The 121896-nt window shown below is 38.9% G+C and overlaps 7 protein-coding genes across 13 annotated transcripts in view; 3 read left to right on the top strand and 4 right to left on the bottom strand.

Moving 5' to 3' along the window:
- The first annotated feature begins 2601 nt into the window (after nucleotides 1-2601).
- LOC112572621 (DNA-(apurinic or apyrimidinic site) lyase 2-like) lies at nucleotides 2602-9043 on the top strand. Its single transcript, XM_025252383.1, is given in 7 exon segments — nucleotides 2602-2796; nucleotides 3265-3348; nucleotides 3567-3750; nucleotides 4636-4779; nucleotides 5221-5290; nucleotides 5776-6314; nucleotides 6316-9043. Coding segments are annotated over 7 exon segments (2049 nt in total). The 5' UTR covers nucleotides 2602-2681; the 3' UTR covers nucleotides 7229-9043.
- On the bottom strand, nucleotides 7845-15964 carry LOC112572618. The gene is made up of 8 exons (XM_025252380.1): nucleotides 15654-15964; nucleotides 15014-15147; nucleotides 13901-14142; nucleotides 13444-13585; nucleotides 12946-13106; nucleotides 12218-12413; nucleotides 11647-11777; nucleotides 7845-10212 (listed from the first exon to the last, which is right to left on the bottom strand). Exons 2-8 carry the CDS (start codon nucleotides 15129-15131, stop codon nucleotides 9586-9588), a joined length of 1617 nt encoding a protein of 538 aa, XP_025108165.1. The 5' UTR covers nucleotides 15132-15147; nucleotides 15654-15964; the 3' UTR covers nucleotides 7845-9585.
- Nucleotides 15965-16042: 78 nt separating this feature from the next.
- LOC112572622 lies at nucleotides 16043-31739 on the top strand. Its single transcript, XM_025252384.1, is given in 11 exon segments — nucleotides 16043-16064; nucleotides 16809-16984; nucleotides 17765-17901; nucleotides 22722-22832; nucleotides 23632-23764; nucleotides 26302-26564; nucleotides 28796-28911; nucleotides 29062-29273; nucleotides 29276-29435; nucleotides 29678-30537; nucleotides 31103-31739. Coding segments are annotated over 10 exon segments (2259 nt in total). The 5' UTR covers nucleotides 16043-16064; nucleotides 16809-16929; the 3' UTR covers nucleotides 31315-31739.
- Nucleotides 31740-33035: 1296 nt separating this feature from the next.
- LOC112572617 lies at nucleotides 33036-49847 on the bottom strand. Of its 3 annotated transcripts, none has more exons than XM_025252378.1 (6): nucleotides 49355-49847; nucleotides 46355-46421; nucleotides 44860-44961; nucleotides 44443-44557; nucleotides 35914-36111; nucleotides 33036-34418 (listed from the first exon to the last, which is right to left on the bottom strand). In XM_025252378.1, the coding sequence occupies exons 1-6, from the start codon at nucleotides 49435-49437 to the stop codon at nucleotides 33238-33240; spliced, it is 1746 nt and encodes a 581-aa protein (XP_025108163.1). In that variant the 5' UTR covers nucleotides 49438-49847; the 3' UTR covers nucleotides 33036-33237. The 3 variants fall into 3 exon arrangements, with proteins under 3 accessions (XP_025108163.1, XP_025108162.1, XP_025108164.1); XM_025252377.1 differs by having other exon boundaries at nucleotides 33036-34421; nucleotides 49355-49843; XM_025252379.1 differs by lacking the exon at nucleotides 49355-49847 and adding an exon at nucleotides 48117-48446 and having other exon boundaries at nucleotides 33036-34421.
- Nucleotides 49848-51117: 1270 nt separating this feature from the next.
- Nucleotides 51118-81355, bottom strand: LOC112572620 (protein cereblon-like). 2 transcript variants are annotated; one of them, XM_025252381.1, is made up of 10 exons: nucleotides 80993-81347; nucleotides 80193-80277; nucleotides 77726-77868; nucleotides 74278-74477; nucleotides 72274-72444; nucleotides 67498-67627; nucleotides 64167-64232; nucleotides 61725-61925; nucleotides 57475-57668; nucleotides 51118-53942 (listed from the first exon to the last, which is right to left on the bottom strand). In XM_025252381.1, exons 2-10 carry the CDS (start codon nucleotides 80269-80271, stop codon nucleotides 53771-53773), a joined length of 1356 nt encoding a protein of 451 aa, XP_025108166.1. In that variant the 5' UTR covers nucleotides 80272-80277; nucleotides 80993-81347; the 3' UTR covers nucleotides 51118-53770. The 2 variants fall into 2 exon arrangements, with proteins under 2 accessions (XP_025108166.1, XP_025108167.1); XM_025252382.1 differs by lacking the exon at nucleotides 77726-77868 and having other exon boundaries at nucleotides 80993-81355.
- A 3711-nt stretch (nucleotides 81356-85066) lies between these two features.
- LOC112571789 (FMRFamide-activated amiloride-sensitive sodium channel-like) lies at nucleotides 85067-116908 on the top strand. 3 transcript variants are annotated; one of them, XM_025251078.1, is made up of 6 exons: nucleotides 85067-85515; nucleotides 85968-86181; nucleotides 87715-87956; nucleotides 97547-98084; nucleotides 104539-104601; nucleotides 115635-116908. In XM_025251078.1, the coding sequence occupies exons 1-6, from the start codon at nucleotides 85448-85450 to the stop codon at nucleotides 116106-116108; spliced, it is 1599 nt and encodes a 532-aa protein (XP_025106863.1). In that variant the 5' UTR covers nucleotides 85067-85447; the 3' UTR covers nucleotides 116109-116908. The 3 variants fall into 3 exon arrangements, with proteins under 3 accessions (XP_025106863.1, XP_025106862.1, XP_025106861.1); XM_025251077.1 differs by having other exon boundaries at nucleotides 85068-85364; nucleotides 104539-104859; XM_025251076.1 differs by having other exon boundaries at nucleotides 85068-85515; nucleotides 104539-104859.
- A 143-nt stretch (nucleotides 116909-117051) lies between these two features.
- The window catches only part of LOC112571786 (contactin-like), a 62509-nt gene continuing 57664 nt past the window's right edge, over nucleotides 117052-121896 (bottom strand). For both annotated transcript variants that reach the window (XM_025251067.1, XM_025251068.1), the window contains exons 24-25: nucleotides 121260-121440; nucleotides 117052-119329 (exon numbers count right to left, since the gene is read on the bottom strand). In XM_025251067.1, the coding sequence (XP_025106852.1) occupies nucleotides 119208-119329; nucleotides 121260-121440 (303 nt within the window). In that variant the 3' untranslated portion in view covers nucleotides 117052-119207. The remainder of the gene's footprint in view (nucleotides 119330-121259; nucleotides 121441-121896) is intronic.

The raw sequence follows: 121896 nt of genomic DNA, 5'->3' as shown, positions 1-121896 counted from the left end.
GTAGACATAATAAAGACCCTTCGCCAAGCAGTTGGTGGGTCTCGACAACAAGTCAGAGAATTTCGATTTCCTCAAGGAAATTCAAGGAATCAAGGATTTCCTCAAGGAAATTTCCTCAAGTTTAAACGTTGCAAGACTAATTACTGCCATCAATGGAGGAACTCACACTGGAACCACTTCTCACAAAGCATCTCTCAGAAGAAGTCCAGCAACTTGTCCTCAGCTCTTCATCAGTCAGCTACCTTGCCATTCTCAGGGAGTCGAACGCTGTCAGATTAGTGAGTGAGGATTCAAAATCAGTCTACGGGATGGATGCAAGGGATGGTTACATTCGAGCTGCCATCAAGACAAGACTTTATGCCGTCATTTCAGACTAAGAAAGATTTTCGTTTTCCGCGTGATTAGAAACGAAAACCGATGCCGGTACTGTTTATATTGTTTGACAGTGCAAATATTATTAGAAACTGGTCTTTTCTTGCAGTTATTAAGTATAGAACTTTTGACAAAAAATTAAACATGATTTATTTATGTTTTAGGGCAGAGAAAAAGAGTTGTTCTTGTTATTGCAGGTTTCTATGCTATGCAATTTTTAACTCGGTATAGCTGGTTGCACAAAACCTCAAATGTTCCCGTTGATCTGTTACAATTCATTGTTACAATTCAACCACTGCTCATGTCTCCTACTTGTCTCAAGTGCTGAAAGCATGCTCCTTTGAAGCGATATAAACGCTTTATAAATCACACATTGTTTATTATTATTCAGTGTGAAGATAGCCATATACATTTCGTAACTCGCTGTTATAAGTGAGTAACTATCTAAAAATGAATGACGTGTCATAATGTTTTTGAAACTGTGTAATCTTTGAGATTGGCAACAGCATTCAAAACTAAGCAAACTTCAACAAATTAGGACAAGGAAACCCAGCAGGGGAAAAAACCCCTGGAGATATATGTTGGTTATGAACGTTGTCCTTTTCCAGGTTAGCTAGCGGCCACCAGCTAAAGGTCCCCGGCAAGGAGTACAGGAGAAGCGACAGAAGGCTTGTTATTTTGTTCAAACAAAATCTGGCGTGTTTGTTGGGTTGTGCCTACGTTAGGATGTCAGTGTTATCTCTTGCAAGCTGTATAGTTGTTGTGTAAGCTCATCTCCCTCGTAAACTTTTCCTGTGCCGTACAAGATCTACATCCTAAACTCGTAATGTGCTGTCCGAGGTCAATAACGAGTCAAACTAATGTGTCTAAAAGATCTCTGGAGACTGCCCATCCCCAGGGCCGCCGAGAGCCAGCCCGGGCCCCGGGACAGACGACCTCTCCGGGCCCCTTAATTGTACTTGTAATCGTCAATTATTTTCCCAGTATATAATGTATGTTTACAATTCGAATCTCAATAAGAAGAAGAAAAAAAAAATCCACTGACCAAGGCCGGGCCCCCTTGACAGCCGCGGGCCCGGGTACATCAGACCCCCCTGTCCCCCCCCTCTCGTCAGGCCTGCCCATCCCTCCCACAACCCCTCCCATCGGAGTTCCACCGAGAGAGGTCCTATCACCGTTACCTGTCCTGTACAGCAGTTCCGCCGACCACTCTGGAAATGTTAGTATCAGCAGGAAAAGAGTGACTGCGTCGTCTGCGTCGTCTGCGTGTGTACGTCACAAAGTTGCAGAAGCAGTGGCTATAAGGAAAATGCTCGACCGTTTTTGGGAGAGAGGGGGGTAGTTTAAATTCCTGCTGACAGTGAACGACATTCACATTCTTGTCCCTTCAGTAGCTTTTATGACGGGTCGGCTGCCCCGTTTGCATCCAGCTGGTTCCTACTGCACTGTATTTCTTCTTCTCTCTCACACACACAACTCAGTCAACGATTGTCAAAGAATTAACGAGGCTGGGGCAGTGACTGGAAGAGGATGAACGTCTTTGATTCTTGCAAAAATCTCAACCTGAACAAAAGAAGACTATATCATGTGTATGGTCCTGGTCCCTGTCACAGGAAAAGTAAGGTGGTAATTCCTAAATTTCAATTGAGGAACAAAGCAAAAGTCCCGTACACGTGCGCCTATGCCGTCTTCAATGGCTCGTTTCGAATCAATCTACGGCGCCAACCTCTCCAAATAACTGAGTCTGTGCAGTCGAAGGTATTCGAACGAAAAACTTTATTTAGAGTTGTACAGCAATGTCCACGTATATTATACAGTACACTGCCAAATCAGCGACACTACGGATAAACAATCATCGACGCATGCTGAATCTAAGGTGACTGGATATAAGCATGCAGCCCTTCCAAAATAATACCGGCTATAAGTTGGGTAGGTCTACCCCGAGACCTGCGATCTGCGGGTTCAGCAGCTTAGAATAATAATAATAAGGTGGCGATCGAGGGAGAGAAAATAATTAAATTTTTGCATCGGTTAAAATTACGCCGAGTGGATGGCTCAAAGAGTCAAAAAGATTTTAAAAAAATTCCTTGTATTTCTAATACAAAACAGCACTTATTTTTACGCATTATAAACAAGAAACTGCGAACTCGTGACAGTGGGCGACACAATCAAGAACGCATATCAAAACAAGCATGGACGCAATACAAGCATTGAACGGCGAACCGGAATCAAAACTCTATGCGTGACCCGGGTGCGCATTTGAATCATGTCGCGGTCACCATAGGCTCGGCAAAGTATTGCTTTACACGATGAAAATTTTAACGTGGAATATCAATGGCATCAGGGCCAGCAAACAACCTGTTAAGCAGATTTTAGATTCTCTAGACGCTGACATCGTGTGTCTGCAGGAGACAAAAGTAACTCGTAAGTGAAGTAAAGACCCGATGCTATTATGTCAGTCATGGCGAAGTTTGATCAGAATCACGCTGTTCCCTGATCCATTTACCCACAAAAAACAGTTAAAATCAATATCTCCAGAGTTGTTTTTTTTTAAATATATTGTAGACGATTTTAAAAATAAAATAAAAAAGGGCTTGCCTTTTGCTTACAATACATTTCGCTGTTGTCTATGGGAAGTAATCTGTGCGAACCATAATACAACTATTAATTGGCAAGGGCAGTTACGGGTAAGATTTATTGCGCTGTTTTAGTGTGATCTCATGAAAACATGCATGGAGGACAGCTAGATTCTGATAGCACAATCGCTGTTACTGAAAGAGCACTTCGGTGCTACCGCTGTTTGTGAAATATATGTAACCAGTCTGTTTCCTCTGTAATTCTTTATGAATGGGTAGTGGCACTGTTAGGGGATTCTTAACATCTTATTGACAGGTGACATGCTTGATGAACCAACAGCTATTGTGGATGGCTACAGTGCATACTTCAGCTTCTCTCGGAAAAGGACTGGTTATTCAGGTATGACAGAAAACTGACTTATATGTAAATAGCATATGGCTTAAGCAGTTTCAAGTGCTTGGCATTGTTACAAACATTTGCAAGGGTTGATTGCTGGAAATTCTGACCCAAATCTGAAAACAAAGAAATTGCTGAGTGATTTTGTTTTATTTGTTGTTAATATACTGAATTCATTGATGAAAAGAGTTTGCTGTCCTCTTTGTTTTTATTATATATAGGTACAGCAAATTTCTGCAAAGATGCAGCAACACCATTTCGTGCAGAGGAAGGGCTCAGTGATGTGCTCAGCAGGCATTTAGAAGATACAGTTGGTTCTTATGGAAACCATGGAGAATTTGAGACTGAAGAACTTCATAGGTTGGATGGTGAAGGACGTGCTGTTATCACTCAGCATGAAGTAGAGTAGGCCTTATGTTTGTTACTTTTGATTTATATGCAACATGAAACCAGTTGTTTTTGGTTACACAGATGTGTGGAGCACTATTATATTTTTTGTGCTGGTATTAACAACGTGGAATCAGAAAAAAATAATAGTTACTCTAACTGAATCATTTCTAAACAAGTACCTTGGATTTCGAAGGTAGTGACTTTTACAGGTTTCCTAAATTTCCCCACACAACCCATATTTCATTTCAGAAATGGTGACAAGCAAGTTGACACACCAAGTGTTTTACACACTCACATTTTTTATACCTCTGAAGCCTGTTAAATGCATTATAGCTCTTTTTCATCGCCATCAGTAATGTCCATTCATTTCTACTTAATGTTTGACCATTTAAATATACTGCCTGCAGAACAAGACTATCAGAAAATGACATTATGTTCCCCTTGTGAAGCAGTTCTGTTGGAGTGAACTCATTCTGTTTGGAAGTAGAAAAATTTCACTTTTAAGATGGTTTCAGGTAGGAACGGTTGGTTTCTCCTAATTTTACACTTTTCTTTCATGTCTATTTTGTCATTCTATCTTGTTTTTTTTTAAGCACATTTTTTTAAAGGGTATTTTCATGCATTCCTGAGTGAAATGCCCTAACTCATCCTTGCATTGTGAATGAGTTTCAGCCTTTTAACCAGATTTGAGAAAATAGTCACATTTTTCATGGTCAGGTTTCAGGCTTGTAATACATGAAAAAGTATTATAATATCTTGGTGTTTTATTTTCCAGGTTATTGACATTAACTGTTGCTAAGTTTGCAGTGATTTTCACCACCAGATTTAACAGACAGTGGCATAAATGTAAAGGCATGACATCTCATGTTCATTAATATGAGTTATTGGAAACATTTGCAGACTATTGGATGGAAGCGTTAAGAAGTTAACCCTCATCAATGTGTACGTACCTAGAGCAGCAGAGCGTGAGGACCGCTGGTTGTTCAAGCTCCGCTTCTTGGCCCTCTTGCAGTCAAGAGCAGAGGCCTTACTTCGAAATGGGAGGTAACTATTACTACCTGTGAATTTTTCTCAGCAAGCTTTAAAGTAGGTGTATATCTTGGTGGAATATCTGGATAATTGATGAAAAACTAAATGATGATCAAAAGTAAATGGCTTTATAATCATTTTTTTTTGTTTTGTTTACAGATAGTACATGCTGTGTAGAATGAAACACAGTATGGCTAGAAAGGCAGACAATTATATGACGGAAAAGACAGCAGAATCTTAAATACATTTGCATCAGTATTTACAGGGTAACAAAATGCCATCCTATAAATGTTGATGCAAATAATGTATTCTTTTAAGTTTGTGCCTTTCTTTTTAGCTATGAGATATATATAAAAAATCATTGTTCACTGCATGTTATTGTCCCCCTTTCTTTCCAACAAATGAATTGTTCCATTTTGTTTTTCTACCCTTTTAAATTTTTCACCTTTGTTTCAGCCATGTAATTGTTCTTGGTGATATCAACACTACACACAAAAGAATTGACCACTGTGATCCTACAACACAGGTTAAAACAATGGTTGACTACTTGGTAGCAAAGTTGTATGTCATATTTTTTAAGTATGTCTAATAAAAAACTTCTTCTAGCTTGATGTCCCAACAACAGTGAATTACAGTTGATAATAGGTGGTAAAGAAAACTATACGTATGATCTTCCAACTGCTGGAATTACAGTTTTTAAAAAATCCTTTTAAAGACAGCTGTAGATATAATCTGCCAAGAAAAGCTAGGATTTTGTTGAGGTACGTGTGGATAGCAGCTTCCAGTCCTATTGAGATGATGACCCTGCCTAATTAGGCTATTAAGAATACAAATGATCATTAAATGTGAGAAGTGTTGCAATCTTACACTTTTTAATATCATTTCTACGTACATTTTTGTGTATATTCCTCACAATCATTCTCAAGCATTGTAAAATACACATTGTGCTCGAAACTGAGTAAAACCTTTGGCATAGTATTACCAGTGAATATTGATCACTGCCTCTTTCAGGAGTTTTTGAGAGCTGACAGTCGCCAATGGATAAATCAGTTTTTGAGACAGGCTGACCGCGACTCGGAACTTCCACCTTTGGAGAACAAGATGACTTTCAAAGCAGTCACAACAGAGGTTGATGGAGGACATTTTGTGGATGCATTCCGGTTTTTCCATCCAGACCAAACTGAGGCCTACACTAACTGGTCAACCACAACCTCTGCTAGGCAGACTAACTATGGTAAACGGCTTGATTATATATATGTAGATGAAAGGCTAGCTTTGCACATGGTGGACTGTTGTATTAAGCCAGAAGTGGAAGGTTCAGATCATTGTCCAGTGGTGTTGGAGTTAAACTGTCACCCAATAAAATCTCGGAAGTGCCCAGCACTCTGCACGCGATATATGCCACAATTTCAGGGCCGACAGCAAAAGCTGCTTTCATTTTTCTCTAAAGCTAAATTTGAAAAGTCTGATGCAGAAAGTCAGCAGAGGAGTAGCTACAGTCCTGACAACTTAAACAAACTCTTGAACCAAGTAGAGACTGGCCATTGACATGACAAACATAAAATCAGTTGATCATGGCTCATGCAGTGAGAAAAGGATACCTGGGCAGTGTGGTGTAATGAATACAGGGGACTTGCAGCTTGAAAAAAATTTCAAATACACTGATAGCAATGCAGATGTATCATCTCAGTCACCAGGACTACTGCTTAGTTCAGTGGTTAGCAGTCAGTCATCTGGTAAAAGAAGTGAAGTCTTGACCAAGAAAAGAAACTTCGGAAAGGGAAATCTGAAAAGGTCAAATGATTCCTCCTCACCATCTTTTTCTGGCAAGAAAAATAAAGGCAATGACAATGATCCAACACTTGGTTCCAGGACTGCCACACATAAGCAGGCGAGTCTGTTTAACTTTTTCTGTAAACCTGCATCTTCCTCACAATCAAAGCTTTCCAAAAGAATTTACAGCAATGAACAGGTGACAGGACAAGATAATGAGAAAGAAAAGCAAGCAGACAAATTAGAATCATTGCAAAGCAGTGAATTAGACGCACAAGATAATCCAACATCCAGTGCTAATTTTAGTGATTCTGGAGCCTCTCTAATTTCTCAAGAATCTGCCAACATGTCTTCTGATGCACAGCCCAAGTATGCACCAGAACTTGGGTTTGAAACAGAGAGTTCTGCACTTAACAACAGCACACCAGGCAGTCACACCACACCAAGTGAAGATAAAAGTAGAAGTGTTGGTAACTTGTGGAGGGGTTTATTGACAGGTCCCCCCAAACCCCCGCTGTGCAAGGGTCACCAGGAACCATGTGTTCTGCGCACAGTCAAAAAACTTGGCCCCAACAAAGGGAAGCAATTCTATGTGTGCGCAAGACCTGAAGGACATAGCTATAACAAAGAAGCACGTTGTGATTATTTCCAGTGGATAACACCTGCTGGCAAGAAAGCGAAGTTAATGTAAGGAGGAAATAATTCAATAAGTTGTGAAAATACAGAAAATAAAATGGGTTTGGGTAGTATTCTCACAATTTATGGGAGATTCCATGACTTGGATATTGTGTCTATCCAGCAAACGCCAATCAGGGAAGGAAAAAGGTGGTAGAAGGATAAGGTTAAGCTCCACCTCCCACAAGCCGTAACCTTGACATAGTAAATTATCATCATTCCATTTTACAGTATCGTTTCAGAAGAGCGTAAGCAAGTGAGAAAAGTTGTGGGACCAAATTCTTTAAAAAGGTGGTGTTTTTTAGATTGCCCTTTGCAGGGAAATTTTGTATCAGTAGATAGCAGAATCCCTTTGGCTTATGCTTTTTAAATCAGGCCAAGAAAGAAAGAAACATGGGGGTGGCCTGTTAGCTTCTTATAATATTTGGCATGTAAGTGAGCAGTGCAGTTTCTGAAATGAAACACTTGTTTTTGGAACAGTTTCCCCATGTTCATCAATTGTGTATTGTTTAGATGACCATTCATGCACCATTTGATTATTAGAAATGTGTATAAATGATAAAGTAAATACTTTCTTTGAAAAGTGGTACTTTCATAAAATCTGTTTGGAAAAAAAACCTTAAGAAAATCACTGTAGCCTAAGAATGTTTATTTTTTATTGTCACGTAGATCAGTATTATAACAAACTACAATTCCATACCTGAACAAACTAGAAAATTCAGCTACAGTTATATTTTTATCACTCTGCACTCATTCTTCAAACTAATTCTATATCAGAAGACTACACAGATCAAACATCTTAAATAATTGTAATTACTGCAAAAAAACCAACAACTAAGCAACAAATATGCATTGAAAAGAACTATATATGAGACCCTCCATGGAAACTGAGTCTTGTCGGAAGTTTGAGATTTGCCAAATTCCATATTTTTGAAAAGTATAGATTCTGAACTTTCTTTTGATACACAAGTTTTTCTTCTAGTCCTAAAATTGAGTGAGTTATAAAGTGTGAAAGTACAGTGGCAACCATTTCGAGAAAAGCTGCTTCTGAGATTTTTGTCGAGATGGCCGACCAGATTTGTTTACTCCTAAATTTTTGCAGACAAATCTTTTGATTGGTTAGCATTTGAATCGTTCTTTAAAGAAGTTGAACATACAGACTCCGGGCTTTCTGGCAAGGTATATCACGATGGGGTTCTGACAGGGAAACAGTATCGAAACAGCTTTTGAATTTCGTTATTTTTCTGCAGTAATTGGTACGAATCGCAGTAATGTAACTCAATTAAAACGTAAGTCAATTTCTAACTTTTATTTTAACATAGCAGTGTATTTTCCTGATAGTTTAATAACCAAGGAATCCATCTTTACAGAAAAGCCAAACTGCACAAAATTGACCCTTATCACCTTTTGGGGCCTCTAGCACAAAACTGCTCTGTGCAACTTAAGACTCATTTCATCGTGGAGGGTCACATATATATAAAACTGCTTTTATCCATGCATATTTATGTAAAGCTATTTAAAGAGCACAGGTTACCTTTATAAGCACAGATACTTCAACATCCTAAATATTGTTTGCATATACTTTTTTCATATAAATCCTATTATATATTCATATTTGCAGTAGGGTAGCTGTAATTTCACTGTCAGAAGTGCAAATGAGTTTTGTGGCACACTTGTGAAAAGACATGCATGTGACAACACCTGTAGTGACTTCCTGACACCTCTTCACCCAAATTTAAGTCCACATCTTTTGCTATATATTCTTGTGCTAGGAGACAAACTGACAGGGAAGTCAAATGTGCACCAATACATTAAAACTGTGCATTAAAAATTTTGTTTAGATGGTATTTGTAAATAATTTAGATTGATGCATAAATGCCTGTTGTAAACCAATGAAATTTAAGATCGAGTAATATTCAGGTGCTAACATGAAGGTTATGAAAAAAATAGAAGTATTCAAAAACAAGAATTCATAAATGTTGCTGAAAATGTTTTTATCAAATATGTTGCTTGCAAAACTGGTTATGTACAGCAGTTTTTAAAATTCTGGATACAAATGTACAAATAAAAGTACACACACTAATTTTTAATAAACTACATTTCTTAAAAAAGCCCAGTGCACATAAATGTCCTGAATATATTGAAGAGTGAAATTTTTCAGTCATGTGCATGTAAACTTTCGAAGTGAAAACTTTCAGGAATGTAACCACAAAGATCACACCTTCAGATGATTATGAAAGCAATATAATGAAGAGATGAAAACAGGCACATCTGTTGCTGACAGTATCATAGTGGAAAATAGTAATACTCTGTGATGTATGTCATGCTCTGGAATTTATGAGACGCATGAGGACATGAAGTTCTGTGCCAGTCTCATCGTCTCATGTACTCCACTCCACTGTGCAGCTGGCTACTGTCCCTATCATCAGAGACTTGGCTGGTATTGGCTGAGGATGCAGGACTGTGTCTCCCATCCAAGGGAGTGTATCCTCGCTGCACAAGATATGAGTAAACAGGGGGGTCAGTAGGCCTGACGCTCGGTTTTTGTGGCTGAGTCTCACCTGGATATCGAGGAGGCGGAAAACCTGAGCCTGCAACAAGAGGATGAAACTGGGGTTGCAAAGGAGCAGCCATGACTGGAACAAACTGGCTTGGTATCATGGGATAGCCACCAACATACTGCACAGGTTGGTATGGGGGTTGAGAGGCAGTGGTTGGTGCATTTCCAGTAGCCTGTGGAGGTCGAACTGGTCTGGGAGCTTGAGCCTCCTCTTCATCCTCCTCACTGTTGTGTGATGTTTCAGCCTCGGATTCCGATTCTGCTTGTGCTTCCTCTTCATCCTCTGATACCTCGTCTTTGTCGTCATCATCCTCCTCCTCTTCAATCTCTGTTTTGTCTGTCTCAGTTTCTGTGTCACTGACAGCCTCAGAATAGGATGGAGGCTTCATGCTGCGATGTTGATGGACACGAGGAACAATAACTCGCTCTACAAAGTTGTCCTGCAAAATAAAATATATACTACAACACATCCAACTCGTACTTTCTCTCCTTTGCAGCTAAGAAGACGGTACAACTAGGAAAAATTCTGCTGCTGGGTTTAGTAAATGGAAAAACTATATTTATGAAAGAGGGACATCTGTTGCTTTGTTTAATGTTTGAATTTAAGCCAAGTTACAAAGACAGCTATACCTGTAAACTTTTACCTAGTCTGCTTAAGAAATATTTCTTCCGCTATCGTTCACTATTCACCCTTGAAAGAATGCATTTCATAAGACCGCAAAGTAATGGCATAAATTTCATTTCTGTTTTTCAATTCAACAGCTTTCACAATTTGACTTAATTTTTAACACTCTGGGCCCATGCTGCCAATAATTCTGACTACTATTGTGGCAGTGAACAAAAGTCAACAACTGAATGCCAGTGTGTTTAACTTTTTACTTATGGCAGGAAAGAATGAATACGACCCAGAGGGAAGGAGGCAAAACACATAGTAATGCCTCCTACGCGCGGTCAGTCTTCGCTAATTGCGACTATCTAGCCAGAGAAGGTGGAGGTCACAAGAATTGCTGTCTGAGGCATCTTTTTGACCCATCCAGTTCTTGTCGACGCAGAGAACAAAACTGGAGAGTGAAAAGGGTTAGGGTGAAGTGTGAAGAAACCAAACAGCTGACTAAAGTTTTGAGTGTGAAGTACATATGTGCATCTGTGTACACTGGTGTCTACACTGTAGAATTATTGAACATTCCAATTTTTATTTATAGATGCTTTCTTAACCCCGAAATCTTAGAACAAGTAATCTGTATCCCTCCATTAAATTCAATGTTTCTACTAGACCACTATCTGCACTTCCGTTGACAATTATTCTATAAGAATGTCTACTGATACACACTGTTTTATATTCTGCCAAAGCACTATAAAATCTGAGGCTGGAAGCAAAAATACAGATCTTGCATATATACAGCTATTAGTTTGGCTCTTGTGTAGTTGTTTTGTTTTGGACAATGGGATGAAAAGAATTAAGAAAGGAAGAAAGAGCAACAACAAAAATATAGTTTGAAAGTGTAAGTGGTTTAATTTGTGATTGTTTTTCTTGTATTGGTCACCCTTTTTTCTTCTGCTTGCTGATTCAAATATCTTCCCCTTTGATTCATGAATTACAAGTTATTCAATATTTCTCATTAGCACATATGAACAGCATGCACGCAATCAAAATCAGTGACTGAATTTACAGATCAATGTCATAGGGTAAAAAACGCACAATTTACAAGTGAATACAATAAAAATGGGGCGTAACTGTCGGGAGAGATGAAAGCCTTCAGCAAAGACAGTCTGCACGTCATCCTACCTCTCCTTACCTGGACTGACATTATTTTCTACCCGACAGTGAAAGTTTGGCCTTTAAAGGCTAACGGCATAAAGATATATTTAGGTACCTGAGGATGATCATCATCTGCCTGAACAAAAGTGTTGGAAAACTGTCCTCTGCTTGGTCGCCCGATGTACCTGCTTTTTTCCTGCTCTCTTCGATGCTCCAGCTCTAGTAACTGTTTCTTAGTAGGCATGTCTGTCAACAAATATGTACTTTTGCTATACTACAAATTTAAAATGTTTTGATTAAAACACAAACTTTTTTAAGAGCTCTTCAGTCATAACTGTTAGATTCTGTGACAGCCTACATCTTAGAAAGTTTTCTAATGACCTTGAATAATCTCAGTTGGAAATAGCCATCTTAGTGCATGCGCTTCATTCATACCTGGGCATATGTACGATGGTGCAATCCGTATCATCTGTAACTTAGTCTGACACCTGTCATTTTAGATATCAAATGAAAGATTGTGGATGAACTGTATATCGGGTTTTTTTAATCACTTCTTACATCATCCATTGTTCCTCTTGTTAACAACAACGTGTAGTACCTCTGTAAAACGACCCACAGATCAAAACTGATCCCTACATCCACTGCAATACTTAGACGAATCTGACCTTAAGCTGTCTTTGACTTACCATCATCAAACACACTGTCTGCATCTTCACTCTGGCGTGGCATCCTGCTGTGTGGTCTTGCAGGAGGATCACGTCGAGACATGTTGGAGGCCCAAATGTTAGAAGAGGCATCACTCATCCCACTTTTTGTCTCGTATGCATATGATGGTGCTTGGAATGAAGACAGCTGGTGTTGCTCCCATGGCTTGTGTAAGCCCTGTAACAGGATGTGGTTGTTACTCTCATTTTTCATAGTGTATAATTCCATAGGGAAAAACTGACAGGTTTCCTGCTCTACAATAAAATATACGACACGTGTCAAGTCTGTCCTAAAGGCTGTTTGCTCTCAAGTGTTTCTTCCTTTTTCTTGCTAGCTCTCTGCTCCTATCATCCTTTCCATGTAACTCAGACCTTTATCCATCCATTCCCTGCTTCTGTCTGCACATAAAATTTGAATAACAAGCACATCATTCTGCACCCTGCTCACCAACATCTACCCCTGCCTGTTGATATAAAGCACTTATGTTTTTAGGATACCATCAACCAAAGCACAAAACAAAATAATACTACCAGCTGTACATTCAGTTACAAAGCTATTGTTTATAGCAGGTGATAGCAACATTGGTGCATCTGTCCAACTGTGTCCATTACAACCCCTTGCCTGTCATCACAAAGGCTATTCTGTCATCAGTTTTTACTGCAGACCCATTCTCTTTATTTCAAGGAATCAGCAATCCACACTGCTTTACCTTATATCGATGTTGGCAAACAGCGACAAAAATGATGAGGAGGATTATACAAATTGCAAGGATAGCTCCAATAATACCAACAACTGCCTCATTTGGTATTTTTTCCCTGAAGAATCCATAGTCGGTGCCATAATTATTTTCATACCCAGGGTTTACACCAGCTGGAAAGAAAAATCTTATCAGTTCTTAGGCTTTCTAGCACAAGCTTTTCAGATTATTTTTACATTGCTGCACTCATAGTAGACATTCAACAAATCATGTCAAATTTGCATTATCAGGATGCACTATATGTAACAACAATTAAACATTTTTCATGCCTGAGTTTTGTCTTTTGGCTTCTTAGCTCTACAAACAATGATGATTTGGTGACAGTAAAAATGATGTCGATAACTGAATGATTGATATAGAAGAAAACTTCCCCAAAAGAAGGTAGTTTAATATATATTCATTAATCAGAGGTGTAATGAATGCAAATTTAATGGATTAAACATTACTTACAAGAAATTGGTGTAACAACTACTTCGATGTCAAAGAGACTATTGGTAATATCTTGTCTTTCTAAGATGAGTGTCACAGTGTCTCCACTTGTCACGTAGAATCTTTCGTTTGGCTTATTCTGTGAGTTTTTGTCATATGCTCTCTGAACACACACAAAAAAACCAGAAACAGAAACAGCAGTTTTTTAGAGATATTACAAAAAAATAATTGTACTTGAAAAATTTAGATGGATGCTGCTTTGACGGTGACTATATCAAGCACTCCAACTCTCGATGAAGGATTTGCATTTAGTAAAATACTTCTGACAAATGCCAAACAAGATGCCACTTTCAAAGGACAATACAGGAAACTACTCTCAAAGTCACCTTTGACTCTAGGCTACTTGTACCTGAAGAAACAAAAGCAGTCATCAATACACATTCATCTAACTCGCAAACAACTTAACCAAAACCCTCACCAACACTGAACTTCCTTCATCTCCATCGTACATAGTGAATCGCACATTGTCCTGGTTAATGGTGACTCTGACCACCTCAATTGCAATGTTGGTTTGCTCATAAGTAGATGTTGACTTCAGTTTTAGAGTGCAGCTCTGAGGCCCAGGCCTACTTTGGTCTGCACCTTGACCAATAACTCGAGCTGATTGACCATATAGTTCACGGACAGGACCATTACAGTCAGCATTAGAATCCAAAAAGACTGAAACAGGAAAAAACTCATCAAGATTAACTTCTGTAAATCCACAGCTCCATTTGACAAAACTATGCAAGCAGTAACAAAGTAAGATTCTGCTGAATGCAGATGAATTAAAAAAGACCTTATTATCAATTTGTATCAGTCAAAATATGTTTTGATTTTCATCATCTTGTACTGGTAAAAAGATACACAGTATCTTGAAATGTTAATTGTCAAAATATATTTATTACCATCACTTTGTATCAGTCTGAACCCATGAAAGAAGAGAAAATAATGAGGCAGGGACAGTAAGATGGTAACCTTTCAACATGTTTCCCCGTCCCACATTCCTACATTCTTCACAGCCCAACACTTCTACATTTTCAGTCTTGATTTTAAAATTGTATGCTTAGATTTCATTATCCAACATCCATACATTTCTCACTCTTACACATTCCTACTTTTTTTACTGTCCACCATTTCTACATTTTTTATTGTTCACTTTCATAGTCTTGATTTTACAATTGTACTTTTTTTTCCTTGTCTAACATTCCTACATTTCTCACCATCCAACATCCCTACATTTTTTCACTGTCCTACATTTCTCACTGTCCAAAATTTTCTCATTCTCTCTGTCCAACAATCCTACATTTCTTTTTTTTTTTCTAGTAATTATATACTTTTCCCTGCTGAATATTTCTACACTTCTTACTGTCCATCAAATCACCACTTTTCACTGTCACTATTTACAAAAACAAATCACTATATTACTTTTGTGGTGAAGGTATAGTTTAGTTCTACTTATTAATGTGTCCTGCGAGTGGATCAAAGGTTAAAAGATAACTGATCTTTCAGAAAAGTTAATTTTTTTAAGAAGCATCAGAAATGTCCTCACAAGTTCCAGGTGTGTTCCTGTTGGCAGTGTCATCCTGAGCACATCCATTTGGAACCACACTAAGCAGATGCAGTGTAAGAAATAGGTAATTGAGTGCCATGCTACAAACAGCTGACATCAGTGACACTCAACATCTGCAAGAGGGAAAATGTTGAGCTTTGCTCTGTGTAATGTATTATATAAATACACATGCAATACAATATAAGCACATGATGTAACTTGGAAAAACACTTGCTCTTGTCCAAAACTCATGTATCTGGTATTGTCAAACCTGTCTGTGCTGGGGTCAAACCAACTGTCAGTGCTGCTAATAAAACATAGATGCTGTAAATGCTCATCATAAAAAGCAGCAAAATGTACCTCATCTTTAGGTCGAGACTTTCCCAAAATGGTCAATAAGCATATTTATGTTTTATCATGTTTCCATTTGTATGACGCTAGGGTTTGATAACCCTCTCTCTCAACACACATACAAACACCACCAACAAAATGCGAAAAGGAGATGTTGGGAAGAGAGCAGAGAAAGAAGTACAGACATCACGAAGTTCACACCCAGTCCATATAACGATTTTTTTTAATGTCTACCCTGTTTCATAATACCCGCAGGTTCAATCACGTACACTCATGGTACAGAGCTTACCTGTCACAAGAATAATATAGTAGTATTGTACCGTAGACCTTTTACCAATGGATGTTGACGCCAAGCACGTTGCTACACATTTTCTGAAACACTTTGCTTGTCATACTTTATTGCTTCCGCAATGCCAAGTAAAACTACCCGAGTGATCGATAAAGCAAGTGCCACACACTTCTAAAATCTTTAAAAGTCTGTTGCGAGTGACTTCACTGTCTCAATAACACTTTTATCCGCATTCATTTGTACAGATCAGCAAAAGACCTATAAAATATATGTATACCGAGTCCAGTAGATGTGCATGCTATTGATATGTCCGGCGAACAATTAAGCGACTTGAGGTACTTTTACACCTTTGTATGGGGATACCAGGTCGCCTTCAGTTCAGTTGCAACAAAAACAGCGTACCTATGACAGGTAAAAAGATCAGCGCAAGTTCATAATAAAATAATTTAATACATATATGAGATGGTCTGTAGTTTACTGCCATAATAACCGTAAATGACTCCTTTAAAATAGTGATTTTCAACTTATGATTATCTCTTAGTTCGGACTAGCCAGGTGGGTGTCATAGGCAGTAAGATCTGGGTCATTTGACAGTCGCAAGATGGCTGAGATAGAGAAAGGTAATTGGAGGTTAGATATATGAAATTTTATATGTGTGACCTGTGTATAGTACACGTATGCCGAAAAACGGTTTGAAGTGATCTCTCTCTATCTCCTTTTCCTGACAGTTCAATTAACAATGCAGATAATAATATCTATAGAAACAAATTACAGGTCAAAAGCAGGTATGTTTGAAAACAAACTCGATCGGACCATTTCCTGAATTTTACCAACGCTATGAAAAGTGATGATATATATTTCAGTGTTTATTAAGAATCTTGTTTTAAAAATGACTATTAATTTAACATTATTAAAACTAGATATCAGTATTGGAAATTGTGGTGCTTTATTAGATGGAGACGGAGATGGCAAAAGAACATAAAGATGGGCCTTTTTTTTTTTTCACCACGCTTATTAGTTGTGAATCAGATAAACGTACAGGCAGTTTTAAGCATTGATTTTTCTGTGCTGTATTTTGTATGCTTCAGAACAGTTACATTAACTCCTGGATTATTGAGAGTTGTGTCTGCTAATCGATAGATTCTTTTCATCCAGTACTGAGAACCTAAGTGTACAAAGCATGCTACTCTCGCCCCAGTGACCTACCTTGAGCATGTGGTCATGACCTGAGAGCCAGGAGCTTTAGAGTTGAAAAGGAATGTCCCTTCTAAGTTTAATGGCCATAATATGGCTGTTGTGCTGCCAATGGCAAGTCCAAGCTCAGGATAGTCGTAAGTATGACAATAATTGTCAGGTACTTTTAAAACATTGATAATTGGTATTATTGTCATGAATTTTGTCTTTATTTTCTGTAATCAGTTAAGGTGGTCTCTTTTATTTAACAACTAGTGTTTCATGTTGATATTCGAGATGCCTGGTTTCTGTTGTTGTTGTTGTTGTTGTTGTTGTTGTTGTTGTTGTTGTTGTTGTTGAAGCATCAGCAGCCAAGAAAAAAGGAAGTCTAGCTTTCCTGGTCTTTCAAAAGATGCTAAGATTGTATCCCTTAATAAGATCACCTTGTTAAAGGAAACTATAAAAATGGAATCATAGTATGTGGATCAACCCTATCGCCACTGTAATCGAGCTGATCTATGTATTTTAGTTCAGAAATCAGAGTTCATTCTAGTGAATTTGGCACATTTTACATCATTCTGGTAGATAATTTTTATGGACATTGATGATGAAATTTATCTTCTTTTTTTAACAGCAATTTGTGTCTTGGAATGTGTTTGTAAATGGTCAACAAATTAAAATGATATGGATTTTTTCTTGATCTTAGGTACATTAGTCAGCCAACAAGCACAATAAAATTGGAACCATTTAAAAAAAGAGCATATGAAAATAATAGAGAAGTGAAAGGATAACACAAATATAGGCAATATGGTGATGGACAGTTTTCTTGTATGATTGCAGAATAGAGAAAGGGGCATGGCATTTAATTAAATATTTGGTGTAGGCAGATATGAGTATAAAAGTTTCCTAAATGTTAATACAGTGCATTTGTGTTTCAGTTGCCATGGATATGAAGTCAACATGTGGGAATACATATCCTGTGTATGAAAACAAACTAACTTTTACTGCGAGGTCCAATGTTGCTCCAGCAAACCCACCTCTTGAATGTGTTGTATACCTGGAATCTGCTTATGATGTATGTTGAACATGTCTGAAACATATTCGGTTATCAAAAAAGTCATGACACATTTTATTGCAATAGATGGAGCTAGCTCGTTTTAGGATGTGCTAGAGTCATTTGCATCTATGTGGAGTAATCATTATTCATTCATATTCCTAGATTATTGGATTTGCAGTTGGTTTGAAAATGAAGTTTAAAAATATAGTTTTGTTATTACGGTTGAGTCGTTTGTGTGATTCTAGTCACTTATGCATCGGTGTTCATGCACCCATATATCTACTCTCAGAAGAACTCCACATAGTGTCAGAAGTAGGAACATTTTTGAACAATTCGCTGTGCTGGCAGAAACGAAGAATTTGCAGTTTCTAGTGGAGCTGTGCTGTGTTGTGCATACAACGCAGTTGTCTTTGGGCTGTACTTCTCCAAGGTATACAGACAAATTTATTTGTAACCCTTTGTGTGGCTCACACGCACACAAAAGATTTTGCACTTTCTGTGTGTGTTAAGAAACATTGTATTGAAAGACGACCGGCTGTTTTGCAAGTCACTGTCAAGCAGTGCGTCAAATGGCATTACAGTTAGTCCTTGACCTTCATCTTTGATGGCTTTGATCACACAAGGAAAAGAAATGTATATGTAATATGGAACATCAGCAGCCACCAAGATACTTTACTGCAAATGTACCTACACCAACAAAATTTGATGTACAGGAGGACATTGAGCAAAACTGGAGATGATTTCACTGATGGAAATATTTTATCATCACAACTCACCTCGACAGGGAAAATCAAGCATACCAGAATTCAGTCTTCTTAGCCTGCGCAGGGGAAAATGTACAAGAAGCTTATTAAGGTCTTTCATTTCCTACAGAAGAGGACAGAACAGACATTACAGTAGTTATTAAAAAGTTTGAGGAGTTTTGTATAGTCTCTACTCATAAAGTGTATGAAACATTTAAGTTTCAGGCAGCAAGGGAAGGGTGAAACAATCGAAACGTACGTGTCTGTCCTTAGAAAGATGGCCAAGTCATGCAACTTTGATGTTCAAGAGAACAGTATGATCCGTGACAGACTTGTCATAGGCATCAAAGATGATTAAGTTCAGTAGTAACTTCTGTAAGAGAGAGAGAGCTCAATCTGGACAAGGCAGTCCATATTTGTAAGGTGCATGAGACTTCTCAGTTACGGGTACAGTCCATGTCAGGCAACACCTCTGCATTAGTCCAGCGAATCAAAAAAGCAAGGAAGCCTACATTGATTAGTTCAGGAAAAGAGATATTGAGACAAGAAGAACTAAAATGAGATCAGCTATATCATCAGTCTCCTCAGAAATGTACTAGATGTGGGAGAGAACCACACAGCAGGTACCAATGCCCAGCACATACTCTTTAAGTGTAGAAAATGTGCAAAATTTGGACTGTTGAGTCGCCCTGCTATTCTTGATCTAGAGCTGTTAGCCAAGGTCGGTGCTATTAGTATATGTCATGACGAATGGCGTGCGGAATTTCTACAGCTCTGTTTGACTGGGACACATAGAACAATCTTACCGAATCCACCTTATGGATGGGGCTTGCCCTTATGCAGTAGCCTCTCCGCACAATCTAGCAGTTCTGGTCCAGAAATTTTCCAGAGAATGATGTCACAGCTACTATCATATATTACGGGAGTAGTGTGCGACATGGATGACATCCTTGTATAGGGCAAGACTCGAAGTAAACACGATAGCACACTCAGACGAGTTCTCATTAAGCTCAAAGAGACAGGGCTATCCATTCAGATTGAAAAGATTGTAGGAAGTTGCTCTGTTTCCATCAAAGAGAGACGAAATTCACCAGAACCCCTCCTTCCAACTCCTGTACCAGTTGCAGAGGGTTGGCTTGGATTTGTTCAGCTTCCAATAAAATATATTGGTCATAGACTATTATTCCAAGTTTATTGAGGTGGCCTTGTTGATATCCACCACATCTAAAAAAAAAATTGAACATCTCAAGAGCATTTTTTCTTGACATGGAATCCCTGAGATAGTGATATCGGACAATGGTCCACAATTTTCAAGTAAACAGTTTACTGAGTTTGCCCAGTGCTACCACTTCCAACATGTTACCAGAAGCCCATACCACCAGCAAGCTAATGGGGAGGCCGAGAAAGCTGTACAGACAGTCGACGGTCTGCTCAAGAAAGCTGAGGACCTATATATGACCATGTTAAGTTATTGGTTGATGCTACTTCAGTGCAGGAAAAGCCTAGCAGAGCTTTTGATGGGGAGAAGACCGAGGAGTCTAGTCCTGAAGATAACGTCCCAACTTTGTTGCGGATGCTCACTAGGTTTGATGACATAATGAAGGCATTTGTCGAATCAAACCCATATTATGTTACAGAAGAGATTGCAGAAACATTGAATATTAAAGTGTTTATGACCATCTGAATAATTTGGGATATGTTAGCAGGCTCAATAGTTGGGTTCCTTGTGAACTCAAAGATGTTTGACAGCACATATATGTTCATTAAACATTTTTTTTTTGAAGCAAATGATAACTGGTGATGAGAAGTGGGTTATTTACAAAAATGTGGTGCGCAAACAGTCTTGGTCCTGACATGATGATTCACTTAAAACGATATCAAAAGCAGACATTAATCAGAGGAAGTTTATTCTCTCAGTATAGTGGGATTTTAAGGGTGCCATGTTTTTTCAAGCTCCTATGAAGGAATCAAACAATTCAAATGTGTACTGTTGGCAATAAATAGGACAGTTTGAATGAATCCATTGTCCAGAAAAGTCCAGCACTCATTATTCATAAAGGAGTCATATTCCATCATGACAAGATGAGACTACACACATTTGATCACCTGTCATAAAGTTATTGAGCTTGGATGGGTTACTCATACTCACCTGACCTTGCGCAGTGAAGACTTCAACTTGTTTTGCTCTCTTCAAAATTCCATGTTCAGTTAGATAAGGCTGTAAATCAACACCTTGTTCAGTTTTTCGCTGTAAAGGCAGGTCCTTCTGTGAATGAGGAACTATGAAGCTCACCGAAAGATGGAAAAAGGTTATCGAACAAAACGTTGTGACTTTTCCGACAATTCAATACTATGTCATGTTTGATGTTTTTTTAACTAAATGTATCAGTGTTTTTCATTTATAAAACATTTTTATGGTACTTTTCCAATGATTTGCTCAGATCACTTGACACAAGTGATACGGACATATCCATATAAAGGGAATCACTAACACCATGCACCCATTTAACAAACACGCTTATTTCTACAAGAGACACAACTACCCATACACAAGGTAAATACAGACACATTATGCACACTCATGTTCAGGACAGGGTTGTAATGAAGTCTCTGTTCTTCAAAAAAAAAAAAAAAATGCATCTTAACTTTAAAATTAAAAGTGCTGAGAGAAATGTGATGATGAAAAGTCAAACTCTGATCAAGATTGACATCTAAACTGCGAATAGAGGTGAAGAAAGGAATAGTTGAGTTGCTTATGGACAGACGGAGAAGAATGACTCAGAAATTAGATGGGAAGAGTCAGTAGCAATTCAGTCTTGTCATCATTTACAGCCTATTTTTGAGCATCCAGGACTTACATTCTTATGTCCATGTCGGTAGGCCAGTGAGTTCAGTAAGTAGAGCTGCTGATAAAGCTGTCATCAGCAAAACTCGCATGTGACGTGGTGTGACATGAAGTAAAAGTAACATCAGAGAGAAGGCACATATACAGCACAAAAAGTATTGGACCCATGGACCATTGTGAGACCCCATATCTCAGGACAGAAGCATCCGAGTACACTTCGTTCACACACACAGTCTGGGTTTGTTTCATGAGATAGGATTAAAACCAATACAAAGCAACATCATGAATGCCAGGATTGCTGATCTGTGTGTAGAAGTATAGAATGGCCAGTAATATCAAATGCAGCTGACAAATTTAGCAATGCAAGAAATGACACTTTTTCATTATCAGCACTAAAGAGTAGATCATTTATAACTTAACAAGTGTGTATCCAGTACTATGGCCTTTTCTATAAGCCAAGTGGAATGGATGAAGGAGATTTTGCTCCACATGTACAATAAGCTGAGAAAGAATCTTTTCCAGAATTTTGGATAGAAAGGACAGGTTTGAAACTGGTCTGTTATTGCTCAAACAGTTGTTATCTAAAGATGGTTTCTTTATAAGCTGGGAGACAATGGCCAACTTGAACTCAACTGTAAGAGAAGCATTGATGAGGTGGTTGGCTCAAAACAACACAACTTAGGGCCATTGTAAACAGTATCTGACACAGAGAATGATGAAACACCAGCAGAGTTGTATTTCTAGTGTATCAATACAACTTTGTTGGTGGAGAAACCAGCAAATTTCTGTGGGAGTTCTTGTGCATGAAACACTAATGGGAGTGGAGTACAAGTGGTTTTTCCTGGCAAAATATTGCTAGCATTAAATAACTGCTTAAAATACAATTTTATTTATCAACTAGGGCAGTTCAAGATAGTTCTCCTACTAGACAATAGTGGTTGTGCGGGGAAAGAATTTTGCATGCTAGAGAATGTAACACAATTCCTAGCCATCTGAAAAATATGGCGGTGCACAGTGAGTCTAGTGATTCACTACTCCTACTCTGCTCTTCTCCATGCTTGACTTCCAGAAGCTCAGGACCCACAGTGGTATACTCAGGAGAAGGGGATGATTGGAGACAAGGCAGCAAGTTAGAGGGGCATTCCTATTCAGCAGTGTTTTAGGGAGAGTACAGTTTTTCCATTCCTTTCTTCCTGAAGATGTCTAAAATATACAGAACGTAGACACAATAAATGGTTATTTCTGTGCAGGTGGCTGATGGTCGCTATAGACTGCAGATGGTTATTCAGGAATTGAACATAGAAGATTGTAATGTCAAACTCGATGTATTCAATGGAAAAGGCGTCAGTGGCAACTACTTGGTGAGTTGAAAAATATATTCCATGTCTCCTGAAAGCTTTCAACACATTTCAAACATCTTTTATTTCTTTGAGATAGAATAGCAAGTTTGCATCTGATACAAAGCTGGAGGTCAGTTTAAAATGTAAAGTGAAATTTTAAGAGAAGTAACAATTTATTTGGTGTGTCAGTCATTTTGCAGGCTACTCAACAAACAGGAAAAACAGTAATGACTCGTGTCTATTTAATCGGTCCTATGATGTTTTTATTTGTGTAAAGCACATTTGAGTCTTCTCTGTGGTAGAGAAATGCACTATATAAATATGCTTCCTATTATTATTATTAAATATCACAACACATTGTACTTTATGCCACAACTAGTGTTCTAAATGTTCAATCACATCCTTTTTCATCTGTATTGAATGTGTTTACATAAATTAGCATAGACATGAAGAAGAAATCTTTAGAAATATGCTTTTATATATAAATTTTTTTCAATTGGTCCACCCTGTATAAACATATATTAGCATATACACAAAGAAATAATTTATAAATTGGTTTAAAAAGAAGAAGGAGAGAAGAAAGTGGCAACAACAAGATGATTTAAACTGAAAGGGAGTACCATGAAACAAGTGTTGCACTTCTAAACATGAATGTGGTAAAATAATATATGGAATCTAATATTAAAAGTCAGTGTACAACCTACTTATGTTCTTGCTACGTTTGTCTGCTTGAGACTTGAAATGGTATATGCAAGACATTTTCTTCATAATGTAAATGTTTGTATCTGTCACATTCTGTTTGCACTGTCATTCTTACCAGCGTCAGCTTGGCTGTACTAGCAGGTCCACTGACATCATGTACACAAATGGGCGTCAAGCAACTCTTCGTTTCAGTCGTCCCCAGCAGCTGTACCAGACAGCCTACTCTCTTGTTTTGACAGTCCAGGTATACTGTAAGTATGCTTCATTCAATGTGTAATGCATACCTCAGCTCTTTCAATAGGATTTGCTTTCTCAGCAGCAAACATCTACACAACTACAGTGTATTTTGTATGCTGTAATGTGAAGTGTGTGGCATCACAAAACATCATGCCGTGGATGTGTATAAGTGGATTGCTGTCTGTCTGCCAAGACCAACGCTTAGCTTCTTGCAAAGTTCTCCTCTGTTAGTCTCGGTGAGCCTAAACAAAGAATATGACTAAACCGGAAGCTTTGTAATAGCATGCCTCATTTTAGTAGTTAACTGGAAAAAAATTGTCTGCCAGCAGTCAAGTAATAAAAGTTCGTGATCATGCTGTTCTTAAAGGAATATATAAGGGAAGATGAACTGTTGGCTTCTTCAAAGACTTTTTTAAACTATGAATTATTTTTTAAGAGCTAAAATCAGGTACTTGGTGAAGGTTGGGGGAGAAGAAATTTTTTGGGGGGAAACATGAGTGACTGGAGAAAATCCCAATGACCAGTCAAATAAACAGCTTTCACATTCAGAGACCATTCACATGTCCTTAGACAAGTATCCAACATCCTAAAGTCTTTACTGCAATGGCGATAAGCTCAGTTTTTAACCACCATCATACCCAACAGTTACGGAGCAGGATTCTTAGTTTCTTAAAACTATTGTTGTATTCAATTACAATGTAATTCTATTACAATACAATTAAACCCCCTCCTTTGCACATTTTACTGCTTACTAGTCTGAACTCGCATTGATTACAATATCGCTTCACTATGCTACCATTGTCTTTGTGGAATAATCGTTATTCGTTCATATTCCTAGATTATTGGATTTGCAATTGGTTTGATTGGAGTTTAAAAATATAATTTTGTTATAAGCAATGGTAGAGTCGTTTGTGTGATTTTAGTCATTTGTATGTCGGTGTTCATGCGCCTATATATCTACTGCCAGAAGAACTCCACCATGGTGTCAGAAGTGGGATCTGCACATTTGGAACATTTTTGAACAATTCACTGTGTTGGCAGAATGAAGGATTTGCAGTTTCTGGCAGAGTGGTGCTGTGTTGTGCATACGACGCAGTTGTCTTTGGGCTGTACCTCTCCACGGTATATAAATTTACTTGTAACCCATTGTGTGGATCACACACACACACACAAAAGATTTTGCACTTTCTATTGGTGTTAAGAAACATTGTGTTGAAAGACGACCAGCTGTTTCGCAAGTCACTGTCAAGCTTTTGATGGGGAGAAGACTGAGGAGTCTAGTCCCGAAGATAACGTCCCAACTCATAAAGCCAAATCAACAGGACTACACAGAAAAAGAGATAAAGTTAAAGGCAAAACAGAAGAAAAATTTTGACAAAGCGCATCGTACCAAAGAGTCACCAAAGTTCAAACCAGGTCAGATGGTCTCGGGTCAGACACAAACACCTGGAACCATCATCAGACCACTGGGAGAAAGATCATACAATGTCTTCACACCCCAAGGAATGCAGAGACACAACTACCATATGGTCAATTGTGATTCACAAGCTCATTAAACCAAGGTCACTACAACAGAGTTTTCCAGTCTGTTGCTAGATAGTCCCAACATGCTGGCAGATGATGGTAGTGATTAGGAGTGCCTGGTGCCTGAGACAGTGGGAAATTTTCCGGCCCTTAGTGAATTGCACGACAGCATCCCGCTCATATCCAAAGCAGATATGGCTGGATTATTAAGGCCCCAGATAGACTGGACCTATAGTTAATAAACTATAAAAAGGGGACTTTCGGCATACATTCATTTGGAACTTTTAAACATATTTCCCTTAATTTTGAACATTTAGTTAATTGTCCATTGTAGCTTATAATGGGGGATGTGGAGTAATCATTATTCGTTCATATTCCTAGATAATTGGATTTGCAATTGTTTTGAGTTTAAAGATACAGTTTGTTTTGAGCAATGGTCAAGTCATTTGTGTGATTCTAGGCGCTTATGTGTCAGTGTTTATGTGACCCATTTATCTTCTGCCAGATAAACTACACTGTCTTCATGGCCTTCCCCGTTACCTTTCTGAACTACTGATGCCTTACCACCTGAGTCTTTTTAGTCTGCCTGGGTTGCCCTCCTCACTAGGCCATGCATTAGACAGAAGAAGTTTTGCAGATAATCATTTTCCTTCTCTTGCCCCACTGTTTGGAATTCTCTTCCTCCCTATCTTTGGACCTTGTCTACTTTAATGACTTCTAGTCCAGCCTCAAAACTTTTCTCTTTAAGAAGTAGCATAATCAGGAGTAAACCTCTGCCCGCTTCTCAATTCTTCATCCAATCATGGTGTTATCTGTTTGCTGATGCTTATGTTTCTGTTTGGTCAACTTTTGGTTGGTTGTTTTCTTTCATATGCAACTTATCAAGCTCGTGTCTACATGAGAAGTGCATTTTAAATGCTTTAAGTAAACCTAATTTTGATGTACAGAAAAGTCTTTTAATAACAAGTAGTTTTGAATGCGATATAATACAGAAATTGTATTCCTAAATGTTTATTTTTGTTTTCAGCGGATAACAATGAGCTAGGGACAGCAGTGGCGCAAACCACGCTGTCAGTCGGTGCTATAATTGGAATAGTAGTTGGTGCTGTGGCTGTCATTGCTGTGGCAATCTTGCTGTGCTGGTGCTGTATCACTGGGTACATCTACAATTTCATGGACAGCATGGGGACAACAAATAATAGTACAAAACACATCAGTGTAGACAGTGGCCTTGAAAAAATGTCAGCCAGCTCTTCTACACAGGGACTGAAACATGGCATTGATCATAAGGTACGATTGACTACAGCTGATAATTCTACATTAAACATGACAAACTCCAATTAACTGAAGAACATCAAATTAATAGGACAGTTTAACATTATTCACAATGTAATACAAAATATTTGTTTCAGTTTTTTTTATGCCATGCCAGCAACTAAGGCTACATCATAGTGATATAGAAAGTGTTTTACTATATACCACTGATGTTGATGTTATGAGCAAAAAACTATTCACACAAACTCAATTAGAACTTAAGCAGGAGTCCTTAGTAAGGAATGTGCATCCATATTATTTTGATAACAAAAGAATATATTTATACAGATATATATTGTGTGTGACGAATGAGGCGAAGGAAGGGGAAAGGGGACACTTCTGCTGGCTTGCTTCACCCGACTTTTGCCCTCTCATACGCACTTCCCCGCTTATTCGCATGTCCACATGTAACGCACTGATAACTAATAACTGATAACAAATGACAACACGGTTATACAGCAAACAAATTATTATTAATAACTGCATGCGTCACGCGACACTCTGCACCAAATCTACCTGGCTCTGACACTATCAATTTATGACTAGAGAAACTACTGCCTACCGAGCTATACCCCTGAACTGCTATCTCAGACGCTGTGCCTCGATCGCCTCCATCAATCAAGGCAACCTATCAAGTCGTAAAAACGGACAGAAAGGCTTCCCTTTACTTTTCGATTTCACTGCCCACTGCCCACCTATAATTATCTACCCGACCTCAGCCCTGTTGTTCTGTTCTTGAACCAGGCTGCTGAGTTCAGAGTTTTTATGCAATCAGTCAAGCCTGGTTCTAGGCAGTCATTAACCCTTTGAGGACTATAAGGATTGTACGCATATAATTTTAGTTATTCTGACATATTTAGGCGTAAAATGTCCTTTCACTGACCGATGCCCACCTATAATTACCTACCCGGCCTCAACCCTGTTCTGGCCTTGAACTAGGCTGGTTCATGACAATGAGTATATATATCACAGACACTCACATTCTCACATTCACACAGTCACCTGGACATTTGCTCATTCTTTTTCTTCAGTTGTAAACAGAACAACTAAATCTGCCTCTCTGCAGCCCCTGTATACATTGTATTAAAATAAATATGTTACAGTGGTTAATAAAATTGTATAATAATTGTTGCAGAAAAACTAATTCTTAAAGCACGCTCAGAAAGTTACTAATTTAGTCAACAACTCTGATCATCAAATATTCCAATAGAAAGTTTCTTTTTCTGAGTTTGATTGTTAACAGAAAAATACTAAAGTTTATCGTTCAGCACAAGGTCACTTTTTACCGTTCACCTTTGATAATGTTCTCTTACAACACTATTATGGTCACTGAAGCCTGAAGTTGCACTGATCTAAGAATATATATGTACCACAAATTATCTAAAAAAATCACTAACAGCTCCACTAGGGGAAAGACAGGACAAATCAGCGCTGCCTCTTGGGGATAAGCAATCACAACTTTCCTGGGCCAAATACCCCAGGATAAAAATACTCCAAATACTACATGGAATATGCCAGGCCCATTACTCCATGGCATTAGCAAGGCCTAAACACTTATGGCCCAAGACTATGTCCCATCTCCCAGCCCTTAGACTTCATGGCCCATTTCCCGGCACTTAGACTTCACCTTTCTAGGAGGAGGCATCCACAACTTCCTCGCGCATAGTGTCTCTGTACTTACCATGTCTCCTTGGGAAGTGAAGTACTGGCCGGTAATGGTTAATTATATTGTCTTTCCTTTTTTCTTCCAGCTATCAAAAAAAAAAAAATTACTCATTCAGCAGGTGCGGGTCATTAACTAATCTCACACCCCCTCTGTGGCTATATATATAATGTATATTGACATGCCACACATGATGTATACTGATGAGCAAACCTTCACAAAAAAAGGTGGTTCTAGAGGAGCTGTTCCAAGAAGAAAAAGGGGGAGGTGATCTGTATCATATATTTGATAGCTAAAGTTGTAATCCACATAACAAACAGTTAAATGTATAAATACACTTTGAATACAAAATCTGTGCAACAGCATCAACATAAAGAGGAAAAACTATAGTTAATAACATGACTAATCTGGCATCAGAGAATAATTTTTTTTTTTCGTAGTACACTGCTCTAAAGGATCTCTTCAGTTTATTTCCTTCCCTAAAGCCTAATTAACTTTGAATACTCCAGAATGACATGCTGAGAAGGGTCTTTTATTTGTCTAGGACCCTGCTATGTGGGCCAGCATAACAAATGATGGAACACCACGACAGTTTCGTCGAGGTGTCCCACGAATGGCTTCTTTGTCACGAGATGAGGGCTCAAAGGATGTAGAGTTAAGGTAAGATACATTGCAAAACATGGACATGGTCCATTTGCCCAGAATTGCATACTTCTTCATCTGTGTCTGAGTGTCTTATGATGGACTAAAAGATGAATAATGTACTTCAATATTCAGACCAATGACTTGAATGCCTTGACTTATTTACAGGGGAAAAGAAACATACACTAAAAAATATGAAAACACAGGCAAGGGGCTTGGTAGAGCCGATCAAGAACCATCGCAAGGCCTTGTGCGAGAGTCTCAGTTGTACGAACCATATGATGAGATGACAGAAAAAGATCACCACGCTTCCTCAAACGTTTGGAGACCATTATGTCCAGTAACAGGAGCCGTGAATCCCGAAGATCGCGTCACTCAGCTAATGAGGGAGACAAGGCTGCTGAAGTAAAACCTGCCTCAAAAGAAACAGTGATTGATCACCTTGGAAAACCAGATTCTGAAGTGTTTGAAAGATCAGAGTCAGAGGGTCTTATTGGTACAGATGGTAAAGAGAAAGAAGCACATGCCGCAGATCTCCATCGGTAAGCTTGGTATTATCACTGGTAGTGAACCTAAGAGCCCTGTAGGTAGCATTATCATTTCTTACTGAATTTAAGAAGAGAGTATACCAGAAAATGGGGAATATTTGGTCTTGTCACTGAAAATGCTGCAAGGTTACAAAATAATTAAGTCCTTTAAGTGTTTAGGCATTACACTGGTTGGAACTTTGTGTATAATCATTTTAGGATATGCAGCTATTGTGGAGAATATATTCTAATTGCAGGTTTGATTCTGAGGAGCTCCAGAGTGAAGCTGATGTGGAAACAATGACTAGCCCATTGCACATCAATGCAGGTATTCGTTCCAGCATCCCAAACTTGAGTTCACAGCCTGATGCTGCACGCTCATCACATTCAAAGAAACGCACCAGCACATCACCCAAGTCACGACGACATTCCAAGGCAGGCAGGCATGAGCCAGACCCCATGGGGCTTCCTCCAGAAGCATTTGATCCTGTGTTCACCACCCCGACATCACAAGAATACTATCCTGGAGAGTTCCGTCCTCCCCAGCCGTTCGCGGTGCCTCCTATGTTTATGCAGTATGGAATGATTCCCATGGGACCTGGAGCACAGACTTTTGGCTATGCATACCAACAGGGTATTCCACCTGGATCCTACCCAGAACAATCAGTGGCAGCCAATCAGGGTGCTTATTTTGTGCACAGTATCCCCACTGCTGATGGCAATATGCAGAACACAACTTTTGCCATGCATAGCTCACGTACTCCGAAACAGATGGCACCTAAGGGAAAAAGAGGTCATCCAGGTGCTCCAGACTACACCTCAACTCCAGGGGGATCACCACGACCTGGGTACCAAGGAGATCCCTCTGCACCAGACCTGTCATTAGTGGCTGCTGGTGCTGCACCACCAGATCCTGGGCCTGGTCACCGCTCCATGGCCATGAAGTCAGCTACAGACCCCGACACTGGCATACACACAACTCAGATTTTGTGGACAGACACGGTACCCGATCCCACTGATCCAGGGCCTGACGACAGCTCCCAGATCACACGCAAAACTATAACACGTGTAACAACTTGTAGTGGCCATTCTGATCTGCCTACACAGACTTCAACAAGTAAGTGCCCAGAGCAAGACATTTTTGTAGCAGATTGCCAAGTGCCTCAAACATGATTTGCTACAACAGTTTACTGATTATATACTGCAGAATATATTTACATATGTGTAGGGACAGTAAAACATTATCTCACACATTTCAAACTGTGAGCATATCTTTCCCTAATTATACATTGTCTAGTAATAGACATAGGTTTGTTTTTTTTAATTGCCAGACCAGTTTATGAAAATTTTGTACTTTGCGGGGACCATGGATTTGGGTTTGGGTCAGAGAGTATTTTGTAAAATAAAGACACATCTAAACTGCATTACATATTATGTTTTAAAGCATTTTTTTGTTGCTTTTTGAACAGATGGTCTTTTGGTGACATCGTGTCACTTCCTTTTTCTGAATGTTAGCTGTAGACATGTCAAAGTTCTTAGATAAATATTGCAATCCGAGTTAATACAAAATATCTTTTTGATCATAATCATTTTGCTAAGTTGGGATTATAAGCATTGTCTCTTATGAAAAGATGTTTTCCAGAAGCAGCATTTTTGTGAATTTGTATTCTTTCCTTTTTCAGTTCTTGACTACCCAGATTCCAGTCCTGCCTTTTTATCTCCTTCTTCGCCCCAGCACTATCCTGCTGTGACTGCAGGGCCAAGTTCTGGTAATATTGATTATTATCTAGGTCAGGGAGCAGACCATGGTCAGGAGCCAATGAGAAGGCCAGATGTTGTGCATCAGGCACCATCACGGAACCAAGCCGTACGCGATCGTATCACACTTGCATAATACTGAAGAACTATACACAAAGAATCATTTTACTCTTCATGCCTTACAGTTGTTATGAAAGTTAGTAATTGATAAGTAGAAAAATTCAGAATGATTGTTTATATTCACTTTTTATGATTTTGAATGTCTCCAAATCAGGTATCTTTCCTTTTTTGGAGTGAAAGCTATTTTTCTTCATCAGAATGTGAAAATATTTTTACTATGCAATTGTATCAATGTCCAGGTAACTCAAGCATACGTGCATGAACAAGAGAAAAACCTTATACACATTTTAAAGATCTTATTCAGCCATACTGAACATGTTCAGCTTTGTTATGTTTTTGATGTTAACTAAATAACTAAAATTCTTACATTTTGTGTTCTGTTCTCATTTAGATTCCTGTCAGATGCACCCATTTTGTATAAACTGTTTTGTATAAACTATATACTTGAGGTTTTTGTTTTCACATGGGTCTGCATGCATGCAAGCAAAGAGGACACCAAGAGCGACCATTGTTATATGAGAGTTAAGTCAGGCCATGCTCCTTTTAGACGAGTAAACGTCGCCAGATTCGGGTGCGCCGTGCATTTGTTCTGACGATCGTGTGCTGACAACAGACATACACGCACACAATCAAAACGCACACACTTTCATACTCAAGTTCAATACCCTGTTGGTGACCACGAAGGTGTGAGTGAGACGGGAGTGGGCTTCCGGTACTGTTGGTCGTGAGCGGGTGACCGCCGGACACATCCGTTTTTGTTTTTTTGTTTCATGCTAAAGTCACCTAGTGAGTAGTGAGTTGTTCTTTTGTTTTCTCCACAGATTTTTCTGACAGTTTTTTCATCTTTATTGTTCTTATCATCTTAATCTTACATTCTTTGTATCCTCATGTGATCTTGTCAACTTTGTCCTCGCTGCGTTTTTTCAATTTTATCACCTCTTCTTCGCCCATTCAGCCCTTGCATGTGTGGAGTCTCAACCGTTCTACGTATCGTCCTCCTTTCATTTCTTCGTTCCGTCACCTTCGTCGTCCAGTCCTGCGTCGTGTGGTCAACGAGGCAGCTCGGACTGTGGACCAGCAAAGGGTCCCTGCGCACATCGGACACACAGTGCCAAGCGTCGCATAAGGCCACAGAGACCGAAGGAGACACTGTCAACAGAATACACGGTGTTCTACATATAACGCCAGGCCTGAAGGTCTCGGGGGCAAGAACAGTATGGTGCCGCATTGTGTGCTGGTGTTTGGCGGGGTTTTTATATTATTATTTCCCTTACTAACATTATCTCATTACCTTTCCTTTTCTGCGTGGGTACTTCCCGGTTTTTCTTGCATGTGCATGTATGCGTAAGTGTATTTCTTCATATTGTTTCTTCTCTCTTTCTCATTTTCATCTACATTTTTATTAAACTTCTTAATTGTACAGTTCGTCTTTGTTGTGGTCTAAGTTCATCAAAGGTTCGATAGGTACGTCGTGTCCCACCTCTGGCTGAGCGAGTGGGTGTGTGTTCGTGCCGGCTGTGAGCGGTTGCGAGCGTGCATCCGGCGACGCTGGGGACGATCCGCGACATACAGTATCATCAGGTAATATACATGGGTTTCAGGCGAATTTAGCAGAAGACCATGGTGCAGACATTTGTATGCAATTGAAAAATTCTTTGTTGAGCATATAGGCAAAAGTATGGACAGAGAGACTAAAGACACACCCATGTACACATATGCCCTTCAGATTAATTCCAATTACAGTCTGTAACGAGTTTATTGATAAGTGTTTTGTGTGATCAATCATTTTCTTTTAACATAATGGCCTGGAAATTCACATCAAATAGTGTGCACATGGATGTTTATTTCTTCATCTACCTTATCACTTAGCTTTCTTTAAAAAATAAAAGTACAACATGAAGTGTTCAGTGTCTGAAAATTTTGTTTTTTCCATGAACGGTCACTTTCTTGTACAGTTTATATCCTTGACTTCACTGTGCTCAACATCAGTATATGAAGAAATGTTTGAGCACTCCACTCTGTCCTCAGAGCAATTGTCAGTGCAAACATTTACAGGCAATGAAATTACCGGTCCTCGGAAATGCACAGGGATGCTTATTGGATGAAATACTGGTGGTCCTTGTAGTGTCTCTGTAGTTTCAAAAATTTCTGGAATATTTTTGTAACAGACAGACATGGGCATATAATGAGTCCCACTTGGATGTAAAACAAAACCTGGTAGAGGCAATGCAGATCTTGAGCAATGTCCCAACTTGCGGCCTATAAGATTGCAGGTGACAGAACTGTTGGACTCTTTGCAAAATCTGGTTTTACATCTGTCATTTTTTTCATCTAAATCAGACTTACCAGAGCTTTCTGCTACACAAGTCCTAGTATCGCCATTTAAGCATTTGCTTCTTTCATGGCCATAACTGTGGTCGGATGATGGGTATGGTCCAGAATCTGAACTTGATGTATGTCTGGATTTTCCCCTAGCATATCTATGCTTTAGTGATTTATTTCCACTGTGTTCTTCTTCACACTCTCTTGAGCTGGTACTTGATGAACCATCATATGTATGCTGTGGAATTACTTTCCCTTCTTGCGAAAACCGTTTTGTGATGCTATGTTTAAATTTGTAGATATTTATCGCATTTTCTTTGCAAGATATATGAGCTGCAACACCTGAATGATCTAAAACATTTTGATGTTTCTCTAAACAGGAGACATCCGACACATATCCGCTACTAACCCCACCAATTAGACTGTTTTCACTGCTGACGACTCCTCCACTAAAGATTTCATCAATACCTGAGGAAGGCCTAGTCAAACCAGGAACTGGTGAGAGAGCTGTTTCAAGTATCTTCATTTCATCACAACACAAGCTACTTCCTGGAGTAGCATTCTGTGCCTGAGGTGTGAACTCTTTGTCTGCTTCAGTCTGCTGAAGACCTCGTGACGAAAGCAGATTGCGGAGATGTTTGTCCCGTACAGAGTTAGCATGAGCTATTATTCCTGCTGTTGCTGGATTTGCTGGCAAAGGCAAGAGAGGATCTATGGTCATTGCACTGTGTGCAGCGCTAGAATAATAAGATGATGCATTAAGCTGTCCCTCAGCCTCCACAGTATGATCTTCTTTGTCTGCTAAAAAATAAAGAAACATTTTCAACATTAAAAAAAAAATAAATAAAAACACTGTCATGCCAAACTCTTGCAAAACCTGTCTAAGTTAAAGTAAAAGTAAAATGGATTTCACGAGGCAACAACTAATGCAAAATGAAAATACCTGAATGCTTGAAAATGGCCACAAATATCAATTTCTAGTGCAGTGCTCTTTAAGAATGCCAGCTCTTTTCTCTTTCTGTTCTTTCACCCTAACGTTTATGATCTCTAGATATATCACTCCCAGTCCTTAATGTTCTTTGCTTCTGGCATCTCAGGAAGACTTGAAAACCTTTATTCAGCCTATTATTGAACATTAAGTCAAAAGTTTTATTTTTTAATTCCATTTGCTGACTTGTACACCATGGACATACTGGTGGTGGTTCACCTCATAAGAGGTGTCCTTGCGTGGCAAAGGTGTGTCCTAACTTTAATCTAGCAAGGACCACCTCCTCCCGCCTCACAGAATGGCACAAGGTAGGCGGTCAGAAAGAGGGAAGAGTGGCATATAATTTATTTTGACCCAGAGTGTCCCAGTGGCGTTGCCATAGGGACTGAACATAAGCCGAGAAGATAGGGTTAGTCTGATGATACCAGCGACTGTGCCAGGGGACTGATGGGACAGACATCAGAAAAGTGTGAAGAGATGTTTCTAAACCCTTTTGTTATTGCAAAAGGGGAGAGGGATGAGAGCGGCTGGGCCGCTCCATGCCCTCCACCACAAGAAAATGGGGCCAGGCCCCTTCAACATTCTCTCTCACGCAATCTCTCTCTCTTCATCCTCTCTATCCGAAGATTCATCTTCTCTGATGCGTTTTTTTGATAAACCGCTTTCCAAAATAGAGCAAGTTCTAAAACCGCAAACACGAGGAAAAACAGTTTCCCATAGGATTTGTGCTGTATGCCACACGGCAAACAGGAAAACGAGGCTGTTTCAGAAACTGTTTCAAGAAAACAGTGTTCGCCAAACCCTGTGCGGCAGCACCTTTACTGACCCCACGCATGCACGCACACATGCATACTATATCCTCCTCCTACTGTATGCATATGAGATGTGGACAGCGATACCCAGAGAAAAATAGTAATCATATTGTGATATCACAAACCATGCATAGTGATGGTTCTAAGCATTTTCTGGAGAATGGTAGAGGGGTGTTCACTCAGACTGCGGTAGATAGTATCTTGCACGGACTTTTACCCAATCATTAGTAAATATTTTGCACTTGACTAGTCCCTTAAATGCAAATGTAATACAAGAAAGCAAATCATATTCAACACTTTACATGTAAGAAAATTAGAATAAATTTTAAAGAATTATACATGAAAATAGATTTAAAAGAATATGCTCACAGCTATATTATTTGATACATGTGCCAATTTATTGCAAGATGATGACTTAAAAAAAAAAGAGGTAATGTGTGCATGCCAGTGTTTATGTGCAAGCATGCGTGTGTGTCCATGTCTGTGTACATACATAAGACCTCAAGCTGTTTTCCAGCAGTATTCAAGTGGCTTATCATCCTCAGACACAATGGATCAGATGAAGACATGGCCTCCCCTTCCATCAAAAACTGCATCACTTTATCTTGACACTCTTGAAATCCAAGGAAAAATTGCTTCTTGCAACAAGAATGCTCTGATATTTTTCCTTCTCTTTCATCAGAAGTAGCAGCTGAAAAAAGTCAGAATTAATGGGAAAAGGGAGTTAGAAATCCAATAATACCAAAAGCAGTATGTTTACTTGGAACTAAACTCAGGGTGCCTCAACATTCCCAGAACTTTTCTGTGGCTGCACTTTCTTGGCCATATTCAGGTTAATGTCAGATGGAGAGACAGAATGCAGTAGTCTGCACCAATCAATCACAAGGAGGGAGCAGATGGATGGTACTTGTTTACTTTTAGAAATGATTGAGAAACTGATCTTTATTAGTCTTTCATTAGTCTTCTGGCTATAGAAATAGATACAAACAGTTTCAGAACTGCAGGTAAAGAGATCTATTGGCAAGGTATTTGTATAATAAGTATTCAAATGCATATTTTCTGTTTGCTTTTAACCAAGAAAATTTATCAATCCCCTAAACACACACTTTGGACTAATATTGTATTCAGTTCCATGTGCCAAACCCACCTGCACCACAAATACATAAACATTAGACTCTTCAATTTGAGGTTTGCGATGGCATTCTTAATGATTTTATAACTCTACTACACTACTACAAAATAAGAATTACCCAAGCAAAAAGATCTGATTGTAAACATAGCATGGACAGGGAAAACACTCACAATTATACAAAACAATTTTTTTACTGTTCCGTGATTTTGTAAAGAAACAAAGATAAACGATGAGTCTACAAGTACATACAGGCATATAATGATAGGAAGATCTGTATATATCTCATGGAGAAGGAATGCAATAATGTAATCACATATTGTATGTGTAAAGTATAAGGCTCCTGTTCATTCAGCACTGAGTTTTCAGGATTAATATACTGATATAAATATTTCCAAATCTCCCAATTTTCCATGTTCCTTTGATGCTGTTATGATGTCAAAGAGCAGTCACTAATGTTCAAAGAAAAAGAAAAATACCAAGCACTTAAAAAGTAGAAAAACTATATTTCACATTTCATTTCAGCACAGTTACTGGGGTTGTTTTTTTTATATCTTTTCAATTCCCTTAACTCAATCTAGACATTATCCATGCATTAAGGATTATCTCTAAAAATACCAAAACTAAAAAAAACTCACATAAGAACTAAAATAAGGTAAAATTATAAAGCAAAACTTTTTTCAATCTGTTTCATGAGATCAGTAAGCTATACAAGTCTAAACACAATAGTATAAAATAAGAATTTTTCTAATTCCATACAATCTGAATATTCTCTAATTTGTAATCAACAAGATATCAGATGTAATATTTTCAAAAAGTGGTTTTAGACAAACATACCACTCAACTTTTGATACATGTACTTGAAAAATGCAGAAAATACAATACAGTGGTCACAAATCTGATATAAATGAACATTAGGAAGAACAGCTGAAACATGTAAAATATGACCCACAATGATGCATAAAGTTTTGTATACTCTACCATCTTCAGTGTGAAATGGGGTCAGGCTCAGTCTTAGCCAATGTGGGGCTCAAGGCATAGGGATTAATTTGGAGACCAGTTAACATATTAATGAAAAGCACTGGGCCCCCAAAAGTGCAGGGCCCTAGGTTGATGCCTCATCTGCCTGGCCCTAGGCACGGCCCTAAATGGGTCTGAGAAAGTCCATTTTCTCTTTTTATATGTGTAAATAAATATGCTACATTATTCATGGGAAGTAAATCATGGTGACAAATACTTAACTACTGATAGCTGGGCAATAACTTCTCTTTATACATGCTGCCTTTGTCAGTTAAGTTTGTGTTTAGTGCAGTGCCAGCAACTAGGGCTATATCAAAAGTAATTGTAACTTTAAAAGTTTAGCAAACAAAACTTCCCAAGTGATATAACCATAACATTCTTTTAAAAGTCAACACAATAAGTAAACAAAACGTAAAAGAGTGGATAAAGCGTAAAAAGGGGTGATGAAGCCCAAAAAGACCACCAACATACCAAAAATCAAAAGAAAACTATCAGGACATAAAATTTCTCAAATTTGATGATAAAGTCCTATCCTCTTTAAAAATGTAAAGATTGCTGCCAATGGGACAGACCTGAACAAAGAAAAGAATTCTCTGCAAAAAACTGCCAATAGTCTGGAGCTCAGGACAAACAATCAAAATATGTAACACATTAAAATTTCCCCTACACCATGGACAAACGGGTGGTGGTTAACCTTGTAAGATGTGTCCTTGCGTGGCATAGGTGTGTCCTAACTTTAATCTAGAAAGGACCACCTCCTCCAGCCTCACAGGATGGCACGAATGTAGGTGGTCAGAAAGAAGGTGAAGAGTGGCATATAACTTATTTTGGCCCAGAGTGTCCCAGTGGAGTTGCTATATGGACTGAACGTAGGCCGAGAAGAAAGGTTTACAGTTTGATGAAAGAAGTGACTGTAATTTGCCAGGGGACTGACATGCAGCCTGGTCTGCTCGAACTTTGCCTGAGATACCAGCATGGCCAGAAGCCCAAATAAAAAAATGTCCTTGTTTCCCTGAATGAGTGCTGCATGAATTGTATGAAAATGGACCACAAGAGGGTGGTCATAATCAAATCAAATCAGACTTTATTGTCTGTCAAGGAGACCCAAGACAGAAATTTTTCTTTTGCTCACAAGGGCAGGCATACATACTCATAGAGACATCTAATGCATACATAATAATTACTATCTGTTCATCACCTGCAGGCAAACATTACAAATTGTCATCTATGTCATCTATTGGCCTGTGACAGAAATCCCTGCATTTCATTAATTATTTAGATTGAGCGCAGAGCTCGTCTTGTTTGCTCGAAAGGGAGTGCACATTCAACAAGGTGAAGACTGATAATGGATGTCAGCACCCTCTTCTCTTCAGACTGTGTTTGATTCCTCCTGAGTCCTTGTGCCTTTATTTAGGGTGGTGATGGCTGCTGGCACAAAGGACCTCTGGTAGGCAGCTTTCCATACACATGGCACTTTATAGCGCCTGCCTGAGGGCAACAGCTGGAAGTTGGGATGGAGAGGGTGCGTTAGGTCCGAAATGATGTTATGTGCCATCTTTCTGACTGCATGAAGGTACAAGTCAAAAAGTGGCAGCTGTGATTTACCAATAATTTTATTTGCCTGGTGGATGACTCTGGCCAGCCTTGCCTTGTCTTTGACGAGGAGGTGACCATACTAGGCAGCGATGTTAAATGAGAGGATGCTCTCAACAAGAGACCTGTACAGTCTCCATCATCCCAGAACTGACGTCGAAGCTGCAGAGTCTCCTCAGAAGGTACAGCCGTTGCTGGGCCTGTCTGTACACTTGGTTCACGTGATCACTAAAGCTTCCCGTTGATCACTGTACCAAGGTACCTGAACACAGCAGCCCTCTGCACCTGCTGTCCCTTGATTTGTATTAGTGGGGAGAGAGGAGTTGTGCCATCTCTTCCTTTGTATGCTCTTCCAAAGGCCATCTCCACTATTTTTTCAACATTCAGCTCCAGAAAGCTGTGGTCAAACCACTCCCCCAGTTCCCCCATGCAAGCCAGGTACTGTGACAGGGACTGCTCGTCTTTCACGCAGCCCACAAGGGCCATGTCATCTGCATATTTCACAAGTTTGAGAATAGCACTGTTAATAATAATCTCATTTGTATATACAGAGAACAGGATGGGGGAAAGCACACATCCCTTGTTGAGGATCTGCTCATCTGACAGAATCATTCCATCCACTGACAGATTTACTCCTTCAGACAAGCTGCTGGACCCTACAGTACCTGTCGGTGGAACTCTGAGCCCCACCCTCTGTGGTCGATCCTTCAGGAACGATCTGATCCATAGAACTAGGCCGGTGTTTACATCAGGTCTAGTAGGCGCTTTACTAGAAGGTGTGGCCGGACTGTGTTGAAGGCGCTGGGAAAATCCATGAACAGGACCCGAACATAGGTGCCAGAAGTGTCCAAGTGTTGTAGGATAGCATTTAAAAGCGTGAGAGTTGCATCAGACACACCCCTACTTGGCTTGTAGGCAAACTGCAAAGGATCCAGGCGATCAGCCACGGTGGAGATTAACAATCTTCCCACAACCCTCTCTAAACACTTGGCCATAACAATGGAAATGTTCAATCAATAATCAATAGAAAGAAGAGCTTGAAGGGCAAATAGAGTCTGAAATAATCAAAAAGTTGTGCTCTGAAGAGCGGTGTACATGCTGCAAGGCTAGCAAGATGGCGTGAAGTTCCTCAGTGAAAATTGAACAATCATCCGCCAGTCATACTGAAGCAGCCCGTTGCAGCTGGCAGGACCGGACTGCTGCCACAGCTTGGGACTTTGGAACCATTTGTAAAGATGGAACAGAATCCAGGATAGTCAGAAAGGACTTCATGAAAACCTAGCTGAAAGATGAGGTAACTAGAGACCCCTTTCTTAAAAGCTGTAAGATCAAGACAAATCTCTGGAACAGGAAGTGTACAAGGAGAAGCTGGTAATAGAGAAAGAGGCTCTACCTGTCAAATATCTACTCCAGCAGCTTGTAGGTGAGGTGCTACACGATTTGATATTGGTTTTTGTTCCTTGGTACGAATGGCATACAGGGCAGCACGCTGAGGTCCGAAAACAGCACGGCATGCAGGGTTTCCAGGGTGAGCTTTTAAACGACAGACATAGGATAGCATGAGTTTCAGACAACGGAGAGGAAGTGAAGGCTCACCAGCTTCTGCATACAAATTTGTACAGGAATGGTACGGAAGGCACCCAAACAGATGCGGAGCCCTTATTGATGAATATAATCAAGAATTTTGAGGTAGGACTCTCGAGCAGAGCCATAGATGATGGATCCATAGTCTAGCCTGGAGTGGACCAGGGCACGATACAGACGAAGCAGGCCCATGCAACTGGCCCCCCCAGCTGACATGGCCAACTACTCTAAGAATGTCCAAGGCTTCCTGACAAGAAAGGCGTAGAGATTTGGTATGAGACAGAAAAAACAGTTTACGGTTAAAGATGACCCCCCAAGGAATTTTACTTCCTGGACCACTTTGAGTACCGTGCCATTGACAGAAATAGATGGGTTTGGAAACATACCTCTCAGTTCACAAAAGTGGATGCATGCTGACTTTGTTGGAGAAAATTTGAAGCCATTTTCTGTCACCCAGCTTTGTACAGAGTTTAAGTACAGTTGTACCTAGTGTTCGAGGCATGGTAGGGATCGACCTCGGATGCAGAGAGCAAAGTCATCTACATATAACAAGGCCTCTAAGCCTGGACAGACAGATTTCAAGATTGAATCTATTTTGATGTTGAAAAGAGTTGGAGAAAGAATGCTGCCCTGAGGGACACCCATTTCCTGCTCCTGAGGATCAGACAGGATAGACCCCACTCTCACTTGAAAAAGGCAATGCGAAAGAAAACTCTTGATGAAGAATGGTATACAACCCCGAAAGCCAAGGGCATGAAGGTCTAACAGAGTACCTTGCTTCCAGGAAGTGTCGTACGCCTTCTCCAAATCAAAAAACACCTCTAAAACATGTTCTTTGCCAACGAACGCATCCCTGACAAAAGTTTCAAAACAGACCAAATGATCCAGGGTGCTGCAGCATTTTCTGAAGCCACGCTACAGGTTGGAAAGGAGACCTTGAGATTCGAGATGCCAGGTGAGCCATGCATTCACCATGCATTCAAGAGTTTTGCACAGACAACTAGTAAGAGCAATAGGACGGTAAGAGTTGGGATCAGTGGGATCCTTGCCAGGTTTTGGGATGGGGACCACGACTGCCTCTCTTCACAAGGGAGTGAAACAGCTGGACACCTAAATAAAGTTAAAAATGTCTAGGAGAATGAGAGAGACCTGTGGAAGATGAGTCAACAGCTGATAAGAAATGTTGTCTGGGCCAGGTGCAGAGTCCTTGCACTTCTGAAGGGGCTGCAGTTCAGAGTGAGAAAAGGGCAGATTGTACTTTTCGGAGTTATCGGAAGAAAAGTCACAGCCAGAAGATTCCTGAACAGACTTCAGGAGCTGGAAATCTGGAGAGTAGTGCGAAGAGGAGGAGTTTTCAGCAATGGTGGATACCAAAGAATTAACAGGGCTTATTTACGGTGTACAAAGAAAATCTTGAAAAATCTAGCAGCGACCAGTCACACGTATTCTCTCGCACTTAACATTCTGGTTAACAAAGTTTACTTGAGTCACAAATGCATGCCTATCTACCAGAAAGGTCTAGACAGATGAGGTCAAAGCAGTGCGGCAGACACCGGCCAGGTCAGGTGCAGGGTCAAATTCCATTATAGCACCACCAGTCATTGGAGGGCACACCCCTACCATGACTACAAAATTCAATATTCGTAACATTCTTCACTTAAAGAATAAATTCTGCAGGACTTTCTTTCCTCAAAAAATGCAAATTAAATTCTAACATTGCTTTATGTCAAATGACATCAGCTACATCTATCAAACTGCACTTTCGGTAACATTATTTCATTATTCGTTATTTGTTGACATTAATGTTATGGCGTCTCAGAAATGAAATCAGGTAATGTAAAGTTTATACTTGCTGCAAAGTCTTGACACAGACCATCGATCATCAACATCATCATTTATTTAAATGCGACAACTGAACCATACCTCAATATGCAATAGTGTTGTGGTTTCACCTCTCCTGAATGCTCTTCCAGATTAGCGTGTTAAGTTGCCGATGACATCATCTCACATCAAATTGTCTTTCTACATCAAACTTTAGTGTTTTCACATCTTTACTAAATGGTTATTGCCTGACACCCCCCTTTCAACCAAGCTTCTCGATGGTCTTGGCGCCACAACTGACTCTTGTATCTTGTGGATAAGGATCATCAATGTCTCTCACCTCTTGCACCTGGGATGTTACTAATGATAAAGTTGTAAGGCAGATTGTCCATGCACACTGCAGCCTCTTGACCATTGAAGTATGGGACTGACACCTCGAACTCTGCATCTGGAACCTGCTGGATGTGCCTGTGGCAACAAGGCAGACTTGAAACTTGATAAATGTACTGTCCTCATGGTAAAAAGTTGTTTTTGACAATGATTCTGTTGCAACCAGTGTCCCTTAGCACTGACACTGTTTTGTTATCGATTCTCCCAGCAACTGTTCATATGTGGCCTGTTTTGATGTTTACCTTCACCACCAAAGTCCATTCCACCACTTTGGTATTTTCTTGAGTTACAGGTGTCTGTGTCCACTGCTTTCCGCCCCAGATGATGCAAAAATGGCAGTAATGGTGACCACATAATAATAAATGCAAATTTTGTAAGAGAGTAACATGATATTGCAAAAGGAAGGATGTGAAAAAGGATTAGCATTATGGGAAAGTTAGGAGTAATGTTTACGGAAGAGGTGCGTTTTCAGTGCATGTTCAAAGGATTCAATAGTGGGTAGGTAGCAGATATGGAAAGGGAGAGAGTTCTATTGTTTTGCTGCACAATAACTAAAAATCTTGTGGCCATATGTTGTTGTTTCGGTGACAGGAAGAGCAAGGAGATGATCATCAGACAAGTCTAGCTGGGATATAAGGGAAGAGCAGTTCACAGAAATAATTAGGGCAGGTGCCAGCAAAGAAATTAAAACACAGCATGGACAGTTTGTACTGGATGCGACAATGGATAGGAAGCCAGATTAAAAAGCGAAGGAGAGGAGTGGCGTGGTCCCCTTTCCTAGCTCTAAGCACCAGGCGTGCAGCAGAGTTATGTACTTTCTGGAGTTTGTTAAGAAGGTATTCAGGGACAGCAAGCAAGGAGTAGATGTAATCAAGTCTGAATAAAATAAACGCACAGATAAGAGTGTTGGTAGCGCACATAGACAGAATGTGACGGATGGCGCTGATTTTGCGTAGCTCATAGCAGGCAGACTGACAGACAGCTGTAACTTGCTTAGCAAGAGTCATGTCTGCAGTGACAATGAATCCCAGATTCTTGATGAAGGATACATAGCATTTTAAGTAGCTAATCAAAAGTTGAAATCAAAAATTGAAAACTTATGGGTCTTTATAGAGAAGCATATCCATTTTGGTTCTTAGAAAACCTTGTGTGAACTTGTCACCTGGGACCACAGACAATGAAAAGAATTTAATGGCAAGATATGTAAAATTTTTGTTTCTAAGGTAATTTGATGTTTGCAATCCAAATGGTATGCTTTTCAACAGTACTGGAGAAAGAAAGATGTAGTCTCTCAAGAATGTGCATAGTACCTTCTCACACTCATGCATCCTGAAAAACACCTAAGAAAAATAACATTTTGATGTTGAATTTCAGTTTCATTTTAGAAGGTGTATTTGCAATAGCAAAAACTAACAGTTATCAGGGTTTTTTTTCAAAGAAAACTTTCTGAGAATATAAGTAATAATTTTCCTTAACTTTACCTACCTCCAGGTCTCTTTGAAGATTTGCAATCTGCTTTACTGTCAACTTGGGACTGAAGAATTTTAATATGCTTAATAGCCATCTCAATTATCTCTGTCTTTTCAATACGTCCTTGTCCCTGAAAAATCAAGTGTCGATATTTTCAATATTTTTACATACTACACCTGATCAATAACAATGTTAGGCTGAAAATCAAAAGTTGTGAGAAAATGAGGAAGTGTTTGAATGAAACCCAAGGGGCAACTTTTTGCTGCTCTATGCTTTTGATCAGTTTACATTATTATCTAAATAATTATGAGTTATATGCTCTGCAGAATGATGATGAGAGACCACCCCTTACATTCAATGAACAATTATCATGTACAAGACATACCTTTTTATTGTACAGCTATTTATACAATAAAAGAACACTTGAAATACCTGCTTTAAGTATGATGTTGGAATAAGACGACTCAAATCTGCCAAGCAATTATTCATGCGGTCTCTTCGCCGCTTTTCAATGATTCGGTGAGACATTGGATCCTATTCATCAGGTAAATAAGCAAATTAATAAGCAGACCTGCACATAATTTTCTGCTTAAATAAAGACAATCTTGTTAAATATTAAGCACAAAAAGTTAATGGCCAAGTGGTAGTTTTGGGGTACAGAATATAGATTAAAGCCAGTAGAATGTAAACCACTGTGAAACGAATAGGAAATGTGATTGTAAACTGTAACTGAATAACCCAAACTTGTTTGTTTTGCTCTTGCAGTGTTTGTCTGACAATGTTTCACAATGCTTTAAAAACACATGAAAATGATGGAAAGTAAATTGAAAAATGCAACTGGTGAACCAAACCTTCCACCACACAAAGTATTATGCATGTGAAAGTCAATGAAGTCATTGACAGTGTAAACACTTTAACTGTTGTTTAGCTGGAAGGGGTATTTACAGGTGATAGAGGGGTGAAAAACAGCTAAAACAAAGGTTCCCAAGAAGAAGGCTGACCCTAGCGAATTGCGAACATCTATAGAATGGCGCTAAGACAGCATATCTGGCAGAAATATGTCCTGATGGCTTGAGGGCTAGCCATTTTGTCATTCAGTAACTGTTGAAACAATTTCAGATGGTATGCAGCACTAAACATTGGCCTCGGTCTAGAAAGCCCCAGATGATGAGACACTATGATGACTAGTTCATAACCAGCTCCTGCCTGCACTTGGTGCAAAAATGAGATTGTACAGCCTCTCATTGTGCTAGCTTTACAGGTTCAATAAATGCCTATAGTGACACTTGTTCAGTCTGTGTGATCAATCAATCAATCAGTCCTCTCTGTGGCATATGGCACCAGAAAACAAAAATGATTCTTGTAGAACATACATTTTGTTCTTGATTACTATAATACTTGTTGCAGCCTTATGCTCCTTGAGGAGTAACGAGGACTAAACTAAACTATTCTAATGCTGCTTCTCTTTGAAAACAATAAACTTTTGGTTGCATTGTACCAAGTAATATATATTTTTTTCATGAGCTAGGAGAAAGAATGATGGAAATCAGTGCTGTTGAAAGAACTTGTACTAACACCCCTACTCACATTATCAATATCATGTGCACATGGCCAATTAAGTAAATAATAATAAATGTGGAATTTATAGAGCAGAATCATACTTATACAGGTGCATGCACACAGTGCTTGACACAAAACCTAGGTCAATATGTAGTACATGAAGGAATGGAAAGATGGGCAATGCTTATAGAAAACATGGCTCATATATTTTTAACACACATTTAAAAGGCTCAATTGGGGGTAAATGGTTGATATTAAAAAAAGGAAGTTCCACTGCTTTACTGCACCACAGCTGAAATTAAGGAAGGACTATTCTGAAAAAATCAGAAAAATTGAAAAAAGGATTTTAAAAAAATTTAAGACAAACCCTGGGTGTCTTTTGTCGCCTCAATGCCTGTTCGTATTCATCAGGAGTTGTCATGAACTTTAGCAACCTGAAAGTGATCATGGATGAAATAACAGTTTTATTGCTACATATAAATTAGACTGAATAATTACAGGCACAATGAAGCTCATACAACTATTTCTGAAGAAAGCTATGTACCTGTACAGTCAACCATAGAAGAAGGATGAGTGTCAGCAAACAAATAACAGCATGATAAAAACAAAATGCATGGAAAAAGAATTGAGTAGCGAGCAAGATACTTCTTAAAAAGATGTATTCTGAGACCATAACTAAACAATGAGAACATGTTTATTATATAGTAGTACTTAGTACTCAGACACTGACAGCCAAGAAATAAAGACAAATGGCCACAATGGGAATTGACTCAACTTTGAATGTACCAGTTTCTTCCCTCCAATGATTGTTTTCAAGTATTTTTAAAAAAATGAGAACAAAAGTTAACTGATTGCAAACCCCACTATAACATGATAGCAAACAGTGTGTGCCATACTGGGATCATGTTTCAACTTGACTGAGATAAGCAACATTTTTCTACTAGCTAAACAGATAAAAAATATTCATCATCCCTCCTCAAACTCAAGCAAAATGAATAGCCTGAGCCCTATCAAACAAATGTCCTAAAACACCAAAAATAAAAGCTATAGGGTAATACATGACCAGCTGACTGTTTTGGGCCACACCAACCCCCGTCTAGGAGAAGTCCGGGCCACAACAGTGAAAAATGAAAAAAGCAATGTCAAAGATGGGGAAGAGAAGAGTAAGGTATAATATCAATAACAATAATGATCACAGTTATATAGCACCTTTCTCCAGAATCAGCTGGATCCAAAGTGCGAACACACCTTTTAGGCAGGCTTCAAATGCACTTTCATAAACATGCATACATAGAAAGGGGGGAGGGGGGGGGAATTGGTGTTTTACGCAGTGTCAGCAACTAAGGCTATATTACGGCAAGCAGCCAGCCATGTAAACAGATGCCACGTGCAGAGAAAGAACAGCGGGCCCGAGACGAGAAATGAACTCTGGGCAGCCAACCTTTACTGTATTGGTGACAGGTGCTAACCGTTGAGTGCATACATAGAAACAGGCACACAAAATATATATGTTATAAATAGAGGTGATTGAGAATGCTATAGAAGTTCTATAGAATGCCACATGGGATGAAACAGATATAATAAGAAGTTGCTCCCCGTGGGGACAACTTATTTATAAAACTGTAATCAAAGTCAACAATTATTCTGATCCACACCACAAGCCCTGTCACAAAATGAATCTAATAGGCAGAAGTCTTTTTTTTGGGGTTTTGCTGCTCAGAGGGTTACCTGTAAAAATGTCTCTCTGAAAAACCACAGTGAGGTCACAAGCCAAAGGAAGGCAAGCAGTGCAAATCAACTGATATCATGCTTTCAAGAAATTCAACAATTTGTCACCCTCCGTGAGTTGTAAATCTGAATGCTTTCATGCATTGTTTCAGTCTGGTGCTCTATGAATTGTCAAAACACTACTATAGTTCCTGCAAAAAATAATATAAGGAAACATAGATATCTACTGCATTTTTGCAAAAGCATCAAATCCATCAATTCAACCATAGTCAAAGAGGTCAAATGCATTAGTGTAGCATCTTTGCACATATTAAGATATGTATAAGTTCCGGTCATACAGCTCATAGTTCAGATCAATAAAGTCAGTAACAATCTGTGATAAAAGCAGGATAATACACAACTGGAAATACTTCTTGTCCACAGATCAAATCATCATAGATTGCTAGAAGGCAGAGAAGATAAAGCATGGGCTGTTTGACCTCATCAGCAAACTGCACAAAGAAACCCTTATGGCAAGATAAAGGAGGCAGACAGTTGATGGTGAGAAGCTGAGGGGGAAGTGGTGTGAAGGAGGAAACTGTTTGATGCAGGAAAAAAAAAGAGAAAATGGGACACTACTCTCACATGCAGAGATACCTAGTCTACATATGCAGAAGAGTTTGCTATTTACACAAATGTGTGTGTGAGAGAGATACGATACAATATTCTTTAATGATTTAGGCTTCTTGTCCAATTTTATATTGAGTTACAACATGATAACAGACAATATATATATATAGCATGCTCACCATCAGACTTTCACTCACGAATGTATACACATAGTATAAATATAGGTATGCATCAAACCATTAGTCACCCTAAATTCATGTATCTGTACAAGTTTATATATATCAAGCCAGTAGTTACTATATATCAAACCAACAGTTACCATATGACTATTTATACACAAAGATACGAGTACTGATAAGCAATCATGTATATACATGGGTACAAACACTTACATTCATCATATCTTCATGCATCACCTAATAAAATTACATAAACTAGCATTCCCACATGAAACATAGGTATCTCTAACTTTGAGATAAAGACGATGTCCTGGAATGCTGCTTTAATTCCATGATGGAGCGCTAAACTAGAGGCTGATACTTATTGTTAATTGTTATAGATCAGTTTTTATCAATACAAAGCAAATCTCCGACTATTATCAGTTTATTCTGTTACTGGTTCTACAAAATGGCAAGGTAACTAGCTTCAATATCGTTTCAAATAAGCGTTTAAGATCTTTACAACCAACTGCATACTTTTAATCATTTCTCTCGTTCCCACATCATCTGTGTGTCTGAAAATATGCTGACGATGGAACCGTCATCTGCCTGTGCTATGTCAAGTTGGGTAAGTCACCACTCTAAGAATCATAAAACTGTACTACTTTTTTTATGTACTAACAAGTAGTCAAAAACATGCATTTTTGCCACGAATTAAATGCATAAACTCGTAATCCAGCTACAAATGTACATTGAGCTGCATACAACAGATGGGAAATGACTGCACTTTCAGCAAAACTAAAAGCATTGAAAACATCAATATGATGCATAATTTACTGTTATTTAAAGGGGTAAATATCAAAAGAACTTACGGATTTGACGAATCGTCCGAGCCAAATCTTGCCAATTCACCGGTAGTAATTTCTTCCGTAAGCGAAGAATCATCGGCGTCCATCTGAAGTTATGTAGTAAGCCCACGAAATGAAACTAAAAAGTGACATAATATATGTACTAAAGCCCGCTAAAAGTTGCAGAAATCCATAAAGTGTGCGTAAAACAGTGAATATTCTCATGTTTGGGCCTCACGTGCCTCGCCGTATTTCTGACGTCACGTGTGTTTACAGTGGCTTGCTAGAAAGTCACGCGACACGAAGCATGTGTCGCGCTAAATTTAGAATGTACGGTCCCTGCTCAGGCCAAGAAAGCAATAACGGCTTGCACTAAGCATCCTCATCGCTACCTCCTTAGGTGCCATCTCTGAAAAAGTTGACGTTGCAAATTAAATTCAATTTGCCTAGGAAGTTTTAATTTCCACGTTATGAAACTATTATAAAAATTACATTGTTTTCACGACGAAGGATCGAGTCATGTGATAACCACACCGTCACCGGAATTTTGTGCAGCAAGCAGACGACATGGCATATAGTACGATTGGTTTTTAAAAGATAGACATGAAAGAATGTTGCAAAATAAAGGACTCTATAAGGCTGTAATAGTGTGACGCTACGATTATTTGCACTGAGTGATTTGACAGTAACATGAAATGACCGAGTTACGCTGATCGATTGACATGCGCATGATGACTGTGAACTAATGACGATAATTCAACATAAGAAAAACTACAATTTTTTTTTTTAATGAAATAGGAATGTTTACAATATTGTCGTGATATAGCTGAAACAACAGTCATATAACCCGGCCCCTCTCTCGTCCTTGCAATACAATTAAAAATGACGACCATTTAAACTCCTTGCTGTCACTGGTTCATCTGAGAAATGCCATATTGTACGTCATTAAGCATACAAGTAAACTCCAGCAATTTATCTTCATAATGCAAGTGACAGCTTTTGAATGCCTAAATGATGTAAACGAATATCTTCCTTATTTACTTTTATTTTTTACGTCGCTTCTTTATCTTTGAAATTCTTTAATAAAATCAATGTAACTATAGTGCTGCAGCTTAAATTATTCATGACAGTTAATTCCGTGGTCTAATAAGTATAACATTAACAGTTATTCAATTAGTGTAGACCATGAGCAGTGCGTCCGAAAATCTTGATGCTAACATTGCATTAACGGGCGAAAACTTTCCGCGATGAATGTACTGGCCAGGGCCCAGAGCCTATGTGTTTATGACCAGGTCGATCGACTACCGGGTGTCACGATCTCGATCCAGCTTTACACCATGAATCTGTATCCATTGGATAACTCGCAGACGATTTTTTTTCAATCTCCTAGCTAGGAGTTCTATAGAACGAGGCTATTTACAGAATAGCTTCCGGTTTTTGCCATGTTTTAGCATAATTACTAGTACGAAGGCACTCACGATAGACATTACACCTGGTGGTATCCATCTGTATCCGATTTGTGGTTGGAAAGCATCAGTGATCAACAAATTGTTTAGTCAGGATTTTTTTACTTGCTCGAGCAAAATGATGCAATAATGGGTAATAGGAGTTTTAACATTAGATCGAAGACTGACCAGAGAGAAAGAGATCAGGGTTTAACTCACTCGAAATGGCAGGGCACTCTAGAATGCATGAAAATACCCTACTTTCACAAAAAGTAAAAGAAACTAGATACAATGACAAAATAGACATGAAGCAGAAATCTACTATTCCTACCTGAAACCATCTTGAAAGTGCACTTTATTGTAAATCTATACAGAATGAGGTAATGCCAACAGAATTTTGATAAAGTTTTTTTTTCACAAGGGGAACTCGGACCACGTCATTTCCTGCAGGCAGTAGATTTATATGGTCACACATCAAGCAGAAATGAATGGACACTACTCATGGTGATGAAAAATAGCCTTATAGATTTACCGGGCTCCAGAATGATAAAAAATATGAATGTGTAATTTCACTGTCGCGTGATGTAAGCAGCATGATCACATCACCACCAAATCTTTACCTGTACAAATCTTTCTGAATAAAATGACTCAGTATTATGCAGGATGAGGCACATCGATGGTAATGAGTGAAATATGCTCCATGTTATTATAATATGATGAAATTTTCCTGATTCTCTTGAAGATGCAAGTACACAAACACATACCTACACCACCACTGTTTTTTCATAACAGAAACCATCCCACTAAAAAGCAAAAATTTTTTTAGTCAAATTAAAAAGTAAAAACACTGGTTTTTCTTTTTGACTTATTAGACACTTACTGTGACAGTTGTTTGCTATAGTTATTTTGTGAGTGTAAAGTGCTTGGCATGTGTCAACTTGCTTGTCACCATTTTTGCAGTGAAAGAAGGGCTGTGTTGGGAAATTTAGTAAACTTTCTGTAAAAGTCACTTCCTTTGATGTACATAAGCATATTTGGAAATGGTTCAGCTAGAATAACTTTTTTTCCCCAGATTTTATGTTGTGGATACCGGCACAAAAAAATAGAACTCCGTGAACCTGTGTGCAAAAGAGATACCATGTAGGTACAGACCCATGGCCATCTATGCGCAGAAAAGTTTGAATGAGTACTGATCATCCTACCAAAAAATAAAAAAAATTAAGAGAATGACAGAAGCACACATAATTCAGACTAGAAGAGTCACCTCTCTCAGTATCCATGAATGTTATATGGCCAGAATAAAAAAAAGTTTTGATTTTAGGTGATGTATTGTCCACAACAACCCTGCCTAACACAATATAAAAACTTGGCAATGCTCTGAAAATGTTGTATCCTCCACTATGTGATTCAGTAAAATAACAGTTTTGTTTGGCATGGCATACTTGATAAAAAACATGACAGACAGCTGATAAACATGTTTTTTTTTATCTGCATGTTCAAATCAGTGATAAAAACTTGTACTAACAACATCAAACAGTGACAAGACATGTTGCACTTATTTTGTTTACTCTTAGTAGTAAATCCTAAAAAGTGAACACATGGAAAATCAAATACAAGCTTTGAAGATATCATGTTTACAGAAATCACAATAAGAAGTATGCATACACAAAACCTCTTCACTGTGGTAGTTTCTAGTAGTTTTCGAAGTTGTCATACACAATAGAAAATAGCAACAACTTTATCATTTATAAATTGTGGATGTTCAGTGGCTACATCAAATTCTGCCACTAAACAAGGTGTTAATCCAGGTGTTCGCTGTACAAAGTATCATTTGGCATTTTTCGCACCAATGCTTAATCCATGAACTTGATTATATTCCTTCAAGCTGCTTTCCATCTAGGAATATTTTCTTCCTCACCACTCATCTCTTTCTTACAAACATTTGGTCGGCCCGGAAGTTACATACACAAGGGACATAAACATGCTGTCATATTCTTGAAAGGTAGATAACAACCCCACCCAATTGTCCATGTTATATCTGTTATTTTGTCAACAACAGCTCCCAGTCCCTTACCATGTGCTGTTATAAATAAGAACACTGGTATAACTTTGCACAACCTCTTGCCATGCGCTTATTTTACAGAATATTGGCAAGACCTATATTCATGACATTTATCATAATTTCCAAGTGACTGTGTGCTATTACATAAAATCAAAACACTGGCGAAAACCATTACATGATAAGCCCGGTAGTCACCACTGCAGTGAGAAACTCAGAGATTCTGATCTTGTTTTGGGACATTCTCTGTATGTAACATCTGTCTGCAGGGCTGGATGTTGAGGGTTTTGTTAGGGTACTCCAGAGGCGATCAGGTGGCGCAGCGGTTAGCTCCCGTCACCAATACAGTGAAGGTTGGCTATCCTGGGTTCAGCTCTTGTCTTGGGCACGCTGTTCTTTCTCTGCAGGTGGCATCCGATTACAGGGCTGGCTGCCTTGCCCTCGTGATATAGCCTTAGTTGCTGGCTCGGCGTAAAACACCTATTCCCCCCCCCCCCCCAGGGTACTCTAGTTTCCTCCCCCAAAATTAGTTCAAAATTACCTCAAGATGGAAGCACTGTCCTACTAAATGAACCAACAACAAACTATTGCCATGTCAAATTTTCCATAACAGATCACATTACCTGCAACCCAACACCATTACAAACACAAATTGCCATATCTATAGCTATTTCTCTTGTTTTCAATATTAACTGCTAAACATAGGCTTCACAAAATAGGACTGATTAATCAGGGGAGGGAACACAACATACTACACATTTTGTAGCAACTTCCTCAAATTATTTACAAATATAGGCAAAAGTAGTGGTTCTAAAGAGGCTTAAAAAAACCCACAAAACCCCACAGTTTTAACAGAGTTGCATGTACTGCAGGACTGGGTGGGAAGACCAAAGTCTCCATTGCCCTCTACCCCACTGATTGTGATGACACTCAAATCTAGCCCTGAAGCTGCTCTTCATGTCCTCTGTCATTTGCTTGCAACTCTGGAACAAGTGAGGAACGACACAGCCCCCAAAATTTTGATGGCCAGAAATTCTTTTTCATTGAAGTGAATCGCCAGCCCATGTGGCTATTGCAGGTGTCACACTGTGCAATTGTCCAGGAGTAACTGGAAACAAAATTAAATACATCTTCAGTAAGTTCAAGACAGGGGAGTCACTTTAAAAAATATGTTAAAACAGTTTGTTAAATAATAGATCAATGATGTCATACACAATGTGTATTCTCTCTCTTTATATATATATTGTTTAGAAAACCCTCTGATTATAGCATGGGAGCAAATTTAATGAAAAATATTTTTTTTCAATAAAAAAATTATGTCATAAAATTATAGTATACATTTAGATAATTATTCATAATAATTTATATAAAGCATGGGAAAAGACTGCTCAAAATGAAAACATTTTCTGAAGAATGCTAGGAAAAAACTTATGTATACATATTATTTGTAGAGCATAGATCTCCTGAGGACTTTTTGTGCTATTACACTTCATATATGTCTCACAAGTAACACTCTAGCACCCTGGTCACCATTAGGGATTTACAAGAAGAAAATGAAATGCAGACAAATAATTATTTTAAGTATCTTTGACAAAATCCAATATTCATACAGATATGACTTAAATTTTTTAAAATTCCAGACCTTTTCCAGATCTTCTTTTAACTTTAACATCCACTGGCAATATAAATATATTACTTAAGTATATGATGATGATTTTCACAAAGTTTAGAAGTAAACCTACAGAGTATTATTTTTTGCTGACAAGTAGACATACAAAGTGACAACACCATGGTAGTAAAACCTGCGATGAGGAGACATCATCTATTAAGCTAAAAACTGTCCCATGTCAGAGGTTTGTAATTTCTTCAATCAGGTATAAGGCTACTTCTCAAATTTTTGTTTGTATGGGTTCTGTTGCTTCTGGTTTTCTTCTAAGGGTTACAACAGCTCCTGAACTGTGTTTGTTTTTACTTGGGAATTAGAACTTCAAAACATTTCAAATGCTTTCAACATAGTTCTTCATGTCACATACCATGCAGACTGGTTACCCTAGATCAAAGTAAAGAATATTCTCAGGTTGCAAAACAGCATCTTCGACACACTAGAGTACTTTTTAGCTCTTGGCAGCACACCAGATTATCCTAACAACGGGGACCCAGGAGCACTCTTAAAGACCAACCTGAATGGTTTGCGTTTTTTGCAGATATAGGTGATATAAAACTAACCTGTAAATTTCAGCCTCCCAAACCCATCCGTAAATTAATTAATTATCCGATAGCAAAGTACGCGATTCGCACCTGCGATCCACAAGCATAGCTAACAGTGTACTACGTCACGTTGGTACACCATTCACAACATTGCCAGTCATCAACACCTAAAGACAGCGACAGTTATTCAGACGTTGAAAGTCTGCACTTCTCGTATATAACAGGGTAGATGGGATTGCTTTCCCGATCTCACCACAAGAAGAAACACAAACTCTCATGGGTTCCAAGTCCTTTTACTTTAACGCCAATCGATAGTTCTGGCTAAGGCGAAATCCTCACACCCAGACACTCGCGCTCTCGATGAAACGTAGCTCCCACCTCTGCACTGTCCCCTCACGTTCTCACTCCTGCCTCTTCACCCGACCTTCATGCCCGGCTTCCCTCCAAAAACATCCCCGCACCTCCATCATGTCATTAGTCGATCTCTTCCCGCTCTCCTTCAGTCACGGGGTTGTCAGCCGGCCAGTAATTACCCCCCCCCCCAACCACCACCACCACCACACACACACCGCCAAGCCTGTACTTGTCCTGCATGCGTATGTATGCAAGCCATGTTCCATGCTACTATATACAATGTTCCACTACTATACTAAAGTAGCAATTTTTCAGAACCACGAGAAATGCCGACTGTCAGCATCCGAATAATTCTCTCTGGTGGCTCATTCTCTCTGATTGGTGTTGACTGCAGGCAACCTTGTGGCTCATTCTCTTCTGTGTAGTAATAATAACGGAAATTTATATACAGCATTTCTCTGCTTTATAGAAGGCTCAATGCCCTTTACAAAAAATGCTAAAATACAAAGAAAGATAACAATTCACACAACAAACAAACTGATACAGACTAAAACACCTCTGCAATTTACAGAGATGTATCAACAGACATAATAAACACAAAATATTTTCCACTTAAGTAAAATGTGCTATATAAATCCTATTATTATATAATAGCTCAGCTTGAGTTTCGGTGAGTGTTCATGGTATTGTCAATGAAGGTTTGGCTAATGAAAATTTGTTTCCAGGATGCCACTGGATATATCTAATTTTCTTTGGATTTACAAAGGTTATTTTAAAATAGAGGTAAGAACAGTTTGTTTTTGCATACTTTAAACTTAAATTAAAATGTTTATAGTGTTTTGTTATACTTATTTTATTTTATCATTCTTTTTGAAATGCTAGAAATTGGAGCATACCAAGGTAATCCAAAAACATGATTGTCAATGTCACATTACGAATGAGTTAATGAGCCCAAAACTGAAATAACCAAATTTACTTTGACTTGGAGAAGCTACAAGACCCAGACGATGCAGAAATCTTCAAGCCCATACTGGAGATAAATTGCTGTTCAGAAGCAGCCCTTTTACAACGAAAAGCTGTATTTGTATTTTTAAGTTGAAAGTTTTACATTTATTCAAAGCATAGTTTTAAAGATGGTCTCTACAAAGGCCACAGCACATCCTTCTATGGGATGGTTTTTTTCTTTCTAATACATTTTACATATTTTGCTTAATTCATATATTTTACAAAATTAGTTACTGGCATCCCAAAGAGATGAACTGCTATCAAAGAAAAAAATAATGATAAGGCTACAAATCAATAGGATACTAAACAGAGAAAATTTTTCTTCATCTTTACTTTTTCATGCATTTATGTTGATTTTCTTTTATTTTCCATCCTTATTTCACACATAAATTTTACCCATATTGTTTATGATTATTTTCCACAGTCAACTATTTTTGTTGTAGCTGGTCAAGCTTTATAAAGTTTTTATTGGTAGGTCTGTACATTTGCAAAAGCAATTCTAATTTATCAGACAAGGGGGTATCCACAGGAGCACAAACAAGATAATGACAATCACTGTCTGTAACAAGACAAACGTATACACACCTTGCATATGCACGGCGTTTAACATACACACAACACAAAGCTCGACGAGCCCCCGCAGATGACGCGAGGATGAACAGATTTGTAGGTAAATCAAATGGAAGAGGCACAAGTTCAGAGGAATGTCACCGAGAGAATTGTAAAGAAAATGGCGGACAAAGACTGTTGTTTTTTCATGCTCACTGCCATTTTGAGAGCAACAACTTTTCTTTATGTAAGATGTCTTTTTCTGCTTTAAGTGACATGGAACCAATGACACACACAAGACGTCAGACACAAGACACCATTTGTACATAAAACAATATGAGACCTACCACAATTCATTACACTGTCATTAAGAACTAGTAAAACTAGAAGGACTGAAGTTCTTTACATATACTGGCTGCATAATACACAAGCATGTTGGAATGGCCATTAACATATATTAAATTAGCAAGGGTAACATTCCTTCAACTTCCTCACCACATCAAAAATACGAAAGCCAAGCTTACCCTGGAAACCAGCTATGTTCTGAAGATGACCTTCCGATAAGATGAAGGTTTCTAGCCTTGCTAACAGTCAGCGTCTCATGAACATGGCCACCAGGATTGACATATGCACTCAATGGACCCTCTTCTGACATGCTAAACACATCTTCTTTTCTTGCAATTTGTACCATGCATGTGGCACAACAAAAAATGGTACACTGGAAGCAGAAATACCAAATTATATCCCAAACATTGTTCTGATTACTAAATATTAGAAACTTGTTCAGTCTCAGAAAGGCTTTTTACTGAACAATACTTTGAAAAAACAGTTATCTGCAAGAAAAAAAGAATATGTAATATTTTTTAAGATAACAAATACATCACACATCTACCACTACTGTCAGCCATCAGTTGTTTCAAAGGAGCTCATTTCAGTTACGATCATTTTTCCTTAGCTCCAACAAATGCAAAACAAATCACGCTCTGAAGACTCTTTTCATGGTTTTATCTTCGTTTTAAGCTGCTTGTTTGTGTTTTACGCTGTGCCAGCATCTACGGCCATATCATGGTGAGAAAGAGTAATATTACATTAAAAGGTTGAGATGCCCATACCCTAGGTAATATAATAATAATAAATGCAAAATTTGTAAAGTGCATACTCACACTCCTAAGGAGTATGCTCTTAGGACAGAATGAAACACGGACAGCATTTGAGGGACAGGAAAACAAACAAATAGCATATGAAAATAAAAGAATCAACAACCGAACCAAACGAAGAATAAAATCAAATACAGAAAACACAAAGAGGAACCAAATAACAAGAACAAGAGCTGAGAGTAACATGATATTGCAAAAGGAAGGGTGTGAAAAAGGACTAACATTATGGGAAAGGTTGTTAGGAGTAATGTTTATGGAAGAGGTGTGTTTTCAGTGCATGTTTAAAGGATTCCGTAGTGGGCAGGTGATGGATATGTAAGGTGACCAGACGTTTCGGGGGCGAAAGCGGGACACGCGCCGATGATGGTGTCGTCACCGTCAAAGAACGCCGAAAAAAGTGGGGGCGCCGTGGGGGGCCTTTCCTCTGACTTTGCCGGATGCGAATCAGTATATGGTATTCAGATTTGGGACATTTGATGGACTTGCCAGAAAGCGGGACATTGGGTGAGGTCAAAAGCGGGACGTCTGGTCACCTTAGGATATGGAAAGGGAGAGAGCTCCATTCCATAATAACATTCTTAGTAACAAAAACCAACAAAAGGAAGCAAAATCATAGAAAGGTAGTAAAAAGGGTTTTGTGGTCTAAAACCCACCAACAACCTAAAAATAAAATCTAACAGAACATAAAAATCTTAAATTTTATGGTATAGCCCTATCCTCTATAAAAATGTAAAAACAGCTGCTGATGGGATGGACCTAAGCAAGAAAAATGAAGAACCTGAAGTAAAATACATGCTTTCGAATACTCTGGAGACCAGGACAAGTAATTAAAACATGAGTAACAGTTAAAGTCCCCTGACACCAAGGACAAAATGGTGGGGGTTCACCTTATAAGAGGTGTGCCTGCAAGCCATAGGTGTGTCCTAACTGTAATCTAGTAAGAACTACTTCCTCCTGCCGCACAGGACGCCACAGTCAGAAAGACAGGAAAAGGTGGCATTTAGCTTGTTCTGGCTGAGAGTAATAACATTCTTAGTATCAAAAACAACACAAGGAAACAAAATTATAAAATGGTAGGCAATATGTAGAAAACAGGGTGTTGAGGCCTTAAACCCACCAACAAATTAGAAACTAATAATAAAATCTAGCAGGATACAAAAAAACCTTAAATCTTATAGTATAAACTCTATCTTCTTTAAAAATGAAGAAATAGTTGCTAATGGGACAGATCTGAACAGGTAGAACAAAAATTTCTGTCGGATACTCTGGAGACCAGAACATTTTATTAATACAAGAGACTAAAAATTCACTGCAGCCTGGTGGGGGCTTGACTTCATAAAAGGTGTGACTGCAAGGCATAGGTGTGCCCTAACTTAAGTCTTCTCCCGTCGCACAGGACGGCATGAAGGTAGGCAGTCAGAAAGACAGGGAAGGGTGACATGTACCTTATAATGGTCCTGGCTGTCCCAGTGGCATTGACAGTAGACTTACAGTTGAATGATATTTGTGATTGAAATTAACCAGGACACTGGCACAGGCCTTGGCAGCCTTGTCTGTGTGGACACTGTCAATAATACCAGCATGGCCAGAGGCCCAAATGAAAACAATGTCCTTGTTGCAACGAATGAGAGCCACATTAATTTTGTGAAGTTGGACCATGAGAAGGTGGTCAAAGCGATTGGAAAGAAGAGCTTGGCGGATAGAAAGGGAGTCTGAAATAATCAAAAAGTTGTGCTTCGAAGAACAATGTATGTTCTGCAAGTCTAGCAAAATAGTGTGAAGTTCCATAGAGAAAATATAACTGGGCTGAAGAAGCCCATTGCCGTTGGAAGGACAGAACTGCTGCTACAGAGGCACCGTTTGGGACTTTAGAGCCATTTGTAAAGATAGAACAGAATCCAGCACAGTCAGAAAGAAGTTCCTGATAGTGTTGATGAAAGATGAGGTGACTGGTGTTACCTTTTCTGAAGGCTGTGAGATCAAGGCGAATCTCTGGAACAGGAAGGGTCCAAGGAGGAGCTGGTAGTAGAGGGAGAGGCTATACAGATGAAGCAGGACCATGCAGTCTGACCCCCTGCTGACATGGCCAACTACTGAGAGAATGTCCAAGGTTTTCTGACAAGAAAGATGTAGAGATTTGATATAAGGAAGAAAAGACAGTTTACACTCAAAGAGGACCCCATGGAATTTTACTTCCTGGACCACTCTGAGTACCATGCCATTGACAGAAAAAGATGAGTTTGGAAACATACCTTGCAGTTTACAAAAGCGGATACATGCTGATTTTGTAGGAGAAAATTTAAAGCCATTTTCTGACACCCACCTTTGCACACCATTTACGCACAGTTGAAACCAACATTTGAGGCATGGTAGGGATTGGCTTCGAATGCAGAGAGCAAAGTTATCTACACATAATGAGGCCTTCAAGCCTCTGGAGAGACAGATTTCAAGATTGAATCTTATTTTGATGTTGAAAAGAGTTGGAGAAAGAATGCTGCCATGTGGGAAGCCCATTTCCTGTTCCTGAAGATCAGACAGAATAGACCCTACTCAAACTTGAAAGTGGCAGTAAGAAAGAAAACTTCTTGATGAAGAAAGGCATACCACCCCAGAAGCCAAGGGAGTGAAAGTTTAACAGAATATCTCGCTTCCAGGTAGTGTCATACGCCTTCTCCAAATAAAAAAACACCCCTAAAACATGTTCTTTGCATACATATTGAATGGCTGCCTCTTCCTTCCATTTCGGGCAGTCTTTGGAAGAAGCAATGTGAGAACCGTCATAGCTGGCACAGTGCACACTTAAGGAACAAATAGCTGCAGCGTGGCTAGTCCGGCCACAGCAAAAGCAGCAGGCTTGGGACTTGCAGAATGTAGCCCCATGAGCATAACGCTGACAGGTAAAGCAGCACAACGGAGAAAGGATGAACAGAGAGACTTTAACCCATAAATAGCAAAAGGTTTGAAAAAGAGTATTGATTGGAATAGGCTTACTGGTTGGCGCACTGGACATGAAATGTCCAGCGCACAAGCATTTGATGGCAGTAAAACATATAGAAGATATATTTTTAAACCCCTTGGCAAAAACAAATTGGGAGAGGGACAAGAGCAGCTGGGCCGGATCTGCACCCTCAACAAGAAAACTGGGCCAGGCCCTCCACAACATTCACTCTCACTCTCTTGCACCTCACCTTTACTGTCTGAAGACTTATCCTTTCATTCTTCTGACCAAGTTTGATTTTTTTTTTTTCAGCCATAATGAAAGAAGTTTGTTTTGCTCCTTCTGCTCCCCACCCACCATGGAGTCCAACACCATCATCTTCTTTTGAAGTGTCCCCTTTTCAACAATTTTTCTTTTGGCAGTGGCTCATGCAGGAACTTTTCAAGTATGGCAGTAAGTGTACCATACTTAGTCACTTTTTAGGCTATGTGTAGAATTATGTGTATATAAACATTTCATCTGTAGTGTGTGTTGCACCTAACACTTACATAATTACATTGTGATGACCATTATTAGTATCATGACCAACATCTTGCTACCCCCTTTATACAAGTTGCAAAATTCTGTCAATTCATTTAGACAATATAACGCTGATTCCTTTTCTCTCTATTGTATTTACCTTTCTCAGAATGTGAATCTCAGTCTGAAGGCGCTGAACAGTGCAATTCAAGCTCATCAAATGAATTCTCATATTATTGTCCAGAGGCAAGTTTTGTACTACCCAGAAGGATAAATCTGCAGCCTCGGTTGGAAGAGATACTGATTGAAAAGATTCATTCCATGTGTAAAGCTCATTCACAACCTGACTTTTTAGCACATCCTGTAACAAACAGCATGTAAAAATATTTAAATCTTATTTCACAGTGATGCCATCATCTGCTACAAAAAACAAAAATATGTAACATCTTACTTAATTCGATTTACAGCATAAATTTGTTTCTTCCATCATGCGACATCATATTTTATCATCCTATTCTGCCTTAATTCAATTCTTTCACTTCATGTTTTTATATACAAGAAACTGACTCCTGACTAGCGATTCATACATTTTTTTCACAAATGGTGGTGCTGCCAAATACATCAAGCTATGCTATACCATGGCTAATGCCAGTCTGACCAACCAAAATTTAAGACTTTCTAAGACGTATTTTTGCATATCTACTTCAACATCCACATGCAAAATAAAGCATAACTGATGTTTAGTTTATTCCTTGTTACTCCTCGACGAGCATAGGGCTGCAAAGATAAACTGATGTAGAAAAAGAAACTGTTTATTTTCCAAGTGACATTACATTAGGAACTGAATTTGATGACAGCTGCCATTTATAAACAGCAATCACATTCACACCCACACAAATACACAGATGCTGCTACTCGCACTAATATTAGTACACCACAAAAAAACAATTCTTCCACATACAGATGCAAGTACACACACACTATATCTCTTTTTCACTTACTCTCATCACCTTAATCTTTTTCTTCATATACTTTATACACTACCCACACATATCAGTCACCATAGATGCCAAAAGATGAATGCTCACTCACACACATGCACTACACATGGCCCTCATAGACTATGAGAAGACGTTTAACTATTATTAGTCCTGAGATGAGCTATGGCGAGTTGGTTTGAATCCCTTGACAGTTTCATTGAAGAATGGTAGCCACACTTTATCTGAAAGGAAAAGATGCAAAGCGTCTCCCAGAAGCAGAGGAAGAAGGAGAAGGCAGAGGACGATGGGGTGCAGAAGGCAAAGCTAAACATTATCTACATCCATCCCCGCCATGCCAAGGGAAGCAAAGCGGCTAGACAAAGGTACTGAAGTTTCTGTTGTTGCAGCCACAGATGTTTGGTGCTTGGTAGTGTTTTTTTGCAGGTGATTTAGTTTTTGGCTGTGTCTTTCTTGTCTGTCTGGGGTATAGTACTTTTATTTTCTGAAGATCTTCTGTTGAGAATTAAACACTTCCTAAATCTTCACTCTCGAAAACTCTTCTACCCAGCCCATATTCAGTCGAACATGGACCAGGGTTCCACTCTGCCAGTAGAGCTTCAATAAGACCTCTTTGTAAGCATTCATGAAGAGTAGTAATATTGGTTCTACTCAAAACAACACTACAGTCCAGTGATTCTTGACTTTAGGCGTTCTGCTATTGACAAACAGACTGAATTTCAACAAATATATATTTGTCTGTAAAATACTAACAGAAAAAAAATGCCCCCTAGAATTTCCACATTATTTTCCACCAATATTACAAGAGGATCCCTAAAATTTATATTCCAATTCAGCAAACTGACCTATTCAAAATGAGTTTAAAATACTCAGGTATTATTCTGTGGAATAGCATTCCATCGCACCTTCAGTAGATGAAATTCAGTCTTTATCAGTTCAAAACAGGGCTCCTAAAACACTGAGACCAACATCTTTGATTGCTTCAGGGGCCTCTCAAACATTTTCTGTAATACTTGTACATAAACTCTTTCTTCTTGTTTTATTGTGCTCTTTTTCTAGTTGGGAATATGGTTTCCTTTTTTGCATGGCATTCCATGGCTAGATGTAAAAAAGCATACTTGCTTTTTTTCATTACCCTTGTTAATAAAGATTTGTCAATTTGTCAATATGGTAGGACTCACACTGGGCACCAAAAATGTAACCAATGATGGCTACCATTTCTTCTTAACCTGTATGCTGGTCAAGATGGCGGTGGTTCCTTCTTGAGCACTCTTGAAGTCTCCGATGAAGTCTACTCCCCTTTTTTTACCCACCAACGGACTCTTGTGCCATGGGTGTCTGATATATCTGAAAATAGTGCTGCTTTATCTTGCTGTAGATCTAAGCAAGTCCACTCACAAAGCAACACTGTCGATCCTTAGAAAAGATCGCTCCAAATTAAAAAGGTCAGTAGCAGAGGCCTGTGGTCATCCCTGTCTAAAAGCTATTCCCAATAAATGGTTGCATCATCACTACTAAGCATGAAAATGCACTATAAAAATTACCACTTTATATTATTAGTATGACTCACGATACTTATCACAACTATCACAATATATACTTACTTTATCATACATTTTATATACCCAGTCTGGCCAATATGAAAGCAGAGCACATGCAAACCGATCCATCTGCAAACCAATAAAAAAAAAATGAAAGCAGCAATTGTAATTTTTCACAAGATATATATGTAGATCAAAATGTTTTAAAAGGCATTTAAAAACACAAGTTGCATTTGAAGAATGATGATGAATATGAATGTTCAGAATCATGTTCAAAATTTCTAATTGCACCAAAAACAAACTGGTGGGGGTTCGCGTAATAAAATGTGTGAATGCAAGTCATGGATTTCTCCTACTTTACATCTGCTAAGTACCACTTTCTCTTGCCTCACAATATGGAAAGGAGGTGGGCAAACAGAAAGACAGAAAGACAGACATAGGCCAACACAGTCATATGAAACCAGAACATGCGACTGACCAGGAGACTGGCAAGCAGCATTGGTGGCCTGGTCCCCTCAAACATTGCCTGGGATACTTCTATAACCAGGGGCCAAATAAAAACAATGTCCTTGTTGCAATATAGAAGAGTTGCATGAATTTTATGAAGCTGGACCATGACAGGGTGGTCAAAATGATGGGAAAGAAGAGGTTGGAGAGCAAAGAGCAAGTCTGAAATGACTAAGAAGTTCTGCTCTGGTGAACATGCTGCAAGGCTAACAAAACATGAAGTTTCACAGAAAACATAGAGCAACCATGCGCTAGATGGGCTGAAGATGCCTGTTGCAGCTAGCAAGATGGAACTGCTATCACAGCAGAGTTAAAGATATCTAGAAGTAGGAGGAGAAAGACTCATGGAAGATGAATTAGCAGCTGATAAGGAATGATGTCTAGGCCAGGTACAGAGTCCTTGAACTCCTGAAGGGCCTGTTGCAGTTCCTTTAGATAGAAAGATAGATTGTACTGTTCCGAGTTATCAGAAGAAAAGTCAGAGAAGACTTCAGATGCTCAGTCAGGATAATAATGGAGAATGAAACAGTGGCAAATGCCTGTGCTTTGCTTATTCACATTGTGCTGATCCACATCCACATCAGTATAGAGTCTCCAACCTGCATGTGTTACCTATTTGAGAAAGAAGCAGATTGTCTCACTGAGATAGAGGGGATGCCAAGATGGAGAAAGCGAAAAGGCACATTTGTTGTCCACATCCATCCCCTGCTTGTAAAGAGAGGCAAAACGAGTCGAGTCAGATCAGAATCAGCTGTGGCAGTGCCAGATGTGCAATGTGGATTAGTGAGTTTTCATGGTGCTGTTTTTGGCTATCTTTCTGACGAGTCGTGTTTTTTGTGTGGAGATTTTGTACTACGCACTTGTTTATGTGTAATTTCTGAGTGATGTGGGTTGTGTGGATTGTGTTGCCTGTGAGGATTTGGTACCACTACAGCCTGTAGAATAAGAAGGTAGCATAATGTGAGAGACTGGGGTGGGGCGCTCAAAGGAGACCCACCTCATTTCTGTCCAGATAGATATAGACACAGATGGTCATTTCACAACAACTGCTGAGTAGGAGGTGGTCTGGTGTAGACGTTGCTCCTGAAGAGCCACCAACTATGTGACAGCATAAAAGATGCCAGATTCTACATGAGTTGAGTGACTGCCTCATCCTTCCACTTTGAATAGTTCTTGTAAGAAGCAAAATGAGAATCATCATCACAAATGGCACAGTGGGCACTTGACAAACAATTACCTGCAGCATGACCAGTTCCACCACAGCAAAAACAGTGGGCTTGGGACTTGCAGAAGCTAGCCCCATGTGAGGACAAGAGCAGCTGGGCCAGCTCTGCACCCTCTACAAGAAACACCAGTCTAGTTCTATGGATCAGGTCATTCCTGAAGGACCGACCACAGAGGGTGGGTCTCAGAGTTTCACTGACAGGTACTATAGGGTCCAGCAGCTCGTCTGAAGGAGTAAATCTGTCAGTGGATGAAATGATTCTGTCAGATGAGCAGATCCTCAACATGGGTACCCCTCAGGGATGTGTGCTTTCCCCCATCCTATTCTCTGTATATACAAATGAGATTACGATCAACAGTGCTCTCCTCAAACTTGTGAAATATGCAGATGACATGGCCCTTGTGGCCTGCCTGAAAGACGAGCAGTTCCTGTCATAGTACCTGGCCTGCGTGAGGGCACTGGAGGAGTGGTTTGACCGCAGCTTTCTGGAGCTGAACGTTAAAAAAAACGGAGGAGATGGCCTTTGGAAGAATACACGAAAAAAGAGATGGCACAACCCCTCTCTCCCCACCAATCCAAATCAAGGGACAGCATGTGCAGAGGGCTGCTGTGTTTAGGTACCTTGGTACAGTGATTGACAGGAGGCTCTCTTTTAGTGATCACGTGTACAAAAAGGCCCAGCAACGGCTGTACCTTCTGAGGAAACTTCGGAGCTTCAACGTCAGCTCTGGGGTGATGGAGACTGTGTACGTACAGGTCTCTTGTTGAGAGCATCCTCTCATTTAACATCGCAGCCTGGTATGATCACCTCCTCGTCAAAGACAAGGCCAATAACATTATTGGTAAATCACAGCTGCCACTTTCTGACTTGTATCTATCATTTCAGACCTAACACACCCTCTCCATCCCAACTTCCAGCTGTTGCCCTCAGGCAGGAGCTATAGAGAACCACGGGTACAAAAAACTGCCTACCGAAGGTCCTTCGTGCCAGCAGCCATCACCATCCTAAATAAAGGACACAAGGACTCGTAGGTCTACTGGCATCAGTTACCTATTTGTGTGTGAGAATGTGTGGTGCGGGTGTGTGCTGAATGTCTGTATGAGAATGTATGCCTGCCTGTCATATTATACGTGTTGTGAGCAAAGAAAAATTTCTGTCTTTGGTTTCCTCGACAGACAATAAAGTTTGATTTGATTTGATTTGACAGTGGGCCAAACTGCCTTTATAGATGTACACACTCTCTCTTTCTTCATTCTCACAGTCTGAAAAACAACTCAATCTTTCTGGTGCATTTGCCAAGGTTTGATTTTTTGTTAGCCATAGTGAAAAGATTTACTAGCAAAGAAAAAGGGGTGGGCCAGCTCAGGCTGGGTGTTCACCTCTGGTACAAGAAGTTTGGCCCACAGGGGCACTGAAGTGCTTAAGAAGTCACCACAATATTTAGTAATATAGGAAGGTAGAAATTACAAACACTTCAGTCAGGGTCATTTTTAAACTATACATTTATATATATATATACAGATGCCCATGGTACCCAAAATAACATGTATGAAAGCTAATTTTTCGTTTTTTTATTGTCTTCTTTGTGTATGCATTCAGAGAGTTGGTACAAACAAGATCACACAATTATATCCACACGGACACAAACAAATTGTACTCACTTTGTATTTGAACAAAATATGTTTCTGCATGCTATTGAAGCAAAACTTGTTGTGTGTTGAAGGGCGCAGTTCATCAAGACATCTTGAAAATGACAATTCTGGCAATATCTGTACTTTAGCCATAACAATTCTGAAACAATGATGTGATATGGAGGAAATAATTTAAACCTTTCAAAACCTTCATATATTGCTAACCATGATCACAAATGCCCTCAAATTAAAGCTGTGATCTTAATGTTCGTTTGTTTGTGTTTAACACTGTGCCAGCAATTAAAACTATATCACAGCAAAAGACAGTCTCATTGTGATATGTTGAAAAATACTATTTCTGAGTGATATCGATAGCCGAATCGAATCCGCGCCCTCCACTACAAGAAAACGGGACCAGGCCCCTTCAACTTTCTTTGTCATGCATACTCTCACCTCATCTTCGCTATCTGAAGATTCCTCATCTCTGGCGCGTTTTCATAGGTTTCTTTTTTCGTGTGCCATGGTATAATGTATTTAGTCCGTTCCTTACACTCCCCACCCACCACGGAGTCCAACAAGGGGATGCGACCGAGCAGTGCCAAATAGGCATTTCCAGCAGGGTCGCATCAGGGATACATAAGGAATATACTCTGGCCTTCTCAGTATGAAGACCAGATTGACCTGGCTGCAGCCTTCTAGCAAAGCTAGGGAAATACACAACCAGCCGCTGCTAGGAGAAGTCTGGTCCAAAGAGGTGTGTTGGTATGATGGTCCACAACCCGTCAGGGACCTCAACCTACAGGATCCCATCCTTTCCCGACACGGGTCAGCCCTGCACAGCAAACGCAGGGGGCCTAATAAAAATAAAACTGTAGTATGTCAGGGAGATGTTTGATTAAAAGAAAAATATAGATGAAAAGGATAGGTAAAGGAGAAAAAAAAAAGCGTAAGAAAAAAAGGGTGGGCCAGCTCAATCAGAGGCTTAATGTTCACCCCTGGGCACGAGAAGCCGGTCCCATGGGGGCTGGCTCAGAGTCACAGTGGCATTGCCATATAACTGAATATAGGCCATGAAGATAGACTTACGGTCAGATGAAAGAAGAGTTTGGAGGGCAGAAAGGGAGTCTGACATAAGAAGTTTTGCTCCAAAGAGTGGTAAATGTGCTGTAGGTTGGTTGTGTTTTACGCTGTGCCAGCAAAATCATGGTGACATAAAGTAAACTTATTTTTAAAGGTTTAGGGGCAAGTTCCCCAAGTTGATATAACTACACAATCTCTATCAATAAAAACCAGCACAAGAAACAAGAATAATGAAAAATGATGAGTAAAGTGTAAAAAAGGTTGTGACCGAAAAAGCCATCAACAAATTAAAAAACCCAAAACTATCAGAACATAAAAACTTAAATCTTATACAGCCCTATCCTTCTTTAAAATGTAAAATTAGCTGCTGGTGGGACAGACTTAAACAAGGAAAACAAAGTCTGTTGTAAAAAACTGTTGACGGATACTCTGGAGTTCAGGACAAGTAATTAAAACATGTACCATGCTACTAAAATTTCCTAGACACCATGGACAAATTGGTGATGATTTACCTCATAAAAGAGGCGACTGAGAGGCAAAGGTGTGTCATACACAAAGTCTTGTCAAAACTAACTCCTCCCGCCTCTCATGACGACACAAAGGTAGGTGGTCGGAAAGACAGGGAAGGATGACATGTAATTTATTTTGGCCAAGAGTGTCAAAGTGGCGTTGCCATAGCAACTGAATGTAGGCCGAGAAGATAGATTTGCAGTCTAATGATACCAGCGACTGTAATTTGCCAGGAGACTGACATGCAGCCTTGGCAGCCTCGTCTGCTCAAACATTGCCTGAGATACCAGCATGGCCATGGACCCAAATAAAAACAATGTCCTTGTTGCAATGAATGAGTGCTGCATAAACTGTATGAATGTAAAGGTCTTAATGTGGGTCCTGCCGCGCAATGGATAACCTTTGCATACATGCATTCGCCCACACACCTAATTACAACACCTTCATTCAATAAAGATACTTGAGTATGAGTTAAAAGAATTAAACAAAAGAGTGCATATATATATAAAGGAATAGTTACAAGTATTGTTCAGACATAATCTTAAAACTTAGCTCTCTGGCATCTCTTCTCGTTATTGTTCTTCATGGTGATAATTTAATGTTCACAAGTTCACCAGTTAAAGCTCACAATTCACTAATAATGCAAAGTCCCATGGACACGTTAACGTCTGTATAAGACGGACCCTCTGTTGGCCACTCGCTAGCTTGCCACCCGGAAAAGTAAAGTTTCTTTCTCTGTATCAGACTTGATTTGTTTCTTCCTTCTGGTGGGTGTTTTCCTTCCTGTGGGCATATCTCTGGTCACCCTTCTTCCTTGAACATGTAAGCATGGCCTAAAGCCATTACTAAAGGGGGGCACTGGTCGCCTTGGGCAATACTTTGCTATAGCTGGTCCTTAAGGGTTAGGACTGTTAAAAGTCATCTCCCCTGGCCGTATGTTAATCCCTAACCCCGACTGGACACCAGTGCTGAATAGGACAGCTAGACAATTGTCGAGTCAGTTGGGGCCGATGTGGTGCCAGCTGGCCCAGTTTGCGGTTTATTGTCCCTACACTAATTACCCTAATCAAAACTTTACCCCAACATTAATAAAAGTAGAAAGTAAGTAAAAAATACGTTTTCTACAATGAAATTGGACCACAAGAGGGTGGTCAAAATCTTGGAAAGAAGAGCTAGGAGGGCAGAAAGGGAGTCTGAAATAATAATAAAAAAATTGTGCTCTGATGAGCAGTGAACATGCTGCAAGGCAAGCACGAAGGAATGAAGTTCTGCAGAGAAAATAGAGTAGCCATGCCCCATCCATCATATCCAACAAAGGGATGTGACTAAGCACCTAGGATATTTCCAGCATGGCTGCACCTGGGATATAGAAGGAGTATCCTCTGGCTATCAGAGATGGAGACCATACAGATCTCAGCTGCAGGCTTCTAGCAAAGCTAGGGCATTGCAGGACCAGCTGATTGATTGGTGTGGGCCACACCTCCTATCTAGGAGAAGTCCAACCTATCAGGGTTCTCAATCTCCATGCTCCCATCCTTCGCTGACAATAGTTTCCCTGCATGGTAAACACAGGGGGCCTAAAGGAGGCCAAAGAACCAATGGGAAAAAAATGCATGATATAAAAAGATAGAAGAAAAACCAGTTTATACAGAAGACAGGAAAGATAAAACTTAAGGGTAAAAGGGGGAAAGTGTTTGAAAAGAGTATAGGCAAAAAGTCCTGATAGAAGAGAAAGTGCTGGGCCAGCTCTGTTAGTCTTTTCATAAGTGATAAGCCTCCTGCTTGTTGCTATGCATGTAGCATCTGTTTACAGGGCTGTCTGCCTTTCCGTGATATAGCTTTAGTTGCTGGCTTGGCATAAAACACTAATCTACCCTCTTAGTCGTTGTACTGGGGATGAACACCTATATTTTTTTTAACAGTAAAGAGATCATGATGAAAACACTAAATGCAATACATGTATACCACTATTAGCGATAATCAAAAATAAAAAGGCACAAAAGGGATAGAAATATAACAAAGTGTTATATTCACTGGCGCCTACCACATGATCTAAAATGGGGAAAATTTCTTCCAGACCTTTAATGCAGACAAATATTTGCTCACCCCTTAACTGTTACAATAACTACAAAACTTTAGTAGTTTCAATACCATATTCTGCACCCTGTTTTAGCTACAAACACTGCATTATACCATCTTAAGCTACGAGATTCAGATCTTTGCACCTTCTGCACAGCGAAAGGAATCTATAGAACATTTGGATTTTTATTGCCTTACTGTTCACAACTTTTGGAATGATCTCTTTTGAAAAAAAAATGTCTATTGTGAACAGAAGTAATTTATTCACGAACTGATATCGCTGGACTGCTGGCAGATGATTTTTTCCAGTTAGCTGCTGAAACGAGGCATGAGACAAGAAAGCTTCCGGTTTATTCACATTTCAGATTAACTGCTAAAACAAGGCATGATACAAGAAAGCTTTTATTAAACATAAGCTTTATTAAGCTTTTATTAAAATAAACTTTTATTAGATAAGATATTCAGTCTTATTTTAAATATGGTAAAATTGTATTTTTACAGGTGCAAATGTTTCGATATTCATTTAAGTGTGAACTTGTTTGTAATGAAAGTACAGGAAAGATACAATGCAGAAAAATATTACTTTATGATAAATTGTAAGCCAGACCCTTTCTTCACAGACATGGATGCCATATAAGTAGCTTCTCTTTACACACTGAGTGTTGCTGTTGTTGTTTTGCACGTGTGTGTGTTAAGTTCTTAAAAAGCAAATTAAACTTCTGAACAGTACTTACTAGGTAGTCAGTGGATGTGCACACAATGTTTGCTTTTTTTGTTTGATTAGTTCTTAATGTCAAAAGCAGCCGACATTTTAATATTTGTAGTCAAGGGTATGTGTAAAAATTTGCAATATATTTGCTTCATGTTTGTTATATGGAATGCTCTTTCATTGCCATTTTAAATTTATTTTGTGTAAGTTACAGTGTCAATAAACTCTTCAAGCTTTTAAAACAATGAGAGTATGATCTTAGCTAATGGTTAGATGTCATAGAAGTTAGATATAATCCTAGCAATGATAAAACTCATGGTCTTCATCAATACAAATATAAAACAATTTTTTTAAAAGGGGATTGAAAAAAATTAATGACTTTTTATCATGCTGACAGAAAATGCATTTAAAATGTTCAGACCATTTACCCTGTTATCTCACGATGCATTTCTAGCACTTTGAAACGTTGTCTTCCCCTGGCTTTTGCCCTGAGTGTTGAGAGACCTGTTGATTCATCTCTTTCATCCTTCATGGAAAATATCTCAGCAGTGCATCCTATTTGGCTCAAAGCTGAAAGTTGTTCATCACCTTCAGTGCTGCTACAAAATATGAAAAGGAAAATATGTATCTGTTGAACTTTCAAACCTAAGAAACATGCTGGCTGCAGATGGCCATACTACTTACCCCTCTTTCAGGAGTGTTCATTTGTATGTATACATTTAAACTGATGTTATACTCACCTCTGTATTTTCCTATTTTGAGTGGCAATATGAATGTGTACTGATTTGTACCATTTGTGAGTGCCAGCATAAATGAACTGGAAATAGTTTATATTATTGTTTTTTTAGCCTGTGTTAATGTTTTACATAAAGTGATGTTCTATCATTACCATTGGCAAACAAAACAATTTTCTGAAAAGGATTAATGAAGATATTTTGCATTTTTGTTTGTATTGTTTTCTGTAAGTCTGCTTTTTCCTACATGTCTGTCATATTGCAGTGTTCTAAATGCCTTCTAACATTTAATTGTAGTATTTGTAAGCTGCAGCAATGAACTGCTGACATGAAGTGCTAGATAATAAATAAGAAATTGAAACTAAATGACAGTAAAGTTAAAACTCTGTTGATAGTCTTCTCACTCCTCCTTACCTTCAAATCTTCATTGATAATAATAATAACAAATGACTTGCATAGCACCTTATTCTTCCCTTCGGACAAGGTCAAGTTTAACAGCTGACAGATGGTATCATGTGAAAATAAGTTGACGTCAGAACAAATTAATGGCTATACTCAATGCCAGAGGTCAGAGTTCATGCAGGCTGGACATGCTGATATAGCTCTTATGTACTCAGCATATGATTTTTTGTATTACAGAGCTGATACTGTTATTTCAGATTCATATTTGTCATGTCCCCGTGGACCGGCTTCTTGTGCCGGAGGTACACACTCAGCCTCTCTCTGGCTGGGTGACTAAGCTGGCCCACCCTTTTTTCTTATGCTTTTCCTTTTTCTCCCTTACCTGGCCCTTTCATCTATATTTTTTTAAAAATCAAACATCTCCCTGTAAAACAACAGTTTCATCCTTCCTATCTTCTGTCTACACTGGTCTTTCTCCTGTCTTCTTGTTTCCCATCCTACTTTTCCTCTGATGTCATTTTTTTCTCTGTGCCCTCCTTAAGACCCCCTGCGTTTGGTGTGCAAGGCAACCCATGTCGGGCGAGGATGGGATCCTGGAGGTTGAGGTCCCTGATGGGTTGCGGCCCATCATAACAGCACACCTCTTTGGCCTGGACTTATCCTAGATGGGAGGTTGGTGTGGCCTTGGTGTGGGCCACACCAACCAAACGGCTGGTCATATATTGCCCTAGCTTTGCTAGAAGGCTGCTACAGTACAATGGAGAGGGTGGAGAGCGAATGAAAAGGGAAGCCTTTACCTGCAAGTACCCAACCAGGATAGAGCCAAGTATTTTTGGAAGGCAGAAAGTAAGGAAAAGAGTATTATTTGATAGAATGCTTCAATCTTCATTAGGTTCACTCTCAGCACTGCTGTGACACCCTGGGATGTTAGCTATGAATGCACATCAACCTCAGACATCCAGCAAGGTCAGGACCATGAATAATGTCCCCTGAAGAGTTTAGGGATTGATGAACAGTAGCTTTGACTGGATGATCAACAAACACCTTACTGTCCTACTTTTTATAGCCCCCCAGAGGCCCTTCACATCCCATGCTTGACCAGGAATTCGCCAGTTCATAAGCACTTCCACAACTACCCCTCAACCATCTCTGACACACTGCCACACTTCTTATCCTTACTGTCTGAAGACAACTCATTTTTACAGCGCAGGAAAAAACATTTCTTTTCAACAATGCAAAGAGGTTTTGTCTAAGTCCAATGATGCATTTTCTTCAAAATGTAATTTACCAATTTACCTGTATGTAACGATGCCAAAAGTCTTGTCTGAATCTGCAATACTTCTCAAAGCAGCAACAAGATGTTGTTGAAATAAATGTAGTGGAATAACCTGCCCAGGAACTGGCATCCCAGGCAGTGGAAGAAGAGGAAGCATAACTTCTGCACCGTCTTCATACACTGTTCGTCCTCTGATATCTTCCAGATCATTGCCCAAGTACTGTGAGTAAAACCAGATTTAAAAAAATGTTTTCAGTGAATGGTAGTAAAATAAATTTGTGGCACTGTTTGAGGAACTATGATGTAATCCTACATAAATGATAATAAATAACATACTGGTCAATTTATGTCCTAACTTACCTAAAATATACCCTGATAGTGTACTCCAAGCACAATTTTTGATATGTCTAATTTTTGATATGTCTGAAATGCTACGTCAGTTCATAATCCGCTCTTGTAAACCAATCTCATAAAATATAATGATTCTGTGACCTGAATACTTAAATTTATCAGATGATCTTTCCTGCTTTTAAAAACAAAGTGAAGCTGAAGATATTTATACATGTGCGTGTAGGCTTATGAAGTATGTGGATGGCTGTTGGAGTTTTACTTAGTGCCAGCGACTAAGACTCTGTCATGGTGAGCATTATATTACTCTGGAAGGGTAAAAGACAAGGCGCCAGGTTGACTGGTTAGTTGGTTGTTTTACATCATACCAGCAATTAAAAGAAAAGCATAAGGAAAAAGGGGTGGGCCAGCTTAGTCACCCAGCCAGAGAGAGGTTAGAAAGAAACCGGGCCCATGGGGCTTGGCTGCATTTAAAATTCAGCACGTTTTTCAGAGTGGACAGGCAAAAAGTCCAAGGCGGCAGAAATTGGCAACAGGCACGAACTTAATTAAAGGTGTTCCAGGGAAAAGATGACAACTAGGGTTGTGAGACTGCTGGTTCAGCCTTGCCCAGAAAGTATTTGCAGAACATATCAGGGAGATATTCCAGAAGAATAGTATCAGGCAGATTAGATGTACTTTAGTTCAGAAAAGAATTTTGGTAGCCGTAATAGAAAGAAAAGGATATTTTTTCCTCCTGTTCCTCACCTACAACAGGATTTAGCAAGGAGATGTAGCCAATAATTATCACACAAGGCACTTCCAGCAGGGCCACAATAGGACTACAAAAGGGGTAGATACTCTGGCCTAGGCATACCCTAACAGATGCACACAAATCCTCCCTATCTGTACTATACATGCACATAAAATTACTACAATAAATCTACAACCAGAAATTGAACTTTTAAAAATCTAAACCAAACTTTTACAATGGCTTAATGTGGTTAAAATGATAGAAATTAATTAGAAAAAAGCGATAATGTGATACGTGAAAAAAGCAGCTCACCTGTTAGTGACAGGAATTTATTATAGTTTCACGCTTATCAAAAACTTCTTTAATAATGATTATGAATGATTATTAAGGTGAAGAAGTAAACCTGAGCAAGTATGTTATACAGAAGGTAAGGCTTCATAGCCTTATATTTAGTGCATGTGGCTTTTGAACTAAAGATATTTTGGTAATTGTCGATGTACACAGCAGATGTAGAAACCATTTCTTCACAAAACATACTTCATATGTGCATGATGATTTATACAGGGAGGTCTCAACCTGTTTGCCATAAAAACTAGAAAATACCCTTTAGTAGGATAGATGATAGCACAGTTCATATAAGTGTTAACATCATTTTGACCAACCCTGTACATTTAATTTAGGGATATTTTGCAATAGGCAGATTTTCATTGTTTTTTAGTGTGCATGCATGTGCATGCTTTTTTTTTGCCATCATCACTATTACATCTACATTTACACTTCTATTACATCTAGTGTCCTTTACTGTCTGAACACAGCGATTCTTCAAATTGTATATTCTACATCTCTGTGACCATTACATGGATCCTGCTCAGCACAATGAACTTGCCTTCACCTTTTGGCTAGGATACTGAGCTATAAAATTAAATTTTTATCTCAGGAAGAAGAATGACTTCACAGTATCATATAGTAAGCACTGTTAATATTTGTCAAAATTTGCAAACTGTAAGTGACTTTTACAATCTATGTGTAAATGTTTACTTACATACTGTCACAAAATCTTCAAGTGTGAAAATTTACCATTGGAACTGATTAGTACATTTATATGGGCATATACGGTTGCTATTGTAAATAGGCATAAGGAAAAGATATTTGTGCCCGTACAAATTAAACAAAATAAAAAAGCAGAGGTATATTTTACAGAATGCTGTTGCAAATATTCCTTTTCATCTACTGTGTGCATGTAATTAACATGTTGTGTTGCCGCTAAACAGCTATAATACTGTGACTTGAAAAGTGGAATTTGAAGTACATCTATTGGGATAATTTCGGATATTTGAGCTGCTACTCTGTGTTGTTGGACGAGAAAAAGCATGCTTCTGTATGGGAGACATGGACTCTGTAAAAATAAGCTTTTGCATTACCTCAAAGCCCTCTTCTTCAGCATATAGGCTACTGGGTAAAATATTCAGGAGTAAAATGGAGTTCACATACAGCAAATCACAGTATAGGTGCAGTGAAATCAGCTCTACACACAAGAACAAAGTTGATCCAATTGTATATTCAATGATGAATCTTTAAGGAATGTACACACACTTGTTCCACCAATATGCTTTCCTGTGAATTGAACAACACAATAATTTCCATATCTGTGCTTGGGTTTTCAAGATTCTGTATTTTCTGGGCAACTTGCATCAGCCAGAATATGGTCAGCAGATTCTGCTGATTTTTCTTTTTGCCAATTGTAAAATGCCTAGCTAAATTTTTATTTTAGTATAAAATGCTACTATGTTAAGCAAGAATGGCACCATAAACATGGTGACATGATGATAGGCCTGATTATTCTTTCTTCTTGTTTTATGCCTACTGTTTGAGATGACTGAATGTCCACTATATGTGTGTATAACAACAGTGTGAGTAGCAGTCTTTGAGCATAGATGCGAGTATGATCAGTATTTGTTAGTTTAGTGGCAACCATCATCAGCTCAAATTCCTAGTGCATGCAATGTCACTTGGCTAATAAACAAAGTTTTACCATGGAACTTTGTGCAGTTATCACAAATATGCCTTTCCAAAATATGCTTTGCACTTTGGCTCATGACGATGACATGATACACAGGCTAAGGGAAGTTAGTGAAGTAGTTTCAGGTTGCTATCAATCATAGAAATATCTAAATGCAGTATTTTTATGCTTTATTTGTGCCTATGTGTAAATCTCATGTTGAATATCATTATTTTACTGCACTCCCAATGTGGGATTGAAATATACTCAACTTTTGTGATTTGAGTTTAGTCTTGCTTTTATGTTTACTGCACTTTTTAGATCCAGAAAATACTACTAATAAATGTCTTGAAAACTTTATACCAGCAATCAATAAGCAAGCACTTACTGAGTGTGTTGCAGGCAATGATTTATCAAAGGCAACATGGTGACTTTTATGCATTCTGTGGAAAAGATGGTGAGGTTTCTTCTGTCTCTTTTCTATTTCTGGTACTGGTTGTACGTTAACAGCTTCAATTGCATATTCAGGTACTGAAGACAAAAGAAATAACTAAAATCATCTAAAATTGAAAATGTATAAACTTCAATTCAGGTAGTGATGAAATTTTTTGCTAGCTCTTAACTAATTACATAATCATAAGTGTAGACAGCCTTAATTGTTTGCTTGTTTGTTTGCATTTAATGCAGTGCCAGCAACTAGGGCTATATCACGGCAACAAAAGGTGATCTTAGCATCACAACAAATGGTAATCTTAACGAAACACGTTTTGGGGAAAAAACTTCCCGAGTGATATAACCATAACATTCTTTAAAAAGTCAACGCAAGAAATAAACAATATGTAAAAGAGTGGGTCACGTGTAAAAAGGAGCCACCAACAAACCAAAAATCTATTACAATTACAGAGAAAACAATTACCAGGACAGAAAATTTCTTAAATTTGATGGTAAAGTTCTATCCTCCTTAAAATGTAAAGACTGCTACCAATGAGACAGACCTGAACAAAGAAAACAAAGAATTTTCTGTATAAAACTACTGACGGATAGTCTGGAGCTCAGGACAAACAATCATAACATGTACAACATTAAAATTTTCCCCACACCATGGGTGGTGGTTCACCTCGTAAGAGGTGTCCTTGCATGGCATAGGTGTGTCCTAACTTTAATCTAGCAAGGACCACCATACAGGGCAGCATGCTGAGGTCCAAAAACAGCATGGTACGCAGGGTTTCCAGGATGAGCTTTTAAACGACATAGGATAGAATGAGTTTCAGACAATGGAGAAAAAGTGGAGGCACACAAATGATGTGGAGCCCTTGATGATGAATAAGATCAAGAAGTTTGAGGTAGGACTCTTGAGCAGAGCCATAGATGATGGATCCATGTCTAGCTTGGAGCAGACCAGAGCACGATACAAACGAAGCAGGACTGTGAGGTCTGCCCACCAGCTGACATGGCCAACTACTCTACGAATGTCCAAGGCTTTCTGACAAGAAAGGCATAATTTGATATGAGACAGAAAAGACAGTTTACGGTCAAAGATGACCCCAAGGAATTTTATTTCCTGGACCACTTTGAGTACCTTGCCATTAACAGAAATAGATGGGTTTGGAAACATACCTCTCAGTTTGCAAAAGTGGATGCATACTGACTTTGTAGGAGAAAATTTTAAGCTATTTTCTGTCACCCACCTTTCTAAAGCATTTACACACAGTTGTGGCCAGCGTAGATGGCATGATAGGGATCGGCCTCGAATGCAAAGAGCAAAGTCAAAAGCCTTAAGAGGAGCGAAAAGTGGTATCTGGCTAAACAAAAGCATGAAATAAAATATCTCGTAAAGAGCCATCCACTACGCTATCATGAGTATCAATGTGAGACACCAGATTCTGCACATGCACATTGAAAGGCTGTCTCTTTCTCCACTTTAGCCAGTCTTTAGGAAGGGCAGCATGAGGACTGTCACAATTTGCACAGTGTGAATAGGAAGAATAATATGATACAGAAAGGCCAATCCTGCCTCAGCAAAAGGATCAGGCTTTGCACTTGCAGGAGCCAGCCCATAGCTATACTGCTGACAGCTGGAGGGGAAATAAATGGTGAAACCGTTACCTTCAAAATCAGATAAATGTATTTTAGAAAGTCAGAAAGTGAGAAAAAGAGTGGTAATTAGCATGGGTTAGTTTTGTTTAGTCCTTGTTACTTCTTGAGGAGCATAGGGGCCGCAGTGACACCCTAGGTACTAACTCTGATCACATGTCAAACTCAGACATCCAAAAGTCAGGATTACAAATTAGGCCCTTATTGAGATTAATGAACAGTAATTTTAATAGATCTGTCAATTAATACCTTATTATCCTATCAGCACAAAGCCTCAGAGGCATTTTTTTTATCTTTCTTTTCTTCTGTCGCTACCAAGAAGAGACCAAAAGAAAAGAAGGCATTGTGGGGGAAAAAAGATATGACAAAGACCAGTAGAGACAGAAGATAGGAAAAAAATCTGAAAGATAGGAGGTGGTCCATTGGTTGGAAAATAATACTAATGAAGAGGACAGACAAAAAAACATAAAAGAAAAAAGGGTGGGCCAGCTTGTCACCCAGCATGAGAGGCTGGGTGCTCACTTGGCACAAGAAGCCAGGCTTATTTAAATTTTAAATGGAACTGTATACAATAAACTTTATTTACAACAAGTTACTAAGACTTAAGCTTAGATTTTTTATGGGTGTAAACTATTACAGATGGACACTGGCAGAATTGTTTTCTTAAACACTCTTTAACTTAGATGTCAGGGTAAATTGAACTGTAATCATATCTGCTTCTTTGTTGTCAACTAGCTCAGAGAAATTACAGCTATTTTTACCTGAGGCATCAACATCAACATCTGAGACTTCACTTTCATCAGCATCTTCATTTAGAAGAGGAATACGATCTTCTGCCATTGGCACCTAAAAATACACAAAACACAATACCCACAATACCGGACTCCATACCTACTGCATCTTATGGCATTCCCCTTCTTCACATCAGTGGCTACACTACATGGGCAAGCAGTGGTCTTTTGGAGACCAGCGTTTATGATATGTGTGTGTGCTTTTTTTGTGGGGCACTTAGAACCTACCTGTGATGGTAGGTAAGCCTCTCTCTCAATCAACTTTATTTAGATTTTGCTGTGCATTGTGTCTGCATGTTATTGTGTATGTGTGTTCATGAAGACGCCTTTGATGCCTGCCCTAAAAAGGTGTGCTCGCGCGCCTATGAGTATTTAAAGTGCTTTGAGTCCTGCTGATGCTGGTGAGGGGCGCTATATAAATGTGATTATACAACACAGCAAGACTGCCGCATTTACACATAGTTTATGAAATATTACCTCTCATAAATGAGAATAACTTCGTTTGGTAATCTCTTACCTTAATATCTACATGCTAACATGTGTCATCAGTGATTGATTTTCTTTTGGGCTTTCAGTTTCATATCTAGCAATAAGTAAAACCATCAAAACAAAACAGTAAATAATTATGGTCATCGTAATTGACTATGCAGCTGCAGCGTAATAGAAATGGATTTTACAATTACGCTACGAAAGAATTACTGAACAACATGCCATGATACATAACTGACTGGATTGATAAGTCACTATCTCTCAGGACTATAGTTTCTGACCTGTCAAAGCAATCAGGTGACAAGGAATGGTCTTCGTGTTCGCCTTTATTGGGATCCAGTCACTCAGACTCATAAGAACTACAACTCCGTATTTTCAAGGCAAGAGTTACCGCCTATGTGCTTGCCATTCATGCATGGACGTGTGATATAAGTGGGATATTAGTTCGTGATTCATGCAAATGTTTAGCAGGTTCTAAGCCGTTGGTTCCAAGATGAACAAGTCACATAACACACTCATACACTATCGGCGGCTGTTTTACGCAGGCAGCAGACAAAATTGGCGACAAGTGCTAGTAGATTAGATCGGGGAGACCGGTCATGCAATTCGATCGCAGCCATATAGTCCATTCGACCACCGAGACCAAAAGTTGCTCTTCAGTATGACATTTGTTGCTCGTATAATGCATTTTACAATGGCAAATAAACGGGCTTTTTCTATGTAAACATTTTTTTTAATTAAAGAGATTTTGTCATCATTCTATTGTGAACTTGTATTTCCTTTTTTTTCTTATTATTATTATGTGCAGAATTAAACCAGAGAGCTTATAGATACTCTGATTAAACTTCGCTGATCGGATACTCATGCATTTAGCTCGAAGTTCATCATACTACAGTTGATCACCGACGTACACCACTGTCGCCACTTTCGAAAACCACCTCAAAAATGTTGAAAATGTACTATTATATATCCACATTTTTATATTAATAATAATGAACATTTATAGAGCGCTTTTTCAACGTCGATTTGCTTAAAGCGCTGTATAGAAATTATATATTAGTTTATATTCATGCTGTATTTAGTATTAATTTATTGTAAACCATCCCAGGCTCATAAAAGACTGGTCTGGGCGATCGAAGTGACAATTTTTAATCCCCAAATAAAAGTAACTGTCACGGAGTGCCACCACAGGTATGCCGTATGCGCTATATCTTCTGCACACTCGACAGCATTTCACTTATATAGTTTGAACACTGCATGACGTGTAGGCCTAAAGATGTGCGAAGTCTAATTTAAGATATACAGATATTTAAGATATATAAGCCTGATAATATTTTCTCCATTTAAAATTTCTATTAGAATTATCTTATCTCCACAAATTCGTTGTTTTGCATAAATGTCGCTAAGCGAAGGACTTCCATTCGCACGACCGCCTTTTATGTTCACAAAAACTAAATTCATCTCGAATTACCATCTCGAAATCAATGGCCAAAATGTCAGTATGCACCCTGGAAATTTTACAAAATACATGTACTGCTTATTTCCGCTCCCCTGTGGGCCCCCGGGGTATGCTTGCCTCGCGAGCATTGTAAGAATATATAGGGTCTCTGCCATCCAGCCAGGCATGTTGTAAGAGGCGACTAAGGTGGACACTTCACCTAGAGGTAAATTAGGTTGTGGTAGGGCTAAAAACCCCACCATGTAAAAAATATCATGTTACAGAAACCAATACCACAATATTCGTTACGGATGGCGAAGGTAATGAAGCACGCCAGGTGACTGGACTTATGACGGACGACAGCCAAACCCGAGATGGAGCTGGCGCCCCGACAGTGCATTTACTCAAGCCGAAGCAAAATTTGAAGGCGTGGTGCTGAAACTTCCAGACCTTGTACCAGACTGGCAGGATGCTCCAACTAGTCAAGGAGTTTGACAACTACAACTTGGACATCCTGGGAGTCAGTGAGGTCAGATGGACCGGCACGGGAAAGAGGAGACTATATATAGCGTCAGGACATATCATCTTGTTCTCAGGAAGATCAGACGGTCAGCAATCTGAAGGAGTATCACTACTCCTCAACAAGAAAACTGAAAAGGCACTGCTGGAATGGAAGCCTTATGGACCCAGGCTTTTGAGGACAAGATTCCATTCAAAGTACACCAAGATGACAGTGCTAGCTTGCTATGCACCAACAAATGACTCCGATCGAGGCAGAAGACAAGGATGCTTTTTACGATCAGCTCCAGGCAGCCTTGGAGAGCGTTCGAGCCCACGATATGTTGCTCATCATGCCAAGGTGGGAAGTGACAACACCTGCAGGAAGCATGTCATGGGCAAGCATGGAATTGGAACCATCAATGACAACGGAGAGATACTGGCAGACTTTTGTGAAGAAAACAACCTACTGATTGGAGGCACACTCTTCCAACACAAAGACATCCACAAGGCAACGTGGACATCACCAGATGGGATCACAAAGAACTAGATAGACTATGTCATCATCAACCGAAAATATAGGAGCTCACTTCAAGATGTCAGAGCCTACAGAGGAGCAGACGTTGCCAGTGACCATGCGTCAGCAGAGAGTGGACTCTGGCAAACTAAAAAATCCAGCCACCGAAAGGGCCTTTGCTATGAAAGTAAAGAACAGGTCCCAGGCACTAGGAGACCAACAAGAGATGACCTTAGACGACTTCAATCGAGTCTTACAGGAAACAGGAGAGAAAATACTGGGCTTCCAACGGAAAATGAAAGAACAGAGAAGAGACATGGAAGAAGATAGACGAGAAAAACTCAGCCAAACAAAAAATCAACAGCACTAGATCTGAACGCCTGAAGGAACAACATAGACAAAGATATGCAAAACTAAACAAAGAGGTAAAGATGACAAACACCGACAAAAGAGACTACATAGAGAAACTGGCAGATGGAGCTGAAAAAGCAGCAAGGAAAAATGACCTTAAGACACAGTACAAGATAAACAAACAGCTAAACAACGGGTTTAAGAACAGTGATGTGACAGTGAAAGACATGGACGGTAATGTCATCGAGGAAGAGGCAGGAAAACTACAGCGCTGGAGGGAGCATTTTGAGTCAGTTCTGAACAGACCAGATCTCAGCTTGCAGACATCCAGCCAGCAGCTATAGACCTTGACATCTACACAGACCCGCCAAGCCTGGAAGAAGTGACAGCAGCAGTCAAGACAATGAAGAGCGGCAAAGCACCATGCAGGGGGCAGATGGAATAACAGCAGAGATGTTGAAAGCAAGTGTGAATGTGACAGCTCCCATGCTGACTGAAATCTTCAGGCAAGTTTGGGAATCAGGGCAGCTCCCTGATGCGTGAAAGACAGGGCTCAAGAAAGATCTTGGAGACTGCAATAATTGGATGGGCATAACACTTCTTTCCCTCACCAAAAGGGCTTGAAGGTCAGCGCAAAGAAAACGAAAAGTATGAGAGTGAACGCCAGAGTCCAAGACAGCATCGAACTATAAACGGATAAGAGATTGAGGAAGTTGACAGTTCCACCTATCTTGGGTCCAAAATGTCAAACATATCGGGCCGATCGGGGATGCGGAGGTGGAGATAGGTGAAAGCCAGCCAGGCCTCGATCGCCTCGCAGATCAGGATGGGATTGGGATTGGTGTTACGCCGAGCCAGCAACTATGGCTACAGCACGGCAAGGCAGTAAACAGATGCCCATGTAAACAGATGCAACGTGCAGAGAAAGAACAGCGTGCCCGAGACGAGAGTTGAACCCAGGACAGCCAACCTTCGCTCACTGTATTGGTGAAACGGACCGCCGGCCTACTGATCAGGAGCACATGGAAGGCAAAAAAACATCAGTCAGAAGATCAAGCTGAGAATCTTCAAGTCAAATGTGATCAGCACCCTCCTTTACGGATCAGAATCATGGAAGATGACCAAAACCATCAGTAACAGGCTTGATGTCTTCCAAAACAGATGCCTCAGGCGCATACTTAACATCTTTTGGCCAAATACTGTTACAATATCCTAGTTATGTCCCTTGTTTCCCCTCTCTTCCAAGTGTGTGTCTGAGTTATCTAATAAATATAACAGCTTGTCTCGGAGTGTTAATTTGTATTCTGTTCGTCATCAGTCAGGACACCAAAACATAACAAATATCATCACCAAAGAAGAACTGACACCGAGTCCATCACCACGTACGCAGGTTCAACGAAGGCGTTGGCGATGGATTGGACATGTGCTCCGCCAGCAGACAGCAGACCTCTCCAGAGTCGCCCTTCGATGGACTCCAGACGGCCGAAGAAAACGAGGCCGCCCAAATGAAACTTGGAGAAGAACAATGGAAAGGGAGATGAAAGGAAAGGGCTGAAGATGGGGTCACCTGGAGCGGGTTTCAGCCGATCGACATCGGTGGCGGACTCTGGTTGAGACCTTATATATACAACCTGATGCACGAAGAGGAATAGCTAGATATATAGATAGCTTATTTCAGCTATGTTCATGTTTTATCGTCTTTGGAAAGATCGATGCTTTTACAGCAGTTTGTAACAACTATATCGCTTTAGAGTAATGTGGTACACCATTCAAGTAGTTCCTATACTCACTTCTGCTTCTGTGGAGCCGCCATGTGTACACATACCATATAAAGTTTTGCTCCATTAATGTGAGAATTTTAATTTTGTAGAAAATATACAAGCTAAAACAGAAGAAGACTATTTTATACCATTATCAATAATATTTACCGGCATGAAAGTACGCAGAGTTGCCTGTTCAGTGAGGGATCGTACTGGCAATAGTGGATGCGGTGGTACAAGGTAAGATGTGCTTGTACAAAGCACACAACACACATCGTTAAAGATGTTAGCTTTGGCTTCGAAGATACTAAATACTATACTATCATTGCTTCAATCGGCCACCCCCTACCGCCTGCCCCATATGATTCATAATTCCAATAACACGCTTTCTTTTATCTGAACTAGGTACGGATCAGTACTAATTTTTAACTTGGATTACAGTCATTTAATCAATTAATGAGTTTCAGATTAAGCACACGCGCGCGCGAGCGCACGTTCATTCGCAGACTACGGATAAATACGAGACTCGAAAGCTGTGTAATTAATCTTAAATAAAATTACTTGGTAATTTAAAAACATAAACAATGGAGGTAAAGCGCCTTTTTATATGTCAAGAATTCGTTTCATAGAATTACCAGACACCAGATTATAGTTTTGGAATTATTCTGTGATTTAGTGCATTTTGTTTTCAGGATTTTGGATGGTGACTGTGTGAAATACTCTTCTATTGGAAAATATGGACTTTATTCTGATCTAAAGAAAATGGATGTCGGTCAAGAAAAATACAGTCATCATCATTACACCCATCATCCTAGAAGTGCCATCTCCTTGATTACAGAACTTGGATCAGAAAGCAATGCACATGGTCTGGCAAAGATTGTGACTTCAAGTGATACAAAAAGAAAGGTACGTGAGTGTTTTGTGTAATCGAAGCATAACTTGAGAGAACAGCTGGGCTTGTGGATTCCCCTGTATGACTGTCAACCACTTTTACTGCTGAACTTTAAAACTCAGGAATTAAAAGTATACAATACTACATATTATTTTCAAAATTCAAGGCTGAGTTCAGTACAAGATATCCTCACATCCCTCCACCCAATGAAATCCAAATGAATAACATCCTTCTGATTTTGAGTTTCAAGGTAACATACATTACTGTGCACAGAAAGAATATATTTTGGTATACTTATGGGAGAATATTTTTCAGTCATTCACTTGAACTATATGCATACAGCAATACTTTATATATTAAAATAAAATTATAAAATCTTTCAAACTAATGTGAATCGAGCCAGGAGTCCCTTTATCATATTATGAAATATGAAAGAGAAATATTAATTTTCCCTTTTTTCCAAAATCAAAATATGCATCAGGAGTTTTACAATGACAAATAAATTGGAATGTAACAATATACGCAAAATGTGTGATAAAAGTCTGAAATGGTTTCATACAGCTTATCAAGCACATCTTCACCACAACAGACATTAATTGTTATTTATTGTTATTAAGATAAACTAGAACTGTCTGACATAAACGATGGAGCTCCAGCTCAAGGCATATCAAGCTACTTTCTCTTTATACAGATGTGTATCTCAGTGAAGGGCATGTACAATGCCATCTTAAATGTTATGAATTCCATTTCTGCACTATACAGCGAACAATATACTGACTAGTAATTTTTTTACATATTAGAGGGTGGAAATTGAAATGTTCAGAATCTGGTAAGACCCGGTCTTCATTGTATATATAAATAGCCTGTGTCACTGGCACAGCCTTAATTAACAACATGCTACTTCTATTTTTTTCATTTGTAAGCTGTTAAGATGTACCTTTAGGCTTAAGCAAAAGCTTTGAATTATAATGGGCTGGTTTTTTTTGTATCTATTAAATTTTACCTTTTTTGCTAGTTAACATTGTTTACTTACTTACTCATTTTAGTCATATTTTATATTGTTTTATCATTGATGAGTCATTGTCTATCCTTTTAGCTAAACGTATGTAGCTAGTGTTTTTCACCATAATATAACCTCCCATTGTTGACATGGCGTTAACAACAAACTTACAAACCAACCCTTATTTATTTGACTGCTTTTGCCATTTTACATTGCTTGCTGATTGTTTTGACACCTTTTTGGGTATATTGTTAGATAAAGTTAGATATATTCTTTTAAATGGTATTGCAGGCAAACCTCTTTCTTGTTATGATTAGCTTCTATCATTGACATAACATTAAATATCAATAACAGATTCAAGTTTCAGAAAAAATTAACGCAGTGCATTAATACATTTTTGCTAATCTAATTGTGGATGTTATGCCGTGTACATAAGAAAGATTTATAAAGGATATTTAGAGGGGAAACTTCTACCATGTTTAGAACAATGCCAGCAGAAACTCGTTTATATAAAATATGGTTTGTGATTTTGTGTGGTACTTTCCAGGTCATATGGGCATTAATGGTTATCATTGGATTCACAGCTGCCACTCTTCAGCTTTCACTTTTGGTCAGAAAATATCTCCAGTTTCAAGTGGTTGAACTTTCCGAGATCAAAGATAGTATGCCAGTGGAGTTTCCATCTGTAACAGTCTGCAACATAGAGCCCATTTCATGGCGTAAACTACGGCTGCTATTTGAAAACGGAGAGGATACTGAACTGATGCAGTGGCTGAATTTTACAATGAGGTGAATTTATATGTATATAAATATGTTTTTGTCATTTTGCTTTGGTGATCCCTTACTGAAAATAGACTATTTACACTTGCTACAAGCAAAAAGATAGGTTTGGGAAAACTGTAAAAGTGTAGGAAATCCCAAAAGTGATATCCAGTCTTTGTAAATTGTAAAGTAAGGGAATGTAAACTGTCTGGTAAAAACCTATAAACTTTTTGTTAATATAGAGTGAAAATAAGTTAAAAGCTGAATGAATGCTAGAAATATGTTGCTGGCCTGAAGAAGCTCCTAATTCCAGACAATACCTAACCTTTTCTCTTTGACCAGATCCTTTAATCCTTTCCATTCCACAACAGTTGTATTACTAAATCTGGCCTGATCTGGGCTAAACAGCCTGCTGAACAACACCTTAGTCTCAGTTAGCATGTTGGCAGCTTTATATCAACTAAAGGGAGGAAGTTGTCAAGAAAGATTAACTGGTTTGAGTGGCTGCTCTGTCGTGTTTTGTAGTTCTGTGACTGTATCAAATTGTTTACTCCTGTAAACCACATTTTTCACTTATGGTCTACGCAACCCATTCATCTGGGTCATATTGCCATTTTTTGTTTTCCTTTTGCTTTATGGATACTTCTCACCATTTCTCTGCAATTATTATTGTTTATTTCTGAATTATGGACCATGCAATCATTGTTTTGTTTTATCTGCATCTTTGTGCTCTGCTACAACATGTTTAGATTTTGGATCTGTGTGTGTACAGAACACTAACTGCACTCCCAGTTTCTTGCCTTTCATCCTTTTTTTTCTCCATGGATATTTTTCAACAACTGTATGATATCTGATACTTTCTCGGTTCTAGAACCGAAGCCCTAGTTCCCCTACCAGTTAGTGTTATTGTATCTTCTTGCCTTTTTTTAAGCACTTTGAGCCTACCTTTCATCATCATCAAGCTATTAATGATGGGAAATTTTGACTGACAGAGATGGGAAGTTCTTAGTCAAAAAACAAAGGAACTTGACTAGTGAAAAGTGCAGCCATAGCAAAATACAACTACAAAATATAATGACAAATGCAAAATTTGTAAAGCACATACTCACCTCCTAAGGAGCATATAGCGCTTAAGAACAAGAACAAAATATGGACAGCATACAAGGGACAGGAAAACAAATAGCATATGAGCTATACAAAAATAAACAACTATATTAAACAAAGAATAAAATCCTTATGAATATCTAATATTAATTATGTTATTATTATTATTATTATATTTATCTAATATTTGTTATTTAATATCTTTATTAATCCATTTTAGGGATTTGTTACTGTGTCTGCTGACAGTACCATTAGAACATCACTTTACATAGCGGTCCGGTGGCGCAACGGTTAGCGCCTGTCACCAATACAGTGAAGATTGGCTGCCCAGAGTTCATTTCTCGTCTTGGGCACGCTGTTCTTTCTCTGCACGTGGCATCTGTTTACAGGGCTGGCTGCTTGCCGTAATATAGCCTTAGTTGCTGACACGGCGTAAAACACCAATTCCCCCCCCCCCCCCCCATCACTTTACATAAAACATCACCAGGAACAGAAAATTTCGACCTTTGATTCTAGTTCTTCGTTTGTAATCATTTAAGTAGGTATTAAAGCATTTCTTCTTCTTCAGCATTTGGCAGGTTTTGCCTTATATCCTCAGTCCCATGAAGGCCATAAACTCCACTGTCTGGTGTCGGTCAGCACCCAACCCCAAAAGCTTGACATCTACAGAGGTGTTTGAGGGCCAGATTTTTTTGTTATGCTTTTGTAGAGTGAACAGAATTGCAGAAAATGCTGTGGTGTTTGGTCTCATATTCCACACAGGCATAGGACTGAGGTTTTTATGTTAATCCTCTTGAGGTGGCTGTTGAGGATGCAGTGTCTGGTCCTCAGTTGGAATATGTGGAATATAGCAAAGCAGTTGCTAGAGGATGTCTTTATGTTGAATGCTTCTGCTAATTTACTTATAGTACTGATTTTTTTCTGTTATTTGCACTTAGTGTGCTTGCTTCCTTGTATGATAGATGATGTTGGCTGCTCTTTGCTGCTGCTTTCTTTGGCCAGCTGGTCTACCCTCTCGATCATTTCTAGCAATCCCTATTTGTGTGCTGGTATCCACTTCAGAACAGTCTTGGCTTTTTGAGTAAGCTTGTTGACGTTTGTCAGGGACTGCATTGTTTGGTCAGCTAGGTTTGAGGTGAGTGCTTATAATGCAATATAGAGTTTGATCGGGTACATAGACCATAGACTGAACAACAGGAACGACTCTCCCATCATCGCCAGATTTACATTTTTCAAAGACAGAGTAAATGTCATGAAAGCTAAGTACAAATTAAAAGGATCAAAAATTTTTATTGGAGAAGATTTATCATCGCAGGTGCGTGAAATGAGGAAACTACTGCATGACCCCACACATGACGAAAGCGAGAAGTGAAGGAAAAAGGGTGAAATTGGTTTTTGATCACCTATATATTGATGGGAAGAAATTCTATGCTGATGCAAACGGTGCCCTTACTGAAGAAAGATAGAATTCTGGCCGCCCTGCAAATCATTCCGCTTCCACAGATAAAAGAGACAAGCGTCCATCAAGTATACCTGGTGTTACTCATTGGTCGTGTGAGAGTGTTTACAAGTCCAAGGACATTAACCCCAATGAAGACAGACAAAAACAAATGAAAGTTACATCCTCTGATTATGGAAATGGAAACAGTGGTGAAGAAGAAAGTGCTGGCATACATAATATGCTTTCCTTTCTACATTGGAATGTATGTGAACTGCAAGGTAAATTAACGAACAACAATTTCCTATATTACATAGTGTCATTTGACTTTATTTACCTTGTCGAAACACTTATGGAAAACTTTACTTCTACAATCTTTTCAAATTATCACTGTTTCTAAAAACCGGCTATTAAATTTAATAACCAAGGTCGTCGTTTGGGAGGTCTGTTATGTCTAATTAACAATAACCTGATACCATATATTACAAAAATAGACACAAGCTTTCATAATCTGATTGTTTTTCGAATTAACAAAATCCTGTTTAATCTTGATAAAGATATTATTTAATTTATATATGTGCATATATACCACCTGAAGGCTCTCCCTTTTACCCATACTTTGGTATTAACAATGGTATTTCCATCATAGAAGAATATTTGGTGGAGTGTATGCAAAAAAATGGGGATACGTAAGTCATTGTAGCTGGAGATTAGAATGGGTGCTTGAATAATAATGATACTACTGATGCTGACTTTGTCACAGAGTCACTTGTACCTGATAGCCATTCTGTTATGTCAGATAGACTTTCACATGACCCAGTTGTCAATCAGTATGGGAAACTTTTACTTAATCTATGTGCCTCTTTTGAGCTTTATATTTTGAACAGTGTATGTCATGGCGACCCTGATGGTTTCTACACTTACATTGCTGATTCAGACATAGTGTTAATGATTACTTTTTAATATCAAAAGAACTATTTTACACCCATACTGCAGCTATCTCATTGTTTGGCAAGCAGAGATTTGATTCTGATCATATGCCTGTAAATTTGCAGTTAAATATGCAAGATAGAGAACTGATAGGGAAGTCATGTGAAGTAACAAAAAAGAAACGTACACTGAAAAAATTCTTTGCCTGGGATAATAATAATGCCTCTAAATTATAACTAATATGTATAAAGAAGAGACTTTATATAGTTTAAATCAGGCAATCCAATTGATAGACACAGACATACATGGGGCCCTGGACCTATTTAATGGATGTATTAAGGAAAATGCCAAATGTATAGAGAAATGTGTCAATATTTGTAAAAAAGAAGTTGACAATTGGTTTGACCATGAATGTAAAAAAGAAAGACAGGTGGCATGGAAAGCCCTTAAAACATTTTAAAAGTCCCTTCATGTGGGTGACAGACATACGTATTGTAAAATAAGAAGAGAATATAAGAATTTACTAAAAAGAAAAAAAAGTTATTTAATGAAACTATAATGCATAAGTTAAACTCTGCCAAATGTTTTGGACCACACTACATAAAATGTCTACAAAGCGTAGTAATTATAGCAACAAGATTTCCCTTGATACCTGGTATCAGCACTTCAAAAAACTACTTGATAAAGACATTGGCTGCTCTAATAATGATACACCAGAAGTTAACGACAACATTTTTGACCAACCAATTTCAAAAGAAGAAGTATTGCATGCTCTACGAAGAATTAAGAATAATAAAGCTGCAGGCCCAGATATGATAATTGGTGAACTCTTAAAACATTCATGCTCTATTGTAGTAGATTTTTTTCCATAAATTTTTCAACGAATTATTTAACAAGGGTGTTTTTCCAGAAGAATGGACAGAATCAATAATGATAACTTTATTTAAAAAAGGAGATAGGAGTAACCCTAACAACTATAGGGGTATTTCCATTTGTGATGTAGCTAGTAAAGCGTATGGTTTCATAATTAACAGTAGATTGCATAAGTGGATGGATGAAAAACAGGTTGTGGGGGAATACCAAGCAGGTTTTAGGAAAGGATACTCAACTGTGGACCATATGTTTACTCTGTTGGGTTTGATTCAAAAACAGTTTACTCTCAATCGTAAATTATACGTAGCATTTATTGACTTTGAAAAAGCGTTCGACGTAATGTAAAAGTAAGAATCAGTTGTGGAGCACAGTTAACTGACTACATAAACTGTACTAAGGGGGTAAAGCAAGGGGATGTGTGTAGTCCTGCATTATTCTCCCTCTTTATCAACGAAATGGCAGTCAAGATAATCCACAATGGAAAGCATGGAGCCTCCTTATCTTTAGATTATTTAGAACTGTTTATATTACTATTTGCAGATGACGTCTTGATAGCCAAAACAGTGCTGCATCTACCCTGGACTTAAATGTCAATCTAGATAAAAGTAATATTGTAGTCTTTTGCAAAGATGGGTTTCTAGGAACAAGAGAACGTTGGACTTATAACAGTATTGTAATGCCTGTTGTTAATGTATTATATATATATAATGTATAATAATGTATCTTGGATTGCTGTTCTCTACTAAGCTTATTCTCAACTGCATGTCAGGACTTGACAAACAGAGGGAAAAAGGGCTTACTTTTAATAATGAAAACTCTTAGATCGTATAATAGTACAAGTGTGGATGTATTTTTGAAACTTTTTGATGCCCAAGTTCAACCTATATTATAATATGGTGCAGAACTATGGGGATTAGACAAGGCATCTCATTATTGTGAAGAAGTCCACCTTTTCGCCTTAAAACTCTTCCTAGGGCTAGATGGCCGAACCCCAAATGATTTAGTGTGTGGCGAACTACATAGACACCCAATTACAGTAAACTCAGTTAATAAATGTGTTCGACGTTGGCTGAAACTAGTTAGAATAAATGATGATAGACTGCCCCGCAACATCTACAGAATGTTATTTGGTTTAGATACAAAAGGTAAACCAAACTGGGTATCTAATATCAAAAGAAGTTATTTTTTGGGGGGTTTGGTTTTGTATGGCTAAATCAAGGGGTACAATGTGAAAGAATGTTTATAAGTAAATTTAAAGAACGACAAGTTTTGTGTAGATGGCAAGAGTGGGAGGATCACATCAATAGTAGTGAGAGATTTTCCTTTTATTCTGCTTATGGGATTTCAGGAGCTGTCAAGAAATATTTACAAATAGACCTTGATTATTATCTGTTGACAATTCTTGCTAAATTTCGGATGGGTGTATCTAACATTGCAGTTCATTATTTGAGATACAGAAGATATACTACTCTTGACCTTTTATGTCCATTATGTAAATTAAATGAGGAAGATGAAGTTCATTTTGTTTTATGTTGCGAAGCCCTACACCATTTTAAAATACGATACATAAAAAAAAAATGGTATATTAGCCCAAATAAATTTAAAATGAGTTTGCTACTAGCCTCATCAAATGAAAAAGTTGTTAAAAATCTGGCATTGTATCTCTTCCATGCTTTCCAGTTTAGAAAATCTACAATAGAAGACTAATAAGCAATTTTGAATGTATGTTTTTTTGTAATTCTACTCCTATAACCATGTACTGATGTATGTAATATTGTATTATTTTGTTGTTGCTCCCCCTTCAAAAAGGGCAATGGCCCCTTGAATAAACTACTTATGACCTATGTTCTTTCTCTCCATGTGGAATCTGTTTACAGGACTAGCTACTTTGCGGAGATGCAGCCTTAGCTGCTGGCTCAGCGTAAAATAACATCACCCCCACCCCCATACACACACACCCCCCTCAGGTGGCTCTTTGCTGGTACCTTCCTCCATTACTTCAGTAAGAGTGCTTTTTGTGGTACCCAGGATTTTCCTCATACCTAGGTTCTGTAACTGGTCCTGCTTTCTGGTATTAATCGTGGCTGTTCTCCATATTCCAAAATTGGATGGACTGCTTCTGTGTAGACAGCCTTCAAGATCTGTGTATTTGCTAGCCCCATGGGCCCGGTTTCTTGTGCCGGGGATGAACAGCCAGCCTCGTTCTGGCTGGGTGACTGAGCTGGCCCACTCCTTTATGTTCTGCAATCCTTTTTTTTCTCTCAAGGTACTTTCATCTATACTCTTTTTTTTTTTTTTTTAAGCTAATACTTTCCTTGTCACACTACAGTTTTATCTGTCCTATCTTTTGTCTGCACTGGTCTTTCCCTTTCTTCCTTTTCCATCATGCCTTTCTTTTGATCTATTTTCTCTGTGCCTTTTCTGTATTTGCTGTGTAAGGTGATCTATGTTGAGGAAGGATGGGATCGTTGAAGTTTAAGCCTCTGATGGGCTGTGGCCCATCATACCAACACACCTCTTTAGTGGCACCGCTCATTCGCATCCCCTTGTGGTGGGTGGGAAGCAGCAGAAGTGAAAAAAATTCTTTTTATTGTGCCCAAAAGAACAAAAAACACAACTTGGAAAACACAAGAGAAAGAGTCTTTGGACAGTGTATATGAGATGAGAGAGAGTTTGTGAGCAAGAGTATTGAGGAGGTCTGGCCCTGTTTTCTTGTAGTGTAGGGTACAGAACTGGCCCTGCCACTCTGATCCATCTCCTTTTTTGCTATCACTAATGGTTTTAAGAATAATTCTTCTAGTTTTTCTTAAGTTAAGCGCTTATGCTCTGGACAATTCCTCGCCCAGTGTGCAACCTAGAAAGCTTCTGAGGCCCTTCACCGTTGGAATGGAAAACAGTCCTTAGTCCATCCAATTAAAGTAAAACCAAACCAATAACTGAACTCTTCAAAGTTGGTCACGTCAGCTGGGGGGCAGACTACACTGTCCTACTTCACCTGTATTGTGCCCTGGTCCGCTCCAAGCTAGACTAGGAGCGGTCCGGTGGCACAACGGTTAGCGCTGTTAGCGCCTGTCACCAATACAGTGAAGGTTGGCTGTCCTGAGTTCATTTTTCGTCTCGGGCACGCTGATCTTTCTCTGCACGTGGCATCTGTTTACAGGGCTGGCTGCTTGCCGTAATATAGCCTTAGCTGCTGACACGGCGTTAAACACCAATTCCCCCCCCCCCCCAAGCTAGACTATAGATCCATAATCTGTGTCTGCTCGAGAGTCCTACCTGAAAAGATCCTATTCACCACCAAGGGCTCCACATCTGTTTGGGTTCCTTCCGCACCACTTTTGTACAAGGTTAACAAACAGAAGCTGGTGAACCCCCACTTTCTCTTTGTTGTCTGTAACTTATGCTATCCTATGTCTGTTGCTTGAAAGCTCACCCTGGAAACCCTGCTTACTGTGCTGTTTTTGGACCATGGCGTGCCATTCATACCAAGGAGCAAAACCCATTATTACTTTGTGTGGCATCTCACCTACATGCTGCTGAAGTAGATAATCAGCAGATAGAGCCTCTCCCTCTACTACCAGCTTTTTTTTTGACTCTTCCTGTTCCAGAGATTTGTCTTGATCTTACAGCCTTCAGAAAAGGTACCACCACCGACTATCTTCCTTCAGTGCTTTCATGAACTTCTATCTTGGATTCTGTTCCATCTTCACAGATGGCTCTAAAGTTCCAAACGGTGGCTCTGTAGCTGCAGCAGCAGTTCCATCCTGCTTCTTCAGCCTGATGTGGAAGGCTGCTATTTTCTCTTCAGAACTTCACGCCATCTTGTTTGCCTTGCAACACGTTCACTGCTCTGCAGAGTACAACTTTCGATTATTTCAGACTGCCTTTCTTTCCAAGCTCTTTTTTCCAATCGTTTTCACCACCCTCTAGTTCATTTTCACAAAATTTATTTGGCTGTCATTCATCGCAACAAGGACATTGTTTTCATCTGGGCTGCTGGCCTGCTGGTATCCCAGGCAATGTTCCAGCAGACCAGGCCGCCAAAGCTGTATGCTACTGGTATCATCAGACTGTAACTTTATATTCTTGTCCTATGTTCAGTCCCTGTGGCAACACCACAAGGACACTCAGGACCAAAATAAGTTATATGCAACTCTTCCCTGTCTTTTTGACCTCTTGCCTTCGTGCTGTCCTGTGTGGCAAGAGGAGGCAGTCCTTACCTGACTAAGAATCAGACACTCCTTTGTCACGCAATCACACCTCTTACGAGGTGAGCCATTACCAGTTTGTCCTTAGTGTGAAGGAGATTTTAGTGTGATACATGTTTTAATTACTTGTCCTGAACTCCAGAGTATCGGCCAGCAGTTTTTTTTTACAACAGATTCTTTGTTTTCCTTGTTTAAGTCTGTCCCATGGGGAGCTATTCTTACATTTTTAAGAAGGATTGAGCTCTATGATAATATTAAAGTTTTTTATGTTGATAGTTTTTGTTTTTGGGTTTCAATTTGTTGGTGGCCTTCTGGGCCACAACATTCTTTTTTAACCCTTTACCCACTCTTTTGCATTGTTTTCACTTCTTGTGTTGGGCTTTATTGATTAAGATTTTGTGGTTATATCCCTTGGGGGAATTTACCCCTAAATAGGTAAGATTGCTTTGAGTCACCGTGGGAGACTTAGTTGCAGGCACGACGTACAGCAAGTACAATCAACCAACTATATCTTCTGCTTGTTTCTTTATTGTATGGTTAACTGTCAGTTATGTCGTCTTTTTTTGTGCACATTGTATTGAGAATGCTTCAATATGGGGAAATACTCTTCCACTACTGAATAAAGAGGTATTGGACAGATTTAATAAATCTGTTCATTTATTATATGCTCATAGTTTGCTCTACTACCAATATTAAAAAATGAACCAGTATTTTGTGGCATGTTTTGAGGACATTTTCTAATATTTTATTGAATAAGGAGTAGGGCTAATGCCATAAAGTGTCAGTAAAGTATTCAAGGGGAGTCAGTACTGTTCTTTTCTGAAACGATGTAGAAGGGTAGGCATTCAGTGATTTAAAAATAGGTGGAAAATGCAGGTGAGCTAGGAAAATATTAATACACAGATTAGTTCTGTTAATGTAAGCACTGTCAGTATTGCAGCATTAACTGTACCAGGGAGTATCAGTATATGACATCTGGGAGAGTATCACAAATCAAGACATGACTGGAAACAACAAGAAGTATTTCCCCATTCTAGCCGATTGTGAAATGTTTTATGTTTCAGGTTCAAGTTTGGTAATCAGCATCCACATCTAACATCAATTCGTGCATTTTATGAAAATCTTGGTGATGAGGCTAAAAACATCAGCCATGAGTTAAAGGATTTGCTGATTCACTGTCAGTTTAACCAGGAAGCATGCTCTGTAGAAAATTTTACAACATCATTTGATGGAAACTATTTTAATTGCTTTACATTCAATGGAGGCACTCCAGAAAAAAGATTGCTTATGCATGCCACTGGCCCACAGAATGGTCTTTCTTTGATCGTCTCACTGGATAACGATGAGCCGCCTCTTGGAACTTATGGCGTGTACAATAAAGATTCAAACATTCTCCACAGTGCAGGAATGAGACTTGTGGTTCATGCACCCAACACGATGCCAAGCCCAGTAGATCATGGATTTGACATTCCTCCAGGATATTCATCATCAATTGGACTTAAAGCTGTTCTTAACACTCGTTTATCACAACCTTATGGAAATTGCACAACAGATGCTTTGATTGGTATGAAGTACAAGAACACCTTCTTCTCTTGCTTGCAGGTAATGATACAATCTTTGGAAATTATGAGCCAAGCAGTCTACTGATACCAAAATGATTTAATAAATATAATTCCTTGTTATTTTTCTCAGGTTTATACAAACATTGGTTTAGAAAGATATTTTATGCTTCAAAAAAATTTATTCAATCATTTACAACTTTGTGGGAAAATAATTTTAGGGTAGATGATCGTTTGCTAAATCCTACCTCTTTAAAGTGGAAAATTTTACAGGGCAATAAAATTGTGTTTTAATGGTAGAGTTTAATGGGGCTGTAACCTATGTCATCCAGCTTTATCGTTGAGCAAAAAGTGTTTTAAAACAGCTTTTACTAATGATTTTAGTTCAAGCAGACACTATGACTGATACTTCTTTGACATTCAGTATGTCTATTTGCAAAATATTGGTTTCTGTTGTTAGTTTAAACCTAAGAATTTGTCAGATCAACCCCAATTTCCCTCTTTGTGTAGCTGATTGTGAGAATGCTGGAGGACCAGCAGCAGATGATCAGTGGAAAGAAGACATTTTTTTCATGTTTACATCTAACATTAAGTATCCCTTATAGATGTAAATAAAGTGGAACAGTATCAGTTTCAGCTTCTTGCATTTGTGTAGAGTGGGCTCAAATAAGTACTTAGAATTGGAAAATGCATATTTGGTATTTAAATTAGCTTGTTGACTCACAAAGTTTCTCAAATTTTTATACATTTTTTTTACAACATTTATGCAATCATTGTTAAAACAATGTTTTTGAACATTTTTACAACTAAGTGCAGTGGGCTACACAATTATTAAAGTTGGTGTCTCTCTCCCCCCACCACGCACACACGCGCGCACCTATTTGCATTCTCCTGTGTGCAAACTAAGTATAAATATGTAGATAATCCCAGAACTTTGCTACTTTGTGCTCCTTGTTCCACTTCCAGTCATAAGAACTGCAATCAAGGTGATACCATGGCATGTAGAGTAATAGTGCTGTATGTTGGTTGACGTGAACACAGTTGTTTAGACATGTGGTTAATAAATGAGGGAAAATGATGTTAAAGGATGAAACTTGTAGTACCCCAACATGAACACTTTTTTGAAAGAAAAAGTAAAGGAAAAGAAAAAAAATCCACCAAATCCGGGCACCCTTCACAGTTGTGGGCCTGGGTACACCAGACCCCCACCCCTCTGCTCCTCTCTCTCATCAGGCCTAAATCCCATCCACACAGCCAAAGACACCAGAGGATCTTACCATGGCATAGAATTTTGCTGGAAAGTGAATCCACTTTGGCACAACGCTGAGCAGAGCTTGCATCACAGCACATACAGTTCTTGATGCTGTCTGCTGGCTCACATTTAATAGTTCACCATGAACATTCTGAAAACTGTCTGTGGCATAGAACCTCAATGGCAAGCACACTTGTGACACTAGGGGTAGTGCACCAATATAATATGCGTACATGAGGCTGACAACGTGCCCTCGGCTTAGTTTAAATTTGCATCATATTTATCAATGGGATTAATTCTGTCACAAAAACTCTCTCAAAGCACGCCCCTGTCTTGCTGTAAACAAAATAGTCAGTCGCCTGGGCTTGCCACTCTTGCCTATTTTGGGTGATAGTGAGCAGGTCCTGTACAGGACAGCTAGTCCAGCCTTTGATGTTCGTAAACCAGTTGTTTTTCTGACTACCACAGTGTCAACTACCCTCCAAGGTTCCTTGAAGGATAGTCTTGACGCAATGTCAAGCCAGGTCACATGGCCAAAGACCATCTTACATCACCTTACTGTTAAAAGTAGAGGTTCCTGGTATCCCATGAGTTGTGGCAATCTATCTTATTTCTTTCAAAATCGTTGGTTCTATGTTCTTTGTATGAGATCTGGAGCAGGCTCCTCAGGCATTCATTCTCGAATAATCACCACCATCTTTAACCATTGGTTTTGGTACTTAACAGAAGGGGACTCCACCATAGAGTTAGAAAGAGCTAGGGGCCATCGGTTAATGCAAAATTGAGTCCATGACTATGCCATGTTTCCACTAACTAATGGTCAGTGTGACACCCTTCGGTTAAGGCTTAACCAACATCTATAAATAGCAGCCCAGGTCTCACAGCTGTAGAGGAAACTAAAAGCCCACAAAGCTATTGTTCTTTCTTCCCTCAAGAACAAAAGTTTTGTATACTTTTAGTTTTGTGGAAAGTTTAATGCTAAGCTGATTATGTACCTTGTGAAGTCTCTCTAGTGTCTGACCTGCCTTGTTTGCTGACCCTATCCATCCATCACTCGAGATAATGCTTCTCAAATAATTAAAGCTGTCAGGGTTTTTTATCAGTATGCCATTGAAGTTGATGCTGGGATCCCTTGCAGTGGTATCAGGAGATATAGCACCTCAGTCATTCCTAGACTGATGGTAAGTCAATGCTTTGAATGCTGCAGAAAACCTGTCAAACATCATCTGAAGCTCATTGTTCTTGTGGGCCAGGAGAGTACGGTTATCAGCAAAAAGGGCTTCCTGTATGAATTTGTGGAGGTGCTTTAACTTTGCATTGAGGAAAAGAACACATCCCTGTTTACACTGTTCCTGATGGTGAATGGTTCTGAGGGGTCCTTGTTGCATAGGACTTGACCAGTCATATCATTGTGTAACAGCCATATCACTTTTACAAACTTGGGTGGGCAGCCATATTTTGCTGGCATAACCCAAAGGGCCTCATACAGTGTTGGAGGGAATGGAATAGGTGTTTTATGCCAAGCCAGCAACTCCGGCTATATCATGGTAAGGCACCCAGCCCTGACAGTGTTTAAGGCCTTCATATAGGTAAGGTGACCAGACGTCCCGCTTTAGGTGGGACAGTCCCGCTTTTGACCTCGTGTCCCGCCTGCTCATTGAGCGGTACGCCCAATGTCCCGCTTTCTGGCAAGTCCATCAAATGTCCCGGTTGTCTTTAAAAATCTGAATACCGTACGCTGATTCGGCGTTCTTTGACAGTGACGACACCATCATCGGCACTTGTCCCGCTTTCGCCCCCGAAACGTCTGGTCACCTTACATATAGGTCTTTGTTCTGCTTGGTTCATTTGTTCTACACCTGTCTGATATCATATCAATGCTGCATCCTGGTCAAAATTCACATTGTGCCCCTTGGAGGTTCTTTTCTAAGAAAGTGATGAGTCCATTCTGGAGGATACAAGTGAAGATATTGCCAGCTACAGAGAGAAGTGATATACTCCTGCAACAAGGAAATTGCTATCATTAAGCATTGCTGGCATCCCAGGATGCACCATGCATTTTCTTGTAAAGAATTAACCTCCCTCAATTTGTCCTTGTGCCTAGGATAATTTACAACAGTTTACATAGTTATACATCCAACATAGGTGTCAACAGTATTTTTATACTACAGCTTTTACTTGACAAAGGTTTAAAGCAACATAGACATTAAGCAAAGTTTGACTTTATATTTCATTTTTATAAACTACTGATCTATTTTGTATTTTGTTTGTTTAAAGTTGCTATTCTAGATTCACAAAAATGAGGTCCCAACTCCGAAATATTAAAAATCACTGGTTCTTAGAATTGTTTTCCAAAGATATTGATAAACAGGCCATTAACCCTGCACCACAAACAGAGTAATCCAAGTGAATTATGAAATTCTTAATTTATAACTGTGTACTTTTTGTATTTTATGGGAAACCCAAAGGACACATATAAGCTACTGACAAATTTTAAATGAAATCTTTTAGACTGTTACAGGGGGATTTACACAAGAGTGAATATTTAAGTCAAAAATTGTGCAAAGTACCAAGCAGACTCAAAATATTGGGCTAAGATAGGAGCTTCATTATAATTAAGATGTTCCTTATAACATGCAGTCCTTTATAAACACCTACAGACACGTGGTGAGTGATATGGCAAGTCTAGCAAGCTGTCTTATACCCATTAGTTAGGTCACCCAAGCTAACTAGCATTTAGCCAATCCCCTTGACTTGTGTCTTCATGACTATCAAGGCAAAAAATAGATCTGCCTGGAGTCTTGTTTGCTTAGTTTAGTCCTTGTTACTCCTTGAGGAGCATAGGGCCACAACAACACCTCGCCAGCGGACCAGGTTTTGGGCAGCACCCTTCAGTTGGGCCCATGTTGTTCTGACGTCCTTTGCCTTGCTCTCTACTGTTCTTTTCCAAATCTGCTTTGGTCTCCCAACTCTCCTCTTCCCCCCGAGGGTTCCAGTCAAGTGTCTGCTTGAGGTGTCAGCTGGTTTGCGCAGGGTGTTTCCTATCCAGCCCCATTTGTGCTTTTTGATGTCTTGGCTAGTGGCATTCTAGTTGGTTCTTTTCCACAGGCTGCTGTTGGAGATCTTTTCAGGGCATCTTATTCCCATATATGGCATAGTCATCAGTTGATAAAGCTCTGGAGCTTGTTGTTGGTGTTTGTCACTCTCCAGGTTTCAAAACCACACAGTAGGACTGCCTTCGCATTAGTGTTGAAGATGCAGGTCTTACTTCGGAAGGATAATGCTCGAGAGTTCCAGATGGGGGATAGGCTGTTAAAAGCATGCCTGGCCTTGTTGATGTGGCTTTTGATGTCATCGTCCACTCCACCATCCTTGTTGACAATGCTCTCCAGAAACGTGAAGCCGTCTGTTTCAAGGATGTTCTCTCCTTGAAGTTGGATTTGGAGTTCCTGCTTGTTGTTGATCCTCATCACTTCGGTCTTTCTGTTGACCTTTGAGCCAGTCTTCTCTGCTTCCTTTGCTAGCTTACTCAGTTTGGTTTGTGCATATTATTGCTGATGAAATAGGAGACTAATGTCATCTGCAAAGTCCAGCTCCTTTAGCTGTTTGGTGAAGGTCCACTGGATACTGGTTCTGTTGTCTTGCACATAATCCAGTCAGCTTGTTTGTAATGTTCATGAATTTTTGTTTCTTTTTATCTTAAAATGGTATAGGTATATAATGCAATATGAATGGATAACTTGTTGTTCTGTATAGGCAAATAGTTGAAATTAGCTAGTTAATGGCGTATGGGTATCAGTTCCTATTTACTACTCTCGTCAACAATTCCAGAAGATTTTAGGTGCATGTAGAACAACCACCTTTGCTCACTTTCAAGTTGTCGAGATGTTTTTAGTCATTAATTGCAGTGGCCTGTTAATAGGTTGGGGGACAGATCTGAGCTGCTGGGTAGAGGCAGTATAACAGTGCCTGTGCTATCTGGATACATTTCTTGTCAGAATGCTTTAGAGCAGACCCTGTTATAGTTGTCATGCATGTATGATCTTTAAGTTTGTTAAACATCTCAACATTGTAGATCTGATTACCAGTTCTAATTGATGAGGGAGTCTAGTCATTTTGAAACAGGATTACCTTAAAATAAATTATTTTTGGTGTTTACATTAACCTTCTTTTTTTAGTGCTCTGACCTTGGGTTTCTGATTGCTGTCCTAACATTGTCAAGGCTCTCTTCCACTGGGATATTCCTTATTCCACCTCTCCCTAGTGGCCTAGTCCATTATCTTGGTTGATCTCAATTGTTCTTTCTCCTGATAAGTAACAGGAATGTGTGGAGATTGTCTGTTTTGCAGACTTAATTTTTTTCTGAATTTATTTTGTTTGAGTTAAATTGTCCCTAATTTCTTTAGTTTGAACTGTTTTTGTTTTTATTTCCCATGACTATTACGGAAGGAATCTTGTGCCTCTGGTTGTCAGCTATCAGAAGAAAGTACTGTTTGTGCTGCTGGGATGGATCTTCCTGGAGGTTGGGTATGGTTCCCTTCTCCTCTGCAGCTTTCTCCATCTCCTCTGAACCAAAACAAATTTGTGCATCAAACAGCACTGGTAACCAGTCAGCCTTTGTCTGCAGCCTATAGCAGCCTCTCCCACATTTATTAGGATAAGGGTTAAAGTATCACTTTGGTGAAACAGATGATATAATGTGATACAATTTCACACACTCCACCATTTGCGTCATGGTGGCAGTAATGTTTAAGGTATAGTGCATTTGTGCCTTTAAAAAAATCATAGGGAGTATCTGCTTAGTTTTCACATATATGGCAATTGGTGGGTCTCACAGTTTCTGTGTTTCTGCTAGCGTTTTGTCTGATTCTATGACTGCCATCCTAGTAATGTGCGACACAGTGAGTTTTCATGGAAGCATGCAGAGTTTCAAGGAGTGCTGTTTCTCTTCAAACTAATATCTTCATTTAATTCGAGTTTTTTTTCCTTACAAATTGTAATAAACAGTAGACTTCAAAATATTTTTTTATATAAATTTGCATCAAGTAAAGTAAGTTTATTACCTTGTTGATGAAAGACTGATGCAGAGGTAAATAATGAAAGCTGAGTTGCTGACGTACTTAAAACTCGTAATTTATCAAATTACAGTATTGAAAGAGATTGAGTTTTCAGGAAAGATGTATAATAAAGGTGAAAAAAAGTAAATCTTACAACTATTTTAATGCTTCTTTCCTTTTTTTAATAGGTTTGCAAGCAACATATTATTATGAAAAGGTGCTTCTGCAAATCTTCTGCACTTCCTGAAATTGTAAGTGGAAATGTTAGTTTCTGTGGTGTTATTTACAACTGGAAGAGTATCCTGGCTGAACTAGAGGGCTATACTCTAGGAGATGAAGTGTGCATAAAGCAGCTTGCTTGTGAAGAACAGGTTCTTAAAGAGCTTGCAAATGATCGCTCATATGAAAAAACTTGTCAGTGTTATCAGCCGTGTTATGAAACAACCTACCAAAAGTCTGTTTCTCTGTCCTACTGGCCTTTGGAATTTTATCAGCTTCATGCCCTGCAGGCAAGTTAATTTTCTGCATTTGTTTCTGCACTTTATTTCACATGTTAAATGAGTGTTGTGAAATTACTATTATTTCAGTTGTGTGTGTCACATGCATACAAGTAATAAACAAACAATGCTAAAAGTGCTAATACATTAGGGTAGAGAAATTATAAATGTGTACTTCAGATACTTAAAAACATAAGTGCTAAAATATCACATAGAAAAGAATTAAAAGAGTTATCTGACAGCTTGAAGCCAGGCAGTACAACAACATCCCATGCCATTCACCATTCGTCAAACACAACTAGATGGTGATTGTCACTACTTTCTTTGTCTATGCTCTTTGTTGATGGACTTGATTGTGGAGCAGGCTGTAACTGGAACACTGCCCATACACCCAGCTGTTTTCCAGTAGATATGGGTACCTAAATTGTCAGGGAAGGTAAAGGTGACAAGAGGAGACATTTCACTTCCACCTTTCACTATCCCCATGCCTTTGGAACTCTGGCATTTTACCTTTTTACCAAAGAAGCACACATGTACATACATAACCAGGATTTCCTCGAGTTCAATGGCAAAATGCTGCAAACTTCCACAGGCGGAAAAGCAGAAAGCATATGTGTGCTTATATAACCAGTACTCAAAAAATGCACCATCTGACAGAAGAAGGATTCTTAGCTTTCTAATCTGTAAGTACACACCACTGATAAAGTTTTGATTGATGGTATACTTTGTAAATGAATTTGTAAATGCTTTCCAAAACATACTTGTCCGTCAATCGCTGTGAAGCAGTACAGTACACATGCAACTTATATTTGAAGGGTTTTCAAGAAGAAATAACATTTTTTAAAAATCTTATCAATTAAAATTACACTTTTAATTAATTTTGATTGCAATATATGTAAAGGAAACATTTAAGATAAATGATAAAATTTACATGATAAAGCATTGAATGATTCAGATAGCACAAGCTTAGTGACTTCATGTACACTTGTACACTAAATTTATAAAGTGTACCTAGGTATAAAAAGATTGTATGTAATGAATTTTTTTTTATGCAAATATATATTTACACTTTCAGGTTACCATCAGCTCAGTCTTAAAGGGATTTTGGGGTTAGGGCTTTAAAAAGGACAGTACCAGGAAACCATCCTTGATTTGAAATTGGACATGATAGAGTGAAATAAAATGCTCTGTTCATTCCAACCTCAAGACTTAACATCATCCCATCATGATACATTGAAGATGTTTAAAGAGTCTGTAGTCCCATCAATTTTTTTTTTCAGGGCAGATACCACTAATGGTAATAATAATGGGAACTTATAATGCACTCTCTGCGTAAACCAATAATGATAAATGAAAGATAACAGCCAGTGGACAGTGAGGTATAAATAGGCACACTGAATAACATGAAGCACAAGAGTAGAATGTAAAGCAATGAAGGGATGTACATATTATAAACAGTGTAAGATGGAGTCGTTACATGATGGTTTTCATGACAGACAGTATTACCAGGGAGTTAAGAATAGTAATTCAGGGATAGTACTTTGTGAACAGCTGTGTTTTCAGAGAGCATTTGAATATAGCCTTGGGGTCAGAGTGGCAAATGTGATGTGGAAGAGAATTCAACTGCTTAGCAGCACAGAGGGAGAACATCCATTGTCTGTTTGGGACTGTCTTCGTGGGAGAGACAAAATGTGGGAGTCTAATGAAGAGCGAAGGATTCGGGTAGGGATATAGACAGATGGGGGGAGGAGCCTTCAGAGAATCCGTAGCATAGAGTTGAGAGCTTGTAGTCTATTCTAGCTTTAACTGGTAGCCAATGAAGAGAGTGCAAAAGTGGTGTGACATGTTCAAATTTGCGAGTCCAGAAAATGAGACGAGCAGCTAAGTTCTGGACTTTCTGAAGCTAATCAGTGAGGTACTGTGGACAGCCAGCAAGAAGAGAGTTGCAATAGTGTAGTTTAGACAGAACAAATGAGCAGATGAGAATTTTGGTGGTTGAGATGGACAGAGTATGGCGAATGGAGCTGATCTTCTGGAGCTCATAGTATGCAGAACGACAGATGTGCGAAACATGCTTATCAAGAGACAATGGTAACTGATTATAGTTTATAATTTAAAATAGTTTTTTGCAATTTATTTCTGGCAGACTTTATACATTTTATTATAGTTAAAGAATTATACAAAGTAATAGGCAGATAAATTGGTGTAACTATAAATAATGAAATATGGCCATGTGTGTAATATCTGCATAAGGCTTATACCATTTTTTTTTTTACTGAACTATTAAATTTTAATTCAAACTAACAAACAAAATTGTAATGCTATGCTTATTGTATAAAGATTTAACTTGTATTACATAAATATCAATTGCTTTTTTTTCCCACAGGAAGCTACCAGAAATGAAAAGTAGTACCTGTTTGCAACAGTGTGGTAAACATGCTTTTAAAGACCTGATTAAGAATTCTTAAGAAATTCCTGTAGGAAAAGATAATATAAACAGATTCTGTAAATTTCAGCACCTGAAACACAATGGTTTATTTACTTTTTTTATTTTCAAAGTTGATAATTTGCACCTATAGTGAGCAAGTCATGGAAAATTTCACTCCCTCACATAAATAACATTCTACGTCACCTCAGGTGAGGTTCATGCTCTCTCAGTAAGCATACTTTACAATGGTCAGAAGGCGGAGTCCATCAGATGATCTTCATATATTGTGCTCTAGAAGCAAATACATATAGTGTCCTGCAGGGATCTATATTGAGTACAATACTTTTTGTGTTATATACCTCCCCTCTGAGGTTATGTTGTGCCATGCCATGTCACATGTGAGTTATACTGATGATACACACCTGTATCAGCTCCACTTAATGAACTCTCAGGACTACCGACAGGGACACAGGAACACAGGGACACAGGAATGTATAGATGATGTAAAGTCCTGGATGCTCCAAAACAGACTGCAACTGAATGACAATAAGACAGAACTGCTACGTTGTCCAAAGAAGTTTCTAAGTCATCCTTCTCTCCCTCAGTATCTGTCTATGCTCAACTATTCCTTTCACTGCCTCTGTCCGCAGCTTGGGTGTCATTCTCGATCAGAGTTTGACTTTTCATCAGCATTTTTCTCATGTCTGCAGAAATGCTTACTTTATAGGATCGATACCATTCGTGATTATCTCACCACTGATGCAACTAAAACTCTAACCTGTGCCTTTGTGCTATCAAAGATGGACTATTGTAATTTTCTTTAAGCTAGAATTCCTATCTTCTTGACAGACTTCAAAGGATTCAGAATAATGCTGCTCGCCTCATCTGCAGACCATCTAAATATATGAACATATATCACGTATCATACACTCTCTTCACTGGCTGCTAGTCATGGATCGTATAGCCTACAAACTTTCTACTTTGATGTACTCTGCTGTTTCTGGCACTTGCCTTTGGTTCCTCCAAATTCACAATCATCTATACACCTGTGCGACCTCTTTGCTCATCTTCTTCGAGTCCCATTAACTAAGACCTAGCCCCATCAACTTGGAAAGGATTACCCACCAGCCTTCGTCACTCTGATTTTCTTACCAACTTTAAGTCTAAACTAAAGACCCATATTTTAAGAATGACTTCATTGTGACCCTGCCCTGTGACCCTGAGCATGCATAACGTGTGTCTGTAATTTAATTTTGTTTACAAGTAGTGTCTATTGTAGAAGTGGGCGTGTCTGTTATATGCAAATATGTGTGCATGGTTGTATATTATTTAGTCTATATATAATTTACGAAAAGCACTCCGAGTAAAATTTTGTGGAAAGGCCCTATATAAATATCATTATTATTATTTAGTGTCAAACACTGTTGTTTAGCCTTAAAGGGATTAAACCCTACATGTTGAACCTGAAGTTGTGAAGGTTCAGAACCCTAACACAATATGCTATGAGTGGCAGGCAATTTCATCAAAGGACTCTGAAAACATTGGTTCAGTTCATGAGACAAGGGTGCCAATTCAGGCCAATGATGCACGCATGGAATATTGATTTTATTTTTATAACACTTTTCTAAATTTTGAAAACATGGGTTATGTCAGTCCAGATGATTTGTTTCAATGATATTGGCAGATAATGTTTTATTTAATGAATAAAGAAATGCTTTGATTTAATGTTCTTGTCTGTGTCAGCATGGAGACGGTGACCGACTATACAATTGGGCTTTCCATTGTTTTGAGCAGTACATTAACTTAAACACTAATGCTGCTTAAACTCTATAATCGTTATTACAATCCCTTCAGCCTCTTGATACATCTATGCCAGTGTTTTCTTTAATGCCTGCAACTGAATGAAAAGCCTTATGTTAAAGCTGTTTCAACATTCAACATTTAACATATAAGTAAAAATAATTTTATCATATCATATGCTTTGCTGTGTCTTGTACAGTATCATGGAGTCTGCAGCTGTAGCCATTTTAGAATTTTCCATGTCTGCTTTAAGAGCTTATAGTTTCATTTTTATATTTGATAACAGTTCCTGTTTCGGTGGTTGGCCATTTGCTTAGCACTGAACTATTGGCCCTCCTATGATTTTTTTTTGTTTTTGTTTTAACATATCCATATATATACCATACAGTGTTATGCATCCAGAATTCTTTCTAGTGCTAAAAGTGAATGAAAGAGAAAAACAATAAGTTTAGTCTATTCCTTGTTACTCCTTGAGGAGCACAGGGCTGCAAAAAAAAAAACCCTTAATTTTTTTTTAAAACAATAATGCATGTGGATATATATATATTTTAAGATTATAAGTATGACATACTTCTGTCTGAATTATCAATTCAGCTTGGTTATGTCAATGATACTAAAACATAAACAGGTCATTAAAGCAGTTGATGTCATGAAGGGAGTAAGAGCAGTAATAAATTTTCAATTGAGGATTATAGCTTAAATTTATAGTACTGTATTTTTTCAATTAAATGATATTTAAATCAAACATATTTTTTTTTTACTTACTTACTGCCCGTTATGCTGGTCGACATCAGTTGACCTAGCATTACTTGCCGCCACATCTCACATCTGAAGCATATATATGTCCTCGTAGCGGGAGCATGATGGCCGCTGGTTTAACGCCTTGCCAGCCGCAGGCTCGTTGTAATGGCCTTTGTTGCAGTTGGCGCCGCAACGACTGCACCTCGGCCGACAGCTTCCTCACCTCCACACTCACATCCCCGCGGGGATGGATTGTGCAGCGTTGATTGCCGCTTGCTTACCAGTCCCTCGACTCCTCCTCTACCCTGGCCCCGAGGCAGGGTGGAGATCGCAAGCGATAAACCGAGCCATAAAACGTGTTTCTCAGCCGAGTACTGGTGCTGGCGGTTAGAAAGGTGGAGTGAAACGGTTTGCAACCGAACATACTGTCACAGTCAGGGTTAGGACCGACAATTGAATGTATTCTCCATCAAATAAAAAGAAAATAAGGGATAAAGAGATGAACAGCGGAAATGACACAAACACAAAGACAACTGAATTTTAAAACTTTATTTTTGATGCTTTCGTCTATCTGTTCACAACACACTGATGATGTTACTCTGGTAGTATCGACCCACAATTAGGTTCTAAATCTTCAGCACATCACCAAAGGATGACGTGTGCACCCAGCGGCACTTGGTGGTGGGTGCGAGAGAATGTATGAAAGTATGGATGCCTCAGATGCCATCATTCAAGAGGAAGTTCTCGACCGTAACCTGGCAATTAATAAGTTAGTGAGAACTAAAGTTGTAAGAAACATCAAAGAGAGGTGTCACATTGATAGAAGTATACAAGTTGGGATAAAAAAAAACCGGCGCAAGGTAGAAAAGCGAACCTCGGCATGACGTGGCGCCCTCAGCTCAGTGACATTCAGTGGATTCTGAATGTTACGTAAATCATGAGATGAAGGGGGAAGGTGTTTGAAACTGTGCAAATAAATTAAATGAGTTTCAGTTGCAAACTATATTTAGCAATAAAACGTCTTTCTCAGCCGACTAGTACTTGCTGTAGGGTCTGATAAAAGTGAGACAAAACCGCTTCTGTCTGAACATACTGTCTTTCCTTACATCTTTCTTTACTTTACAAGAGGGGATAATAATATTTAATACTTTCAGTTCATTCCTGGACAACAATTCCCGACTGCAACATAGTGCCCCCACGGTCTTTTCTCTTCTTATCTAACCCGACCATTATGCCGGGTGGAGGTCATCGGTGCTTGCGTCTTCCTTGGTCGACGAAACCGAGAACTGGACGCGGAGAAGACTTGTACAATCAAAAGGGTTAGGACCAGTTTAGCACCCTGGTTTTGTTTGTATGTTCTCCCTTGAGAGAAGAGACAGAGGACAGGAAAGGAGACAAAGGCAAACAACCCAAATAACACAAACCAAAAGGCAATGGAATTTTTAAACTTAGTTTTTGTTCGTCTTGTTTAGGTTGGTTTTTTTTTTTATTCCCATTGGTGACCGACATACGGCACTGCATCTGGGTTTGGGTACAGTGTTCGTACTTTTTGCAAGACGCAAGTGGGCATCACTTCACGTCTGTGGCACAGCACCCATTCACCTTCTGCCAGAGCGATTTTTCTATCCAGGTATCTCCTGTCCCTCCAGAGCCCTACGAAGTCAAGCATTTTCCAATACCTTGTATAGATGCTATTCCGAATTGCTCGATTTTGAGGACAAGCCGCCTGTCCCTTCCCGATGAACTCTACGTCGCGACCTCCTGCTGTTATGCATGGTGCCTGGAAGCAGTGTGGACATTCAGGCAGGCCTGACGAGAGGGGGGTTAGTGTACCCGGGCCCGCGGCTGTCAAGGGGGCCCGGCCTTGGTCAGTGGATTTTTTTTTTCCTTCTTCTCCTTTTCTTTTTCTTTTAAAGAAAGGTCTAAGGACAGAACACCCAAGCATTAGTTGAGTTTGAGTGTAGATATTGAGATTCGAATTGTAAACATACATTATATACTGGGAAAATAATTTACGATTACAAGTACAAGGGGCCCGGAGAGGTCGTCTGTCCCGGGGCCCGAGCTGGCTCTCGGCGGCCCTGCATTCAGGTGCCGCGCCTGATCCGGGGGGCAAAGTTTCTCCACCCTCAATGGCCAGTACATCGCCATCCCGCGTATCCTTATTTACTGGGTATCTTCCTCCTACAGAAAAGTGTACAAAATCATGTGTATAATTGTAAAATCCATAACATTTCATTTGTGCGCGCACTCACCGCACGCTTTATCTCTCATGCAAAGATATACTGTATATCTATCCATTATCTATACAGTAGAATACATTTATATATAAAATACAGTGGAATACAGATTTGGAATGACTTACGTTTTCTAGAAGTTTGGTGTGGGAGTCGTTCAGCATTATAGGACCAGCCATTTATTTCAAACAGCTGACGAATTGCCCTCTCCTTTTCTTCAATTGTTGTGCTGGTGATTCTGTTTTATTATATATCAATCTGTATGACAGTGCCTCCAGCCACTAATTTTTTTTTTTTTTTTTTTTGCATACCTGTACTTCACCTGCCAATAAGAAATGTTGAATTTGCTGTAATGTTACGTAAATCATGAGATGAAGGGGGAAGGTGTTTGAAACTGTGCAAATAAATTAAATGAATTTCAGTTGCAAACTATATTTTGTTGTTATTATTGTTGCTCTTTTCCCCCTCTCTTACTCGTTGGGTTTTCCAAAAGGAAAGAAACCACACCAGAGCCAAACTAACAGCGGTGTATACACGTAAGTGCAGAGGGTGGTAAGAAAATGGTGTAGTAGAAAGGACACGGAATTCATGAGATGGACACGACTTTCATTTTCCAGATTCAGAGTGTAAGAAACAAAGTATACATAGCAACTGGAAAATAAAATAGCAATACTACAGTTGCGCTGTTAATTCTTCTCTCCTTTATATATTCTAGTTTTGTTTGTGGAGTCCTAACCCTGACAGTGTGTTCAGACAGAAGTCGTTTCGCCTCAGCGCTCAGACCCTACGCCCCTACGGCAAGTACAATGGTCAGGGGAGGGAGATGTTTTATGGCCAGGCTACTCGGCGGTGCCTGTGATGTCCTCTCCGCCTTTTGTCCGGGTAGTAATTGAAGACGACTGGCCGCTAGCATTCCGTACCGCGTGTACTCCTACCTTCCCTCGCACGGGCGATACCACTCACTTCACTCAGGAGGGACGATATCGATAGCGTCCACGTCCATCTCCATTTCGAACTTGTAGGCAGTTCGGTCCTTTAGGGGTTGCCGTAGGCCGCCCCATAGTCTGCAGCGCAGCTTCTCACTGTATGCGCGTCTATCAGGCGCGCACTCAGGGCTTGTGTCAGGATGTCCTCTACGCGACACCGCCACTGCATGACATTCTCCCCGGCCTCCTGGCGCGCGGTGTAGAAGGACCGAGTAGGTCTTGGTCACACACCACGAGACCGAAAATACTGTCAACTTTCTGCAGCAGCTCGTTCAATGTCGCGTGCATGGCCACTCTGTCCACCTCTCTTCTCCAAGAACGGCGGATAGCCTCTGTAGCGATCTGAAACCTCCCTGCAGTACTAAACGTCTCGGTATAGTCTGCGCATGCAGCAAAGCTGTTAAGAAAAAAGTTGCTGATGAATTACATAAACAGCTAAAGCAGAATCAAACTTAAAATCTTAAACGAATTTGGTTTTGATAATAGACATCCGATTGGATTAGTAAACATTTTCTTGGGTTTATTTATCAAAACTAGCTCAAAGCATATTGTGAGTTGTATAATTTTGCTTTTGCAATGCCATTTTATTTCGTATGTCCTGTAAAGTTTCGTCCTTTACTTTTATTTCAAGTAAAGTACCAGGCGGTAACTATACCCATACGTTTAGATACGACCGGAGGTTTCGATTCACTACAGCGGCACTAAGCTGACTTGATTAGTTCACAGTTTCTTCATCCTGTCGCTAGTCGACTCCCTCCCGCTCTCCTTCGGTCACGGGGTTGTCACGGGAATGTGACCTTTTTGAACCCTGACATATCGAATGAGAACTCCGCTATCTAGTATCTTGTTTCTCTCCTGTTATAGCTTTACTGGAAAGTGGAGGAGTCTCCCAGATGTCCGAGTAAGAAGTGGAGATGAGCAGTCTTCAAAATTAAGCTAAAGTCCTTAAACTCAATACCTCAAGAACAAGGAAACAATAGAAATTTATAACTGCAAAATCAAGAATAAGTATGAGGCCCTTTCAGGACTTACAGAAGAATCAATGGAGGAAACTCAAGAGCATTTGGAAGACAACCTGTACAGATGTTTTAGTGAAGAGGGAAAGAAAACAGAAGGAATGGATGAATCCAGAGACCTGAGCAAAGGTTGAATCAAGAAAGGGACTGAAACAGAAGCTTAACCAGTGTCAAGACCAGCAAGAGAAGATCTCAGAGCTGAATATTGGGAAGCCAACCATTAAGTGAAGAGGTCCGTTAGGGAGGACAAGAGATGCTTCACACATGAACTGACAGTGGAAGCAGAATCAGCAACTATACAGGGAAACATGAAGCGACTATGTGAAATAACACAAACTCTGTCAGGCAGGAGCATTAACCCAAACAAGCTGGTTAAAGACAAAGACAGCAAAACCATAACAAACAATGCAGGACAGACTGCTGGATGGAACACTTCAAAGAGATCCTTAATCAGTTTCAACCATCATCCTTACCTGAAATACCACCAGACACATGAGAAGTGGCCAAGCAACAGGCCTGGATGCATATCCCCAGAAGTACTAAAGGCAGAAATTTTACAGCCCTTCCTACAAAAGATCTGGGAATAGAGCAGTTACCAACAGACTGGAAACTAGGCCACTTGGTCAAGTTACCAAAGAAAGGAGACCTCTCCCAGTGCAACAATTGGTAGGGGATCATCCCCAGCAAAGTCCTCACAGTGGAATATTAGGGAGACTGAAGAAGGTACTAGACAAGAGACTGAGACCAGAACAAGCAGGGTTTTGTCAGGATAAGTCATGCACCGACCACATTTTCACTCTCCTCATTATAAAATCCATGTGGGACTTATCAAGAAAACATTTCACAAGTATATATGGGTAACATTAAGAGTCCCACAAAGCATTCCATGGTTAAACAGACATGATACCCCATAAAAGTTATTTTAGGCTGTTGATCTGAATTTTAGGCTCAAATACCCCAAGTCCCCTGACATACTTTATAAAAAAAAAGGAGCCAGATGTTCTCCATTTTTTACAGGGGAATGGGGGTTTCACAGGTAGGTTCTTTGAAGGTCACACTGCATGTATTCTTTTTTGGCTTGTTTACTTGCTTACTGTTCTTTTGTGTACATAATAGAAGTGCATGTATAACTTTCTCTCCATAACATAGCCTTTGCTGCTGACACAATGTTTAACTACATTTAACAACCATCATTTTTTTTTCTATTCCAACTGCTAATAGTCAGTTTAAAGTCTGTATTCCTATTTAATTACTAGCATGACCCTTTCTTGTTGTGATGTAGCACAATGTTTACATGGCATTAAGGACCATACATCAATCACCCACTGATGATGACTAGCAAGTATTAAGTGTAATATATATTTTTTTTAAGTGAATAAATTGAGATAATTTTGTCACAACATATATCACAAAATGTGAATAAAATTGAAGTGACAAAAGATTGCTGAACATGCTGCTTTATGCTACAACTGACAGTAGTATTTTATAATGCAGTCACACTTCATAGTTTCCATTTTTCTTATTTTGAGCAATGTATATTGAATCATTATGTTTATATATATATTTTACTATCTTGCAGGTTTTTTATGGAACAGATATAAAGCAGAACTTCATGCATGAAGCATTCACTTTCTTGTCTGAACTGGCAAATTTCTCACAGCTTATGAAAACACGCAATGATACTCGAAGAGAAAACATCCTAAAGCAGAGCTACACATTATCTGAAAAAGAAAAGGTCCAGAGAGCATCTACTCTCATTAGACAGAATCTTCTCCGGCTAAACATCTATTTGGAAGATTTAAGCGTTGTTGAGTATCGCCAGCTTCCAGCATATGGTCTAGCAGATTTGTTCGCCGATATTGGTGGCACACTTGGACTTTGGATGGGTATTTCTGTTCTTACCATCATGGAGTTAATGGAGCTAATCATTCGGCTATTTTTTTTGCTGTTGAACTCAGAAAAGTCAATGATAGGTGTGAATGACAAGAATGATCACTTGGAAATTTCTAATAATAAAGGAAATGTTAATGTTAGAGCTGAGTCTGCTCTTTGAATAATATAGTTATTAACATTGGTAACTCTCAACTACTGTTTAAAGCAAAACTTTATTCGCTTACCAGAGATTTCATATTTCTTACAATGACAAGGCTGCAGACAGCATTTTGTACAGATAGTGTTAACATGAGTGGCTGCACTACATGGACACGCAATAATCTTATTGTTTTTTTAGATCAATTATTAATTTGTCTGTGTGCTTTTCTTTATTTATATTAATATTATTAATTTTTTTTTGTAAAGCACTTTAAGCCTGTCTTTGATGGTGATGTAAATTAACTTTATTATTATTATACATATGGTAGTCCAAATTGGTTACGTTATTTTAATTATGCAGAAGTACATTTAGAAGACATATAGTGTTGGAATGTGGCTTAAAATTTGTTACATTCTGCAGACAAAATGTCAGTAAATAAATTATGTGGTCCCCAAAGCTAGCCAGAACTGTTAAAGTTTTAGTAAAGTAGGCACACAATCCTATACAGTAAAAAAAATCCGAAGAAGGATGGCAAAAAACAGGAGACAGCAGCCGTTAGTGGAAGATGTCTGCTATAAGAAATGATGCATCAGAAACACTGAAGAACACTTGATGAAGATCCATGGACGAGACACACGAAAAAAACCCAGAAAAAAAACAACCCCGAGAGCTATTGGGGAAGGGATTACTCTAAGGTAATCTAAGGTGAACAATAGGATTGGAACACTGCTGCAGAACTTCGATATAACAATTTTTACAGAGCTGATAATGTTCTTGATTTCTAGCCTTTGTTGGTACAGAAATAAATTTAAAAAAAAACCTTTTCAAGTCCAGATTTACTTATATGAGTGTACTTAATGCACATTAATTAAAACTTATTAGATTAAGTAAAATAATGATAAAATAAATATACAATAAACTGCTACGGAAATCAACACACACACACACAAAAAACACACCAAGAAAGAATATAAAAACTTTATAGAAATTACTGGAACATCTGTACACTTCACCAGTGTGAGTCAACTCACACATGATCTGAAACCTTAATATTGAGACCTGGGATCAGACTGCCAGACTTTGGGAAACATAAAGAAGACAAGGCACAGAAGGGAAGACATAAAAAACATACATGATATTGGCTTTCAAAAGGTATTCAATAAAATGTGACTTGCTATGGGTAATCACTATGCGCTAACTAAATCAAAGTTGTAGAACATCTATATGCCAAAAGCAGTCTACTTCAATGACAGCATGGTGATTATTTCATATTAGCAGCTAGTGTTCAACAAGGCAGCATACTCTACCCTACACAAGGTTCAGTAAGCACTGGCTGCATAACAATCACCAATTTCTTCTTTGTTCACAAGGGTTTACTTGCACAGAATAAGAGCTTGTCAAGGTTTTTGTCAACATTGTTGAACACAAGCAATTAAAAAAAAAAAAGCTTTCAAAAATTTTAATGCATTTGTTAAAAACAAAATATGCAACAGTTTGAACATACACCAGAGATTTTGCATGAATACTTAATTACACAGTTTGGGTATTTTTTTTTTACAGTAACATCAGATCTTCATCTTGTAAAAACAAATTTTGTTTAGTAAACAAAAAAAAATGTGAATATTTATTATCAAAATTACATTAAAAGGCAATAAAAATGATGGAAAGCTCAGGAACAAAAATAATCTAAATATTTACTTATTGTGGAGAATTAAAAACCAACTGGAAATCTACAGGTACTATTTCTGCAATGCATTTACATCCTGAAAAACTTTTACTCTCAAAAGATTGAAATTCATCTACATCACACCCACCCACCCCCACACACAAAAAAGTTCATCAAGGAAAAAGACCTCCCCGTCCAAATAAAAGATAAAGCCAAATTGGTATGGCTTATGTACAATATTTCAGTCCTGCAATAATGGCAGGCAAAGTACACATGAAGACAATAATATCATTTTTTTTAAATAGAAAAACTCAAAAACCTTTAAAACCATAAAACATTATGTACACCTTAAATAAAGCAAATATTTTGTCTTTTCAAATTAAGACATTTGAATGATGAAAAAATTATAATCTGAGGTTCTGCAAGACTGATCCACAGTACATTTGTTAAACTCAAGGAACATCTAAATTAGTTTTCACATACCTAATGAATTATTATTTCTGGAATCTTACAGAATATAAATCAAACATTAGATTTTGGAATGCCTTTTTATTACCCCAAAGAATGGAGGCAAGGAATAACAATGCAATTAGATTCTTGTATTAAAGTATTATATATGTATTTTAATAAGCAGGGAACAATTGAAAAAATGTTAATGGTATAATTAGAATAACTAAAGAATTCTGTAATGCTTGAGAATGTGACATGTCTGCAAAGTAAGATAATAAAAAAACACTTTTCTTTGCGTAGCTGATGAGGGAAAAAATATCAGAACATAAATGTTAATTCTCAAAATATCCTTGGCCCACAATCCCACTTCTTTTATAAGCATTCTGATGAGCAAACTTTCTTAATGAATAGTATGTAATATTGCAATGCATTTGTAAGGTAATGTTACTGATAATATCAACATAAAAAACAGTAACTGAGGAAGTGATAGAGTGTTTGTTATACAGAACAAAGATTTCTTTAAATGTTAAGCATAAGGAAAATTAATAAAAATGGCATATATACATATAATGATGTTTTATGTGGGTGAGGAATTACAGGTACTGAATGGACAGACATCTCATGATATACTTTCATCACTGTCACAAAAGATAGAAAGAAGTCCATGCCCCTCTACCACAGAGGCAGTTCAAAACTACCTTTTGTATTTGATTCTTGAACAGGTGTCCTCTTGAAACACATTTGATGAGAGAACTGGACCTAATCATCATCACAATGTTGTAACAAACATTTTTCATGTCATTATGATTTGTAAGTACATGAACATCTCAAAAAAAAATTATTTTAGGGAAAGAGAATCAAAACTAAAAGTGCCAAGTTGTGAGCCAATAACAATTTACAAAACTGTATCGTGTCCTTCAAACAATTCTGAAAAGTGATTTGATAAATGATATGGAGTTCAATTGATCAAATGTGGCTTGTCTTATTTATAAAACAATTCCAAATTAGTGATGCATATACATTAAAAAACACAGCAATCCCATAACCAATGTGTAAGCAGAAGCTTTCAGCATGATGTTCCCAGCCATGACTTCTGTTGTTTCTGGGTTATAAATTAGCTGGCCCTCTGGAAAAAAAAAAGTAAAAGGTTGGTTAGTTGTGTTTTGCTCCATGCCAGAAACTACAGCTATATCAAGGCAACAAAAAGCAATCTTACTTTAAAAAGTCAATCACCCGGGCGATATAAACACAAAATATTAATTCATAAAAGTCACAAAAGAAGCAGAAATCACGTGAAAAAGTGAGTAAATGTATAAAATAGGGTTTTTGTGGCCACAGACGCCACCAACAAATCCAAACCCAAAACTAAGAACTATCAGAAAAAGAAAGCTTCAATCTTATTATACAGCCCGATTTTTCGGAAAAAGGTATTTGTACTTATTGCCATGCCAGCAACTAGGGCTACATCGCGGCAACAAAAAATAATCTTAAGTTTAGGGACAAAACCTCTAGAGTGATATAACCATAACATTCTTATTTGTTTGTGTTTAATGCCGTGCCAGCAACTAGGGATATATTCCAGCAACAAAACTAATTTTAACTTTAAAAGTTTAAGGACAAAGCTTCCCAAGTCATATGACCATAACATTCTTTTTAAAGTCAACACAATAAGTAAACAAAATGTAAAAGAGTGGGCAAAAGCGTAAAAAGGGGTGATGAAGCCCAAAAAGGCCACCAACAAACCAAAAATCTGAAGAAAATTATCAGGACATAAAATTTCTTAAGTCTGATGATAAAGTCATATCCTCCTTAAAAATGTAAAGATTGCTGCCAATGGGATGGATCTGAATAAGGAAATCAAGGACTTCTCTGCAAAAAACTGCCAACAGATAGACAATCAAAATATGTAACATTAAAATTTCCCTTACACCAAGGACAAATGGGTGGTGTTTCACCTGGTAAGAGGTGTCCCTGCATGGCACAGGTGTGTCCTAACTTTAATCTAGCAAGGACCACCTGGCACAAAGATAGGCGGTTGGAAAGACAGGAAAGAGTTACATTTAATTTATTTTGGCCCAGAGTGTCCCAGTGGCGTTGCCATAAGTACTGAACGTAGGCCAAGAAGAAAGGTTAACAGTCTGATGATACAAGAGACTGTAATTTGCCAGGAGACTGACATGTAGCCTTGGCAGATTGGTCTGCTCGAACATTGCCTGGGATACCAGCATGGCCAGGAGCCCAACTAAAAACAATGTCCTTGTTTCGCTGAATGAGTGCTGCATGAATTTTATGATTGGACCACAAAAGGGTGGTCAAAATCACTGGAGAGGAGAGTTTGGAGGGCAGAAAGAGAGTCTGAAATAATCAAAAGTTTTGCTCCGATGAGTGGTGAACACGCTGCAAGGCGAGCAAGATGGCATGAAGTTCTGCCGTAAAAATAGCACATTCGTCAGCCGGTCGGTCTGAAGCAGGCAATTGCGGTTGGCAGGATGGGGACACCTACATCTACAACACACTACTCCCTCCCTTCTCCAATCGTACCCTGAAATATCACTCGAATATTCTCAAACAGAAGCCTCACAGATGGATGTTACAAAAACGCACATACAGTTCAAGACGGCTCCGTTCTTGCAACAGAATTTCTCACAGTTAATATGTCCCCTTTTCCACAACAGAATTTCTCACACCTCCCAACCTTCCTCCCTGGTGGCCGCTCTCTTTCTCTGTTATTTTTCCCACCCCCACCCCCCAAAAAAAAGTCGCAAAACAAAACTGCGTCAGACTTTAGTGACGCAACAGCCCCCTCCTTCCCTCTAGGACTAAAGCTCAGGCTGAGCCAGCATGCGACACGCGACACTGACCACAATTTATGAGGATCCATTCACTTAAAATATACACTTTTTAGGCCTTATTTTCCCCACCGTCAAATCTACAAACCTATAAACACTTGTAAGGACTGTATGCACCCTGGGAATTGTAATCTGTCATGAATTAGTTCCCCCTAATAATATCTAAATGTGAAACAACAAGGTAATTCATATTCATATACACATTACCTCCAACAGTAAAGTAGACTGTAGGTGAACTTCTCTTGCCTTGTCCACCACGGCTGTATCCAAATATGCGAAGTTCATAAAGGACTGATTCTGATACATTAGTTAGTAATGCTTGATTGCTACGTCCAATATCCATTTCTTGAGCTTTCCGGATATTTTCTCCACTTGGCCAGTACTGAACCTGCAGCAATAAAGAAGAAAACTTTCCATTTGACCTTGCAATCACTTTGAAAATAAAAGAATAAAAGTGATCACTGCCTTGTCTGACACTTACTTGTATTTATATAAGAAGCACTGGGTAATCAAAGATAAGTTTGAGGAGAATGGTTAAATGGTAGAATCAGTATGGTAGCAAAGGTAAATTTACTTATCAAGACGTAATACATCGAAAGACTACACCTTCTAAAGTGTTTTATTGTTAGGATCTACATTCAGGAAAAGTTGTATAGAGCAAGCATGTCAAACTGAGGGTCACCCCGAGGACTGCATGGTAAGGTGACCAGACGTTTCGGGGGCGAAAGAGGGACACGTGCCCATGATGGTGTCATCACCGTCAAAGAACGCCGAATCAGCGTACGGTATTCCGATTTTTAAAGACAACCAGGACATTTGATGGACTTGCCAGAAAGCGGGACAT

The sequence above is a fragment of the Pomacea canaliculata genome, linkage group LG9 (assembly GCF_003073045.1).
Source record: "Pomacea canaliculata isolate SZHN2017 linkage group LG9, ASM307304v1, whole genome shotgun sequence".
Classification (NCBI taxonomy): domain Eukaryota; kingdom Metazoa; phylum Mollusca; class Gastropoda; order Architaenioglossa; family Ampullariidae; genus Pomacea; species Pomacea canaliculata.
Note: the sequence above shows the minus strand (reverse complement) of the source record. Positions and strands in the feature narration are given on the sequence as shown.

Coding starts and splice junctions, on each gene's coding strand:
- LOC112572618 (XM_025252380.1), bottom strand. CDS start 15,131: ATGTCAGCTGTTTGTAGCATGGCACTCAATTACCTATTTCTTACACTG. Junction 13,107..13,443: donor AGTTGTTACACCAATTTCTT/GTAAGTAATGTT, acceptor TTTTCTTTCCAG/CTGGTGTAAACCCTGGGTAT. Junction 12,414..12,945: donor TTTGCCAACATCGATATAAG/GTAAAGCAGTGT, acceptor ATCCTGTTACAG/GGCTTACACAAGCCATGGGA.
- LOC112572617 (XM_025252377.1), bottom strand. CDS start 49,437: ATGGACGCCGATGATTCTTCGCTTACGGAAGAAATTACTACCGGTGAA. Junction 46,422..49,354: donor TCGGACGATTCGTCAAATCC/GTAAGTTCTTTT, acceptor GATCACTTTCAG/GTTGCTAAAGTTCATGACAA. Junction 34,422..35,913: donor AAAACAGCTTGAGGTCTTAT/GTATGTACACAG, acceptor TTTATTTTTTAG/CAGACAAAGAAGATCATACT.
- LOC112572620 (XM_025252381.1), bottom strand. CDS start 80,271: ATGGCAGAAGATCGTATTCCTCTTCTAAATGAAGATGCTGATGAAAGT. Junction 74,478..77,725: donor CATTGCCTGCAACACACTCA/GTAAGTGCTTGC, acceptor TTTTACTCACAG/TACTTGGGCAATGATCTGGA. Junction 53,943..57,474: donor GAACATAGCTGGTTTCCAGG/GTAAGCTTGGCT, acceptor TTTTGTTTCCAG/TTACTCCTGGACAATTGCAC.
- LOC112571789 (XM_025251076.1), top strand. CDS start 85,448: ATGAAAGTACGCAGAGTTGCCTGTTCAGTGAGGGATCGTACTGGCAAT. Junction 85,516..85,967: donor AGTGGATGCGGTGGTACAAG/GTAAGATGTGCT, acceptor TTTTGTTTTCAG/GATTTTGGATGGTGACTGTG. Junction 86,182..87,714: donor CAAGTGATACAAAAAGAAAG/GTACGTGAGTGT, acceptor GGTACTTTCCAG/GTCATATGGGCATTAATGGT.